Below are 125503 nucleotides of genomic sequence, written 5' to 3' on the forward strand. Positions count from 1 at the left end.
CTAACATAGACGCACAACTGGGCTACATCTGTACTGTCAGTGCTCTCGTCAATGGCTAAGGAAAAGTAATTGGCTTGACTGAGACCCTTGATGATTACCCCCTGCACAGCGTCCGACAGTGCTTCTATGCGGCGTATAGCGGACCTCGCAGAGAGGGACACTTGTTTCACTGACGCAATGACACCATCCATGGACTTGTCGGTGGCCAGTTCCTCCAAAACAGTCACCATCACCTCCTTGAAAACCTCTGCGTCAGTGAATGGCCGGTTATGCTTTGCGAGCACCCACGACGCCTTTAGGGACGCGGTTGTCACTTTCTGCTGGGCTGTGAGGCCTCGCACCAGGATCCTGCTGCTGTGCGCATAACCTGCTGTCAGTGCTTCAATATTGCGCTTTCGTGCCTCTGTCTTGGGGGGAAAGGCCACTTTGAAGGTGTCATGCTTCGTCTCGTGGTGCCGCTTAATATTATATTCTTTGCAAGCAGCCACAACTTCATTGCAGATAAGACACAACGGCTTTGCATTGATGAAACCAGGTAGGATGAACGCATAGTTCGCTGTCCATTCCTCTTTAAATGCCCTGTTTTCACCGTCAACTTTCCTCTTTAGACCTTTGGAGAGTGACATTACTGCTTTGGATTACTGGTCTGGGGGAAGCTCGCGAGTGTGTGTGTGTGTGTGTATGTGTGTGTGTGTTTGTGTGTATTGTGTTTGTTTCCCGGGGAAAACACACACAAGAAACACCGGCTGTTGATACGCCTGCTGTGACGTTAAGTTACTCCGTTCTCCGTTTGTAATTATGCCGTTACAAGCTTCAAAGTTGTATTTATCATCTGAATTTGCCGAAACAAGTTTTATATTCTGAAAGCCAAGACTTTGTTTATTTGAAATCAGATGAAAACAAACTGTAACGGACCCTGCCGTGTTATCTATGATCACTATACGCTTACATTCATAATTTCAGCGGAGGGAGGGGAAGCGGCGCTTTGGAAGAGCAGAGTGGCGAGTGAGAGCTGTCATCTTCCCTTTACAAGCTTCATACATGTATTTATCGTGTGATTGTGGAAATAAAAGTTTCATATTCTGAAAGCCAAGACTTTGTTTAGTTAAAATCAAACAAAACACCCGAACCCCGAAAAACGAGTTTTTTACGCAAATCCACGTTTATTTTGAAATGAGCCGTTGCGACTTCCGACTGATTTCGATAGAGCGGGTCACATATGGCAAATGTGTGGTTGTGGGGAACCAGGTAAATTAAAGTGTTGATGGGGAGGGTTATCAGCGATATCAGAGTTTTTTCTGAACCAGGGAACAGGGGCGCTGCGCCCTCTTACCAAAATAAATTCCTTGAATTAGGCTTTGATTATGTTCTGGCCCGCCATCTAGTGGCTCAGAAAAAAATTGGCCCACGGCCAAACTTACTTGCCTACCCCTGACTTAGGTCATTAGCAAAGACCCCGGTTGCAGTATATTTATGGGGTTGATTAGTAATTAAAAGATCGATAAGAGATGATTTTTCTAGACACCTGGTGTTAAGACGAGTAGGACTTTCAATTACTTGTGTAAAATTTAGAGACATACAATGAGCTTTAAAATCATCAGACACTGGTGAAAGCCAGTCCCAGTTAAAATCACCTACCAGGATGATTTCCTTAAACTGTAGTTGAGATAAAAGCTGCATTAGCGAGGATAATGTGTCGCTTGTAGCAGAAGGGGGCCTATAGCAACCAACAACAGTTAAAAACTGACCACCAGATAAATCAATCTTTAGTGCTAACATTTCAAACTGCTTAACAGCAGATTTGGAGAAGATGACCTGTGCAGCAAGATTATGTTTTACGTAAATCGCCATGCCACCACCTTTCCTGGGGCGGTCCGAACGATAAATATTGAAGCCGTCAATTCCGACATCTTTATCCAATATTTTCTTTGAAAGCCAAGTCTCAGAAACAATAATTAGATCAGCTCCAGTTGACTCTGACCAAATTCGCAACATATCCATTTTGGGAAGCAAGCTGCTAGCATTTACATGGATGATGTGTAACCCAGACAGGTTCTTAAAGTCCGTCGGGGTATTACATGCCATTAAAGGACCAGGATTAGGCTGAATACCAGACAGAAGAAGAAGCAACATGATTAAGCACTTCTGCTTAAATTTCGTTATAGTCGGGAGACTAGAAGAGTTAGAAGAAGAATACTGGCAAAGGGCATCTGTAGGGTTTTCCACGGTGAAGGCCCCAGGAAAACAACAGATCTTGCGAACCCAGGGGCAGTAATTCAAATGAGAAACATTTCCAAAACTAATCACATGCGACAACCATCCATTATGTTCATGGCCCAGTGTGGATGTCACACCATCTGTGGTAACCAGCCGCGGGCGTAAGGAGTCTGGGTTGCCGATAGCATAGCCGCTAAAACTCCATGCCACGACAAGGCAGAGGAACACAGGAAAATACGCCATCGTAATAGCCAGAGGGGAAGAGCGGGGCAAGATCCACTCAGCAGGTAAGCATAGGCCTACCCGATCCGCCGATGGAAGCCCGTCCTGGATAGACGGGGCCCGGACTACTAGCCTTGCAGGGCTCGGCGCCGGCGATGACAGTTGGCAGTAGCCTCCACACGTGCGAGGCCCACTCTGTGTTGCTGGTGAGTTGAACGGGGCTCGGTCCTCCGCAGGAAAACACACCTCCGCAGGAAAACACACCGGGCCGTGGGTGCTCGGCGCCGGCGATGACAGTTGGCAGTAGCCTCCACACGAGCGAGGCCCACTCTGTGTTACTGGTGAGTTGAACGGGGCTCGGTCCTCCGCGCATTGAGACTTCACGTGTGAATGATACGGTGAGGACCTTAACCTAAAGTATTCTTTAATGTGTTAATAAAGGTTAATTAGTTTGTCTGTTTTGCACATCCTCATATTAATATCTTTGTACATCAGGCACTAAACTGTTTTATTGTAGAGATCACTTACAGTATCTTCTTGATTTTTTATATTCTATATTTCTATCATTGACCTTCTACTTTCCCCCTATGAAAGTATGTACTCTTAATATTTTATTCATCAAATAACATTATTCAACAAAAATAACATTATTCAACAAAAATAATTAAATAACGTGCTTTAACCACTAGGCGGTGCACACAAGGTACACACAGTATACTAATAATAACTTTGTATTATTAGAGGACACTTATGTATGTATAACATCTGAAGATGTGTAGTTTTATTCATGTTTTTACATAATTGTACAGGATATTGCTATATTATTTCACATGTTTTACTTCTACACATTAATATCTGATTTGTAAAACATCACAGACAGAAAGGTATATCCGTCATTTAATGGTAAGCTATTGAAATTGTGATTCCATAGATGTGTCTCCCATCACCCAAATCCCCTGACTATTCTCTCAACTCAGTATTTACATTCTTATATTCAAAGAAAATCAGTAATATCTTTAAAAACTACAAGTCCTTTTCTATCAGCTGTGCACCGTTATGGTGTAAATATAACCTATCTACCAATTGGATCAAATATAAAAGTCAGCCGAATTAGTATTGATACTGCAAGGAGACGTATTTTGTGAAAATAAATGTAAGATGTTGTTTAATTGCTGATATATTTATGATCCACGTCACGTATTCAGTTTCGGCGGCAGTTCTTCCTGTTTGTCCAGAAGTCTTCTCATCAGGGCTCTATAAATAAAGAACTACGGCAGATGTGTAATATTTAATGCAGCCGAACCGTGTATTACAATGCCGTTATGTGATGACTTTCAAAGAGAAAAGCAAGAACACTCGGAATAAAGTATTATTATTTTTTTTTTTAATGTTTTCGGATTTCACATCGCATAAACACCATATCCCAACGTGCATTGCGGCTAAAACATCCAATCAGCGAGCTGAGGATCTTTCCTACGTCTGTTTCCGGTATTGTTCCTGTAATGAGAGTTCACATTTATGCTACATTGAAGGGTGGAATTGACTACACATCTTCAGAAACATAATTTGCTTCAGATATACTGTAACTCATAGCAATATTGTAACCATTAAGAAAAGCCAACTGCATTAAAAACCCAGTTAACAAACACTAGGTAAAGTATTTTTCCTTCAGTAATGAAGATGTAATTCCAATGTAGACACACCTGGGGTCGCTGTTCAGTCTGTTACGCTGAGCCATGCATTGTCTGGAACCAGTGGCGGCCGGTCCATAGGGGCGCTAGGGGCGCCGCCCCACCTCTTCCCATATTAAAAAATAAAAATAAAAATAAAAATAAAAATAAAAAATATATTTTAAAAAATATATATATTTTTATTTTTATTTTTAATGAACAAGGTAAATATTATATAATTGGTATCAGTAAAATGTATAATCTACAATAAAATCTCGTTTAAAATTGTGTTACGATGTCTAAAGTTACTGATAAGTCACATGTTTCCTGCCTGGCCTTGCCCGTGTACCTTCTCTCGTCTGGGGCGCTAAGAGAGGAGCCCTCAACCAGTGCAGCAGCAGCCACTAACAGCTGACTGTTGCTATCTATAACGTGTAAACTATGCCGCGAAAACATAATTTCAGCCAATCAGCGTCGTCAAATATGACGGTCACGGGGCGCCAATGTCAGCGCCCCGTGCAGTCTGTGAGTAGTTTGGACAGTGACTCGTATCCGGTTGACGCAGTAGTTGATGAGGATGGCTTCGTGTGCAGGTGGAGTCTCCGGATCTCGGTCCCTGCCTAATTCTGTTCAAGAGCTAATCTCCAATCCTTTCGAAAGGAGAAGTTTGGCAGATAAATTGTTGCTTAAAGACCTTGGACCGGACCAACCCGATTTGAATATATCGCAGCAATCTCGTGAAAAAGACAAAACTTATACACGAGGCTTCGCAAGTAGCTGGTACACAAAAAAGGCTTGGCTAGCTGGATGCAAACAGGTAAATGCTGTCTTTTGTTTCCCATGCTTGGATATCACTTTATATGTAGAGAGGAGGTTTCCCATGGTTGTTAGAAGTTTATTAATAAGTGGGCATTTATCACAGAAGTGATTGTTCTGTCTCCACGTTTGTTGCATTGTCTGTGATGTATTTTCCAACGGTTATAGCTCCTGTCCTGTCCCAGCAACACTACACGGTTTGCAGCTCCACCACATTTTTGGTTTATCTTCGGTGTCGCTTAAAATCTGCTTCCCATCGGACTAAAACCTCCACGTAATCTGAAGACAGATACTTGAAGTTATTTAAACCTTTTGCAAACGTTATGTTCTTTCTTGCTCTAGCCTTGCCAGTTACATACATAACACATATATTATCATTATGCTAACTGGTTGTTCGTGTTAGACGATGTAGCTTTTTCATTTCTGAGTTATTGCTATATGTAAATAAGCCTGTTTGTAAATAATCCTCAGAGAAACAAAGAAAAAACACAATTTATGACATTTTGTGCTGTGGTTATTTTTTTTAAATTGCATTTATTCACAGTTCAGTTTGAAATGCTGTAGTGACTTGTATTGAACCACTTAAATATTTATAATTAATGCTACTGAAAAGATGCTATTAATTTTATATCCCACATGCAGTTCACTGTAAAGCTACTTGGTGGAGGTGTTGGTTCATAAAACATGAACAGTTTTAAGAAAGAAAAAAACAGACCAGTTCTGAGAACACAAATTCCTGGTAAAGTAGTAGATGTTCAGGTTGATAAATAATATTTTCCACACTGACGATTATGGAGGTATTGATCAGTCTTCTCATATTTTTAAGCCTCGATTTCTCCTTTCCCCCCCCCCCTCTAACATCACCAGAAGTCATCATTTAAGGGGTCATTTCTCGGAAAAAAATTACGGGGGGGAAACCCCCCGGACCCCCCGGGTAGGTCACTTCCGGTACGTCAAGAGCCCCACCAAAAAAAAAGACCACCGGCCGCCACTGTCTGGAACGTAAAAGGGACGAAGAAGACAAAGTGAAGTGACGTACTTCCGGTTCAATGTGAAAACATTCCCAGTTTAACAACAGAAACAAATCGCTTAATAAAAAGATAAAACACTGGCATGTAATCTACGTTAGAATAAATAGAATGGTTTTGAATAATAGATGAGAGTAAAATCTACGTCACTTTACAGCCCCACCCACTTTTGGGGAAACCAGCTGTCATTTGAACGGCGATCAAGCCTGAAGCCACAGAGCTCTTCTGTTGTATACTGTCCCTTCTTCTTAGAGGAAGTACAGAAACACGTAACTCTGGATTTGTTTTAATGTTTGAGGTGCAATAAACGACACAGCAGCTTTTTGGCATGTTAAAACTATTATTTTCTGCCTCGCAGCTGGCGAAATTACAGCCTCGTCTACTGATTTTAATTTAACCATAGGATATCGAGCCCGATCGTCGATTTCAAATGTGTGCTCTAAAATGATATTTATAAATGACTATTATCATTATTATAAGCAAGACAATAAATGGCAAAGATATGTAGAAAATAAACGTATTTGAGATAAGTTCATAACAAACGTAACGTGGGAGAAAATATGTTTCTAGAAGATATGTAGAAAATAAACGTATTTGAGATAAGTTCATAACAAACGTAACGTGGGAGAAAATATGTTTCTAGAAGATATGTAGAAAATAAACGTATTTGAGATAAGTTCATAACAAACGTAACGTGGGAGAAAATATGTTTCTAGAAGATATGTAGAAAATAAACGTATTTGAGATACGTTCATAACAAACGTAACGTGTGAGAAAATATGTTTCTAGAAGATATGTAGAAAATAAACGTATTTGAGATAAGTTCATAACCAACGTAACGTGGGAGAAAATACGTTTCTAGCTAAACGTAATTGAGAATGCAGTTTAGTTCTGTGGGAACGTAATTTTTAGGAGACAGGGTTGGTCTGCCATGCTCTCTCAATATTTTGAGTGTGTAGTCCTGTTTGTGGATCAACATAATTCTGGCTGTGGTTGACCCTGACATGCCTGTAGCCCTCTTGGGAAAGACTGGCATATGCTCTCCACTCATCACTCACAACAAGACTTTGAGGCTTGATATGCTTCTTGATGATGGGAACAAGGGTCTCCTTGTTTCTTCTCTTTACTAGGCGAAGAATGGGACGTCTGCTTGCAGCTTTGATCTCGAGTATACCAAACACCCAAGATCTCTTTCTTTTCCAGGTGTTACCAAAGCGTCCTCTTCCATACTACCAAAAAACAGTGTGAACATTATTACAAAATAATCTCTTGACTTTATGTTTAATCAATCTATTGTTAGTCAGGTGTAATTAGCTTTTCATTGAAATCTGTTTTAAATTCCTTTTAACACAGTAAACATGCTTACAAAATGATTTGCTGGAAATGGATAATCTTCTCAAGGTCTAACCCGAAGGTTATCTTTTTTCTCCTCGACAGTTCATGAATTTGTGCTTTTATTTTTGTCACTATGACCACATTAGGAACCACAAAATCTTGACTGAAATTGATTGAAAACAAATCTTGTGACACTGCAATGCAATTCAATTTAGTCTTGACTCTGGCTTTGTGTGAATATTTAGTTATTTATTCATAATGTATGTAATTTTTGAGTTAGGAACACCTGTTCCTGTTTTATTTGACTAATATATAAGATAAATACAGAAGCCTAATGCATTCACTTGAGGAAAAAAAGGTTTTTCACAAGAACTTTTCCTGGAATTCTGAGATAATAATCTTGTTAATTAAGAAAAACATTATTTATGTAATTGACTTGCCCTAAATTACTTTTTTTTCAATGTGCGTTTAAATAAGTAACACTTAAGCAACAATGAGAACATGTTTTAAGAACTCATTAATTTGTAAATTAATATCACATTTTCCTGAACTTTCTTATAAATACGTTTTGGAAAACTTAAAGGGCCCATGTCATGGCCATTTCCACTGATCATAATTACATTGTTGAGGTATACTAAAATAGATTTATATTGTGCAATTTTCCAAACTCACATTGGTTTCGCATACAGCATCTCTGTCAAGTATGTGTATTCAGCAGTATTCACTCTCTCCACTAAACGACTCGTTGGAGCTCTTGCCCCCCCCCTCCCTGTGAGCCTAGTGTGCTCCGATTGGTCAGCTCAGCCACTCTGTTCTGATTAGTCAACCACCAGAGAGGCTCCGCCCATGTCTAACAGTGCTTTTTCCGGCTGCTCTCAGCGGAACATCAGTCTTATAATGGCGTCGGTACAGCCATATATTTTATACGCTAACTAACCGAACTGTACCTACAACTGTTGTTATAGAAGAGTGTGACGGCCCCAGGGCCTTTGTCTTACGATGGGGTGGAGCTGAAGAGGCTAATCAGCGCGATCATAGACACCTGGCCGGAGCCGAGGTGCTAGCCAGCTGCCCGGAGTCACACGGCGGCCCCTCTCTCTCTCCAAAGCAGCTCAGCGATCCTCTCCCCTCGACCACCTATCTCTGCATTTACCACAATAAATGTGCCGTGGTTTTGTAAACTCGTGTATGTCTCCTTGTCTTTCCGTTGTGGCCTACGAGCCGGTCATAACAAAGAGTAAGTTATTTTTACCTGTAATAAACTACTACTGTGTGATGAGAAATCAAATCATGGTTTGCTATATATGAATGATAAGTTATAGGAGCAAATAATTTAGGGAAGAAAGGATAAGCCTACTAAGTATTTCCATTAAACTTTATTTTTAGAAATGTACAAAATGAACGTAAATATACATATATACACGGTATATCATCAATTACTCCCCGTTGTCGGCATCTTGCCTATAGCAGCCGGGGCTTTTTAGGACGATGCATCAGTGTGGTAGTCCCGTCATGTATTGTCCGCCAGGATCTGGCTGGACGAAATCAAATGCAAATCACAAAATATTAGAGAAACTTAGTTGTTTTAGATTCGTTAGTAGTAGTTGTGGTAGGAGTGTGGATCTATCTAATCAATCTAATGAACAGCTTGCCAGCTAATATGCTAACCTAGCTTTGTTTACCTTGGTAGCTAACACGATATGAACGTTAGCTCGGAGGAACGGCAACTATAATGTAGAGTAATAAAACTACTATGAACAAAAGCTAGTGGTTCATATTAGGCTAGCAATAACGTGTTTATAATTGCAATCTTATATGGGTAGTCTGCTACATTCATTGTAGCTGGCATAAAACGAATGTTTTTTCCGAGCAAACTCATGTCTAGCTCTTAGTAGTCTAGTTGTTTAGCTCGGTAGCATACACGGTCGTTACGTTAGCTATAATGTAATTACGTTTCGCGACTGACCGTACGGTAAATCACCCGGAGTATACTGTCTATGACTATTTCGTGTGTGAATGCAGACATTATCCTGCTATGAGATACATGTATGTAAGGCGATCTGCTGATATTGGAGTTGATATATGGAAACGCTAGCAACTTAGTTAGCCCAGTTAGCACTATGTCAATAGTTTAGCAGTCCGGTTTACACATTTCAACAGTCGTGGTAGATACCTTGTTTGATAAATACACAAATAACAATGCATTACAGGTTGTGTACCCGAATCTTCTCCTGCTCCAAACGGTCCAAACAAACTAGGAACAGCATCGTCCTTCAGTTTCAAATGCTGTGCATATCCGGCCTCAAACTGGGCAATGTTTTGGAAGCTTTCGTCTGTGAAATGCCGGGCCCACAGTAAAGTTCTTCGAACCTCTGAAGGAACAGTGTTAAAAAGAAATTTCAACCACTGACTTCGTTGTGGTTCTTCCGTCGGTAGGACAAACAGCTCAGACTTCTCCTCACATTTCAGGAAACAGGTCCTTGGCATCGGCATGACTGGATCGATTGTGAACTGAACCAGAGCTTCCAACAGTAAATGTTAGGCTGGCAGAGGGTGCGGCCAGCGCCGCTGGGTGTGGCCATAGCTCTTCGGGATTGGTCCATTTCGTTCCGGGTACCGCATGACATCAGGAAGGTATTTTCTGTGTTAGAGTTTTACTCGCTACAGGGTGTACTTTGAGGGTTTTGACTCTGCAGACCGTTTACATGCATAAAAACCTTCATAACACACAAGGGGACGGGTAATAACCGGAAAAGCATGACATGGGAGCTTTAATGAAAATGCTTTTGTCAACGCCACGGTCATGCCACGCCCTCAAACGAGAATACCGCGGTGTGAGACTTCCTGTTCCTCTTTACAGCGATTCTTCGGCAGTTGGACACGTGTTTGCGTTGGATTCTCTTCAAATCATCTAAAACAAGTAAGCATACCACCTGAGTTATTAATTACTGCTTTTTAACTAGCAAGTGTTATTTACTTTTCTTGTATTCACTGTTTTGAACGGAACATCGACATGCCAGCGCCATTACTGCTGTTAAAGTTAGACTCAGCCCTGTTGTGCTCATGTAGTCTATTTCTTCGCGCAAATGGTGTTGGGCAAAGTTTGCATCAAGTGCCTACCCACACAATTCTGTGGTTAAGTTAAGAGCACGTATTAAGAATCAACTCCGCAAACTGTTCCCCTGTGCCGCTCTAAGCGTTTGCCGGGCACCGTGATACAGCCGCGGGGCTCAGAGGCTCTGCTGCATGTTGTGCGGTAAAATACCTCCGCTAAAGCTATTCCCTACTACTTTATAACCCAGCGGTTATGTAAGAGTAACGGGCCGTCTCCACGGCAGCGTTAAAAAAATCTTGGAGGTGGGCGTATCTGAGGCTTGGGGATTTTTTTGCGATCAACCAATCACATGAATCTCCCGCCCGCGACATACGAAGCCAAAAAGCCCGAAGTAAACTGGATATAAACTCCCCAAAACAGGCGAAAACATACCACTGTCTCTGCCACCTCCCTCCATGCCTGGCTCCTCCGGTTTATATCCCGGTAGGTCTGGTCATAAAGCACCGGGTGATTGATTCGCTACCGCTAATTTCTCCTCCATTTTTTGGAATATGAGGAAATGACCTGCGGTATGTCTCTCCCAGCATACACGCCGTTTGATTGGCTAGAGCTTGAACTGTCAGATTTGCGTACACGGGATTTGATTGGCTGACGCTTCCTCCTCAGCTTCAAAAGTTGAACATTGTTCAACTTTGGATCTTGAAAATCCTGAGAATCTCCGCTCGCCTGCCCACAATGCATTTCGGCGAAAGCGAAAAAAAGTGACGTCACCCCATTCAAAGTGAATGGGCAGAAGCGTTTCAAGATTTTTTAACGCTGCCGTGGAGACGGCCCGTAAGTCACTAATGCGCCGATTTGATATGTATTCCTTTGTATGTATTTCACCGTTTGTTTTACTGTGAGCAATTAATTATCTTTCTACAATCTTAGATGTGTACCCAATTTAAACTCAGTCTGCAGTTACAGCATCGAGTTGTTGTTATACAATATGAAGTGCAACCAAAACTATATTTTTCATGCTTATGCAACGCTATAGATGCAAATCCATGTTTGAATCTGAGAACGTTAGCTCTCTTCAGTTAAGGTGCATTCAGGCGCAATTCAGTAAAATTGTGAATTGGGCGAAGATGGATTTATAACGTCAGCAATATGTGTTCATTGTAGTCCAGTAAAATGCAGTCTTTAGCGAGAAATATCAATAAATACAGTTTTATTAAGGAGATGTTTTACTACAACGTAAAATAGATAGTAGACAGTATGCAAACGAGATAAAGGAGTGTATATGGAAGTAATTAGGATCCGCTGTAGAGAATCATCGAATTGTACTGGTATCTACCAATACTATCCTTAATAAATGCCATCCTTATAAATGTATATAAATACAATACCGTTTTAAATGATACTTATATTTTAATTATGTTTGATTCCATTAATTGAATTAAATATGTTTTAATTAATTCTACTGAAATGATTGTTACATTTTCATCATGTAACTATTTTGTTCTTTTATTTGCCTCCCCAGAAAACAGTCCCACCTCCTCTTGAAGACATTTTGCCTCCTGCTATGGACTTCAGGTTCACATTAGGTAAGCCCTTGAGTGTGTCAGACTAGTTGTTGTTTCAGAGGTTAATTCAAGACGTGTTATGTTTACATACTAATATAAGGAGCATCAGGTAAACGTACCCATTTCTATTTTTTGAATCACAGATGGGATGGAGATGTAAACTATGCAGCATGTCACCACTCAAAGAAATATTTTAAAACATTATCGACTCCATCATGGAACCTTTGGACAGAAACGTGCCTTGCCCTGCATTCATGTAGACTGGCCTGCGCTCTCACTTATCAAGATAAAAGTTGAAATAATCGTCTGTTCTTTTTATTCTAGGACCCATGTGCCACTTTATATAAATCTCTGAGCATGAGGTGGGGTTAAAAATATGTAGTTGGACATTTTATGAACTATATCAATATCATGACTATGGTTCATTTTCTTGCAAACCAGCCTTTTTTTTGATGGCTTAAACCCCCGTAATGCATGTGAATAGCACCTCTGTTACCGTCTGTTAACAGCTAATGTAAACTGTCTCGTTATGATTTCAAGACGGATGTGATTTTTGTTGTTGAGGAAAACACATGGTGTGTCCTGATTTGTACTCAATTTAGTGTTTCATTTGTATACAGGGAACAGCAGAGGTCGAAGTGCAACAATCTCGTGATGCACAGCATGAAGTTATACGTTGCCCACGAGCCAGATGCAGTTTGAATAACCATCAAGTAATAACCATGTGTCTCCATGTATGTTAATGTGTTGTGCTTTTAAACAAACTGGAAATAATCAAATTTTAATAAAATGTATTAACATGTTCTTAAAATAAAAAAAGCTTTCTTTCTCTGATATCCTGCCTATAGTGTTTGTTTTACTGTGCTTTATAGCCTGGTATTGACTTCAGTTATCCAGTGTTTCTGATCAGTTGTGCATTCAATTAGTGGATGAATGTATGTGTTCTGTTGATAGGTTATAGACTTTCTACTGTTCTGAACTGTTTTTCACTTTAATTGGATAGTCCTAACACATGCCTACAAACGCTCAGTGGAGAACCTACTAAAAGTGTACTGATAGTCAACTCTAGATTAGTTGACGATCAAGAGATAGTCAACTAAACTCTAAAGTTGCTTATCTGTTGATCATTAACTAATGCGTAATGTAATAATCAACTAAACTCTAAAGTTGCTTATCTGTTGATCATCAACTAATGGTCAATGTAATAGTCAACTAAACTTTAGTTGCTTATCTGTTGATCATCAACTAATCAACCCCTACCTCACCGACCTGATCCACCACTACACCCCTTCCCGCAGCCTTCGTTCATCAAAAGCGAACCTCCTCTCTATCCCCACACGAACCAAGCTCCGAACCTGGGGGGACAGAGCCTTCTCCATCGCTGCCCCCACCCTCTGGAACTCCCTTCCACAACACATCAGAGACTGCACCGACCCCCCCACTTTCAAAACACTGACCAAAACACACCTCTTCAGATTGGCTTTTAATTTGTGAATTATGTTGTGTTGCTGTTTTAATATGTTTTATTCTATTTTATCTTGTTTTATCACCACTGTAAAGCGTCTTTGAGCGCCTGAAAAAGCGCTTTGAAATTAGATGTATTACTATTATTAATGCTTACTGTAATAATCAACTAAACTCTAAAGTTGCTTTTCTGTTGATCATCAACTAATGGTTAATGTCATCTTCAGTTGACATCTTGACTCAACAGATAGTCGACATGACCCTGTTGACTTTCAACTGACAGATTGATTTTGAGTAGTTGATTGTCAATTTTGAAGATGTTGACACAATCTACAGATAGTAAGGTTGAATATCGGTTAATAACCTGTTGCAAAAAACATGTTGACAGTCGACAGAGACTTTTTGTAAAATCTATAGATCAACACTTGAGATGTACCTTATATTCTACTGGCAGTTAGTTGAATGCATGTTACTTGTCTGTTGAAACAGTGTTGTTGAATGTCAACTGATGACTTATAGAGTGTTAACTATGGACTATCAAAATAAAGTGTTACCACTATGTATATAACATTTAAGAGTGTCCACTTCAGCAGCATAGCTTATGGTAGTTTGGGACTGATCTCGTCCACTGTGTGGGGAAAAGTCCTGGATGCATGACTTTCAAAAGTTTAGGGTGTTTGAAGCTTGTTAAAAGGTTTGGAGGTTAACTTGAAACAATTTCTTAAACATACTGCTTGAATGTCTGGCCAGTCATAAACAAAACCCAACAATATAATGAAACTTTTGCAAGTTAAAGATATGTAACAATAAATGTATTTGTTTCTATGCACCAGATAGAAATGGTACCAATATTTATTATTGTTATTTAAAATATTTCGACTGATAATCTTTGGCTTCTTATATTTCTTTAGATCCATCTTCAACCTACCAGACCCTGAGACTCCATTAGGAGCCCTTCTTGACGAGTCCAAACACACTGGGAACCTGTTATTCACAGTCTGGAAGAAGATGAAGGACATCATCCAATACAGTAAGCAGAGTTTTTTAACCTACAGATACACGTTTAGGTAACTTCCTTTTATCAGGAAAGCAACTTCCAGGTTTTCTATGAATACACTGTAATGCCTTAAGTAGAACATTTACCTTTACTATAATGAACATCACAATAAATATTTTATTTCCCCTTCAAGCTCCGATTACTCTGGACCCCAACACTGGCTCCAGCATACTTATTATATCCGATCACATGACTCGTTCAACAACAATGGACAAGTGTCAGACCCTTCCTGAAAACCCAGAAAGGCTGAGCGCCTCAGACGTCCTTGGCTCTGATGGGTTTAGCTGTGGAAAACACAGCTGGGATGTGGAGGTAGAAGGTTATTGGGTTATTGCTGTGACTTGTAAGGATAACACCTGTGGAAAGAAATGGGGCATTTACATGTGCAGTTGCACTGACAAGGTGTGGGAACTTACTCCAGAGGATTTTATGAAAATTGTATCTGAAGATTCATTTCCCAAAAGAGTCAGAGTGCAGCTTGATTATGACCATGGAATATTAGCATTTCTTGACCTTGACAGGAAAAAACCTTTAAACACAATTAAATACACTTTCACGGAAACGGTCTTTCCGTATTTTCAGTGAAACGTAAAAATGCTTCCTGCTGAATGGTCAGTTGTGCAAAGACAAACCACTTAAACATTCTACATTATTGCAGAGGTCAAACAACAGAAAGAGACCTTATTTTGGGGCCAGTTTGCGAAATGAACTACCTTACCGAACTGTTATGGCCAAATTAGGAATATGAGTTTTATTAGTGTCTACTTTTTATTCTTTTCTTTTTAAATATACGTTTTAAGTTTGAATTTGTCAGTTTTCAGTATATTTGTGTAAATCTTTGCTATCCCTGTTTGCTCTTAGTTTATTCAGCTTTAAAAGGGCCCTCTATTGACTTTACACTTGACGTTTGGTTTACTCCTCCTGAGAAGTACTAAACAGCTTGTAAAAAAACAGAGTGTATACGGTATTTCATGGCTCTGAAAGATCTTTGAAAGTGGCGTTTAAAAAATATGAGCATTTAGGAGGAAGGGAGGCTCAAATGAAAGATGCTAATGAGTTGCATTATGGGAAATGTAGGAACCAGGATCACCCATACCAGGGTCTAAAAGTTGTTTTGTATTAAACTAGATCCAAACTTAATCACTGGAAAATCTGTTTAATATCATCCATTGTTTTCTTTAAGAATATACAGGTTGATAGAGGTTAGGTTGAGTATGAATCTGTTGAAAGGTTTTGAAATAATCTTTAAAATATCTTTTGTTTCATTTCAGGATAAATCCACTGTTAAGATTGTCTCAGCTTCTAGATGATATAATTCCCATTATAATACCCGGTTACAGACCCTGCTCTTTAGCATAGTTTTAATCTGGTCTATGTTCCCTTTTCCAGGACTTTCAATTTTGTTAAGTTTTGTTTTCAAATCTGAATAAATGAACACTCTTAAAAAGTAAAGGAACTGGGGGGTGGGTGTAGGGTAGAGGGATGGGATGTAATTAATCCAAAATGTTGTGCAACCTGAATTGTCTTCTGTACTGTGGTGTAAATTGAAGATGTTGCAATAAAAAAAAGATGTATTATAAAAAAAATACTATACTGAGCACTCAATTTAAAAATAAATAAAAGTAAAGGAACTGAAATTCTCAGTTAATTGTTGGTTCTGTGATTCTTGCATTGCATGTTTCAGTGGTGAGAGTCTCTCTCACATACCAGGAAGTGATGTCTGACTTTTTCCTACCACTTACATAGTGTCATTGTTTGCTGCAGTCACAGTTTGATGCTCACTGTTTTGAGACATTATGGTTGCGTTCACTTTCTGTTTTACCTATTATTTAAGTGCCAGCTAACTTTTGACCTGTTTACAATGTGTCTAATAGACAGCTCAGGTTTATTGCCACAAAGCACTTTTGTGAAGAAAAAAATGCTCAGCTCATAAAAGTAAAAGCCAGAGATTAATGCCCACATTAAACTTTAAAAAAAGGTTTTGCTTTAAGACTTGGTTACATTTTAAAGGTCTTTTTTAAAGCTTAATGTCAATACTCCTTTGCACTGGTGATGTGCATGAAGGTTGATTATGGTCTACTACATTAATTTAGCAATTTGTTAAAGACTCATCAGATCATATTAATAATCAGATAACCAGGTTCTATTTCGTATATGGCTTCGCCCTCTAAGGCTATCGCTATTGGGTAATCCCCCTGCGCACCCGCGCAGCACTGAAAACACTTGTAGTCCACGCCCGCCCGCAAGGTGGGCCCCACCCTCGGGCTCCCTTCCGGTATAAATAGGAAGGAGGCCCGACAATCTGCTCCCTCTTTTTCTTCAGCACCCCGTTACTGAAGCACTGAGACACGTAATATATCCGAGAAACATGAGCAACAATTGTGTTAGAGATTGTCCCTCATGTGGATCCGGCTATATCATGAGCTATGATCAGCACACGGAATGCGAATCCTGCCTGGGGTCAGAGCACGCGTACGCGGCTCTCAGCCAGCAGGTCGCATGCCAGCACTGTGCCCGTCTCCCCTCGGACGACAGGAAGCGTAGAGCGGACGCTCTTGCTGCTGCGACCGAGGAGGACGATTGGCCCATCCACGGGCTCGTGGACGGCAGCCTCGTGCCCCTGGAGCCGAGTGCCGGGCAGGAGTCGGACGACTCCTACCCCATCTCCCTCCACGGTTCACCGTATGGTTCTCCCCTCCCTCCTCTCCCCCGGACGGGGGAGACAGAGTCGGAGCAGGGTGTCGACTTGGCCGAGCACGCGGTCCCCTTCTCCGTCACCACGGCGCTGCCGGCGATAGGTGGCATCTTGCTGGAACTGCCGGGGATCATTTGCAAGGCGGCCGCCTGCAGAGGTCTCCCCGTTCCCCTAGCTCAGGAGAGGAGTGCTCCGGACGACATGGCCGGAGTTTTTTCGCGGGTGCAGACGGTCAGGAGTGACCCGATCTGGCCACGCTTCCCCGCCATCAGGAGGTACCAGGAGGGGGCGGCGGCGAACCCGAGGACTCTGAAGGCCCCGGTGGCCACATTTGTTCCCCTCACCAAGGTGGAGGGTTTTACAGATGTGGGATTCCCAGCCACCCCTTCGCTGGAGCCGGGCCTGACGGCGTTTTTTGGGGTGAGGCAGGCCAACATGATCGCCGGACGGCGCCCTACGTTGGCCTCCCCCAGGGACCAGTATGTCGCCCGCCAGGCCGACCGGGTGCACCAGTGCGCCTTTCAGGCGTCGGCGGCGGCAAACAACATCGCGCTGCTGTCCAACTCGGTGGTGACGCTGGTGGAGCGGTCCACCACCTTGGCCGCTGACGAAGCGGAGGAGATCGCCAAGGCTGCCAGCACGGCGCTCACACTGTGTGCGTCTGTTGCTGTCTCCCAGGCTAGAATCGCCGCGTGGGTGACGCAAATCCAGCGCCACCTCTGGCTGCAGCAGGCGTCCGTTACAGAAACGGCCAGAAAAGTGCTGCTGGATGCTCCAATCAGCCCAGACGGGCTGTTCGGACCCCAGTTCCACGCCATGGTGGAATCCATGAAGGCGGCTGCGGAACAGGCGGACGACATCCGCCAGCACGTCAGCTGGCTCCAGCCTGCTGGGCGGCACCAACGCCCGCAGCAGCCGCAGCAGCCGCAGCAGCCGCAGCAGCCGCAGTAGCCGCAGCAGCCGCAGCAGCCGCAGCGTCCAACCCGGCCACAGCGGCAGGCGGAGAGGTCCCAACCGCAGCCGCGGCGTCCACGTGAGCCTCCAAGAAAACAGAGCCGCCTTTGACGTGTTGGGGGGGATAGTGAGAGTAATAAAATGGGTTCATTTTCCAACTTTTTGTCTGAGTCATCAGTATCATCAAGTGTTTCTCACATATCCTCCACTCTGTGTAAACCAGCTGTCTATAACCTATCGGTTAGTAGCCAGCAGGGTTCGTTGCGAAAACCTGCACTTTTTAATCTATCGGTTAATAAACTGCAGAGTTCGCTAACTAAGCCAGCTGCCACCAATCTGTTGATTAGTAGACAGCAGGGCTCGCTGCAGAAGCCTGCTGGTTTTAACCTATCGGTTAATAAACCGCAGAGCTCGCGGCATTCCTCTGTCCGAGATACGTCTCCTACACACGGTCATAATAAACCCATGAGCGCCGTTATAACGCCTCATGTGGTCAACACTGCATACATCTCCATTCATCCCCTGAGCGTGTACACGCCTCATGATGAGAGCCAGAGTGAAACGCAGCGTGTGGAGGCTCCCTCACAGCCCTTTCGCTTCAGGCCCACCTTGGGTTGGCAAGGGCTCTGACGTGGCTCGTCGCCATGACGACCACAACACATCTCGACCATGTGCGCCCGCTCTCAGAGAATTTCTCAGCGTGGCAGCGTGTGTCTGATGGACAGATGGATGAGCATGCTGATCAGCAGAGGGTACACCCTGCAGTTCGCCTCCCCCCCCCCACAGTTCAATGGGATACAGGAAACACTCCTGTCATCCCAAGAACAGTGTCTTGCGCTCCAGGCAGAGCTGCGGGAACTCCTGTTGAAAGAGGCTATTTCCAGGGTTCCTCAAGGGGAAGAAAATTAGGGGTATTACTCCCGTTATTTTCTTGTCCCGAAAAAGACAGGGGGGATGAGACCCATCCTCGATCTGTCAGTTTTCAACAAGGTCATAATGAAAAGGCCTTTTCACATGCTGACGATCAGACAGGTGCTGGAGTGTGTTCACCAGGGGGACTGGTTCACATCGATAGACCTGAAGGATGCTTACTTCCACGTAGCCATCATCCCAACACACAGGAAATACCTGCGTTTCTCATTCCAGGGAATACCGTACCAGTACAACCGTCTGCCGTTCGGTTATTCCCTGGCTCCTCGCACTTTTTCGAGGTGTGTAGAGACGGCGCTGCAGCCGCTTCACAGAGGAGGGATGAGAGTGCTGTTTTACCTGGACGACTTGCTATTGCTAGCTCGATCCAGAGAGGAAGTTGCTTTACAGACGGTACAGCTCGTATCACATCTGTCAAAGCTGGGTTTCATCATAAACTGGAAGAAGAGCCGCCCTCTTCCCGCCCAGAGTATTATTTACCTGGGTGTGGAATTGAACTCAGCCCGCATGAGAGCGCGACTCTCACAGCAGAGAGTGGAGGCACTGACAGCTCTTCTCCGACGCGTCACACCTTGCAGCGTGGTGACAGCCCTCTCCGTGATGCAGCTGCTTGGCATGATGGCAGCTGGTCACGTGGTGATTCCCCTGGGTCTCCTTCACATGAGGAGACTCCAGAGGTGGTTTATTCGCCTGCGCATCGACCCCGTGCGACAGAAGAGGCGCATGGTGGCCATCCCTCCTTCCGTGGGCTTCAGACTTAACCTATTGGAAAAGTCCCCACGTCCTGTCAGCGGGTGTGCCCCTGGGCAGAGTTACGTCACACATCTCGGTGTTCACAGACGCATCTCTCTCAGGGTGGGGAGGAACGTGTATGTCACAGGCAGTGGGGGGACAGTGGCCGGCTCACATGTCCCTCCACATAAACGTGCTGGAATTGCTCTCCGTACGGAGAGTAATCCAGTATTTTGCCCCGTTGCTGCGGAATCAGCATGTGTTGATTCGCACAGACAACAAAGCCGCGGCAGCCTACATCAATCGCCAGGGCGGAGTACGCTCAGCGCAGCTTCTGAACACAGCCAGGCCGCTGTTGATCTGGGCGCGCGCACACTTGCTCTCCATCAGAGCAATGTATGTTCCCGGCAAACTGAACAGAGGGGCAGACCTCATGTCCAGAGGAGGTCCTCGCCAGGGGGACTGGAGCCTCCATCCCGAGCTGGTCTCCCAGGTATGGAGCCGGTTCGGGAGAGCAGAGGTGGATCTGTTCGCCACACGCGGGAACGCGCAATGCGCCCTCTGGTTCTCCCTGAAAGCGCAGGACCACCCCCCCCCTGGGGGTGGACGCGTTCGCACATCGACCATGGCCCAGGGGACTGTTGTACGCTTTCCCACCAGTCCCGCTGATCCCTCGGTTCCTGGACCGAGTGCAGGAGGAGCGACTGTCAGTGATCCTAATTGCCCCGGAGCGCACGGGCGCTTCCTGGTTTCCATGCCTACAGCGTACGCTGTCAGGCAGACCGTGGGAAATTCCGTGGCGCGGGGACGCTCTCTCGCAGGTGGAGGGAGCGATCAACAGTCACCCTGTGATAGGCCAGCACTTATGGGCATGGCCCCTGAACGGGAACACTTAGAGGGGCTGGGCCTCTCTCAAGATGTTGTCCGGACCATTCAGGGAGCCAGGGCCGCGTCTACCAGAGCGTCCTACACAGCCAAGTGGACAGCTTTCCAGCATTGGTGTGTAGAGAAAAGCCTGGACCCCATTACGTGCCCCCTGCCTCACGTGCTGTCATTCCTCCAGCTGTTGTTGGACAGGAATTTGGCTTTCAACACAATCAAGGTGTATGCTGCTGCCATGTCATCTTGTCATGTGGGTTTCGGGGTCGGGACGGTGTTTAGTCACCCCCTGATGAAACGTTTTCTGCGAGGAGTACGGAGACTCAGACCTGTGTCACGCGCACTAGCGCCTCAGTGGGATTTGGCTTTGGTGTTACGCGCACTAAGCAAAGCCCCATTTGAACCTTTAGATCAGGTTCCCCTTAAGATGTTATCAGCCAAAGTAGTACTACTTTTGGCTCTAACATCAGCAAAGAGGGTGAGTGATTTGTCTGCTCTCTCTGTGGCTCCGTCATGCCTCCGGATCCAAGGAGATGACAGTTCAGCTGTTTTACGCCCTAACCCAGCTTTTATGCCAAAGGTCATCACAAGCTCTTTTAGGTCAAGGGTGATCACCCTGGATGGCTTCTTTCCCCCTCCTCACAGGTCGGAGGAAGAAGCCACGTCTCATCTCCTCTGTCCTGTGCGCGCGCTGTCCTGCTATGTAGCACGCACAGCTGCCTTGCGCCGTTCTCAGAGCCTGTTTGTGCACTACAGAGAGCGCTCGATCGGGCAGCCTCTGTCTGCACAGCGGCTGTCACACTGGCTGTGTGAGGCTGTGTCACAGGCATATGTCTCCTCTGGGATGGATCCTCCGGAGAACATTAATGCGCACTCCACCAGAGGAATTTCCTCCTCCACGGCTTTGCACAGAGGAATGTCAGTGGAAGACATTTGCACTGCGGCATCTTGGTCTTCTCCCTGTTCATTTATTCAATTTTATTTGAGGGATGTCTCCCATTCCTCTCTGACACACCCTGTGCTGAGTGTCCTGTCAGAGTGAGTGACGTCAGGGATCCAGCTGTGCGCCTCTCTCTTGCCTCGGCACACGGAGAGTGGCCTGTATTTCCCTCTTATGAGAGGGACGCCCCCCTTTTTTCCCCTGACACATTTCGTACGGAATGTCTTATCAGAGTGAGTGATGTTGGGGACCCAGCTGTGCGCTCTTCTGCCTGTCTGCACGCAGAGAGCTGCTATTCCCCTCCTTTCTGTCACTGGGCAAAGTGTGACTTTCGTCTCTACTTTCTCACAGCGGACGGGTATGTATTATTCCCAGCCTTCGTCCTCTCATGGTAAATATTCATGTTATGATATATTCCAGGGACTGTGATGCGCCATTCGCATGGCGCAATAGGCATGGGTTATTATCTGAGCAGGTGTGTTTGTGCTTCTTGTACCGGGGCGACCCAGTGGGGCGCAGACTACATCTTGCTTCGCCCTTAACCCAATAGCGATAGCCTTAGAGGGCGAAGCCATATACGAAATAGAACTGAAGTTACCTACTGTAACTCCAGCTTCTATGAGTATTGGCGTAGCCCTCTAAGTTCTGGGCCCCACTGGCTCCACGAATAGCTGAAGAAAAGGTTTTTGTGTGGGAGCAGATTGTCGGGCCTCCTTCCTATTTATACCGGAAGGGAGCCCGAGGGTGGGGCCCACCTTGCGGGCGGGCGTGGACTACAAGTGTTTTCAGTGCTGCGCGGGTGCGCAGGGGGATTACCCAATAGCGATAGCCTTAGAGGGCTACGCCAATACTCATAGAAGCTGGAGTTACAGTAGGTAACTTCAGATATATTCTTTCCGCATTGTTTTTGCCATGAATGTTTCTATTTATTGCACTGCAACATTTTTAAAAAGTGATCTGTGGTGCAGTTGGTTTTATGTTTGGTATCAAACCCAATGTTCTTTTCAAAACCTCCATGCTAACTTCTTCATATAAGCTTAATAAAAATGATGCAAAGCACATCTTTTGTGATTACTCATGTTTCATTAATGTATTTTACAAAAGCAGTTAATAGATGATTCTTATTTATTTTTATATAGCTTCCATGTTATTGTCAGGGTTTGGGGTGAGGCAGGACCCAAATGCAGATTGAGGAGAAGCGGGTTCCAAAGTGTAACAAAAAGCGAGCTTTAATTAAAAAAAAAATAAAAGCTGTTGACAATGAAAAAACAAGACAAAACCATAAATCCATAAACAGGTAGCACGAGGTAGCATCCAGACAAAAACCTGCAGATGCCACGAAATGAGCCAGGCCCTACTGCAAACATGGAGGGTGACAACAAAGACAACGATCAGACATGGAGCACAGGGGAAGACAAGACTAAATACACAGCAGGGTAATCACAGGACAAGACACAGCTGGGCAGTGAGGCAGAAACACAAGGGCAACAGGTGAACACAATCAGACAATCAGACACAGGGAGAACAGAATTTCAAAATAAAACCATGACTAGACAGACAAAACTAAAATCGTAAATCCAATAAAAAGATGTGTCTTATTTTTCCAGTATAGTGAAATATCTGGTATGCATTGGGAATCAATAGGTCACATGACATGAAAGCTTTGAAAGTAAATGACACTTTTCATTAAACGTTTTTCAACTATTTCTCTTAATCATTATTTTCAGTAGTATGGGCAAGTTAGCATGGAGATTTTTAAAATAACAAAGGCTTTGTGCCATTGAAACAGTCATTTATTAGTAAATACCCTTTGGTTAAGAGCTATGAATCGGATAGGAGCTAACTGCCCTTTAACTGCATAACAAATGAGGAAGAAGAGCCTCTAGATCTGACTGAATGTCTGTTGAACATCCAACATAAAACCAACTTCACTGTGGTAAAAACCCCTCTCTTTTTACTCAGAAGACAGGAAGAAGGAAATAAGTGACATGAGTCAGCACATGAAACTGCTCATGGTAATGTGTTTGTAAAAACATCTAGTTAAACAAATGTTTAATGATTTAACACTTGGAGCTAAAGATTTGAAATACTACTCAAACTCTGAAAGTGAAAGTAAGTGAACAGCCTGAAAGCCTCAGGAGAAGTGAGAATGGCTGCTAATGTTTCACCGGATGAGGTGGACTTTACCTGCCCTGTTTGCTGTGATATCTTCAGGGATCCTGTTGTGTTGTTGTGCGGTCACAGCTTCTGTAAGCACTGTCTTCAGCAGTGGTGGAGACAGAGTGCTCTCCAGAGTTGCCCGACATGTAAGGGACTTTTTCCATTGGAACAGCCTCCATATAATCTAGCACTGAGAAACCTGTGTGACAATTTGAGACGAGAGAAGAGTCAGGGATCTAAGTCAGGATCCAAGGATCTGATCTGCAGCCTGCACAGTAGGAAACTGAAGCTCTTCTGTCGAGATGACCGACAGCTCATCTGTGTCGTATGTAGGGATTCACAAAACCACAAGAAGCACAACTGCATCCCCATCAACGAGGCAGCTGAATTCTTCAGGGTAAGAATAAAAGCAGTGTAGAAATATTTTGTAGTTTTCATCACTTTATTTAGAATGATTCATATTTCACATACCAGGCAAATGTGTTGTGTAACTCACCCACTGAATAGTCAGGTAACGTATGTACCTTTTTTTGTAGGCTCAACTCAGTCCTAATGTGATAAGTTTCAAAACGAAACAAAGGTCATTAAAAAAGGAAAAGCTCAAGTGTGATAAAATGCCAAACCACATCAAGGTGAGTCACAGACATGCTGGAATGAATTTACAAGCGGAAAACAGCATGTGTTGTTGACTTTTAAATTAAAAAAAAAAAATTGTTTCTCCTCAGCTCCAAGCTCAGCAGACGGAGAAGACGATCAAAGAGGAGTTTCAGAAGCTTTACCAGTTCCTGCAATCAGAGGAGAGTGCTAGGATTGATGCAGTGAGGATGGAGGCAATGCTCAAAAGTGATTCAATGGACATCAGGATTATACATTTGACAGCAGAGATCTCCTCGTTAACAGACAAACTCAAAACCCTACAGAAGGACATCAAGGCTGACAACATGACATTTATGCTGGTACTAAATGATTACCTTTCTTAATGTAAATTCAGAACATAATGTTGAGTATTTAACAGAATTTAAATATTGATTTGCTATCCTGTTTTCTCTTTATTTAACAGAATGTCAAATCCACTCTGGAGCGGTAAGTGGTTTCCTGTCAAACATTTAAAAGTGTCCACCTTAGCAGCAGAGCTTATGATTGTTTGGGAGGATCAAATCCAAGGTGGGGGGAAAGTCATGGACATGACATTCAAAAGTTTAAGGGTGGTTCAAAAGAGGGGAAGTTAACTGAAAATATTTTCAAAAGTGAATCATACTGTTTAAATGTTTTGTGTGATAATGGCGGATTTTGACAATGCAAACTCCTATATAAAGAAGTTACCATGAAAGCTAGTGAAGAATAGATACCAGTCATGAACAATTCCAAAACATGGGTTTCCTATGATGAAAATGATGACTGTTATAACTTAAACATGCAACAATAACTTAATTCCTTCAGATCAGAGTTCAACCTACCAGACCCTGAGACTCCATTAGGAGCCCTTCTTGACGAGGCCAAACACACTGGGAACCTGTTATTCACAGTCTGGATGAAGATGAAGGACATAATCGAACACAGTAAGCAAAGTGTTTTTGCTTTGTTATATTTTACATTTTAAACTGCAAAGGCATGTCAAGATACTGTTAATTTTTATCAGGAAAGCAACACCTGGCTTTTCCATGAATAGACTGAAATGCCTTTAAGAGAACATTTACCTTTTAATTTAATAAACGTCACAATTAATATCCCCCTTTTGTTTATATTTGCTTTTCCCTGAAGCTCCAGTTACTCTGGACCCCAACACTGGCGGCAGCTTCCTTAGTATATCCGAACACATGACTCGTTCAACAACAATGAACACGAGTCAGACCCTTCCTGAAAACCCAGAAAGGCTGCGCGCCGATGACGTCCTTGGCTCTGAAGGCTTTAGCCGTGGAAAACACAGCTGGGATGTGGAGGTAGAAGAGTATTGGGCTCTTGGTGTGGCAAGTAAAGAAAACCTCCATACAAAGATCTGGGCCATTTACAGGGGCCCTTGCACTGACACCCTGTGTGAACTTACTCCAGAGAATGATGTGGAACTTGTATTTGAAGATTCATTTCCCAAAAGAGTCAGAGTGCAGCTTGATTATGACCATGGAATATTAGCCTTTTTTGACCTTGACAGGAAAAAACCTGTCCACACTATCAAATACACTTTCACAGAAACGGTCTTTCCGTATTTTCAGCATAACGTAAAAATGCTTCCTGCTGAATGGTCAGTTACGCAAAGACAACCCACTTAAACATTCTGCATCATTGCAGAGGTCAAACAACAGGATGAGGCCTTATTTTGGGGCCTTAAGTATTTGCGAAATGAACTACCTTAGCGAACTGTTATGGCCAAATTAGGAACATGAGTTTTTATCAGTGTCTATTTTTTATTATTTTCTTTTTTCTTAAGGTTTTCATTTGTCAGTTTTCAGTATATTTGGGTAAATCTTTGGCTATCCCTGTAACGTTTTTGACAGCTGTAGATGTTAGTAACCAAAAACATGTCAACCTCACCATTGTAAGTCATCATGCATGCTATCCCTGTTTGCTCTTAGTTTATTCAGCTTTAAAGGGGCACCCGACTGACTTTACACTTGAAGTTTGGTTTACTCATCCTGAGAAGTACTAAACAGCTTGTAACAAAAACGGAGTCTATACGGTATTTGGTGGCTCTGAAAGATCTTTGAAAGTGGCGTTTAAAAGATATGAGCATTTAGGAGGAAGCAAGGCTCAAATGAAAGATTATAATGAGTTGCATTATGGGAAATGTAGGATCCAGGATGACACACACCAGGGTCTAAAAGTTGTTTTGTATTAAACTAGATATAAACTAAATCACTGGAAGTTTAATATAATGCTTTGTTATTTTCAAGAATATACGGTTGATAGAGGTTAGGTTTTTTTTTTTCCTTTTTTATTTCAGGATAAATCCACTGTAGAGATTGTATATATCAGCTTCTTTTAAAACAGACTTTCAGAGTTAAATCATGTAAATATGTGATCAGACTAAGATTAATAAAATGTTACCGTTTTAATAAAGTTCTATTGTTTTTGGGTAATGCTGTTATTTGAACATGTTTGAGGCAGATTTGTGATTAGGGCTTAATAAAGGAAATAGACTTACAGTAACGTGCTTCAATATCAATACATATTTGACTTGTCCCTGCAGTAACATGGCTTGCTTGGCTTGAAATAAAGAATCCAAAAAACAAATGCCTCGAGTGTCTTCATTCAAAATCTCTAATATTCGCTTAATGCCCCTCTGTGGCTGGTACGTTTGCCTACATGCACACGTAGCACAGGGATGAATCATAATGAGACAATACCTACAATCTCTAGTGTAATACCATCTCTCTCTCGGTTTGTCGCTGACACACTCACACACACGTCTGAGTCCCTGCACTGATACTGAATCTCAGTGGTATATATGTATATACATATACACATATATATGTATGTATATATATTTATGTGTATATATATATATATATATATTTATGTGTATATATATATATATATATATATATATATATATATATATATATATATATTAAATAAATAAAATAAGAACTCATTCTCAAAAAAGATAAACGCCATTCTTAAAAGGTATAAACGAACAATAGTTAGATTAATATTGATTAGAGTGCACAATAGAAATAAAATAATTCAGAGAAGAAAAAGCGATATGTTATCTATCCAGTGGCGGCTCCAGAGTATTTGTGTTGGGTAATCTATGGTAGGGCTAACCCATACAGTGGTGGGGCTCAAGTCAGTATTTGCAATGTAATTACATACACGCTATATCGCCCCCCTTGACAGTGAAACGCCACGCGTGAGGTTTAGATTATTTCCCTGTCTCAATCCAAATTGAACTGTATGAAATAAAAAGGCACATTTGTCTTGTAGTAAATAAAAAGGGCGACCTGGAGCCAATCCTGCAATTTCCCCACAGGTGAAAGAGTTGACATGCTGAAAACCCAACCCCTACAGGGGGGTCTGGGGGGATTCTCCCCCAGGAGATTTTTTGAAATACTAACATAAAATACACATTCTGGTACTCTCTTGAGAAGAAAAATAAATAAATCTGTTACTACATATTTAAAAAAATGAATGCCATTTTTGTTTTTTGTTACTTTGTTCTGAAAGCTGAACCTGCTGCTCCTCAGAGAGAAAGGGGAAGAGGCTGTGTGAATTACATTGTGGATAAGGGTGGATAGCCCCCATTGTTCTGTGTGTCAAAATGAAAGACAGCCCACACACCTATCAATCATCAAACCGTGGGGTCTTATTTCAATGTTGTATCGATGTATATAGAGATGTACTACCGCTAAAGTATTCTCCGTCGGGACTTCCTGCACGCCGTTATCGTGATTCTGATTGGCCAGAAGACATTATCAAAGATGTTTTATTGGGAAGAAGATCACTACGTGACAAAAGTTTTCAAAACCGTTTCTAGTCTTCGGTATTTCCAGACAAGTGGCTACTGAAATCAATCTTACTAACTGCTGTCTGTGCAATGTACTCCGCGCGAGATGACGGACTTTATTTAGCTTACTTTAACATCATTTTTCATGGTGGGGCTAAGGTGGGGCTAAGCCATTTCTTGGTATGGCTGTAGCCTACCCCAGCCATACCCTGGCGCCGCCACTGTATCTATCAAAACCCAGTTAGATTAACATTCATTGGACTGCACACTTTGTTTGTTTGTGTGGATATGTAGCAAATTAACATTTTAAATAGCACTTAATGACTGACTGAATGGAAATGACAATAAATGAAAATGTAAAACGAAAAAGCGATCATGAAAATGTTTCCAATAAATAAATAAAATAATTTTCCACCACTTTGTTGTTCAGATATATCACATATTTGTAACTGAATGATGCATTCATTGAAACAAAACACAGTATAAACTGAGGAGTGAGTCCCGTGAGTTTCATGTGTTTTCTTCACTCCGCTGGGAAACTCTGCTCTCATGTCAAGAAGCATCAGATCAGTGCATGCGCTGCATCGTCCAATCAGTGAGCGATACACAGTAAGGGGGCGGGGAGAGTCTCTGAGGATTTCACCGGAGGATGGTCTGGTGCAGCGCCATATAGATAGAATATTTTAATCTGTTTTTTTAATCTATTATACGGCTCTGGTCTGGTGGTTCCTCGGTTATCGCTCCTCCATTATCGCTCCTCGCTCCTCGATCCTCGGTCCTCCGGCAGAAATAAGAGCCATGGGACGCTACTCAAGATGGCGCAGACAAATCAACATCCGGTGATACCGAGGAAATTAAAATAATCGACCTGAGACGCAGCCAGAGTCTCTGCAGGACAAGAGGGACAAATACAAAGGAGTGGAGGAAACATACAAGGAAGTGATTCAAGTGTCCGAGAAGCAGCTGCTGTCCACAGAGAGGCAGATCAGAGCAGAGTTCATCAAGCTCCATCAGTTCCTGAAAGAGGAAGAGGAGTCCAGACTGGCAGCTCTGAGGGAGGAAGAGGAGCTGAAGGGGAAGACTATCAGCAGAGAGATGAAGAGCATTCAGGAGAACATCTCCTCTCTGTCACACAGTATCTCTGCTGTTGAAGAAGAGCTGCAGAAACAGAGCTCACTGTCAGACCCACAGCTGCTCTCAGGAGCGCTGCCAGATGTGGCCAAACACCTGGGCAACCTGTCCTTCAGAGTCTGGGAGAAGATGAAGGACCAGGTCCACTTCAGTCCTGTCATTCTGGACCCAAACACTGCAAACAGCTGGCTCTCTCTGTCTAATGATCTGACCAGTGTGAGACATGGAGACAAAGATCAGCAGTTTCCTGATAATCCAGAGAGATTCACTCAGTATGCTGTTGTTCTGGGCTATGAGGGCTTCAGCTCAGGGAAACACAGCTGGGAGGTGGAGGTGGGAGATCATCCTGACTGGAATATAGGTTTGACTAAAGAGTCAGTTGACAGGAAGGGAGAGAGACCAGGTGCCTCACCAAAATATGGAATCTGGTGTTTAATACATCGCAGTGGAAAATACACTAATGGTGCTGGTAAGACTGTCAGAGTGGAGAAGAATCTCCAGAGGATCAGAGTCCAGCTGGACTATGACAGGGGGGAGGTGTCCTTCTACGACCCTGAAGACATGACTCCCATCTGCACTCACACAGACACTTTCACTGAGAAACTCTTCCCATATTTCAAAATTGGAAAAGCTGGTGATGCTAAAACTGCTGATATCAAAATCTGTCAAAGTGAGATTTCTCTGTGATGTTCAGGAGTGTTGGTTCAGACTTTATTCTGACTTCGTCTGTCTGGATCCTTTTGAAATAATCAAGGTAAAAAACAACAGATGATAATCAGAATTTAATTTGAGTCTGTAAGATTTTAAATGTTAAGATTTGATCATGTTTTATTTACAGAGTTTTACACGTTTTACTCAAAGTCTCAGTGCAACAAAACTAATTATTTGTTTATTTGTTATAGTTTATCATTTTGTTATACTTTATTATCATGTGTTTATAGCTTTAAAGGTGGGGTAGGTAATTCACTTCAGAAACACTTTTTGTTATATTCCATGGAATGCTCTTAACATCCCGATAGCAATGAATACCTTAAATGCTTTGACAAAAAATCCATAAAAAATGTCATCTGTGGAAGCCGTAGAACTGTAAAAAGCACAACCAATCATCTGAGCCGGCCCGGCTAAAGTAACTGGATGGCCTACCTGCCTGTCAGCCTTCCATCTGTGCACAAACTTATCTCGTGCCCTCATTGGTCATGTGCGCGTTTGTGTGTGTTGGAGGAGGGGCTCTGTAATGCTGTGTTCACACCGGACGCGATGCGACGTTTGGGGGCGGCGCGATTACATGTAAAGTCAATGCAGAGACGTGGACAGACGCGAATTCGCTCCGACGGCGCGCATGAAGCGGTGGACGCAGCGCAAATCACACGATTGAGGCGATTGAACAGTGCCGCGTTAAACGCGAGAGTTCAATTTTTTCAACTCGAGCGTCAAATTCACGTGACGCGTTCTCGCGGAAGCCAATCAGCGGTGAGGATCTCAGCCGCCGTCACTGACGTTCAACCACACAACATCAGCCGTTAGCTGTTAGCAGTTAGCACACAGAGCTCACAGCTCCTCATATCCGTTCAGAAACTGGACAAAAGTTAAACAAGTACAAACCACAGACTGTCTGTGTCATGGTGAATACAGTCGCTGCTTATTTATGTCTGTAGGCCGTTGTTGTGAGTGTGGAATGAGCATATACAACGTTAGCTTAGCCTGGTTGACCCGATCTTCATTCAGAAAACAAGCATTTTAAAAGGTGTTTTGCCTGCCGTCTTGTCTGCAGACTTGTCAAAGCATTAATTCATGGTTGTTACTAACCGGTATCAGTATGTTGTTACTTCGGCATCATTTAGAAACGTGTATTACAATTTAATCACGGTAAAATATGTTCATTTGTTGTAGTTGTAGCTCCCGAGCCAGCGCGTCTTGTTTGAATGATGCGAGTAAACACAGCTGGCAGCCGCGGTGAACCTCCAGCGTTTAGAGCGATGCGATAGGAGCGATTAGAGCGAAGCGAATAGTCGCATCGCGTCCGGTGTGAACGCAGCATTAGGAAGTCGGAAGGAAGGGGCAGATTTTTTCCGGTTGTGTATTTTCAAATTCTAGCGCACTCGAGCTGGTTTCTCCATTCTTACCTACCCCACCTTTGAGTGATTTTCAAATGATCGTTTTAATGGATGTCATGAGATTGTTTGATGTTTTTTGTGAATTCTTGGCTTTTAAGAAATGTATTCATTTTGTATGTCGTGCTGAAACTGCATGAAATCAACCAAACTAACAAATGAAAGCGGTCAATTCTCCTTTCATCAACATCTAGTTAATAATGACACACTATATAGCACTATAAGTCATGAGTTTAACTTTCTGATATTTGTAGGTCTTTTGATGAATTATGTTTAGATATGGATATATTGTTTTACTCTCCACGGGCAAGTCATTTAATACTTCTATTTCATTCTTTCATTGTTGCAATGTTTCTTTGGGACGTTTTCCGTACTGTATACATGGACAATAACATTTATTGTGATTGAAAATGTAAATGTTGTTATCAACCTGAAAGGAATCACAGCTGTAGAATTCAGTTTAGTATTTGTAATGCTGCTTCAGATATCTTATGATTCAATAACCAGCAGTTTGATGCAGAAATGTGTCTCTGAACTTGATATTGGTTTCTTCAGGTGAATCTGTCATATGTGACAAATTACAAATATAAATGACAAAAGATCTTGTAAAAATGTGCTAATAACGTTATTCTGTGAGTTATTTCCCTCTGCATTATGAACGCGCATCTACCCCCACGGGACCGCGCCGCCCGGCACGTTCATGTTACGTGTTCAGCACTGCATGCGTTTATCTTTACCCATGGATGCACAATAAGAACGGACCCATATCGCCTTACTGCCAGCCCACGGAGCTGTAATAATGGATATATTGCACATGTTTGCTGTAATTCATCATTTGTAAAATATTATACTACATGGGCTGTATGATTAAATCTTGTACCGTAAATGTTGTATTAAATAAAGTTAATATTACCGACGTCGATTAACGTCCCTGTAGCTTCTTATTGCACTAAGAAGCTTATTGCACTGTGTATATATATATATACATATATATATACATATGTATATATATATACATATATACATATATATATATATATATATACATATGTATATATATACATATATATATACACATACATATATATACATATATATATATATATATCTGTTAGTACACATTTACTGACATATACATTTGTATCATCTGTTGTAGAACCAAATAAAATAAAATAAGAACTCATTCTCAAAAAAGATAAACGCCATTCTTAAAAGGTATAAATGAACATTAATATTGATTAGAGTGCACAATAGAAATAAAATAATTCAGAGAAGAAAAAGAGATATGTTATCTATCAAAACCCAGTTAGATTAACATTCATTGGACTGCACACTTTGTTTGTTTGTGTGGATATGTAGCAAATTAGCATGTTAAATAGCACTTAATGACTGACTGAATGGAAATGACAATGAATAAATGAAAATGTAAAACGAAAAAGTGATCATGAAAATGTTTCCAATAAATAAATAAAATAATTTTCCACCACTTTGTTGTTCAGATATATCACATATTTGTAACTGAATGATGCATTAATTGAAACAAAACACAGTATAAACTGAGGAGTGAGTCTCGTGAGTTTCATGTGTTTTCTTCACTCCGCTGGGAAACTTTGCTCTCATGTCAAGAAGCATCAGATCAGTGCATGCGCTGCATCGTCCAATCAGTGAGCGATACACAGTAAGGGGGCGGGGAGAGTCTCTGAGGATTTCACCGGAGGATGGTCTGGTGGTTCCTCGGTTATAGCTCCTCCATTATCGCTCCTCGCTCCTCGATCCTCGGTCCTCCGGCAGAAATAAGAGCCATGGGACGCTACTCAAGATGGCGCAGACAAATCAACATTCGGTGATACCGAGGAAATGAAAATAGTCGACCTGAGACGCAGCCAGAGTCTCTGCAGGACAAGAGGGACAAATACAAAGGAGTGGAGGAAACATACAAGGAAGTGATTCAATTGTCCGAGAAGCAGCTGCTGTCCACAGAGAGGCAGATCAGAGCAGAGTTCATCAAGCTCCATCAGTTCCTGAAAGAGGAAGAGGAGTCCAGACTGGCAGCTCTGAGGGAGGAAGAGGAGCTGAAGGGGAAGACTATCAGCAGAGAGATGAAGAGCATTCAGGAGCACATCTCCTCTCTGTCACACAGTATCTCTGCTGTTGAAGAAGAGCTGCAGAAACACAACGGGCCCTTCCTCAGCAGTTACAAAGCCACTCAGAGCAGAGCCAGAGTCCAGAGCTCACTGTCAGACCCACAGCTGCTCTCAGGAGCGCTGCCAGATGTGGCCAAACACCTGGGCAACCTGTCCTTCAGAGTCTGGGAGAAGATGAAGGACCAGGTCCACTTCAGTCCTGTCATTCTGGACCCAAACACTGCAAGCAGCTGGCTCTCTCTGTCTGATGATCTGACCAGTGTGAGACATGGAGACAAAGATCAGCAGCTTCCTGGTAATCCAGAGAGATGCACTAACTATACTGTTGTTCTGGGCTCTGAGGGCTTCAGCTCAGGGAAACACAGCTGGGAGGTGGAGGTGGGAGATCATCCTGCCTGGAGTATAGGTTTGACTAAAGAGTCAGTTGACAGGAAGAGAGAGGTATTTGTCTCACCAGAATATGGAATCTGGTGTTTAGCACATCGCAGTGGAAAATACACTGATGGTGCTGGTGAGACTGTCAGAGTGGAGAAGAATCTCCAGAGGATCAGAGTCCAGCTGGACTATGACAGGGGGGAGGTGTCCTTCTACGACCCTGAAGACATGACTCCCATCTGCACTCACGGAGACACTTTCACTGAGAAACTCTTCCCATATTTCAAAATTGGAAAAGCTGGTGATGCTAAAACTGCTGATATCAAAATCTGTCAAAGTGAGATTCCTCTGTGATGCTCAGGAGTGTTGGTTCAGACTTTATTCTGACTTCGTCTGTCTAGATCCTTTTGAAATAATCAAGGTAAAAAACAACAGATGATAATCAGAATTTAATTTGAGTCTGTAAGATTTTAAATGTTAAGAAGATTTGATCATGTTTTATTTACAGAGTTTTACACGTTTTACTCAAAGTCTCAGTGCAACAAAAGTAATTATTTGTTCATTTTTATAGTTTATCATTTTGTTATACTTTATTATCATGTTTTTATAGCTTTAATGGTGGGGTAGGTAATTCACTTCAGAAACACTTTTTGTTATATTCCATGGAATGCTCTTAACATCCCGATAGCAATGAATATCTTAAATGCTTTGACAAAAAATCCATAAAAAATGTCATCTGTGGAAGCCGTAGTACTGTCAAAAGCACGACCAATCATCTGAGCCGGCCCGGCTAAAGTAACTGGATGGCCTACCTGCCTGTCAGCCTTCCATCTGTGCACAAACTTATCTCGTGCCCTCATTGGTCATGTGTGCGTTTGTGTGTGTTGGAGGAGGGGCTCTGTAAGGAAGTGGCAGATTTTCTCCGGCTGTGTATTTTCAAATTCTAGCGCACTCGAGCTGGTTTCTCCATTCTTACCTACCCCACCTTTAAGTGATTTTCAAATGATCCTTTTAATGGATGTCATGAGATTGATTGATTATGTTTTTTGTGAATTCTTGGCTTTTAAGAAATGTATTCATTTTGTATGTCGTGCTGAAACTGCATGAAATCAACCAAACTAACAAATGAAAGCGGTCAATTCTCCTTTTATCAACATAGTTAATAATGAGACACTATATAGCACTATAAGTCATGAGTTTAACTTTCTGATATTTGTAGGTCTTTTGATGAATTATGTTTAGATATGGATATATTGTTTTACTCTCCACGGGCAAGTAATTTAATACTTCTATTTCATTCTTTCATTGTTGCAATGTTTCTTTGGGACGTTTTCCGTACTGTATACATGGACAATAACATTTATTGTGATTGAAAATGTAAATGTTATCAACCTGAAAGGAATCACAGCTGTAGAATTCAGTTTAGTATTTGTAATGCTGCTTCAGATATCTTATGATTCAATAACCAGCAGTTTGAAGCAGAAATGTGTCTCTGAACTTGATATTGGTTTCTTCAGGTGAATCTGTCATATGTGACAAATTACAAATATAAATGACAAAAGACAATTGTACAACAAACTATAATATAAATAAATAATCTGAACTTCTTAATGATTTCATCTCTTATTTTTTGCATTGCATCCCTTCAAACATCTGTTTTAACCTTAAAGGTCACCTATCATGCTATTTTTAGGCAATAGCATAGGTCTCAGATATATAAAAAAATATAAAAAACATGTCTATGAAGTGTTTTGCTCAAAATACCAAACAGATCACCCATTCTAGCCATGCCTCATATCCCTCTATTTCACTTCCTGTTTCTAAAGTGCTGATTTCGGGTATAAAGCTTTAAAAATAAAAAAAAGGGGCTGAGCTCATGCGGGACCCGGCAGCTACTGTCTAAACTAAATACTGCGGTGATGAAACGCCATATCATGGATTATCAAGGATTATTTCTGAAACAGTATGGAGCTCAAAGGCTTTCTCTCTTGCCGGTTATACCACAAGGTGAGTTCCTTTTTATTTCCTGCTTCTTCACACACAAGCTCTCCAGTACAGGTTAGCTCTGAGTGTTAGCGATGCTAATGTAAACACTGACCATATTACGTCCAAAACAGTCGGGCGTTGTTTCTGATAGCAACGTTTCTGATAGGGCCATGGGTCCACATTTCAGATATGACGTCATATCGGACGCAAATCTGGATCAGCTCCGTTGTACCCCCGTTTTTAGAGATTTGGGTACGGAGGAAAAGAGAGGGTTTTATTTTCTGACGCTGCGCGAGTTCCCCGACACACCGGGGACCCATATTTATGTATAAAAGACATCAGAAAGTGCATTTTGCATGATAGGTCCCCTTTAAAGCTTAATTTGTGTGAAAAGTGAACATATCTGGAAGTTACGTAAACTGAATTCCCTCTGAACGCAGAGGTGAAGAACCATAAAGGGCACAGAGTAGAGATGTGTGCTGGTATATGAAGCATCAAAAGTGATATTGTGAATAATAGCAGGAGATAGGAAGTGAAATTATTCCCAAACTAAATTATAAAATTCCCTCTGTGCTAAAAACAATTATAAACTGCTTTGCTGTGGTTGTTTGTTTCTTTGTAATGTGTCAAAAACAACAAGTGGTTAAAACGTCTGTACATTTGTTTATTTACAGCATAACAATTGTAAACGTTTCACATCTGAACTGAAACAAGATGCTGTAAATTCACGACTGAAGCGCGCCGACATTTTGTAAAAACTGAGCGTCAACATCAGAAAATAATTTTTTTTCAAAAACTGTACAAACTCTCAGCAAAAACGAGAATACAAAATAAAAAATAGGAACAAATAAATTCTAAAAAATAATAATAGTGATGTGATCACGAGGGCAGTCCTGCAGCGAGGATACTGCCCAGCAGCGTGCGGTCCTTCAGAGCGTTTTCCACGTCCTTCTCCTCGATCTTCAGAAACACCTGCGGGAAAAACAACAAAAACATGTCAGGATACATCCTCAACTTCCTGATTTACAGATAACATATAAGACCCCAACAGATGTACGAGAGGTATCAGATCTTTGTTTGATAAAGAAACGCCTGAAGCAGCAACGACTTGTCTTTTTTAAACCAAATATTTAATTGTTGCTTTCCATATACACAAGACTTTATTTTACTTTAGGTTTTAGAGTTTTTAATTAAACCTTTTTTATGTTTTATAGAATAAAAGAAGTTCAATTCTACAGAGAGATAGAGAGAGATACAGAGTGATAGATAGTGAGACAGAGTGATAGATAGTGAGACAGAGAGATAGAGAGATACAGGCGCCGTTTACACGAGGAGAAAACTGCTTGTATCTGCATAGTTTCGCGTGCGTATAGCCCTATTATTTACACGAGGCCGATAGAAACTGACCCCACAAACGATAACGGGTCCCAAGGTGGATAGATTTGCAAACGAAACGCTCTGGGGGGTCAACCGAGTCCGTGTAATCACCTCTATACGAATATTTCCTGAAAAAATAACGATAGCCCCGCCTTTCCCCACCTCTCCTGCTCACTGCTGAAGCAACTATCAAAAATAGCTGTGTTAATTAAACGCACAAGGGGTTCTTGAATGAAATAATATTATAAAAGGCAAACCAGAATTGTTAACGCCCAATATACTCCTTAAACAAAATAAGCAGAGTCAGATTTCATGCATTGATCCATTATATTGACAATTTTCCAGCCAAACAACACAAACAAAATTAAACAGTCCGCTCTGCGATACACCAAACTTGTCTTTACTGCCTAATCCAGGCCATTATTGTTCATTGCTCCTGCGCCCGTCGCAGGGCTCTCGGCTAACTTCTTTCACCATCCTCCCGGAACCGTCCCGAAATACAATCTAAGCCGTCCCGAAATTAATGTGGACCGTCCCGAATTTAAAATATTAGTTTTTCTACATTATCATTAGTTAAAATCATTCAAAGTGACCTTTAACATAAATAAAACATCATACAAATCATTAGATGATAATTCATCAACCTTTTTAATTGAGTAAATCAGTCAAACACATAAACAAAGGCCAAATATATTTAAAAAAAACACACAAGCGAGAAAGTTACTCTAATATTGAATCCAATCAAGTACTATCCAATTATCAAAAACATCCAACACTCTGTCCTGAAGACAGAAGACAGAACCCAGAGTAACCACTAACCAGGATGACAGTCTGTAACACAGTCAGGAGACCTTTACAAACTGCCCCGCCCCCTCGCACACAGACGGGGGAGAGAGCTCTCTCGTCTGGATTGGAAAGATCGAAAATAAGATCGAAAATACATCATAGACGCATTTTGTAGACTTATTGCATATTAGAAACGGAGTTGGCGAAACTAAAACTGCGATATAATGTTCATGTAGCAATAATACATGACATATATGTTTTAAATGTCTCCACTACCGATAAAAAGTCAGATAACGTCGGAGCTTAACGCTACCACTGTCTTTAATAATTCCGGCCCGGGGCCCGTTTAATACCGGGGCTCGGTACCCATCCCTACATGGGGAGAGACGCAGCATATTGCTAAGGACTAAATACGATGGAGAGTTCTCATCTCAGCCTTATTACCCATAGGGGATGAAGAGGAGTTAGTAAATAAAGAGGCCGGCGCTCCAGGGTTAGGTTCTGCTGTGCGTTTTCGTGATGTAACGTAAACAATTGCAGAATTCCTCCACGGGATGCCATTGTCATTGTACATCACTCAACGCGAAATACACACACTCAGTACATAGCTAGACCCAATAATTTGCGGGCCAGGAGTTTGCGGGCACAGCTGTGTGTGTGTGTGTGTGTGTGTGTGTGTGTGTGTGTGTGTATTTCGCAGTTTGCTAAATGTTTTGTGCGTGTGTGTTTATGTTGACAAGGAGGTTTAATAACTGTGTGCTACACAAAACGTGCAGTCAGTTTCATTTTCATCGCCGTTCGTACTGTAGTAGAGTTATCAGGGTATTTTTATTTTAACTCTCGTCCCAAATTCGTCCCAAGATTATTTTTTATCCTCCCCGACCCTATTTTTTTCGGCCCCGGGACGACGGGACGTCCTTAAGCTCGAGCCCTGGCCCGTCGGCGGCAAAAAGAGAAATGTTTGTAGGCAGAGGACCAGCGTGTCCCAGAGGAGCGATCTCACCCGGTGTTTGTAGAGAATATCTCTCTTTCTGAGCGTGTCCTCTCCACGGAGACGTGCTTCTTGGTCGGTCGATGCAATATCCACAGATTCGGTTTCTTTCAGTTAACTTCCCCGTTGCATTTATCCATATATTTACATGCTGAGGAAATGACTATATCCCGCTGAATACCAGCAATCGCCACACACACTTCCTCCTGTCAGTAGCTACTGCTAGTGCTACTGCTACTGACCATGCTACAGATATTGGTGCAAAATCTACAGCTCCTCTACCACAACCATCAGCAACAAGTGGACATGGAGAATTACATGAACTACATGTTGCTAAATCCACCGCGGGGCATAAACAGAAGGGTAGCCATGGCAACATTGCTGCGGGGCTGCTCCGGAGTCTTCTTCGCTGCTTTTGGTGTATTTTGTGGCGGAAGTTACAGCGCCACTTACAGTCCCTGGCATATGTACTACAGCGTTTCCAGCGGTCTCGTTTGAACACACACGTTAAATGAAACGAATGCATGTGAACGGAAGACTTTTTTGAATACGCATACTGTGCATAAACGCAAACGTTCCCGTGTGCACAACGCCACAGAGTGATAGATAGTGATACCGAGTGATAGATAGTGATACAGAGAGATAGAGAGATACAGAGTGATAGATAGTGATACAGAGTGATAGATAGTGATACAGAGTGATAGATAGTGATACAGAGTGATAGATAGTGATACAGAGAGATAGAGAGAGATACAGAGTGATATATATTGATAGAGTGATAGATAGTGATACAGAGTGATAGATAGTGAGACAGAGAGATAGAGAGTGATACAGAGTGATATATATTGATAGAGTGATAGATAGTGAGACAGAGAGATAGAGAGTGATACAGAGAGATAGAGAGAGATACAGAGTGATAGATAGTGATACAGAGAGATATATATTGATAGAGTGATAGATAGTGATACAGAGAGATAGATACAGAGTGATATAGTGATACAGAGTGATATATTTACCTTAGTGAGACGGGCCTCCTTGGCTTTCTTCAGAGCGAACACCCCTCTGCTCTCCAGCAGGCCGCAGAGCGACAGACACTCTGACTGCCCGACCGCAGAGACCCGTCTCTGGGAGCAGAGCCGGCTGTACACCTCGTGGAGCTGAGAGAGAAACATGGGTTAGACTTTAACAAACACGTTTTAGACTTTCTTTAACAAAACCTGCATGGTTAACAGGCAAGGCAAGTTTATTTATATAGCCCCTTTCAACACAAGGCAATTCAAAGTGCTTTACAAAAATGAAAGACAAGAAGAATTATAAAATGGCATCTAAAAAGATAATAAAACATAAATAATAAACATTATCTCCATGGAGGCTTCAGTGCCACCTGCTGGATGTTTTAAAATAAGCAGCAGACGCTTCAACATTTTCAAATAGCATTTAGCTTTAAATCCACTCTGCATCAATTACGGTGTGTTTTAAGATTAGCAACTGTGAACATTGTGAATATTTGTATCCCCATTTGACATGGTAAACACAGCCAGAGATCAGAATCAGGTGTACTGCCAAGTAGGTGTATAATGTTGAATTGATTAACACCAGGGTTTTGTCCAAATTGTACAATTTTAAAGTGATGCCAGAAAACAATATTTATGTTCGTCAAAAACTGTAGAATTACTCAAAATATGAAAGAAATAGATATTTATAATAAAGTGGACTTTGACTAATGAGTCCAAATTGATTCTTACGACATTTTCCAATCCTAATTAGAAGAGATTATTTGCATTCACACTTGAATTGTTTAAAGAAAGAAACTGAATGCACAGCTCCAGGACTCGGCTCATCATCGAGCAACACCTCCTGTTGCTTACTGAAACCATGTGATCTGTGTCTTGCCTCTCTCTCTCTTTATATAAACGTTAACAGTTTCTGATCTCACCTTCCCGAGGACGACCTCCTTGCTCTTCCCGCTGCGTGTGAGCAGCAGCAGGCAGCAGACCAGAAGCTTCTGCTGCAGAGGGAAACTCTCTCCGTCAGATCCTCCGCTCTGAGACGCCATCCTGTCGCCGTAAACCTCCGACAAAACCCTCGCCACCTGAGGGAGGCTGACCCGAGAGACTGTGGAACAAACAGAGGAGGCGTTAAGAGTTAGTTAGGAAACCACACAGACACAGGAGGAGTTGGAGATAGAAAGGAAAGAATACATGAGGTGCAGACGGTCGTTTAGATGAAGCTTCAGTGAAGGAGGAAAAGTCAGCGCTCACCTTGAGCTTCATCTTTCTGATCCGGTGATTTCTTCCTCTCATCAGACTCCACGACCTCAACAGCTCTCCTGGAAATACAAATAAATCAACTGTTTATTTACTTTGCATCTCTTGAAGGCAGGAAAGCACTTAAAAACTAAACTGACACGTTTATCTGCATTCATTTGAACCGTTATTATTTATTAAACAATATCTGCTTTAGTGTTAAATAAAAAACGGGAAGAAAATAGTGAGACAGTTAATCAGCAGAACAAATCCAAATGTATTCTGTATGCTGCTCGGGTTGGGCACTATGATAGTTTGTAGTGTAGAAGTGTTTTCTTGTAGAGTATCCATTCATTAACTGAGCAGAAAGCATGCTACACGATGACATCTTTATCCTGAAATGTTTAAGACCGATGATAATGTGATATTATGATTTTACCTGCAGATGTCCAGAGCTTTCCTGGCGTCTCCAGACACCGCCGACACTTTTCTGGCACAAAACTGAACGGCCGAGGCGTCCATGATCCCGTCCGCCGACGCCTGAGAGAAGGAGCGGGGAAAGATAGTTCATTATTATTTAGAGTCATTGCGTGCCTATTGATTTGAACACGATCCGTGTATCCATCACTTCCTGGTCTTCTCTAAAGAAGAGGGACCAATGAAAACGTTGTCATGTTGCCGTTGTTCAGCATGGAAACATTCATTAGCTAACAATGACATTATTGTTCTATTAATATAAAGGGAGGTCAGGTACTCTTTAAAACAGCTGCTAGTTATGGGTACTTTTTACTGAAGTACATTTCAAAGCCCTCTTTACTTTTACTTGAGTAAAGAAGTTTAGTCAGTACTTCTACTTTCACCAGAGTATGTTTAAACACGAGTATCTGTACTTCTACTTGAGTAAAGGATGTGTGTACGTTTGCCATCTCTGCATTAAGCTTTAATACCATCATTACCATAACATGTTTCATCTGCCTGTGTACCTGAGAGAGTCGGTCCTGCACGATGTCGCTGAGCTCCTGCCGGCTGTAGGGGGGGAAGTGGAGCAGCAGGGGGCGACACTGAGGACGAGCCTGAAGTCTGGGGAGGATCCGGTCCGTCAGGTCCAGAGCGTTCGCTATACCTGGAGAGGAGAGAGACAAAGAGTTTCATTAAATGACATGGTTCACTGAGAACCTGCACACACTAGTCTGTGCTGGATACGGCGTGTGTGTGTGTTACATGTTGTGATCATGGACCCCTCCTTTCTGTTGTGTGATTGTGATGTGCTCTATGTGACATGTATGTAGTAACGTGTGTTGTTTGCATTTTATTGTTCTCTTTGATCCTTTCGCCTCTATCTACTTGTCTTTCATCCTTTCTTTATAACTAATGCTGTATTGTGATTTTAAAATGGTGTCTGGCCGGGGACAACAACAACAATGTCCCTTCTTAGGTTACATGTTCCCTAATGTCTAATAGCATTTACATGTAGTCAGAAACGCTCAGAAAAACATTTGAATATCAGAAGGTAAAAAAGTCAAATGGATTAACGCTCAAAATGAACTCTATTTTGATTTCTTATTTCTCTCTCTCTCCTGTCTGTTCAAATGTTTTCATCGTCCTGATTTCTCCACGTTATCTCACAGGAGCGGAGCTTTTAAGTAAAGACGACGGGAGGATTTCTCACCGACGAGGCAGAGGCGGGACTGGCTGAGGTACGGCCACTCGAAGATGGTGTAGAGAACGTCCTGAGACTTACTGTCCAGCTGATCCATCTCATCCAGAACCAGCAGCCTGAGGAACAGACAAACATTTATTATTCACTTCTGCCACTTCTTCAGGAACATTCTACTACGATCAAAAGGACAATTTAGAGATGTACCAAGAAAACGGATCTTTGTAAAGCCAGAATTACTTTTGGCTTTCAGGGGGAAACTAAATTAGTGAAGAAGCAAACGCAGCCTAACATTAAAGTTAAAAAACATTATCAGACTCTCAATTACTACCTGCATCACATGTCAGACTCTTTATGACTAATTTAACCTTTTAAAAATCATAATTTTCGCTGCGGACAAAAACGGTCTGCTCTCAGTCTCGTCTCAAAAATACTAATTTATTTAAAACAACAAATCAGTTCATTAAAAACCAATAAAAGCTTTAAATGTAAATAAAAAGGAAATAATGTTGGGGAAATACTGAATGTCCTCTTCCAATATGAGAGTCCACATGATAACAAAGGTATCCCAACTGTAGCTGTGTACATGACAGGATGTATGATTACCTAGAAGAGCATCAGGACTGTTTGAGGCATATGATAGCTATGTGATTAACATGATGATTCAGCCTCTATGGAGATAGACATATGACAAGCATGATCATTTCTGACGTGGAGCTAATCTGAAGTAAACATTGAATACTGCTTTATATTCCTCCATCTTGGGACTGTGTAACTCCCTCTCTTGGATATCAGCATGTGAAGGACACTGTTCAGGAACTAGTTGATGCTCTGGATGTGATGACTACTTCCATTCTGGAGAGGATTATAAATACATGGATCCTGAGATTGAAGCTCAAGCCGGTGACGAGTGATATTTTTCTAACAGGTACTCACACAGCGGGCCCCGGGGCCGTCAGGAACCTTTGCAGCCCGCCCTGTCCTCCAGGAGCCTTCAGTTTCTCCGCCAGCAGACGGAAGATGGCGTGAGAGCTGCGCAGACTCATGCAGTTCACCAGCACCGTCTGCACCGAGGAGAGCTCCGGCTGCACGAGGAGAAACACAGTTATTAAGATGCATTTTTATGTTTAAGAAAATGTATAAAGAAAGCGTAATTACACAGTATGAAGTTGACTTTTGATTGTGTTCTGGTTTTATGTTTCAGTATTTGTAAGCAACTGTGACTGAAAGAATATTGCTTTTATTTTACTTTTTATGGTTATTTCATTTTGTTAGAAGGGGCAGGTAAAATAAGCTCCTTTCCACCATGCACTATAAAAAACAACCAGTATTACTGTGCATACATTTGATCCTAATCTATATAGTTAACTTCTGTATCTACTTGAATTTCTTTTTATATATTATTTTTTGCATAATTATGACAGTAAAGCCTAAATCTGTTTATCTTGACTCCAGCCCTGCAGTGACCCAAACACTCCACTAGGTGTCACTGCAGCTCCACTATTTATTTGTCTGACAACTTTTTACTTTTACATTTTTAGCACAAACACCTTACTTTAAAGCTGCAGGGGGTCATTAGGTCATTGGGCGCCTATTGCAACCTAGTGTCATACAGAAAACACAGTCTGTGTATATAGGACAATGACAGTATTACAATTTGAAATGGAAGATCTTTAAAGTTGTATTAAAATAAAGTGAGGTCCAGTTACCAGCTGACTATAAAACAGTTGGTAGTTATGGCTACTTTTTACTTAAGTACATCTGAAAGCCCATACGTCTTGAGTAAAGACATTTAGTCAGAGTATTTTTAAACACGAGTATCTGTACTTCTACTTGAGTGAAGGATGTGTGTACTTTTGCCATCTCTGCTACTAGACTTTATGACCATAATAACCTGAGAGGCTCCAACAGCATCATCTGGGACCCAAAGCATGTTCTGAACTGAGAATATGAACTGCTACCATCTAATGGAGATCACTAAAGTCAGACTGAAGCATCCTTTGTGCTCCAGTCCATCCTCTCCGTAAACACAGAGCTGATCCCAGATCAAATGCACGCTGAAGGCTCTTTGAGCAGGTTTTCTCTCAGCGATTGTGCCGTTATGTTCAATGTTTCTTGAAATGATTTTTCTAACAGAATCGTATGAGTACCTCCATCTCCTGCAGGACGCAGTTGAAGCAGGCGGTCTTCCCGGTGCCGGGCGCTCCGGAGATGTAGAGGCTGCCGGGGACTCTCTGCAGGGCTTTGTCTCTCAGGAAGCACCGGATGGCGTCTCGCTCCACCTCGCGGGACAGAAGACGCTCGGGGAGGGCCGTGTGCAAAGCCTGCTTCACGCTCAGGAACCTCGACTCTGCAGGGGGAACAAGAGAGGAAGAGGAAGATGAGGTCAAATGCATCCTTATCTTATATGGACAGTCTTGCACTAATGTACATTCTCTAAGATATTGAAGTGACTGTTATTTTGTATATATTGATTGTTGTGTTTTTATTGATGTCTTAATGTGTGCATATGTATAAATGTGTCTTTTGATTTGATTGGTTATAAGAAGTGGATGTTGTCCAATAGGTGACCTTAAAAACAAATATTAGCGCCTCTTACTTTCTGCGAAGAGCCGAGCGACCGCATGTTTTCCCTCCGGGGTTCCGGCGGGAGTGTCCTGTCGCCGCGGTGACGACCCGGTGTTGGGAGATGATGGTTTCCGTGGCGACAGCGACGGGACCAGCCGGCGGCGAACGGAGAGCGGAGAGTTCTCGTCGAAGCTGAGCTTTCTGGGAGAATTCACGGCCGGCTTGCTCTGCTTCGGGGGGGAGCCGAGCAGCGAGGAGCCGCCCAGGTTACAGCCGTTATCGTCTCCTTCAAAATAAAAGAGGACACACGTTTAAATCTCCGGGTGAAGCTGGTGTGGAGGAACTTAACATCTTATCATTTAATTATTCTTTCATTGTTGTATTGATAAGCAAGCCAGGCCAACAACACCAACAACACCAGATTGAGAACAGTCGCTTTAATAAAAAAAAGTAGGGCTTATCCAACGTTGTTGTTGTTGTTTTTCATACATTTTATTTTGAAATATACATATACAGGTGAATTTTCCTCTAGCAAGACATGTAACAGTGAATACAGCAAATTATGGTGAAGTGTCTCGCCCAAGGACACAAAGTTATGGGTACTTCTTACTTAAGTACATTTCAAAGCCCATACTTCTTTACTTTTACTTGAGTAAAGAAGTTTAGTCAGTACTTCTACTTTCACCAGAGTATTTTTAAACACGAGTATCTGTACTTCTACTTGAGTAAAGGATGTGTGTACTTTTGAGGATCGTCTCACCTGTGCGTTTCCTGGGGCTGAGGGGGAGTCGTGTCTGCAGACGGGGGGAGGATGGAGGAGCTCTGAGTGAGAGAGGAGACGAGACGGCGGAGGTCCGGGCGACGGCAGGGCGTCTCGGGGACATCGGTGCGATGCGACCCAGGTTCAGGTTCTGGGTTTCGGGTTTTGAAGGTGAAGCAGCCGGAGACTCCTCTCGCTGCGGCGTCTTGCCGTGAGAGGAAACTCTGCAGGATTTCCGGCGAGGGAACGCCAGCGTGGGCTGAGCCTGGCCGTTAGAGCGCGTGCTGGGCATGTTGAGCTCAAACTGAAATATTAAAAAAAGGAAATGAATCCATTAGTTCATCAAAAAAGGTAGGGGTGTGTGAGAGGGGATTTTAAAAACATTTTAAAATGTCGGGTACGGAGGAAAAGAGAGGGTTTTATTTTCTGGCGCTGCGCGAGTTCCCTGACACACCGGGGACACATATTTATGTATAAAAGACATCAGAAAGTGCATTTTGCATGATAGGTCCCCTTTAAATAAAAGTACTGGTTGCTGGTCATTTTGGGTTCAAACTGAAACCTAATCCATAAGCACATAAATGATAGGGCTGTTAATAATGTGATTTTTGTTTTTACATTTTCTAAGGTTGGTGAACGAAGCTTCGACTGTCAGTTTTCAAATGTCATGCATTCAAACTCCTGCTTTAGTTATTAGCAGCAATGATGCTATAAGAACCAAAAACTAAATAAGTATGGGGCTACATAAATTAAGTAATACTCTGTTATACGAGTCCTGCATCCAAAAAGTACAACAGTACTAGTGTCACAATATACTAATAATCAAAAGCACTCATTTAGCCAATTTCAAGATATATTTAATATGATTAGATGTACTGATAAAGTAATGTGTTCATGTTTTGATGTTGCCGCTGTTAACATGTGGGGCTTATTCTGCCTAATGTACATACTGCTGGGTAGTGGAGACTCCATTGATATGTATAAAGTAGCATTACATGGAGATACTTCATTAAAACTCAAGTACTTCAAAATTGTACTTGAGTAACTTTCCTCCACTAGTTGATGGCATGTTGGTCGTGGCACTTGCTATCTTTCCCTAGCACACTTAGCAGTTGAAATCAACCTTAAAACACAACACAAAGTACTATGATATGATCTTTATGTTCCTTCTCATCCAAAGGTTGCAGTGTATGTTTTTGTCTAGACCAAAATAGGGTTGTTTTAGGTGTAAATGAAAGAGTACAATAAGGTTTTTGTGAATTGAATTCCTCAATATTACCACATGTTACACATTCTGATTAATCTAAAACAATTGTCACACACTTAATGCCATTATAGTAACCTGTCAAAGTTTATAGATCCTTATTTAGAAGTTGTATTTACTCTAAATCACCAGCAGAACAAACACTATAGTATGGTTGTCAAATGGCGCGAAAACGGTGGCGTTATCACAACGAAATAACCAGATTTCGCCATGAAAATGAATGATATTTCATCTAAAACATATCCTTTAAACACAAATACACCCCTGGAGTAAAATACATAACGTGAAAAATAAGCTACTAGGAGTATGTTAGACGATAAACCAGCAAAGCGAGTCAGTCAGTAGAATAACTATCTTCCGGTTCCGATTTACAACCATATTTCACCTTCCACTACTTAAAATAAAGAGTTAATGATATATTTACCGTTATAAATAGTAGCAGGAAGTCTTCTCAGTTGAAAGTAGAGTGTTTTCTCTTGTCTTACAGCCCTCTGAGTCTCTTTCTCTCCGTTGTCTTCGCACACTGAAGCTGAAACTTGCGCCAAATCTCTTTCAGCTCCTCCTCCGATGCAACAGCTGTGCTTGCTTCCCCCCCTCAGCTGCTCTCTGATTGGTCAGAGCAAACAGCTCCCCCAACGCTCATTGGCTGAGCGTTTCTGGCCGGACGTACGTCACGGTTTCAATGACCAGGGCAAGCGGTGTGGCGGGAGTTTAAATGGAACACTGTTTTCCCGGGAAATGTAATGTTTCAAAAGTCTGTAACGTGGCGCACTTTGAATGCCAGAGTCCGGGTTAAATATCACCATCTACTCAAAATAACTCACATGTGGTTTTAATGGTTTTACTGAGAGAGTATTTGTATTTAAAGCAACATTAAATAAACTCAAGGCCTGATTTGGATATTGTAAACAACAGTTATGAAGTAATCAGATACTTTAATGCAGCAAAGGTACAAATATCACCGTTTACACTAAATAATTCACTTCAAGGCCTGATTTGGATATTGTTAACATCAGTGATGAAAGAAGTAATCAGATATTTTTCTTCAGTAAATGTAGTAATGGCCTATAGCACAATGGAAATACTTCACTTTGAGTTAAAGTCCTGCATTTGGTTGAAGTAAAAGTATGTAATCAGCTAAATATACTTACGTATGAAAATACTCATTATTCAGTCAAAAGTTAACCCATAAGTGTTTTACTATTATATGATGTTCCTAGATTCATCGTGGTGTTAAGGAGATGTACTCAAGTACTGTAGTACACCTTTGAGGTACTTGTACTTTGCTTGAGTATTGAGCTACTTTGTACTTTTACTCCACTACATGTATTTAATACCTTTAGTTACTTTACAGATGTGGATGAATGATGTGAAATATAATCAAGTGTTAAATCAGACTTTAGTTCCACCTGGAGTAAATTCACAAGCTACCCTGCAGTATACAAAGTCATTCAAACTAGCTGCAGAAAAAGGCAGAAACAATTGTTGTGTTGGATTGAGAAACAGAGACACATGCAATACAAGTAATAGTATAATATATTTAAAAAGAAGCAAACTTAAAAGAAAAATCCAAAGACATCTGACACATGATTTCATACAGCATTCCTCCTCATTGATCGGCAGTGATTCAATCACACAACGATTATGAACATGATTGATTGAACAACAAATATTAAAATAAATAAAAACAGACTTATAAACTAGCTGGAGCCTTCATTTGTTTTTTTGCATTAGATCTATGAGAAAGGTTTACAGGAGTGTGCTCCTCCTTCAGGTTGGTGCAAGAACCTGTTGATGTGGTTTCAAGAGATCTAATCTCACTAAAGGGATAGTTTGGAGGTTTTGAATTGTTGATGTGTGTAAGGCACTTCACTTTCAGTCGTTTATCTACAGTAGGTGAGGGAAGAAGAAGGAGTAGCATCAGGAAGCTAGCACGTGCTAATCAGCAGTAAAGACAAAGTAGGCCGGAGCTCGATGGGAATGTCAGTAGTTCTGCAGGTATTTGGTCACAGTTTGAACGATGTTCCTGAGGAGGACTTGAATGTCTGCAGTCTGAGTGGAAGTAGAGATATTTGGTCATTTTGGCTCATTCCCCAACATCTCTGTCCTTCCCTCCTCTGAGCGTCTCCATCCATCCCTCTGAAAGAGAGAAACCAAGTTTGAGAGAAATGTCAAATGAAAAAGTGAAATAACAAATTCATGTCATCTCAATCTTACTTTATAAATCTAAAACTCAGACATGAAGCATGTGATATTTCATGTAAAGACAAAACTGCAATGTTTACAGCCAAAAAGCAGCACATGTGTTTCAGTGGAATAAAGCAACACCTACTGGTTTCACTGGTAATCTTGGTTTACCAAACATGCATCAGGCCTTATAGTGATGATCTTATATCCATGTTGTCATATGAAAGTAGATATAATCATAGATTCTGGATATTGTTATACTGCATATGTTCATTTGTATCTGCATGGTAGTAAAGGCTGAATTATAGTTGAGTGAGTTTCTGAAATTACCAAACAATTATTGCTGTTCAGTTATTTCTAAGCCATTATATTCACTTTACTGATGAGTCAAATCTAAACTGCAGTTACAAAATCAAGGGATATATTTGGTCAGACTTATTGTGATATTAGTTTTCCTCCATAACGTCCAGCCTTATGAAGCAGGAGTTGTTTTGTTTTTTAACTTACGGATCTTCCCACTCTTCAGAACCAGCAGAACAAGAGAACGCAGAGAATCAGGAGAACTGTGAGAATGATAGCAGCAAGACCAGCCTCTCTGTTTGAAGCATCTGGAATACAATCAGAGGAGATTTCAGTTTACAAGAAGAGCCAAGGTGATGCAGTTTCACATCAACTCCCACTATCAGACTGTCCTTTACCCAGAGGGACAAAGACACTACATTTTTCTACAGAGGTTTTTAAATAATGTACCATTTCTCTCTCCAGCTGGAGGTGAGGTTGTGCTGGAGTCGGTCCTCTTGGTCTGGTTCTCTTGCTCCTTTGTTACTGTTTCAAAGGAGAGAGGTCTTATTGAGGGACAACAGGAGTCATTATCTGCAGATTCATTAAGTGACTGTTCAACAAGAAAATGACTACAGGCCTTGAGAGAGTCAAGTGAGGAAAAAAACCTTTAAAAACAATAAATCTGTCAAAACCCTTTTCCCCTTCCTGTTTCTTAAAGTCATAAACACACATTGTAATGTTTAAGGTGAGTTTTGGGCTTTGAGTTTTGTGGGGTTTGTTGGTTGTTATCAAAAGATGCTGATATGCTGGTAATTGTTTTGCCTCTCAGAGCTTCCAGGCTGTTCAGTATTAGACTCTTACCGACGGTGAGGTGAGTCGAACATCTGACCTCTGGTCCTGGGAGATAGACTTCATAAGATCCCATTGTTAGACAGAGATACGTTGGAGATGGTCAGAGTCACGACTCCTCTGGTCAGGTCTCCATGATTCAGAGCGGTTCTGTCTCTGTACTCAAGCATCTGGGAATCAGGGTCGTCGCGCCGACTTCGATAAACATGAACGTAACGGGTGTGTCCTCTATTCCATTCCACTGTTGTAGAGGACAGGTCGATGGGGGGGTCCAGACGACACTGAAGAGTCGCTGATCCTCCCTCCACGGCCTGGACGGGCTGAGAGGGAAGACATGCAAGAGGCAGTGCTGCGGAGAAGAACATTTGGATGGTTTTAGAGCCTTTAAAGAAAATACTTAGTTTTAAAAGGTCCCCTATTATACTGTTCTTCATCAATATATTACAGGTCTCAGATATATCCAGAACCTGTCTCTGATTGGCTGAAACACCAAACAGATCATTGCAGCATCCCATAATCCCCTCTGTTTCAACCCTGTTTCCAAAGTGCTGATTCTCTGTCTGTTACTTTAGATGAAACTAAGGAGCCCCTCCCCACGCCCCTCTGATACCCCTTTCACACCAAGGCTTTTCCCCCTCTAGCTCCGTGCTAGAGCTTCTCTGGTTCAGAACCGGTTCTTCGGTTTAGCGCCGGCTCTTTTCACACCGCTCAGAGCCCGACTGGTGCTGCCGCTGCTGCGTCATGACGTCACAGTTTACGTCGCTGAGTTTCTCCCCAACGGAGCTCACCTCACAACAACAACGGGCCGGGGACTGCGTCGGGTCGATGATCGTGTTGCTTTTAATCATACGAAGCCAGATTAAATTAAATAACGACTTCTCCAACCTTATACTTTTCTCCAGAGTGCCGTGGTTCATTGTTTATTAATGTGTTTCAGCGGCATTTACCGACCGCTGCAGTGCTGGCTGCTCTTCAACGGGAGTGTATTCTCCCGTTAGCTCCGGGTTAGCTCACACGGCTCTAAAGTATTCACTGTCTGACTGTCACACAAGCAGCTGATACATATCCCCAGTTCCCCTTAAGTGAATGTGTGTCAGTCTGAATTGACGCTGTTTGGCATCACAACGCTGTTATGAAAGTTTCTCTGGTATAACATGGGTGATGTTAGCATAGCAACCGAAGCTAAACTGACTACTTGCTAAGCAGTTTTCTACAGGCACATTTTACCGGCGTATTTTTCATTATGATTCTACTTGTGATAGTCGGACATGACAACCTGTGCAGCCCATGTATTGATTCCATCCGATAGCTGCTATAATAACAAACAAAACGTCTGCCTGCTCTCCACAATGATCAATAACAGCGAACGGATGGTCAAAGTAAGGTACAAATAAACAGAATCACACGAAGCCTGGTTAGTGTTGCCTGACTTTATAAAGCGTGTTTTTTTTTTTACAAGTGTGTGGTTGCGTTCTAGTCCCTTTGCTCAGCACTACTGCTTGTTACAACTTTTATTTGCCGTACTCGCCTTAACTGTTAGCTCAGGTTAATCTCGCCCCCCTCCGACGTAAGCGGTTCTTGCTTCTACACGGACAACTTTTTGGTGCTCGAAACGAACCGGATTCCGGAGCTTAGAGGCTGCTCCGCTGCGGTGTGAACAGGAAAACCCGGTGCTTTTCAAGCTCCAGCACCGAACCGGCCCCGAAACACCGTTGGTGTGAATGGGGTATACCCATTCACACCAACGGTGTTTCAGGGCCGGTTCGGCCATCCCCACGCCCCTCTGAGAGAGATTTGGTTAAAAAGAACACAATGGTGCTCTAGGAGGAGATTCAGGTGATAAGGTGGGGTGGGGGGGGTTACCTTGGTTGCTGATTGGCTAATGGTTACACAAGCCAAAACATCGTTATGACATCATAAAGTGGCCAAAATCTGATCAGCTCATTTTCAGACAGGTTTTTATATAAATGGATCAGGACAAAAAGAGAGAATCTTTGTTCCTGAAACTTTCAGAGTCTCTTTAGAAGAGACATGAAGAAGAGGGGACACATGTTGATGTAGAAGAGACATGAAGAAGAGGGGACACATGTTGATGTAGAAGAGACATGAAGAAGAGGGGACACATGTTGATGAAGAAGAGACATGAAGAAGAGGGGACACATGTTGATGTAGAAGAGACATGAAGAAGAGGGGACACATGTTGATGTAGAAGAGACCTGAAGAAGAGGGGACACATGTTGATGTAGAAGAGACCTGAAGAAGAGGGGACACATGTTGATGTAGAAGAGACATGAAGAAGAGGGGACACATGTTGATGTAGAAGAGACATGAAGAAGAGGGGACACATGTTGATGTAGAAGAGACATGAAGAAGAGGGGACACATGTTGATGAAGAAGAGACATGAAGAAGAGGGGACACATGTTGATGTAGAAGAGACATGAAGAAGAGGGGACACATGTTGATGTAGAAGAGACATGAAGAAGAGGGGACACATGTTGATGTAGAAGAGACATGGAGAAGAGGGGACACATGTTGATGTAGAAGAGACATGAAGAAGAGGGGACACATGTTGATGTAGAAGAGACATGAAGAAGAGGGGACACATGTTGATGAAGAAGAGACATGAAGAAGAGGGGACACATGTTGATGTAGAAGAGACATGAAGAAGAGGGGACACATGTTGATGTAGAAGAGACATGAAGAAGAGGGGACACATGTTGATGTAGAAGAGACCTGAAGAAGAGGGGACACATGTTGATGTAGAAGAGACATGAAGAAGAGGGGACACATGTTGATGTAGAAAAGACATGGAGAAGAGGGGACACATGTTGATGTAGAAGAGACATGAAGAAGAGGGGACACATGTTGATGTAGAAGAGACATGAAGAAGAGGGGACACATGTTGATGTAGAAGAGACATGAAGAAGAGGGGACACATGTTGATGTAGAAGAGACATGAAGAAGAGGGGACACATGTTGATGTAGAAGAGACATGAGGAAGAGGAGACACATGTTGATGTAGAAGAGACATGAAGAAGAGGGGACATATGGTGATGTAGAAGAGACATGAAGAAGAGGGGACACATGTTGATGTAGAAGAGACATGAAGAAGAGGGGACACATGTTGATGTAGAAGAGACATGAAGAAGAGGAGACACATGTTGATGTAGAAGAGACATGAAGAAGAGGGGACACATGGTGATGTAGAAGAGACATGAAGAAGAGGGGACACATGTTGATGTAGAAGAGACATGAAGAAGAGGGGACACGTGTTGATGTAGAAGAGACATGAAGAAGAGGGGACACATGTTGATGTAGAAGAGACATGAAGAAGAGGGGACACATGTTGATGAAGAAGAGACATGAAGAAGAGGGGACACATGCTGATGTAGAAAAGACATGAAGAGGATTTTGCATAATAGGTGACCTTTGAGATGCGTTGGTGGTTAAATCACATCATGTAACTGTTAGAGCAAAAGTGGCACAGCAGATACAAAAGAAAAAAGCTTCAATAACTATAATTACAAAATGTAGTACATTTAAAAAGACATGTTTCTTATTGAGCTTTCTTACCAGCAGAGGCCGCTGAGCATCGATCTGACCTCAGTTTGAAACTTATTAGACTAAACTTAGCTTAGAGGAAAGTAGAGAGCCTATCTCTGCTCTAACAGCTCTCTGGCTCTCAGGTGTTATCTTTTATATTTTAAACTACAATCTGCTCCTTGAATAGCAATTCAACATGGAAAGTAACTTAGTAGCATACATCTCCTTAACCACTGTGCTTAAGAACACTTCCTATATATACTGTACTGTATATTTATACAGTCTATGGTAGCCTACTTTACCCGAGTACTTCTGCTGCTCTATACCTCTAGCTCTAGTCCACTTCATATGAGACGGATATAATGTACCTTTTACTCCTTCATTCAGCTTTACTTTCAAGCACCTGAACGTCATTAGGTAACATCCCAATAACACACACACACACACACACATTTTCCTAACGTTAAAAACTCAAAATCTTACTTTAAAAAAAGAACTTCTGCTTCTACTTTTTTTATTTATATTAGTTTATTTTTTGCAATAAAGCCTTTAAATCTGTTAATCCTGACTCCAGGCTCCTTCCTGCAGCGACACAAACACTCCACTAGGTGTCACTGCAGCTCCACGCATGCTTCCCTTCCTGCCCTACTTTTTACTGAAGTACATCTGAAAGCCCATACTTCTTTACTTTTACTTGAGTTAGACGTTCAGTCAGAGTATTTTTCCACACGAGTATCTGTACTTTCACTCGAGTGAAGGATGTGTGTACTTGTGCCACCCCTGCTACTATCAGTGCTACTATCAGTGCTACTATCAGTGCTACTATCAGTGCTACTATCAGTACTACTATCAGTACTACACACACACACACACACACACACACACACACACACACACACACACACACACACACACACACACACACACACACACACACACACACACACACACACACACACACCTGAGTAAATGTGCTGCTTGAAAACTAGATTGGAAGTGACTAAAATAAAATCGATGTCCTGTATGACAGCGTTGCATGCCAACACACACAACTTACTGTAAAGGAGGAACAGGGTTGTTGTGCTAGTGTTGAGCACACCTATGACTCACACATGCATGCAGCCACACGTTCACAAAGATTGGCAGATTTTGACAATTTAGGAGTGGTTTTGAGGTTAATTGAGGATGCTGAGTCCATTTCTGACATTTTCATTATCAAAAATGGAAGTTTCAACCAGAACATTTCCATATTTGTACTCTCGATGGGCTGATTGGGATTAATTTTGGGTCGATTTTGAAGGTTTAGGTGACTCTGGATCATTTGGATTGGACAGATCGCCTATTTAACAGTTGAGGCAATAATTGTCATCTTGTTCTCTCTACAGTAGATCCAATGGTCGCAACACTCTGGTAGTCAAAATCAGCGCACTGCAGTCCTGATCATAATACATTTTCAGAAATGGTATTTAAATAATGCCACTTTATTTTAATAGAAAATGAAACGGAATGGACCTGTGCTGCTTTATTTAGAAAATCTCACATTTGTACCTTTTTCTCCCATTAAATCATCTCTTTTCCCGAGTATTTGGATTTTATACTTTTACTACATTTTGAAAGCAAAGATTGTACTTTTTAATCCACTTACTAGTTACTTTATGAATTCAGATTTACACACAGATGTAGAAACAACACCATTTTAAAATATGGGGGTTAGTGTATATTATTAATACAATATGAATATATAAAGCACATCTCTTCTCTATTTAAACTTATCAAGCTAATGCACCGAATCTTTTCTTTAAGGGTTAAAACACTTGGCAACACAAGAGGAGAGCACATGTACTGTCCAAACACTCTATGCCAATACAAGAACAAAGCATTGGATTAAAAGTTATGCTAAAACGATGAAAGTACTTTAATGAAACCTAATCTGGATCCAGATCATGCTGGCCAAAGTAATAACAGATATTCTAAATGTAATGGGCACTGACAGTGAAGCGAGAATAAAGAATCACACAACCTCTTAAATTAATAATCCGGTCTTGTTTTTTGTGAGAATTTTGAACAGGTAAAAAAACACTTACAATAGTTAAAGCATCCTGATATAAAAGTATGATTTTCACTCAAATGTAACTGTGTCCTCAATAAGCAGACTCTCAAATTAAGTTAGCAACTCACCCAAGATATTTTCAGCAACCAGCAACAAAAGTAAGAGTTTCTTCATCATGAAGCCCTGCTCATTCCTCTAAGACATGCAGTGCCTTTCTCCTGCCTGCTATGTATGTGTGTTTTACTCAGCCTCTCAGTCTCTTCCTCTTTTCCGATGTATGCGTGTATTACTTTTGTTTAGCATCAGTAGCTTTCTCGCTTGCTTCCTTTTTTTCTACTTTCTTGCTTCCTTTTTTTTCCTTTCTCATTGTACATTTCATCCCTCATGTATATTTTCTACTTTCTTGTTTATTTATAGCCTTTTAATTTGTATTGGACATTGCCATGTTCTTTATGCTGCTGCACCACAAACATGTCCCAGATTGGGATCAATAAAGTTCTTCTTATCTTTCTTTATGTTGGGATGATAATAGGACTCCACTACCATCAAAAATCAAATGTAAAGCTTTAGGGCGGAAACTGAATTAGTGAAGAAGCACGCAGCCCAACATTACAGTTAAAAAACATTATCAGAATCAACTCAATTACTACCTGCATCACATGTCAGACTCTTTATGACTAATTTCATCTCTTAAACATCAACATTTTCGCTGCGGACAAAAACTGTCTGCTCTCAGTCTCGTCTCAAAAATACTAACTTATTTAATCCAACAAATCAGTTCATTAAAAACAAGGATTTTCCTTCCAAAAAAACTCCAATAAAAGCTTTAAAGGGGACCTATCATGCAAAATGCACTTTCTGATGTCTTTTCTATGTAACTATGTGTCCCCAGTGTGTCGGGGAACTCACGCAGCGTCAGAAAATAAAACCCTCTCTTTTCCTCCGTACCCAAATCTTCCCTGACACACAAGTTTAAGTATAAAAGACATGAAAAGTGGATTTAGCATGATAGGGACCTTTCAGTGGGCTCTGAGTTGGAAAGGGTTGGGAACCGCTGCTCTAGTTTAAGTTAGTTTAGACAGTTACTCACACAGCGGGCCCCGGGGCCGTCAGGAACCTCTGCAGCCCGCTCTGTCCTCCAGGAGCCTTCAGTTTCTCCGCCAGCAGACGGAAGATGGCGTGAGAGCTGCGCAGACTCATGCAGTTCACCAGCACCGTCTGCACCGAGGAGAGCTCCGGCTGCACGAGGAGAAACACAGTTATTAAGATGCATTTTTATGTTTAAGAAAATGTATAAAGAAAGCGTAATTACACAGTATGAAGTTGACTTTTGATTGTGTTCTGGTTTTATGTTTCAGTATTTGTAAGCAACTGTGACTGAAAGAATATTGCTTTTATTTTACTTTTTATGGTTATTTCATTTTGTAAGAAGGGGCAGGTAAAATAAACTCCTTTCCACCATGCACTATAAAAAACAACAACCAGTATTACTGTGCATACATTTGATCCTAATCTATATAGTTAACTTCTGTATCTACTTGAATTTCTTTTTATATATTATTTTTTCCATAATTATGACAGTAAAGCCTAAATCTGTTATCTTGACTCCAGACAAACTCCCCTCTCTCCGGCAGAAACAGGAAATGCCGTAACTGTATGTAACAACGGTTTCAAATCAGCATCTCTTAGACAAAAAAATGTAAATTAATAACTAAAATAAAACTCCAAACATCTTTAATTGTGTTACTTTTTTGTAAAGCTCTTTTAGTTTTAAACCTGATGTTTATAAGCTTCTTAGTTTTTGCAACAGTCTGTAAATATACACAACTTTATAATAAAATGCACATTTACCTTTTTCTAGACTAAACTAAGCGTGTTTCATTCAATACGGCAAAGTGCCTGATGTGATGCCTTCAGGAACAATTACTAAAATAAACGCTCTGTATGATGTTGTCATTTTTTTTTTTTTAACTTTGACCATATACATGTCGAAATAAGAAGCAATTACCCTAAAAATGTCTTGATGGCAGCTGTGAACCCTGTTTTGGAGAATCTAAAGAAAAAATACACAGGCTTTATGAAAAACGGTAGACGGTCGAAAATGTAACGCAATGATATTCAGATTTGCGAGTGCACATTGAACGTAACATGGAACTTTTTTGGATCATATCCATGCCCGCAAAAGGTGAGAAAACGCGCATGTCTCCGTCACTATAATCACGGGTCGTTTCTAATTTCTCTAATGTGTATTCCTGGCAACAGTGGGGGATATGATACAGGCATTAAAACCTGTCATTTAAACCGCTTCTAATTTGGATTTCATGCAATGAACCCAGACACAATGGTCTAAATTGGAGAAGATAAAAAAAGTATTGTTTAAAATAGTTAGTAGATAAAGTAGTGTGTGCTATCCGTCCTGAAAGAGAAACCCTTCCTCTTTTTCAGTTTTCCTGTTAAAATGTTTATTTTGGGAAATTTTTCATACATGAATCGAGCGTCTGAGGACCGAGGGTGCCACTGCCATACGTTTTACAGATTGCAAAGCGCCCAGCGACAAATGTGTTATTTCGGCTATTGAGGTAGATATATATTAACAAACAGAGTACAACATTCAAAACAAAACAAATCCAACAACAGGTAAATAAAAAGAGAAAAGGTCCAAAGCAGTTTTCTGGCAAATATATAAAACTTTATCAAAACGACTTCATATTGGACATTTTCAAGAATAGAGGCAGTTTGGACAGGTTCAAATAGAGCTGAATGAACAAAGCAACAAACAGTTATTTACACACATAGACAAATGAGGACATAAAGAAACATTCAGATAAAACTAACAACCAGCCACTGTCCAACAGAAACAAGAGTCACATTTTGAATGCAGGACTTTTACTGTAACAGAGTATTCCTACACTCTGGTACTTCTACTTTTACTCAAGTACAAGACCTGAGTACTTCTACTTTTACTCAAGTACAAGACCTGAGTACTTCTACTTTTACTCAAGTACAAGACCTGAGTACTTCTCCAACAAGCAAAAAGAAAAATCAAAAGACAACTTACACACAACTTCAAACAGCAGCACTCATTGATTGGCAGCGTTTCCCACCACGGCCTGATTGAACCACACGTATTAAAATATATAAAGCCTTCACCTTCAGTAGTTTATCCTGTATATTTGTACCTCTGCCAGTAGGGAGGATATAATATCTATCTGGTTCGTTTTTCAGCAGGAAAATTGAACATTTAGCAGCAGGTAACTATTAGGGATGAGAACGATTCATCGAATATTCAAAATTATTCAGGTATTCGAATATGAGTTATGAATATCTTTATTGTAATCTTTGTTTTTTTTGGGAGGGGTGCCTAAGTTGATTACATATTATCGAATGGAATAATTCAATGTATACGACAGTGCCATAGCTAAATGAGTTAGGTCTAAAGGTGTGTGTTGCTCCGCTCACCGGTCCCTCACAGCGGGCAGAGCTGCAGGTGCTGATCTCTCTCTCTCACGTCCGGTTATACTTCACTCACGTTTCTGTCCAAATCCATCAGATCTAGTTCTAGCTAATGATACGGCTGCTGCCCCTCCCTACACGCAGATCACACAGACTCAAACCTCATCTTATGCCCACATTCCAGCTGAGAGGGTCTTCTCTACAGCTGGCCTGATTGTGAATCGCCTCCGCACCCGCCTCTCCCCTGAGTAGACATGCTCATATTCTTAAACAAGAATGAGTATTGAATAGCTGCATTCTGTGCATAGGCCCTGTTATAGGTTGTTGATCTCTGTTGTGATAGGGTTACGTTACCCTAACCCGTTATGTTGTTCGTGTATGATCCCTCTTTCATTTAAAAACCAAGTTATGTTTTAAGCATGAAAGCTGCAGGCCTATAGCTGTCAACTGTTCAAACTGTGATCACCAGTTCAATACATTTGACAAATTTGACTTGGTTTCTATACTTATTTGAACATGTATTTATTTATTTAAAATATATATATATATATATTTTTATAGGATATGTACATTTCGGTTAACCGTCTTTTGGGGGTCGAATATTCGAATATACATTTGCTTTCAAATTCCCATCCCTAGTAACTATCAGACAGAGGTTTCTGACTCGTCTCTCTGCAGGTCTCCAGTTTCTGCGTCCGTGTTCAGATTTTTATTTTCGCATTCATTCCCCACCGTCTCTGTTTGTCTGTCCTTCCCTCCTCTGAGCGTCTCCATCCATCCCTCTGAAAGAGAGAAACCAAGTTTGGGAGAGATGTCAAATGAAAAAGTGAAATAACAAATTCATGCGTCATCTCAATCTTACTTTATAAATCTAAAACTCAGACATGAAGCATGTGATTATTACGTCCAAAACAGTCGGGCAACGTTTCTGATAGTGCTGTGGGTCCGCCGCCGATATGACGTCATATCGGACGCAAATCTGGATCAGCTCCGTTGTAGCCCCGTTTTTAGAGATTTGGGTACGGAGGTAAATGATAGTTGGATGTGGTTTTTGCGGTGTGTTCAAATGTTTTAGGCACGTCCAGCGCAGCACCTCTGCATGCAAGGCACTGATATTTCTAGTGATGGTTAATATCACTTCACTAGGAGGGCTTGATCAGAAACAATATTCTAAAATGAGAAACCCTATCCTCTAAACAGAGTGAAATACAAATGTAAAACATTTCAGTCAGAGGTCAGCACACTTCTAGAGACGATGCAGAGGGATTCTTTAGTACGAGTCAATACATGGGCTTCTAGGAAATCCTACCCTACGTGCATTTAAGTTCAGAGTTTCAGTAAGATTCACAAAACTGATAATACAATACTTTAGAGCAGGAACTTACGGATCACTCTACGTTTCCAAGAGACAACGACAACGACAACGACAGCAGCAAGAATTAGGACACAGGGGAGGACAGCTTTCCGGACATCGTTCCTCTTCTCTGCATCTGAAGGAATATGACACAGAGTTGAGATTCGAGGAAAACCCTCAGAAAAAGTCATTCTTTTGATATGCTTTACGCCTAGATTCCACCGGGTCCGTCTGCGTCGCGTTCAGGCCGCGCCGCGGCGTTCGCAAAGATCGCGGCCACTCTAGTCAATGGGTGCTATTCCACCAGACGCGCCGCGTTACGGCTCAGAAGCGTCCCAGAAGCGTCTCGGCGCTGGTCTCCGCTCAAAATAGGATGCAAGTCTATTTTCGACGCGAGGCGTTGCGTTGCAGAGGTGCCGGGCAGGAAGTGGAACGATCAGAGCATCCAGCCCATCCCCAAAATAAACTAATTTTGCAGACCCTATCCCTCCGTAGTCTTTCAAGTAGGAGGAGAAATGCCAGCGTTCTCCTCCGGTTTACAGGCACTGTGTAAATTATATATATAGAATAATTATGATGATGAATGCATCTTTGATTCATGTCGTTTATAACTGGACTATTACAGTTATTATTAACTTTGTCTGTACAAAGTAGCCTGTCCAGGAAATATGCCCAAATCAACAAAAACTGCGAGCCGGCAGGCAAGACGCTCCGCTTCTGAAACGCGCCCGGTTGGGTATGACGCCGGAGGAGGTCGGACCAAAACCGCGACTCAGCCGTGACGCGACGCAGACGGACCCGGTGGAATAGAGGCTAAAACTAAGGACAAATAAATACAAAAAACATACTCAAAAATCGAACTGATGCCGGGGCACCAGATAGCAAATCGTACGCAGCTAATAATCCATTTTGCAGGTAATTATATATTTGTTATATGCAGTTTATTCAAATGGGCCAAAGCACAATGAACAACAACCTTTACCTACTTCCTCCCTGCTGCCTTCCCTGGTAAATAATAAGATAATATGCCCTTTCGGGTTTAGTAATCCCTCCTCTGCCTGTCTCCAATAAATTCCTAAATAACCCGGTCTAAATCACGCATGAACAACTACTCTGATTACCTTAAATAATGACAGGAAATACATTATTCATTTACTTTAAAACAAAACACAGCAAGATAATGATTTATATATTTTTCTGAAGACAGACTGGTATTTATTTCTTAAAAACCGGTCAATTATTTTTATTTTTGTTCTCAGAAACCACGTTAAGCTGCTTTTTAAAATATATATACGCAGGTCGCATTCACACCTAAAGTCACTTCTCTGGTGCGCACCAGACGACAGTTTGTTACATTGTTTCATTTGTCAGAAGGTTCGGTTTGCGTTCACACGGGAAAAACTCAAACGGACTATAAACTTTAAACACAAGTCATGTGCTCAGAAATGCTGTTCAACCATTGGTCAGACATTAAGGGGGTAAAAACGCAAATCCCGGCAATTTCTACCGGAGCTTTGGAGCATCGGCAGGTTATTTTCATGCTGCTGTTCATCTGGAGATCAACAGACTCCAGAGGCCGGCGCATATGATTATATAATCAGACGACGTCCGTTAAAAAACATTACAACCCAAACAATGAGACGTTCTGCAGTCAGGAGGAGGTTTCACCGACGACAGGTGGCTCTGACTTTTATGTATAGTTTTTAGTTTGATAGTTGTTTTTACTTCACTTCAGAGGTCTCAGACTGCGCTCACACCGACCCAAACGAACCAAGCGGGTAAACGCACCAGGGTTCAACCGGACTAAACACGGCTGGTGTGAATGCGACTTTAGAGTGGTTTGTTTTTGTCTTAAATTGTGTCATTTGATAACTGTTTCTTGATAGATGATCAGATATACTGTGATATCAGATTTTAGCGATATTGCTCGCCCCAAATCTATAGTGCGAGGCTCCGACATTCATGTTGAGAGAGAAGTGAATCAGAGGCAATTTGAATGCAATAATTAAAAAGACCTGTACCAGGATCTCCTTCAGCTGGAGGGGCAGGTGATGTGCTGGAGTCGTTTCTCTTGTTCCTCGTCTGCTCGTCTCTGGGTGCTGTTAAAATTAAAATAAAGACAAAAATGTTCTTAGAACTCGGAGAAAAACCACAGAACAAAATGTGTTCTTTAAAGCTGGATGTGTGTCCATCTGCCCCGAGATGTGACACGTTAAAAACATAGATACATGTAGTTAAATCTATCTATCTATCCATCATTACAACATTAATCCTTTACGTTAGGACTCAAATAAGGAGTTGATATCCCCAAATCTGACATAGGTTAAATGTTGGGAAAATACAGAATGTCCTCTTCAAATATGAGAGTAACATGATAACAAAGGTATCCCAACTGTAGCTGTGTACATGACAGGATGTATGATTACCTAGAAGAGCATCAGGACTGTTTGAGGCATATGATAGCTATGTGATTAACATGATGATTCAGCCTCTATGGAGATAGACATATGACAAGCATGCTCATTTCTGACGTGGAGCTAATCTGAAGTAAACATTGAATACTGCTTTCTATTCCTCCATCTTGTGGCTGTGTAACTCCCTCTCTTGGATATCAGCATGTGAAGGACACTGTTCAGGAACTAGTTGATGCTCTGTATGGGATGACTACTTCCATTCTGGAGAGGATCACAAATACATGGATCCTGAGATTGAAGCTCAAGCCGGTGACCAGTGATATTTTTCTAACATTAAGTTTCCGTATTGAACTCAGTGTGCTTACCAACGATGAATTCGACAGAACACTTCAACTCCAAAGTGTCGTCGTGGCCTGCAAGCTTTCCAATTACGACACCTTCGTAGTTTCCGCTGTCAGACGGAGTCACATTGGAGATGGTCACCAGCAGGATTCCTCTGGCCAGGTCCTCCAGGCTCACAGAAGTCCTGTGTTTGTATTGAGCATCTGCTGCGTCAGGATCAATCCATCCTTTATGTCGAGAGAAGAGGACAGCCTTGGTGTCGTTAACGGTCCAGTGCAATGCTGTAGGGGTGAAGTTTTCGGGGCGATTGAAGCGACACCAGACTGCAGCGTTTTCTCCTGAAACCGCCTGGATCATCTGAGGGCTGGCAGGACGAGGCGCTGCTGGGAAACAAAGGTAACAACTTTTACACTTCTGAAGGTTTACACCACGTCCAAACAACAAGGCAAGTAACATGTAAAACATTCAGACATTAATGGCGCATTTCCACTACACGGCCTCGCTCGGTATGGCTAGGCCTCGTTAGGACTGGCTCACTTTATGGCGCATTTCCATTACAGTTTAGGAACTGGGGCAGTATCTATAGTAACGCAGTGTAGGCGGAGCCGTGACGTGATCTTCAGAAAACCCCAGAAAAACAACACAGCCGTTAGCTGTTAGCACTCAGAGCTCACAGCTCCTTATATCTGTTCAGAAACTAGACAAAAGTTAAACAAGTACACACCACAGACTGCCTGTGTCATGGTGAATACAGTCGCTGCTTTATTTATGTCTGTATAGGCCGTTGTTGTGAGTGTGGACGGTCGGAGCATATACTGCGTTAGCTTAGCCAATCTCCATCTAGAAAACAAGCATTTTAAAAGGTTTTTCGCCTGCCGTCTGTCTGCAGACTTGACAAAGCATTAATTCATGGTTTTTACTAACCGGTATTAGTATGTTGTTACTTCGGCATCATTTTGAAACGTGTATTACAATTAAATCATGGTCAAATATGTCCATCTTGTTGTAGTTGTAGCCCCCTTGCCAGCGATGCTCTCTCTAGTTTAGCATACTCAGCCCGACTCAGCCTCGTTGTCTCTGGCCCTCGACCCGCAATTTTATGAGGCCAGAAAAACTGTGAATTAGGACCCGCCGGCCGGTACTAGGCCAAGTGGAAACGCAACCAAAGACGGGCCGCTGACGTCACAGCCCTCTTAAACCGTGCTCCGCGCTGTAGTGGAAACGCGCCATAAGGTTGCATTCACACCTAAAAGTCGCTTCTCTGGTGCGCACCAGACGACAGTTTATTTCATCGTTTCATTTTTCAGAAGGTTCGGTTTGCGTTCACACGGGCAAAACTCAAACGGACTATAAACTTTAAAACACAAGTCATGTGCTCGGAAATACTGTTCAACCATTGGTCAGACATTAAGGGGGTAAAAACGCAAATCCCGGCAATTTCTACCGTAGCTTTGAAGCATCGGCCGGTTATTTTCATGCTGCTGTTCATCTGGAGTACAACAGACTCTAGCAGACTGATGATGATTATATAATCAGACGACATGCGATAAAAAACATTATAACATATAATGAGAGACGTTCTGCAGTCAGGAGGAGGTTTCACCGACGACAGGTGGCTCTGACTTTTATGTATAGTTTTTAGTTTGATAGTTGTTTTTACTTTACACGACACTGTTCTTCATTCTGCTTCACTCTTTCACTTAAGATGTTGAAGACATCCACGTTCTTGTGACTCGTAAATACTACGCTTCCTGTGTTTTGGTGCGGACTGCGTTCACACAGAGATGATCCGCTCCAGAGTTCACTAGCAAGCGGTCCGAGACCACCTCTTTTAGGACCAGAGTCCGGTTGTTTAGTTCACTTCAGAGGTCTCAGACTGCGCTCACACCGACCCAAACGAACCGCACCAACCGGACTAAACACGGCTGGTGTGAATGCGAACTCAGACACAGTAGAAACTGACATTTAAAAATAGTCACTAAGGAGCCAAAAAACAGGATAAAATACAATTTCAGCTGAATATCAATATATTGTCCAGCTTTAGCTCCATCTCTTGTCCCGAGATCCACTTTGATAGTCTAGATGCACTCTCCACACACAACAACAACAACAACAACAACAGGTGCTGCAATCTCTTTCCTGCATTTCAATCATCTCAGCTACAGAGTTTTATTTGCTTTTGCCTGTTATGAATATGTGAAACAAGCACAATGCATAAGCATATTCTGTATATTCTGTAAAGGGTTTAGTTAACGTGCCATGATTCAAATGAAACAAAATCCAACATACCAAGCAAAAAACACAGTAATGGCGACTGTAATTCACAATTTTGTCTCTGACCAACGTCAAAAACCTCATAAACACAATCTATGGAGCGACAGTAAAAGTAGTCGTTGTGCAGATTGGTCCATTTCAGAATAATATATATGATATGTTTCATAATGATTGATCATGAAAGTGTTCTCAAAGCTGGTAAAGGTGCAGCTAGTTTGAATGACTTTGTATACTGCAGGGTAGCTTGTGAATTTACTCCAGGTGGAACTAAAGTCTGATTTAACACTTGATTAGATTTCACATCATTCATCCAGATCTGTAAAGTAACTAAAGGTATTAAATACATGTAGTGGAGTAAAAGTACACCATTTACCTCTGAACTGTAGTGGAGTAAAAGTTGCAACAAATGAAATACTCAAGAGCAAGTACCTACACATTGTAGTAAAGTACAGTACTTACAATGTAAATGTACTTTACACCACTGCGTGTCATTAAAAAATGCAACTATATCCAACATAGGCTACCAAGTAAAAAAGAGACAGTAATGGCGACTGTCATTACCCATTTTGTCTCTGACCAACGTGAACAACTTATATATATAATCTATGGTCGATTCTTAAATTCAAAGTAGTACATTAAAGACTTGAACAGAGCGCATACTGTCAATGTCAGGTTTATAACATCATAATAACACGTTTTAGGTAAATAACAACACACTAATGCACGCGCAACCGCACCAACCTACACCAGAGTTGACATGTAACTTTATAAATTAACTTACCCACGAGTACGACAACGTGTAAAAGAGTCAGGAGAAAAAGCATCTTCTCGCCCATATCATTTGTTTTCAGAATCAGATCAATACAGCGACAACTTGAAGTAAATGAGGTATAAACAAGAAAACGTGACGCCGCTCAGCTGGTACTTCCTTGTCTGAATAGAGACGAGAATTCTCCCGCGAAGGATTTGAGAAACACAAACCATCACGGGAAAATCCTCGTCTCATTCAGACCAAGCCCCCAGGAAGTGCTCCGGTCTCTGAGGAAAATATTCGTAGTGGCCAAATGGCGGTACTACAAATTCCGTATCAGTCCGTGACGTCACCAGACCCAGAAATACTTTTTCCCATTGACTAACATGGGGAAAGAGACGTCTGTAAATCAGCGGATCATTTTTTTTTTACTAAATAAACTACCCAATATGAACACTTGTATAGCCCTTATTGGAATCATTAAGTCCTTAAAGTTTTAAAATGCACTAAAAGCCGAATCTAGATTTATTTTGTCTCTCCATTCATTTAGTCTCTCTTCCATGCTCTGACAGCAAGGCATGATGGGTAATCTGTGACGTTTTGCTCTCGAAAATCTCAGGCCATTTTGTCCTCATGCGCCAATGAGCAGCTCTCATAGGAAAGAACGAGACCCCGCCTCCACGATTCAGTGTGATATGTAATGTAGTGAAGCCCGCTTCTAGAAGCATCCATGTAGAACCATGGCTGAAGACGTGTTAATAAAGTCGTTCATCTGAATTTAAAGCAATGTCTACGGATACTTAATTACTTTCCATGTCATAAATACCAACATACATTAGGAATATTGCAAAGGTTACAATTATTGTGAGGAAAGGGGCGGAACTGACAACCGGAAGTTTTAAGCTTTAGTTTCAACATTTATCTGTCATAAACTGTAGTGATGTTAGAACATATCAATTCAGCTCAAGCGTTTAATTAGAGGTGGGAGAAGTACTCAGATCTTGAACTGAAGTAAAAGTAGAAGTAACAGAGTTTAGGAATGCTCTGTTACAAGTATTATCATCAAAATATAGTTAAAGTAGCGACAGTAAAAGTAGATTGGTCCATTTCAGAATAATATATATGATATGTTTTATAATGATTGATCATGAAAGTGTTCTCAAAGCTGGTAAAGGTGCAGCTAGTTTGAATGACTTTGTATACTGCAGGGTAGCTTGTGAATTTACTCCAGGTGGAACTAAAGTCTGATTTAACACTTTCATTTCACATCATTCATCCACATCTGTGAAGTAACTATGATGCTCTTGATGTTCTACTTTTACTGAGTAACATTTTGAAAGCAGGACTATTACTTGTAACAGAGTATTCCTACACTCTGGTACTTCTACTTGTACTCAAGTACAAGATCTGAGTACTTCTACTTTTACTAAAGTACAAGATCTGAGTACTTCTACCTTTACTCAAGTACAAGATCTGAGTACTTCTACTTTTACTCAAGTACAAGATCTGAGTACTTCTCCCACCTCTGAAAGCTCTGCTGATCAACACTCAAGTCCAGAAGGTGGCAGCAAATGCATCTCAAAGCTGTTTGACATCCGCTAACAGAAGGAGGAAGAGGAGGAAGATGAGAAGAATGGTGTACTATTTTAATAAATAAAAACATTTGATCTGAAGGTATCAGAGTTGTTATTGTAGGACTATTGTATTAAACTGCATTAGATTTATTAGTGCAAGCAAAAAACGGGCGAGTATATTTCTTTAATATTGTATATCGAGCATTTATTTTAATAATATAATTAAACTTCTATATTATTTTTAGGATATAAGATGACACATGTGGCAGGTCCTACAATTACCCAATAAGGCAAGCTGTACAATAACTTTACCCACATTGACAAAAGCACCACTTTCTTTAAAATGTGGGGAGAGTAACTGCAATGGAAAGTCAACGATAGGATCCTGAATTAAAGAGTATTGAGCATTACATGTTAGTCTCCCTGCAGTTCAACCTGTAGTCTCTGAGTTCAACAAGCACAGATATTAAGGTGTCCTGCAGAGAATACACGAGCCCTCCTAAAATCATGAATTAAATAATGAACTACATCTTCTTCAATATTATTCCCCCTACTTGGGTTTATAAAATATAATAATATATATAATAAAATGAAAGTATCAGTAAGATTATTACCTGAAAGAAACTGTGAGAGTAGTCCACATGTTGAAAGCTGTCTGTAATGTGACGAGAAACGAAAAGTGGGCGGAGTCTCGGGTTTACTTCCGTTCAGTTTGGCGGGTTATTTTGTCGATCTGAGGCCCAATCTCAAACCACGCCCTACACCCTCCCCCTACACACTCCCCCTCCGTGACAGAGTGAACTCCGTGGAGTGACACATGAGGCTCCGTTTCCCGCAGTCCCACAGTGTGACATTATATATACATAAAACAAAACGGGCCTAGATAACCGGGGTATACAGTTTAAAGTGTTAATAATATATTTAAAATGTTCAAAGTAGTTTCAGTGCAGTAGCAGCGGAGATGGGCAGAAAAGTGACTGGTGCTGGAAGACATGTGTCGACACATAAAAGAAAACAGCATCCTTTCATCTCAACAATCCAAAATCAACTCTTCTGGAAAGTAACTAAAGCTGTTTGATAAATGCAGTAACAAGTACTTTGTGTACCTCTGAAAGGCAGAGGAGTAGAAAGCATTAATGATTATAAAATGGGATCCTGAGGTACAGTTTGACCTCTGGACTCATTTTACTGAGGGGTCGTTCTTTGGCCGGTTCATTTATCAGAGCAGCTCATTCAATGAGGGACCAAGGAGACGAAGACAGTGTTAAGAAGAATTCATCATTTAATCATTTTTAACATAAATAGGACACACATGGAGATGCTTACACAACTGCACCTGTTGTACATCAGGGTTAATCATTCATGCCCTCCTTGGACACCAAAAGGACATACCATTTCTTGATGCTATCAATGTTCATATTGTGCAAACATTATCAACATATTACAGACATTATCCTTCCCCTCATCAACAAAATGATCGCACAATACCTGAACCATTATGTAAGTAAGAACCAGTGCTTTACCATCCAGATGAAACGAGTACAAGTGCAGTGAATACAAAGAAATGAAAAGTAAATAAGTAAAGAGGTGCTGCTGTTCTGCTGTTGCTTGTATTAATAGGGACAATTCTTCTTCGAAGTTATCAGTTTTCAGCTGTAGTCTTGCTGTGATTTTCTCCATTAAATAAACACTTTTGTACCCTGTTTCTCCAATGGACTCAGATTTCATGTTTAAGTGCTAATTTCATCAGTAACAGAATTTGATTCAGTGACTTTTTGAAAAATGAACAAATCAAAACACGTTCCTGTTAACTCTGGCTCAAGTAACAACACAGTATTTACTGCAACACTCTCACAAGTGGTATTATTAAATACTCACTTCACTGATATTCAAGTAACATCATTCAGAAAAGTACACAAGTGAAATTATTGATTTACATTCAGAGAAACAAGAACATAAAACGATAACTTCTAAACACCAACAAATTGCAGTTTAGTCCCTTTTTACAGCATGACATAAAGGCAGATAACTGTTTTTGTGTTGGAGTGAGAACCATGAGAAACGGAGACACGCTTTACAAGTAATAGTATACCTTTTAAAAAGAAGGAAAGATACATACAAGTAAATCCAAAAGACAACTTGCACACAATTTCAAACAGCAGCATTCATTGATTGGAAGCGTTTCCCACAACGGCCTGAACTGAACCACACATATTAAAATACATAAAGCCTTCATATTCAGTAGTTTATCTCCAGTAGATTACAGTCGGCTAGATCCTGCTTTGGAGAAGAAGCAGTAGCATCAGGAAGCTAGCAGGTGCTAATCAGCAGTAAACACAAAGTAGGCCTGAGCTCGATCATGGATGTATAATAAGAACTGGATACAGCGTGGGAGGCGGGGTCTCGTTCTTTCCTATGAGAGCTGCTCATTGGTGCATGAAGGCAAAATGGCCCAACTTTTGAGAGGGCGAAACGTCACAGATTACCCATCATGCCTGGCTGTCAGAGCAGAAGAACCCGTGGGTGTTTCTCAATCGCGAGTACGCTTGCTTGGTAGCACATGTCTGCCGAGCATCTTGCTTCAGAAGCGAGTCAAGAATACTTCCTGCCATTCGGAAAACAAAGAGTGGAACAGGCTAGCAAGTGTGCAGGTGTGCGTCATATGAGAGGCCCCGCCTCTTACATCTTCCGCCACAGATTTGGGGAAATTGGTCCGTGCGCAAAGCATTGTGGGGATTTTAAGGCCGCAAAGTCTACTCATGTGCAGCCTCGATATTTCTCCAAACGGAGTACGCCGGGCTCGGTAGATTTCCAAGTATGCTGGAGATTGGAACAGTACTTCGGCGGCACTCGATGACGTAGTATGCTTGAAATAGTGGCTCTGAAGCAGCTTTACTCGCGATTGAGAAACACCCCGTATGTGCGCTCATAGAGCATGCGCCCCTTAAGCCCCGCCCCCCGAGCTCCCACTCTCGGCTCAGTAGAATGAATGGAGAGAGAGAATAAATCTAGATTCGGCTTTTAGTGCATTTTACAACTTTAAGGACCGAATGATTCTAAAATGTACGAAAAAGCACGTCGACCAAGATGGTTTTGTTCGGTATCTAAATACTGACCAGTTTAGAAGTTCCTTTTTGATCAAAATGGAGGATTGTCTTAATCCCTCCAGCAGTCCTTGAGGGGCTTCTGAGAGCTCTGAGAGCAGCCGCTCACGATGAGACAGAGGTTTCTGACTCGTCTCTCTGCAGGTCTTCGGTTTCTGCCTCCGTGTTCAGATCTTTATTTTCATATTCATTCAGTCTCTGTTTTTCTGTCCTTCCCTCCTCTGAGCAGCTCAATCCAATCATCTGAAAGAGAAATAACAATACCTTCAGCTTCACATCTCAGCATTTATAGCACAATCTCTGTCTTTTGTTTTTAAAGCTGAAGCCAATGATAACTTGTTTTTCAAACAGAGACATTAAACATAAAGCAAAGGATGTAACAGTGCACACTGACATGTAAAGACAAAACTACAAAGGAACACATTTAAACATATATTATATGGATACTAAAATATGGCAAAGGTGTCACTGGTATCTTGCTTTATCAAACCACCATCAGGACGTCAAAAGCTCATAATAGAAAGGTGTGAAGCAATAGGAGTGGGTAATATATTGATATAATATCAATACATATTGTAGATTTAGGATATTGTACCGCATAAATGTCTTTCCCAGATTTTAAAAGCTGGGTTACAGTAAAGTGAAGTAACTCTCTGAATATACCAGACTGTTCTACCTCTACTATTACTTAACTTTAAATACTAAGTAATTATATATACATATTTTTTAACTTACGGTCTTCCCTCTCTTCAGAACCAGCAGAACAACGAGAACGCAGAGAATCAGGAGAACTGTGAGAATGATAGCAGCACGACCAGCCTCTCTGTTTGAAGCATCTGGAATACAATCAGAGGAGATTTCAGTTCACAAGAAGAGCCAAGGTGATGCAGTTTCACATCAACTCCCACTATCAGACTGTCCTTTACCCAGAGGGACAAAGACACTACATTTTTCTACAGAGGTTTTTAAATAATGTACCATTTCTCTCTCCAGCTGGAGGTGAGGTTGTGCTGGAGTCGTTCCTCTTGGTCTGGTTCTCTTGCTCCTTTGTTACTGTTTCAAAGGAGAGAGGTCTTATTGAGGGACAACAGGAGTCATTATCTGCAGATTCATTAAGTGACTGTTCAACAAGAAAATGACTACAGGCCTTGAGAGAGTCAAGTGAGGAAAAAAACCTTTAAAAACAATAAATCTGTCAAAACCCTTTTCCCCTTCCTGTTTCTTAAAGTCATAAACACACATTGTAATGTTTAAGGTGAGTTTTGGGCTTTGAGTTTTGTGGGGTTTGTTGGTTGTTATCAAAAGATGCTGATATGCTGGTAATTGTTTTGCCTCTCAGAGCTTCCAGGCTGTTCAGTATTAAACTCTTACCGACGGTGAGGTGAGTCGAACATCTGACCCCGAGCTTTGGGAGATAGACTTCATAAGACCCATTGTTAGACAGAGATACGTTGGAGATGGTCAGAGTCAGGACTCCTCTGGTCAGGTCTCCATGATTCAGAGCGGTTCTGTCTCTGTACTGAAGCATCTGGGAATCAGGGTCGTCGCGCCGACTTCGATAAACATGAACGTAACGGGTGTGTCCTCTATTCCATTCCACTGTTGTAGAGGACAGGTCGATGGGGGGGTCCAGACGACACTGAAGAGGCGCTGATCCTCCCTCCACGGCCTGGACAGGCTGAGAGGGAAGACATGCAAGAGGCAGTGCTGCGGAGAAGAACATTTGGACAGTTTTAGAGCCTTTAAAGAAAATACTTAGTTTTAAAAGGTCCCCTATTATACTGTTCTTCATCAATATATTACAGGTCTCAGATATATCCAGAGCCTGTCTCTGATTGGCTGAAACACCAAACAGATCATTGCAGCATCCCATAATCCCCTCTGTTTCAGCCCTGTTTCAAAAGTGCTGATTCTCTGTCTGTTACTTTAGATGAAAATAAGGAGCCCCTCCCCACGCCCCTCTGAGAGATATTTGGTTAAAAAGAACTCAATGGTGCTCTAGGAGGAGATTCAGGTGATAAGGTGGGGGGGGGGGTTACCTTGGTTGCTGATTGGCTGATGTTACACAAGCCAAAACATCGTTATGGACATCATAAAGTGGCCAAAATCTGATCAGCTCATTTTCAGACAGGTTTTTATATAAATGGATCAGGACAAAAAGAGAGAGAATCTTTGTTCCTGAAACTTTCAGAGTCTCTTTCCACAGAGGGGACACATGTTGATGAAGAAGAGACATGAAGAAGAGGGGACACATGTTGATGTAGAAGAGACATGAAGAAGAGGGGATACATGTTGATGTAGAAGAGACATGAAGAAGAGGGGGACACATGTTGATGTAGAAGAGACATGAAGAAGAGGGGACACATGTTGATGAAGAAGAGACATGAAGAAGAGGGGACACATGTTGATGAAGAAGAGACATGAAGAAGAGGGGACACATGGTGATGTAGAAGAGACATGGAGAAGAGGGGACACATGTTGATGTAGAAGAGACATGAAGAAGAGGGGACACATGTTGATGTAGAAGAGACATGAAGAAGAGGGGACACATGTTGATGTAGAAGAGACATGAAGAAGAGGGGACACATGTTGATGTAGAAGAGACATGAGAAGAAGAGGGGACACATGTTGATGTAGAAGAGACATGAAGAAGAGGGGACACATGGTGATGTAGAAGAGACATGAAGAAGAGGGTACACATGTTGATGTAGAAAGAGACAAGAAGAAGAGGGGACACAAGTTGATGTAGAAGAAGACATGAAGAAGAGGGGACACATGTTGATGTAGAAGAGACAAAAGAAGAAGAGGGGACACATGTTGATGTAGAAGAGACATGAAGAAGAGGGGACACATGTTGATGTAGAAGAGACATGAAGAAGAGGGGACACATGTTGATGTAGAAGAGACATGAAGAAGAGGGGACACATGTTGATGTAGAAGAGACATGAAGAAGAGGGGACACATGTTGATGTAGGAAGAGACATGAAGAAGAGAGGGGACACATGTTGATGTAGAAGAGACATGAAGAAGAGGGGACACATGTTGATGAAGAGGAAGAGAAGGGGACACATGTGTGGAGTGTAAGAAGAGACATGAAGAAGAGGGGACACATGTTTGATGTAGAAGAGGACATGAGAAGAGGGGACACATGTTGATGTAGAAGAGACATGAAGAAGAGGGGACACGTGTTTGATGTAGAAGAGACATGAGAAGAAGAGGGGGACACCATGTTGATGTAGAAGAGACATGAAGAAGAGGGGACACATGTTGATGTAGAAGAGACATGAAGAAGAGGATTTTGCATAATAGGTGACCTTGAGATGCGTTGGTGGTTAAATCACATCATGTAACTGTTAGAGCAAAAGTGGCACAGCAGATACAAAGAAGAAAAAAGCTTCAATAACTATAATTACAAAATGTCTGAAAGTAAAGGTACAAAATGTAGTACATTTAAAAAGACATGTTCTTATGAGCTTTCTTACCAGCAGAGGCCGCTGAGCATCGATCTGACCTCAGTTTGAAACTTATTAGACTAAACTTAGCTTAGAGGAAAGTAGAGAGCCTATCTCTGCTCTAACAGCTCTCTGGCTCTCAGGTGTTATCTTTTATATTTTAACTACAATCTGCTCCTTGAATAGCAATTCAACATGGAAAGTAACTTAGTAGCATACATCTCCTTAACCACTGGGCTTAAGAACACTTCCTATATATACTGTACTGTATATGTATACAGTCTATGGTAGCCTACTTTACCTGAGTACTTCTGCTGCTCTATACCTCTAGCTCTAGTCCACTTCATATGAGACGGATATAATGTACCTTTTACTCCTTCATTCAGCTTTACTTTCAAGCATCTGAACGTCATTAGGTAACATCCCAATAACACACACACACACACACACATTTTCCTAACGTTAAAAACTCAAAATCTTACTTTAAAAAAAGAACTTCTGCTTCTACTTTATTTATTTATATTAGTTTATTTTTTGCAATAAAGCCTTTAAATCTGTTAATCCTGACTCCAGGCTCCTTCCTGCAGCGACACAAACACTCCACTAGGTGTCACTGCAGCTCCACGCATGCTTCCCTTCCTGCCCTACTTTTTACTGAAGTACATCTGAAAGCCCATACTTCATTACTTTAGTTAGACGTTCAGTCAGAGTATTTTTCAACACGAGTATCTGTACTTTCACTCGAGTGAAGGATGTGTGTACTTGTGCCACCCCTGCTACTATCAGTACTACACACACACACACACACACACACACACACACACACACACACACACACACACACACACACACACACACACACACACACACACACACACACACACACACACACACACACACACACACACACACACACACACACACACACACACACACACCACACACACACACACACACACACACACACACACACACACACACACACACACACACACACACACACACACACACACACACACACACACACACACACACACACACAGTGCTGCCTGAAAAAAGATTGGGAGTGACTAAAATAAAATCGATGTAGATACTTTATAAATTCACATTTACACACAGATGTAGAAACAACACCATTTTAAAATATGGGGGTTAGTGTATATTATTAATACAATATGAATATATAAAGCACATCTCTTCTCTATTTAAACTTATCAAGCTAATGCACAGAATCTTTTCTTTAAGGGTTAAAACACTTGGCAACACAAGAGGAGAGCACATGTACTGTCCAAACACTCTATGGCAATACAAGAACAAAGCATTGGATTCAAAGTTATGCTAAAACGATGAAAGTACTTTAATGAAACCTAATCTGGATCCAGATCATGCTGGCCAAAGTAATAACATATATTCTAAATGTAATGGGCACTGACAGTGAAGCGAGAATAAAGAATCACACAACCTCTTAAATTAATAATCCGGTTTTGTTTTTGTGAGAATTTTGAACAGGTAAAAAAAGACTTACAATAGTCAAAGCATCCTGATATAAAAGTATGATTTTCACTCAAATGTAACTGTGTCCTCAATAAGCAGACTCTCAAATTAAGTTAGCAACTCACCCAAGATATTTGATATTTGAGCAACCAGCAACAAAAGTAAGAGTTTCTTCATCATGAAGTCCTGCTCATTCCTCTAATCTAAAGACATGCAGCCTTTCTCCCTCCTGCTATTAATGTGTGTTTATTACTCAGCAGCTTCCTCCCCCGTCTCTCACCAGCAGCCTCCCCCTATTTCTTACTCCGCCTCCTCCCCCCTCTCTCACCAGCAGCCTCCCCCTATTTCTTACTCCGCCTCCTCCCCCGTCTCTCACCAGCAGCCTCCCCCTATTTCTTACTCCGCCTCCTCCCCCGTCTCTCACCAGCAGCCTCCCCCTATTTCTTACTCAGCCTCCTCCCCCGTCTCTCACCAGCAGCCTCCCCCTATTTCTTACTATATACCGTATTTTATCCTAATCTATATAGTTAACTTCTGCTTCTACTTTTTTTATTTATATTAGTTTATTTTTTGCAATAAAGCCTTTAAATCTGTTAATCCTGACTCCAGGCTCCTTCCTGCAGCGACACAAACACTCCACTAGGTGTCACTGCAGCTCCACGCATGCTTCCCTTCCTGCCCTACTTTTTACTGAAGTACATCTGAAAGCCCATACTTCATTACTTTTACTTGAGTTAGACGTTCAGTCAGAGTATTTTTCAACACGAGTATCTGTACTTGTGAAGTGAAGGATGTGTGTACTTGTGCCACCCCTGCTACTACGAGTACTACTATCAGTACTTCTCTGCAGTACTACTATGAGTACTACTATGAGTACTTCTCTGCAGTACTACTATCAGTACTTCTCTGCAGTACTACTATCAGTGCTTCTCTGCAGTACTACTATGAGCAGTGGCGGCTGGTGGAAAATATTTTAGGTGGGGCTGTGGAAATGGTGATCAAACAATACTAGAGGGGTCCGGGGGGATGCTCCCCCGGTAATTTTTTTTGAGAAAAGACCCCTTAAATCATGACTTCTGGTGATGTTAGAGGGGGGGAGGGGGGGGGGGGGGGGGGGGGAGAAGGACAATTTGAGGCTTAAAAATATGAGAAGACTGATCAATACCTCCATAACTTCAGTGTGGTTAGCTATGAATCTTCCAAAACTTCCAAACACCTTGTCCTGGACATAGTTTCTACAGCATAAACTGTGCAACAGTACAGTAGGCCCACACAAACTGCAGAACACCGGGGCTTTGGGAACACTGATTTAATTCCCATTTAACCTGTTAAGGGGCTTTTTTCCCCCGTTTTTTTTCTCACGAAACTGTGTCTCAGGGCTTCTTAAAATGTAATAAACTATTCATGTGTCCTACTCAGAGGAAACGCATCTAACTGATGATATGAACCATGTTTACCGAAACAAAACACAAGTCTCACAAGAAGCGTCTAAATGAGCCCTGAGCGAAAAAATGCTAACGCACTCTAGGTATAAATCAATCGATATACTTATCGGATATGCACAAACAAGCTTACAAGCTGAGATTCCACATATTCTAGAAATATAAGTATCATCACTGAGCGATCAGAACTCGCGACAGGGGAAGCAAATACAGACATCACACGACGTAGCTTTAGGTAGCAAAACATGGAGATATGCTCACCTTTTGCAGAATAACAATTCTGATCAAAAACGAGAAAAACGCAGCTGAAGGTTAATCCATAGGTTAATCCAATGTGTCTGTCACTTTGAAAAATGATTGATGATCCATAATTCAATTTTTATGTAAAAAACTGAGTTTTCATTAGCTGCTAATGTGGTAGCTTCCAGAGTGTATGACAGCTTCCTGTTTTGTCTCCTTGGATACGAGTCCAAACAACTCACAGCCTGCACCGGGCGCTCACGTAGGAGCCCTGTGACCATCAGATTTGACGACGCTGATTGGCTGAAATTATGTTTTCGCGGCATAGTTTACACGTTACAGATAGCAACAGTCAGCTGCTAGTGGCTGCTGCTGCACTGGTTGAGGGCTCCTCTCTTAGCGCCCAGACGAGAGAAGGTACACGGGCAAGGCCAGGCAGGAAACATGTGACTTATCACTAACTTTAGACATCGTAACACAATTTTAAACGAGATTTTATTGTAGATTATACATTTTACTGATACCAATTATATAATATTTACCTTGTTCATTAAAAATAAAAATAAAAATATATATATTTTTTTAAATATATTTTTTATTTTTATTTTTATTTTTTAATATGGGAAGAGGTGGGGCGGCGCCCCTAGCGCCCCTATGGACCGGCCGCCACTGACTATGAGTACTACTATCAGTACTTCTCTGCAGTACTACTATCAGTACTTCTCTGCAGTACTACTATCAGTACTTCTCTGCAGTACTACTATCAGTACTTCTCTGCAGTACTACTACGAGTACTTATCTGCAGTACTACTATCAGTGCTTCTCTGCAGTACTACTATCAGTACTTCTCTGCAGTACTACTATCAGTACTTCTCTGCAGTACTACTATCAGTACTTATCTGCAGTACTACTATGAGTACTTCTCTGCAGTACTACTATCAGTACTTCTCTGCAGTACTACTATCAGTGCTTCTCTGCAGTATTACTATCAGTGCTTCTCTGCAGTACTACTATCAGTACTTCTCTGCAGTACTACTATCAGTGCTTCTCTGCAGTACTACTATCAGTACTTCTCTGCAGTACTACTATGAGTACTTCTCTGCAGTACTACTATCAGTACTTCTCTGCAGTACTACTATCAGTACTTCTCTGCAGTACAACTATGAGTACTTCTCTGCAGTACTACTATCAGTACTTCTCTGCAGTACTACTATCAGTGCTTCTCTGCAGTACTACTATCAGTACTTCTCTGCAGTACAACTATGAGTACTTCTCTGCAGTACTACTATCAGTACTTCTCTGCAGTACTACTATCAGTGCTTCTCTGCAGTACTACTATCAGTACTTCTCTGCAGTACAACTATGAGTACTTCTCTGCAGTACTACTATCAGTACTTCTCTGCAGTACTACTATCAGTGCTTCTCTGCAGTACTACTATCAGTGCTTCTCTGCAGTACAACTACGAGTACTTCTCTGCAGTACTACTACGAGTACTTCTCTGCAGTACTACTACGAGTACTTCTCTGCAGTACTACTATCAGTACTTCTCTGCAGTACTACTATCAGTACTTCTCTGCAGTACTACTACGAGTACTTATCTGCAGTACTACTATCAGTGCTTCTCTGCAGTACTACTATCAGTACTTCTCTGCAGTACTACTATCAGTACTTCTCTGCAGTACTACTATGAGTACTTCTCTGCAGTACTACTATCAGTACTTCTCTGCAGTACTACTATGAGTACTTCTCTGCAGTACTACTATCAGTACTTCTCTGCAGTACTACTATCAGTGCTTCTCTGCAGTATTACTATCAGTGCTTCTCTGCAGTACTACTATCAGTACTTCTCTGCAGTACTACTATCAGTGCTTCTCTGCAGTACTACTATCAGTACTTCTCTGCAGTACTACTATGAGTACTTCTCTGCAGTACTACTATCAGTACTTCTCTGCAGTACTACTATCAGTACTTCTCTGCAGTACAACTATGAGTACTTCTCTGCAGTACTACTATCAGTACTTCTCTGCAGTACTACTATCAGTGCTTCTCTGCAGTACTACTATCAGTACTTCTCTGCAGTACAACTATGAGTACTTCTCTGCAGTACTACTATCAGTACTTCTCTGCAGTACTACTATCAGTGCTTCTCTGCAGTACTACTATCAGTACTTCTCTGCAGTACAACTATGAGTACTTCTCTGCAGTACTACTATCAGTACTTCTCTGCAGTACTACTATCAGTGCTTCTCTACAGTACTACTATCAGTGCTTCTCTGCAGTACAACTACGAGTACTTCTCTGCAGTACTACTACGAGTACTTCTCTGCAGTACTACTACGAGTACTTCTCTGCAGTACCTCCATCTCCTGCAGGAAGCAGGCGGTCTTCCCGGTGCCGGGCGCTCCGGAGATGTAGAGGCTGCCGGGGACTCTCTGCAGGGCTTTGTCTCTCAGGAAGCACCGGATGGCGTCTCGCTCCACCTCGCGGGACAGAAGACGCTCCGGGAGGGCCGTGTGCAAAGCCTGCTTCACGCTCAGGAACCTCGACTCTGCAGGGGGAACAAGAGAGGAAGAGGACGATGAAGATGAGGTCAAATGCATCCTTATCTTATATGGACAGTCTTGCACTAATGTACATTCTCTAAGATATTGAAGTGACTGTTATTTTGTATATATTGATTGTTGTGTTTTTATTTATGTCTTAATGTGTGCACATGTATAAATGTGTCTTTTGATCGTTTGATTTGATTGGTTATAAGAAGTGGATGTTGTCCAATAGGTGACCTTAAAAACAAATATTAGCGCCTCTTACTTTCTGCGAAGAGCCGAGAGACCGCGTGTTTTCCCTCCGGGGGTTCCGGCGGGAGTGTCCTGTCGCCGCGGTGACGACCCGGTGTTGGGAGACTGGTTTCCGTGGCGACAGCGACGGGACCAGCCGGCAGCGAACGGAGAGCGGAGAGTTCTCGTCGAAGCTGAGCTTTCTGGGAGAATTCACGGCCGGCTTGCTCTGCTTCGGGGGGGAGCCGAGCAGCGAGGAGCCGCCCAGGTTACAGCCGTTATCGTCTCCTTCAAAATAAAAGAGGACACACGTTTAAATCTCCGGGTGAAGCTGGTGTGGAGGAACTCAACATCTTATCATTTAAATATTCTTTCATTGTTGATAAGCAAGCCAGGCCAACAACACCAACAACACCAGATTGAGAACAGTCGCTTTAAAAAAAAATGTAACCGCCTATAGAGATTTAAACCAACATAAGCCTTTTTGAATAACTGTGGGAATAGATGGAGCCGTGTGGTGTTTTATTTGCACCTCTGAAGCACTTTGTAGCCGTTCTAAAGTTGTTTTACACTAAAGAAATGAAGCAGAACCTAGAACCACATGGGGACCGTCTCACCTGTGCGTTTCCTGGGGCTGAGGGGGAGTCTTGTCTGCAGACGGGGGGAGGATGGAGGAGCTCTGAGTGAGAGAGGAGACGAGACGGCAGAGGTCCGGGCGACGGCAGGGCGCCTCGGGGACATCGGTCCGATGCGACCCAGGTTCAGGTTCTGGGTTTCGGGTTTTGAAGGTGAAGCAGCCGGAGACTCCTCTCGCTGCGGCGTCTTGCCGTGAGAGGAAACTCTGCAGGATTTCCGGCGAGGGAACGCCAGCGTGGGCTGAGCCTGGCCGTTAGAGCGCGTGCTGGGCATGTTGAGCTCAAACTGAAACATTAAAAAAAGGAAATGAATCCATTAGTTCATCAAAAAAGGTAGGGGTGTGTGAGAGGGGTTTTTAAAAACATTTTAAGCTTCTTGTGAAGTTTTTGTTTGAAGCTAAACTAGTAAAGTCCTACATCCAAATGTTTACTTAAAGGTCACCTATCATGCTATTTTTAGGTAATAGCATAGGTCTCAGATATATACAAATATATAAAAAACATGTCTATGAAGTGTTTTGCTCAAAATACCAAACAGATCACCCATTCTAGCCATGCCTCATATCCCTCTATTTCACTTCCTGTTTCAAAAGTGCTGATTTTGCGTATAAAGCTTTAAAAAAAAAAAAAAAAAAGGAGGGGGCTGAGCTCATGCGGGACCCGGCAGCTACTGTCTAAACTAAATACTGCCGTGATGAAACGCCATATCATGGATTATCAAGGATTATTTCTGAAACAGTATGGAGCTCAAAGGCTTTCTCTCTTGCCGGTTATACCACAAGGTGAGTTCCTTTTTATTTCCTGCTTCTTCACACACATGCTCTCCAGTACAGGTTAGCTCTGAGTGTTAGCAATGCTAATGTAAACACCGACCATATTACGTCCAAAACAGTCGGGCATTGTTTCTGATAGCAAAGTTTCTGATAGGGCCATGGGTGTAAAGCCAGCCCACATTTCAGATATTACGTCATATCGGACGCAAATCTGAATCAGCTCCGTTGTAGCCCCGTTTTTTGGAGATTTGGGTACGGAGGAAAAGAGAGAGGGTTTTATTTTCTGACGCTGCGTGAGTTCCCTGACGCACCGGGGACACATCTTTATGTATAAAAGACATGAAAAAGTGCATTTTGCATGATAGGTCCCCTTTAAATAAAAGTACTGGTTGCTGGTCATTTTGGGTTCAAACTGAAACCTAATCCATAAGCACATAAATGATAGGGCTGTTAATAATGTGATTTTTGTTTTTACATTTTCTAAGGTTGGTGAACGAATGCATTCAAACTTTAGTTATTAGCAGCAATGATGCTATAAGAACCAAAAACTAAATAAGTATGGGGCTACATAAAATAAGTAATACTCTGTTATACGAGTCCTGAATCCAAAAACTACAACAGTACTAGTGTCACAATCTACAAAAAGGTATCAAAAGCACTCATTTAGCCAATTCCAAGATATATTTAATATGATTAGATTTACTGATAAAGTAATGTGTTCATGTTTTGATGTTGCAGCTGTTAACATGTGGGGCTTATTCTGCCTAATGTACATACTGCTGGGTAGTGGAGACTCCATTGATATGTATAAAGTAGCATTACATGGAGATACTTCATTAAAACTCAAGTACTTCAAAATTGTACTTGAGTAACTTTCCTCCACTAGTTGATGGCATGTTGGTCGTGGCACCTGTCACTACCATGGATGTATAATAAGAACTGGATACAGCGTGGGAGGCGGGGCCTCATTCATATGATGAATTGGAAATGGGGGACCCTGATGTAAACAAGACGAAAGTCTTTCTCTGGTCTGCATCCCCTTAACAATTGTATGTTTTGAGCTGTACTGTACTGTACCCAATATACAAGCTGTTAATAAACTTTTCAATCAATCAATCAATTCATTCCTATGAGAGTTGCTCATTCGCGCATGATGACAAAATGGCCCAACTTTTGAGAGAGCGAAACGTCACAGATTACCCGGCATGCCTGAGAAGTACCCGTATGTGCGCTCATAGCGCATGCGCAACTTTAACCATGCCCCCCAAAATGCTCGTTCACATCAAGCACGTCAATTTGCGTACACGTAACAGCATGGTAATGGTTGTTATGATAGATTTTATATTAACGAGGCGGCAGTTAGCAGCTAGCGGTTAGCTAGTAATTATGCTAATTTACACATCAATCGTTATGTACTTTTATATTACGCTGTAACAGGATCTAGTGATATCCAAGCAGCAGAGCTTCATTTAGCATGAAAGAATTATTGCACTGTGTGTGTATATATATATAAATAATATATCACTATTATTTAACAACTCTTTATTGGGTTATTTTATTTGGGGTGAAGTACATTGTCAGAATAAGTGAGAAATGGATTTAACTTGTTAGACAGCTATCATACTGAATACATATTTACTGTGAATGTATGCAAACATGTATGGCATATAGCTGTCTAACAGAAGTTAAATCCATTTCTCACTTATTCTGACAATATACTTAACCCCAAATAAAAGAACCCATTAAAAAGAGTTGTTAAACAATAGTGAAGTCACGTTGTAATAACAATAACTCATCTCTCGGTTCTTTTTCTGCTTTGCCAAACGCCAGTGTCAAATGTCCTATTAGAGTTGCCGTATGTAGTTGTCCAATATGGCGGACCATCTCGCACATGCGCAGTACAGATCGGGCAGATCTGGTCATAGATATATATAAACACCAGCCTTAAGTTAGAACTTCTGGACCTTGTTTCAAGTAGATAACTTTGTCCTCTTCTTTGTTTTTATTTTCGAGGCTCTGTACCTTAGCCTGTAGGTGGACGATAGTGTCCTAGGTAGGTGCCAGAAATGCGCAACTCTGCACTGTTAACACGTTCCATACATTCTCCGACCTCCTTCCTCATGCCAGCAATTGCAGCCAATACTCCATCCTGTCTGTTTTTAAGTCTTTGATAGCTTCGAGAATTGGTGGTGGTGTTACTTGCTGCTTCATCTCCGGCGTTCCCAACATTCCCATCCGCCATTGGGTTAGCATTAGCTGTAGCTTCTTCACCCTGTTTGGACGGGCCAAAATCTATAGACTGGGTTTTTTGCGGTCTTTACCGGATCTTTTTGAGGTAGAAGGCATCAGGGTATTCTTAGCAAATGTATTGCTCGCTTTATCGTAGTAGTTCGTTTGGTTTAATACGATTGTGCGGAGGAGAAAGAAACACGTCTGTCTAGCGCGCCGCCATACCGGAAGTCAAGCTGTCCTTTTTAAATCATTGAGATTGTATATAAGGAATTTAACAAAAAACACAAGATAATTATTTACACTGTGACATTTACAAATAGCATTGTTTACTCACTCATACAGTGTATGGGACTGCAACCATAGTCTTACTGTATTTTATTTTGAAAGTCTCAACCGGAAAATTGCGGCTCTGTTCGCACAAACATTAACTCCATAATAAATGTAGTCTACTTTTCATATGATGTGAAAAACCTATCAGCATTTACCGTTTAAATCGCATATGAACAAAATGCTTGTAGAATCTGTAGTTGTTTGGTATTGTCGATTTAATGTGTGAACGAGTGACAGAGAAGACCATGCTGGCCAAAAGTAATACAATATATTCTAAATGTAATGGGCAGACACTGACAGTGAAGCGAGAATAAAGAGTCACACAACCTCTTAAACTCAGTTAATACTCCGGGTCAATTGTGAGGAGTTTGAACAGGTAAAAAGACACTTACAATAGTCAAGATGTCATGATATAAAAGTGTGATCTTCATTCAAATGTAACTGTGCAGACTCTCAAATAAAGTTAGCGACTCACCTGAGATGATTTCAGCAAACAGCAAAAAAAAAATGAGTTTCATCATCATCAATCCAGGAGAGAAGTGGATGACCTGAATGTGACAGCTGAACTAACCCTGCAAAGCAGAGCATTCTTCCTTTCAGTGCACTGGGGCGTGGTCTAAGGACCAGGGACCGAGGGTGTCATACATTTTACAGATTGCAAAGCGCCCAGCAGCGACAAATGTGTTATTTCGGCTATTGAGCTAGATATATATTACACATTTACTTTTTAAACATTTTAAAAACAGACACAGTACAACATTAAAACCAAAACAAATCCAACAACAAGTAAATAAAAAGAGGAAAGTTCCGAAGTAGTTTTCTGGTAAATAGTAAAAAACTTTATTGAAACGGCTCCTTCATATTGGACATGTTTAAGAATAAAGGCAGTTCTGACAGGTTCAAATAGAGCTGAATTAACAACAAACAGTTATTTACACACAAAGACAAATGAGGACATAAAGAAACATTCAGAAAAAACTAACAATCAGCCTGTCCAACTAGATCATCAGTCAGTTGGTGCAGACCACCAGGAATACAGAGGAGTAAACCCCCAAATGTCTGGATGTGATCACATGACCAGAACTCTTTGTGTTCTACATGAACAGATTTGATCCAGTCTGCAGTCTAAGTGTTACACAGCGGCTTCAGAGAGTCCCTCAGAGAAGAATCAGAGGACAGCAGGAGAGAATAACTCTGACATCATTCACTAAAACCTGTTATTATTTAAAGAGACTATACACCGGACACTTTATGAGGAACTATAGGGGGTCCAAACTTTCTTCACTGAGGGCCACAAACAGAAAAACACATGAAGCGCTGGGCCCCTCACTAGAGATCAGGTTGCCTCATAAGTTAGTAAATCAATCAAATACATGACTTTGACTTGATACTTGAATATGCTTTGAGAAAACACAAACAGCCTAAAACCCCAGCTCTCCGTAGGGTTTCATTTATCTTGTTAAAGTGTTGGCAGCTCATTCCTTCAAACGGAGCCTCTGATTATAATAAGGGGAAATGTGAAGGGTCTATTTCAAGCTTGGTGGGCAGAGAAGTTATTGGGCTTTTTTTATTATTAGCCACGATTTGTTAGAAAATGTTCTTAACTTGAATTGACTGAATTTATTTAAAATGTGGGATTATTATTAATACAAGAATAATGCTGCGGAATAACCGTTTACATATATTTTAAAAGTAAAGTATAAGAAAAGCATAAGTTTCATGTTTGATAAGATAAAATTGATCTTTATTAATCCCCGTGGGGAAATGCAGGAGTTGAAACAGCAACAGGGTGAGAATGAAAAACAGGACGGCACAGATTCACAGATTAATACAATTTAAGATCAAATCAAAGATACAAATAAAAATGATAGAAAACTGAAATAAGAGATGAAATAAAATGAACATATATATACACATCTTGGGTCATATATATATATTAGATATATTTACATGAATGTGTGGAAACAGTGTGTGTTTGATGTCCAGTAATTGTGACCCTGTAACCCTTCTTTCGGAGTATTTAAAAATGTTTGAAAGATTGATTTAAGACATCAGGGTAGATGCAGGAATCCTGAAGTCAAATGTAAAACCTTTTAAGACCTTTTTTAAGACCCTTTCCACACATTTTAAGACCTCATCGCCACTTTGAGTTCTAACCGGTTACATTGGCGACACACTTTACCTCACATTTACTATATACAGTATTGATTGTCCTTCCTCCTTATCTTCCAACCATTTGGACGCAAACTTGCATTTCCCCATAACGATGTTGTTTAACAACCGGCGTAAACGGACCTTCGCGCGCTATCAAGCAGTGAGCGTGCGATGTCCTGTTCAGATGACGTCAAACCCAACGGGATGCCATAAATAAACTACACAGAATCACACTACACACCTACGCAATGATTACATTCAGGCAGACTGTAGAATACAACCTCTTTGGACAATTTATATACTTATTGAAAACAAGCTACAAAATGTAATACCTTGGAAAATGCCGTTTAATACTTTTTAATAGTCTTAATTTTCGCTAAATTGATTTATCAACTTGTAATACTTTTTAAGACCCCGCGGACACCCTGATTGTATATCACAATATTTTCATAAATACAAATATCATCATTGTGATGAAACTGCAGGACTTATATTTGTTGTTTTTATAAAAATATTTACACAATGACATGTCATGGATATCACCACCTAGTGGGTAAAACAGATAATGCTAGTTTGTGAATGACATGATTTCAATGTAATGCTGCTTTAAAAACATGGAAGAGAGAACACACATATAAATCCAACATGATACCTCGTCTGTCACAATATAGATGTTATATTGATTGATGGCCCAGCCCTCTGTTTGTCAGGGGATATAGAAAGGTATATTCTGCCTTGATTGACCCATTAATAGACCGTATCTGATGGTTGATTGTTGTTGTCTTTGACCTCTGACCCCACCAGGCCTTCTTCTGCAGCGCTCTGCTGATCTCCCTCTGAGGTCTTCGGCTCTCCTTCTTTCTAATAATTCGCTGTGAAAACATTAAACACAGTTTTAGAGACTTCATCCAATGAAGGAGAGGTTGTGTGTTCTGAGGCCCTGTTCTGCTCTCTGGGTTCTCCCTCTCCTGTAGTTCTTCAGGTTTCAGTGCATGTAAATGGTCTGCAAAGGCTAACATCCCTGTGCTCCCTCAGAGGGAGTTTCTCTCCTAAGCCATTGCCTTATATTCTGATATTGGATAGTTTCTTTTTTTACTTTAAATCATATTATACGTTTGTATTAGATAATCATCTAAATCTAAAAAGTAACTAAAGTTTCAAATAACTGTAGTGGAAGAAAACTACAATATCATTATTTTTAGATGTAGTGGAGTAGAAGTAGAGAGTAGCATGCACTGAAAATACTCAGGTAAAGTACAAGTACCTCCAAAATGTACTTAAGTACAGTAAATGCAGTGGCGTTTTTATATGTACAAAAGTGGAGGGGCACGAACACGAACCACTTAGATGTGTATACGCTTCTGGTGCTTTTTTAAACACGTAAACAAATAGCTGTAGGCTCGCCGTTGGGGAGAAAATCAGCAATGTAAATGGTGACGTCATGACGCAGCGGCACCAGTCGGGCTCTGGGCGGTGTGAACAAAACGGGGGCTGAAAAGAAAAACCGGTTCCGAACCAGAAAAGCTCTAGCACGGAGCTAGAACGGGAACCGCGTTGGTGTGAAAGCCCTATCAGATCACCTTTCTTCCCCGTTTGATGCTCTCTTTGAACTTCACCAGGTCCTCTTCACCATGTCTACATGCCTCAATGCAGTGGATGCTGCCACGTGATTGGCTGATTACATATTTGCCTTAACGAGCAGTTGAACAGGTGTACCTAATGAAGTGGCCAGTGAGTGTGTTTGGTCAGACATATTGTGATATTTGTTTTGTTTTTTAACTTACGGATCTTCCCTCTCTTCAGAACAACGAGAACGCAGAGAATCAGGAGAACTGTGAGAATGATAGCAGCACGACCAGCCTCTCTGTTTGAAGCATCTGGAATACAATCAGAGGAGATTTCAGTTCACAAGAAGAGCCAAGGTGATGCAGTTTCACATCAACTCCCACTATCAGACTGTCCTTTACCCAGAGGGACAAAGACACTACATTTTTCTACAGAGGTTTTTAAATAATGTACCATTTCTCTCTCCAGCTGGAGGTGAGGTTGTGCTGGAGTCGTTCCTCTTGGTCTGGTTCTCTTGCTCCTTTGTTACTGTTTCAAAGGAGAGAGGTCTTATTGAGGGACAACAGGAGTCATTATCTGCAGATTCATTAAGTGACTGTTCAACAAGAAAATGACTACAGGCCTTGAGAGAGTCAAGTGAGGAAAAAAACCTTTAAAAACAATAAATCTGTCAAAACCCTTTTCCCCTTCCTGTTTCTTAAAGTCATAAACACACATTGTAATGTTTAAGGTGAGTTTTGGGCACTGAGTTTTGTGGGGTTTGTTGGTTGTTATCAAAAGATGCTGATATGCTGGTAATTGTTTTGCCTCTCAGAGCTTCCAGGCTGTTCAGTATTAAACTCTTACCGACGGTCAGGTGAGTCGAACATCTGACCTCTGGTCCTGGGAGATAGACTTCATAAGATCCATTGTTAGACAGAGATACGTTGGAGATGGTCAGAGTCAGGACTCCTCTGGTCAGGTCTCCATGATTCAGAGTGGTTCTGTCTCTGTACTGAAGCATCTGGGAATCAGGGTCGTCGCGCCGACTTCGATAAACATGAACGTAACGGGTGTGTCCTCTATTCCATTCCACTGTTGTAGAGGACAGGTCGATGGGGCGGTCCAGACGACACTGAAGAGTCGCTGATCCTCCCTCCACGGCCTCGACGGGCTGAGAGGGAAGACATGCAAGAGGCAGTGCTGCGGAGAAGAACATTTGGACAGTTTTAGAGCCTTTAAAGAAAATACACACAAAGATTTGAAGATGCTTTTGTGTCCTTGGAAGACAAAAGGTAAACGGAACACATTTGAATTATATATTAACGGGGCCTTATTCTCAGTGGCGACTGGTCATTAGGGGCAGGCACAGCCCCACCTAGTGTCAGCAGAATTACATCTTAAAATATATTTTAAGATCATGTTTAATCATCTGATTCGTCTGTACATGCTGTTTTAGTCTGTTCTTCTAATTAGTGTCCACAGTGTGCCTGTTGAGCCGTTTTGAGCGATGTGGGGCAAGCATGGGGTCAAGCCCCGATCTAGCCCCTCTCTCTCACTGTCTAATGGCGCGTTTCCACTACAGCGCGGAGCACGGTTTAAGAGGGCTGTGACGTCAGCGGCCCGTCTTTGGTTGCGTTTCCACTTGGCCTAGTACCGGCCGGCGGGTCCTAATTCACAGTTTTTCTGGCCTCATAAAATCGTGGGTCTAGGGCCAGAGACAACGAGGCTGAGTCGGGCTGAGTATGCTAAACTAGAGAGAGCATCGCTGGCAAGGGGGCTACAACTACAACAAGATGGACATATTTGACCGTGATTTAATTGTAATACACGTTTCAAAATGTACCACGTGATGACACGTTAGGCTCGTGTTGTGTTCAAGAACCCTGACCTAACCCAGGAAAAACAGGCACTCGCTTGTTTAATTGTTTTGCGGTCTAGATTTCTTAAATGTTTTTCTTTTTTGCGTGTGTTTATAAATTACCTCGAGGGCCGTACCAAATGGTGTCGCGGGCCGTATACGGCCCGGGGGCCGAAGGTTCCCCACCCCTGGTCTAAGTGAATGGGTACTGTAAAAACTACACTGGCATGCTCAGAGTCTTTTACTATTCAATGTGTGCGGCAACAAAATAATCACCATAGGGGCACTGTGCTGGCAACCCCACCAAACGTCATCTCACATAATTCAGAGCTGATTGGCTGTAAGTACATGTGCCGCGAAAAGTATCTGAAGAGGAGATCAGGGTTGCGGTCGAATAGTCCATTTAGCTTAGGAACCTTCCTAACGGAGTGAAATGACCCGGAAGTCCCTCAGTGGCAGCCATGATAAGTGCTGTTCGAATTCTCTAGATGAAAGGAAAGGAGGTTTCAAACTTCCTTTATAACCTCCTTTATCTTAGGAACCACTAGACCTCCCTAACCGAAAGGAGAGGAGAAATTGCTGCCCCACAATGCCTTGCGGCCGCCGCATTTGCCGTCACACAACAGTTGGCCGTTCACGGAAACAACCGATTATGAACGAGAAATGATATCATGAAAGTTACGGTGCTTATAGAGTGGCGAAGTCACGCCCATCTACTTCCGGTCCATGGGACCTTATTTCGGAAAAATAATGTATTGAAGTCAATGGAGAGAGAAAACTTATCTTTCGATCCCGTTTGAATTGTGCCATGAATTACACATATGATGTTTGTCAATCTTAAAAAATAATTTCCATGTCAAAGAAGTCACAGTTTGTCGTAAAACTGTTGAAATGTAAGACTATGAAAAATACGCAACTAGAAAGACTACAAATCCCAGAGTCGTGTAAGTGATGTCACAATTGTTTTCCTCCACTAAGAGATAGCTAAGATCAGCGCCATATAGATATAATCTATCTATATGGCGCTGGCTAAGATAAGATAACTTTAACAAGATGCCTGTGTGCTTAGTACCAGGTTGTTATCAATGGGTCTTGCTCGTTCTTTTGCTTCCCGTCTGATGAAAGGACCAGGAGTGGCTTGATCAAGTTAGCTACCTAGCTAGTAGCTAGCACGTTAGTTAGCATTACAGCCTTGTCATTTTTATTAGCCTTAACATGAAGTAACATTAAGTAACCCAAAATGTTAAAGAGTAAGAGTAGTAGTCATATTTCGTGAACCCTTTGAAGAGTACTGTCACCGGTGTGATCATTCTATAATACACAATTTAAGCCCGGGGGAGAAATGCTAACGCTAACGCTAGCATCGGCGATCGGCGATCTTTTCTACTTCATGCTATCTGCATAAATGGTTGAAATTAAAAAGACCAGGCAGTTCAGAGAGAATCAAAGGAAGGCAGGCAGGCAGCTTTGCATGACTTTCTTCAGGACGTGTTTCATTGTGGTGATAGTGAGGGTAGTCAATCGTTTTGTTGACAAGACAGTAGTGACGGCCATCTTGGTGACGTGTGTTGTTGACCAGAGATGTAGTTCATTGAGCGTTTCACACAAACAAATGTGTTACTTCACAGTTTTACGACACATTTTATTTTTTTTGACTTGCAAAATTATCTTTTAAATTGACAAATATCATATGTGTAATTCGTGGCACAATTCAAACGGGATCGAAAGATAATCTTTCTCTCTCCATTGACTTCAATACATAATTTTTCCGAAATAAGGTCCCATGGAGGTCCACCGGAAAGGGAGGGACTTCGCCACTCTATTAAGCATTTTAAAACGTATGTGGTAAGTTGCCAAAGTGCTTTGTTTTGAACGTTCATCAGTATTATAATCAAAAAAAGAAATATGAACGTTAGTTTTTACTGAAATGATCAAATAAAGTCAACATTTCACAGTCTTTACTGAGCTGTGTGGGGTTTGTTCAACTTTGAAAAGATGTTTGAATGGTGATATACACAGTGATAGATGTTAAGGACTAACGTTTATAATAAATACATTTGTATTGATTTGAAGATCTTTTCATACAGTCATACGTATTGGGATCATTTGTATTAATGTGGACCGGAGGGAGAGGGTGACGAGCATACATTTCACTTTCCTTTTTTATTTCAATTCCAACTTTGGTCATGAAGAATATGTTTCTCTGTTGTCCCCGTTCATAAAGCATAACAGCATCAGAGCACGGTGCAGAGTCTCTAGATGAGTTTACAGTAGTCCCTCGTTCTTATTAAACATCCATGTTGTAGTCCGCTGTATAGAAAACTGTAGTTTCCATAGTTTCCCCACAGCAGCAGGCGCACATTTATGACCTCTGCTGGCGCATCATAAACACGTCGGATAGTGAAAGTGCAGTCGGATTCTCTAAAGTACCGCAGTCTCTTCTCCTACGTCCTTTTGAATTCTCCTATCCACTATCCCTTAACCCCATGACGTTTCACTCCGAGGTCAAGGAATAGACGATAGGGTTAGAACTTAGGAGCTGTTTTTTTGGAGTATTCGAACGCAACCCCGCAGTCTCTTCTCCTAAATCCTTTTGAATTCTCCTATCCACTATCCCTTAACCCCATGACGTTTCACTCAGAGGTCAAGGAATAGACGATAGGGTTAGAATTTAGGAGCTGATTTTTGGATTATTCGAACGCAACCTTGGACTCTCATCCTGCTACATTATGCAGTTTATTAGTGAACTACCACGGAACTACTTGTACACAGTAGCGTACATACACTTTTTGTGTTAAGTTTATATCAAAAAGATATTCTTTTATATAAAATTAATTGATATTAGCTGTACACTTTGCGAATATAATAGTTTTTTATGGACAACTTTACCATTAAATCCCTTCCAACTAATTTTGCTGCTGTCACTCCTCTTGCAACTCCGGGTAGCTGTCAATCAAAGTCCAGTGGCTCCGCCCCAAAGTGTCAGAAACTGTGTACGCACGCCCAGAGAGTACTCCGCGTGGGAGTCGCCGGTGCAGAGGGTCCCTTCATGTCACAGCGCAAATGCAGTAAAGCCCGTTTCCGGTGCAAGATCTGCATTATGATTGGCTAAATAACTGTTTGTTAAAAACTCTGTGTAATGATTGGGCTGGAACTGTGTGTTGGGCATTGTAGTCGGTATACTCTACTGTCAAATGTTATGCTATGACAAATGAAAGCACTTTAATGAAGCCTTATCTGGATCGAGAATATAATGGCCAACATTAATAATCACGCTCTGTATTTAACAGCTGGTTTGTTGTCAGATTCTTTTTTTCAAACAAGAACTTTTTTCTGAGATAAATCCAAAAAGTAATGCAAAAGTTGCCATAAACACCATTAATATTCTAAATGTAATGGGCAGACACTGACAGTGAAGCGAGAATAAAGAGCGACACAACCTCTTAAACTCAGTTAATACTCCGGGTAAATTGTGAGGAGCTTGAACAGGTAAAAAGATACTGACAATAGTCAAGATGTCATGATATAAAAGTATGATCTTCATTCAAATGTAACTGTGTGCAGACTCTCAAATAAAGTTAGCGACTCACCTGAGATGATTTCAACAAACAGCAACAAAAGTACGAGTTTCTTCATCATCAATCCAGGAGAAGTTGATGTCCTGCGCATTCCTCCAGCAGTTTAATACATGCACGCTCTCAGCCGGCTGCTAATTATGTGCTGCGATGTAGGCGTATTTTCACTGAAGTGGGCGCGGAGTCCGCGGAGGACTCCGCGCCCACTTCAGTGAAAATGACGCATCTAAGCGTTGATGTGCTGCATTTGGGCATAGGGCGGACTCCGCCCTATGCCCAAATGCAGCACATCAACACTCCGCCCTAGCGCAAAATGCTCCTAATGCTCCTAATGGCCCAAATGGCCCAAATGCAGCACACAACGCATCTAAGCGTTGATGTGCTGCATTTGGGCCATTTGGAGTATTCTGCGTATTCTTTTCTTCTCTCATCACACATTCAAGCCCCCAGTGTGCATGTATCATTTCAATCTAAATTCTTTACTTTCTTCTTACACATTACATTTCAGCATAGCAGTTTAGCGTCAGATTTTCAGCATAAAGCATTCCCACTAGCAATTTCTTCAGGAATTGCATTCTCTAGTTATCTCTGATATCAGGAGCATGTTCTGTGTTCGTCTGCTCGGAGACTGTTCTAGAAACTGAGGGGCTCTCCAAACAGCTCTGCTTTAAAGCTGTTGGAAGTAAAGAAGTACAGGGTCACAGGAACTCAACTGTGCCATCTCTCTGATCAACTTAAAGAACAGGTTTCAATGCAATAGGAACAACATCTAGCCTATATACAATTACGTTTACATTTGTTTTTTATTTTGAACACATTTTGTTTGATATCCGTCCTGAAAGAGAGACCCTTCCTCTTTTTCAGCTTTTCCTTTGTATCCTAAGTTGTTCATATATGATCGAGCGTCTGGACTGAGGGTTCATGGTTCAGGCTTTTATTAGTCATACGTAGCGACAGTGTAGTTTTGACGATGAAAATCTTAGTGTCATACGTTTTACAGATTGTAAAGCGCCCAGCGACAAAATGTGTTATTTGGGCTATTGAGGTAGAATATATATTAACAAACACAGTACAACATTCAAAACAAAACAAATCCAACAACAGGTAAATACAAAGAGGAAAGGTCCAAAGCAGATTTCTGGTAAATAGTATAAAACTTTATTTAAACAACTCATATATACATATTAGACATATTTACATGCATGTGTGGAAACAGTGTATTTGATGTCCAGTAATTGGGTCACATTTGGGCCGTATTGAAATATACTTTGAGAGTTTGCTGAGGGACAATTCAAAGTGGACAACAGGCAGCAGTTTGGACACCCCTGAGGTTCAGCTTGATAGTGATTGGACCCTCTTTTGTCTTAACTCTTGGTGGCATGGGGTGTTTCTCAATCGCGAGTAAAGCTGCTTCAGAGCCACTATTTCAAGCATACTACGTCATCGAGTGCCGCCGAAGTACTGTTCCAATCTCCAGCATACTTGGAAATCTACCGAGCCCGGCGTACTCCGTTTGGAGAAATATCGAGGCTGCACATGAGTAGACTCCGCGGTCTTAAAATCCCCACAATGCTTTGCGCACGGACCAATTTCCCCAAATCTGTGGCGGAAGATGTAAGAGGCGGGGCCTCTCATATGACGCACACCTGCACACTTGCTAGCGTGTTCCACACTTCGTTTTTCCGAATGCCAGGAAGTATTCTTGACTCGCTTCTGAAGCAAGATGCTCGGCAGACATGTGCTACCAAGCAAGCGTACTCGAGATTGAGAAACACCCTGAGACTCAACAAGGTTCTGGAAACATCCTCAGAGATGTTGGTCTATATTGACTCGATGGAACCTGTTATTTAAAGAGACTTCATAACAGAGTTCTTACAATTCAACGAGAGTCACATTCCAGACTTTTGACCAATTTTAAAATAACCGTTTGCAGAAAATACAAAGACATGATTCTTAAAATCCTTCCCTTCTTTCAGAGTTCAAAAAATGTTTGAAAGATTGATTTAAGACATTTTGATGCTCCTCCAACACACACAAACGCGCACATGACCAATGAGGGCACGAGATAAGTTTGTGCACAGATGGAAGGCTGACAGGCAGGTAGGCCATCCAGTTATTTTAGCCGGGCCGGCTCAGATGATTGGTCGTGCTTTTTACAGTACTACAGCTTCCACAGATGAAATATTGTTATGTATTTATTGTCAAAGCTATAGATATTCATTGCTATCAGGATGTTAAGAGCATTCCATGGAATATAACAAAAAGTGTTTCTGAAGTGAATTACCTACCCCACCTTTAAGTCATGGATATCACCACCTAGTGGTTAAAACAGATAATGCTAGTTTGTGAATGACCTCCATGTGAGGTCGGCCCAGACCCTAGGGGTTTTTAAATCTACACTAAAAACACACTTCTTCTCTCTGGCCTTCTAGTTAGAGCGGAGCACGACTCCTGACTTTTCCTTGTGTTTTTTTTATTTTTTATATATATCTGTTGTAATTTATTGTCTTTATTGTGATTGTCGTAATGTGTTTTTATTACATGTATAGCACTTTGGCTCGACCAAAAATCGCTTTTAAATGTGCTTTATAAATAAAACTTGATTTGATTTTGATTTGAATATAGATTTTATATTGATTGATGGCCCAGCCCTATGTTTGTCAGGGGATATTGAAAGGTATATTCTGCCTTGATTGACCCTTTAATAGACCGTATCTGATGGTTGATTGTTGTTGTCTTTGACTTCTGACCCCACCAGGCCTTCTTCTGCTGTGACCTCTGACCCCACCAGGCCTTCTTCTGCAGCGCTCTGCTGATCTCCCTCTGAGGTCTTCGGCTCTCCTTCTTTCTTACAATTCGCTATGAAAACATTAAACACAGTTTTAGAGACTTCATACAATGAAGGAGAGGTTGTGTGTTCTGAGGCCCTGTTCTGCTCTCTGGGTTCTCCCTCTCCTGTAGTTCTTCAGGTTTCAGTGCATGTAAATGGTCTGCAAAGGCTAACATCCCTGTGCTCCCTCAGAGGGAGTTTCTCTCCTAAGCCATTGCCTTATATTCTGATATTGGATACTGTTTTTTTAACTTTAAGTCATATTATACGTTTGTATTACATGGCTTAGTTGAATACTCGATTCTGATTAGTCAATTCACAACACGTGACACGTTAATCCAGTAGTACAGACCGCTGTCAAGGATTTATTGACCGTTAAGTACGCTCACATCTGCAGAAAGAAGTCAGGTTGATTTAACTTTATACAGTTTGGCCGAAAAGCAAACTGCATGCAGATTGCTTTTCAAACTGTTTGCTTGTCTTTAGTTTTCCGTTGTCTCCCGTCTGAGAGTAACATGGAGGATTTTAATATTAATTTAAATATAGCAGAGTAATTTGGATGAATGGTTAGTGGGTGACGAGTCCCCTGCGAAGGAAATATCTAGATACTTTCCAAGGTTTGACATAATGAATTGTGCTACTTTTAAAGCAAGCAACGATGTTTTCAAATCTGTAATCAAAAAGGTCCTAAAAAACGCTATCGAAGCAGTTCCTGCCGTTGCCACGTTAGTTCAAACAGTAACAACGGACTATTTTTCTTAGCGGATGCATGTAAATTTAAATCAATAAAACGACTTTTTAAATCAATAAAAACATTTTTCTAAATCTATATAAGCATTTCACAGGGATGGAACGAGGGGACCGTGCGGCAGAGTTTCAGTTTCAGTTACTTTCGCCGGTCAAGATGTCCGTTAAAGTTTAAATCTTCCGGACAAAAGGGCAGCAAATTGTCTAGACCCGGCCCTGGTACTAAGCCTCAAGAGCCTTTCTTGTACTGGCAGACACATAGAAACAAATTGGCAGGGCGCACTTCGCACGTGCACACACTAAAAAAATTCCACGCGCTCCGCGCTCACATTATGCTGGGCCCACGTGCCTTAGCACCGCTGCTATGACTCCATCCTAGGGGAAACACTGCAATCCATTTGTAACTTTCCACCAACACACAAATGATATTGAGACAGATCTGAGAACAGATTTCTGCCCCCTGCTGTTACAGAGTTTCTTCCTCTCACACAGGTGTATATGATAGTTGGATGTGGTTTTTGTAGTGTGTTCAAATGTTTTAGGCACGTCCAGCGCAGCACCTCTGCATGCAAGGCACTGATAGTTCCAGTGATGGTTAATGATCACTTCACAAGGAGGGCTTGATCAGAAACAATATTCTACAATTAGAAACCCTATCCTCTAAACAGAGTGAAATAAAAATGTAAAACACAGTCTGAGGTCAGCACACTTCTAGAGACGATGCAGAGGGATTATTTAGTACGAGTCAATACATGGGCTTCTAGGAAATCCTACCCTACGTGCATTTAAGTTCAGAGTTTCAGCAAGATTCACAAAACTGATAATACAGTTCTTTAGAGCAGGAACTTACGGATCACTCCACGTTCCACCAGAAACCAAACGACAGCAACAACGACAGCAACAGGAATTAGGACACCGAGGAGGGCAGCTTTCCAGACATCTGCAGCTGAAAGTTGAAAGAAGGGCAGAATCAGAGGTGGTTCAGTTTTTCCCCAACATAATATGTGTTGGAGATATTCATTGATTTATATATTTAAAAAGTGAAACATGTATTTTCTTGCATTTCTTAAATATTGAAAGGACATTTACCAGGATCTCCCTCAGCTGGAGGTGCAGGTGTTCCTGAGTCCTTTCTCTTGCTCTGTTCCTCCTCCTTCACTGTTTCAATGGAAAAGGGTCTTATTAGGGAACAAGGTTCTCTCTTTTCTGCAGTTTCTTTATGTTAATCTTAAACAGAAATACAAAAAATAAGCCTCGAGAAGCACTTGAGGAAAAAAACAAACATGTTCAGTGTTTCCCCTAGGATGGAGTCATAGCAGCGGTGCTAAGGCACGTGGGCCCAGCATAATGTGAGCGCGGAGCGCGTGGAATCTTTTAGTGTGTGCACGTGCGAAGTGCACCCCGCCAATTTGTTTCTATGTGTCTGCCAGCACAAGAAAGGCTCTTGAGGCTTAGTACCAGGGCCGGTTCTAGCCAATTTGCTGCCCTAGGCGAGATTTTATATATAAAGAATAAATGAAAAATCTCTACAAAAGACAAATACACTACAAAAACAGAAACTTATTGACATAGGTAATATACGTCATAATGGCTTCAAATGTATTCAGTATTGTATGAACATGTTTGAATTGGGAGATGGACGTCACCTCCTCTAGGGGGGTCCGGGGGTATGCCCCCCCCCGGGAAGATTTTTTTGAACATTTTAAAGTAAAATGCTTCAATCTGGTGCACTTTGAGCACACATTACTAGAGACCTGATCTTGGGGGTACAATTCTAAAACACCCATATGAAGAAGATCGGTTTACATTTTAATAATCAAATAAGTATGTGAACATAACCAATAACCTACCATAGCCAATAACAAATAAATGTAACTTTTTTATTTTTGTTGTTCATTCATATCTTATTTTACCTAGTTAACATTTATTTATTCATGCATATTTTTGTATCTCTCCAACTTTAAACAATATTTTTGGTTACTGTCCTATAGCATACATTGGAATGATTTCAAACCTGTTTTTATTTATCCTAATAATTATGAAGGAGTGCCTTGGAAATATGTGTTTACATAATTTGTGGTCAAAACGTTTGAGACCCACTGAGATAACTTAGACTAAATGAACTATCTAAACACTCAGAGAGTCCTTTACCTCACTGAGCCTCTCAGTCTGACAGGAGAGCTCTCCTCCACCCTGGTTGTAGAAACATCTACTTCTCATATCCGTTAGAGCAGCTAGCACCAGATTCTAATAACAACAGCGCCGGTACCGGTGCGCCCTCTCTCTCTCTCTCTCTCTCGCTCTCGCTCTCTCTCTCTCTCCCTCGCTCGCACTTTGGCTGTGAGCTGCGGGCTCCTGATAAGCCAACATCCCCCACTTTCATCACTCGTGATTGCCCATCGTACAGGGCAAATGAAAAGTGTAACCGGGGTGAAAAGGGTGTTTCATTTATTTAATTATGAATGTTGTTACATCAAGGCCAAAAATTAGGATGAGCGCCAACGGTCAAAAATGTTTTTTCCCCTCCCAGAGCTACCAGCGCAGCGCCCCCCAGATCTGGCACCCTAGGCGACCGCCTATGTCTCCTATGCCAAAAATCGGCCCTGCCTAGTACATACAGTGGCAATGTCTCAAGATTTAGCAAAAATACGCCTTCATTGAACATACAGTAACACAAATACTACAAATCCACATAACAAACAATCAAAAATGAAAAAGGGTCGCAACTTATTATTATTTTAATTTAAAAAAGTAATGGTTTCTTTTTTTTTTATACCTGGCTGGCACCCTCTAGCAGCGGCGCGCATATTTCAGCAGCGGCGCTGCGCCGCCACTATTTGTATATAGGGGAAACACTGATGTTGTTACGTATCTCCTGTGTTTATTCCTTTTAGCAAAGTGTATGTTTGCTACAAGAGAATAAAGTAACAGTAGGAGCCGACATGCTAAGTTAGCCTGTGTTTGTTGTTGATCTGGTAACTGATCATCTCAGGTATTTGTCACATGGTGTGGTTTCTGGTATTTAGAGCACCTGCATGATCATTTCTGACGTGGAGCTAATCTGAAGTAAACATTGAATACTGCTTTCTATTCCTCCATCTTGTGACTGTGTAACTCCCTCTCTTGGATATCAGCATGTGAAGGACACTGTTCAGGAACTAGTTGATGCTCTGTATGTGATGACTACTTCCATTCTGGAGAGGATCACAAATACATGGATCCTGAGATTGAAGCTCAAGCTGGTGACGAGTGATATCTTTCTAACATTAAGTTTCCGTGTTGAACTCAGTGTGCTTACCTACGATGAATTCGACAGAACACTTCAACTCCAAAGGGTCGTCGTGGCCTGCAAGCTTTCCAATGACGACACCTTCGTAGTTTCCACTGTCAGACGGAGTCACATTGGAGATGTTCACCAGCAGGATTCCTCTGGCCAGGTCCTCCAGGCTCAGAGAAGTCCTGTGTTTGTATTGAGCATCTGCTGCGTCAGGATCAATCCATCCTTTATGTCGAGAGAAGAGGACATCCTTGGTGTTGTTAACTTTCCAGTGCAATGCTTTAGGGGTGAAGTTTTCGGGGCGATTGAAGCGACACCAGACTGCAGCGTTTTCTCCTGAAACCGCCTGGATCATCTGAGGGCTGGCAGGACGAGGCGCTGCTGGGAAACAAAGGTAACAACTTTTACACTTCTGAAGATTTACAGCACGTTCAAACAACAAGGCAAGTAACATGTAAAACATTCAGACATTAAGGTTGCATTCACACCTAAAAGTCGCTTCTCTGGTGCGCACCAGACGACAGTTTATTTCATCGTTTCATTTTTCAGAAGGTTCGGTTTGCGTTCACACGGGCAAAACTCAAACGGACTATAAACTTTAAAACACAAGTCATGTGCTCGGAAATACTGTTCAACCATTGGTCAGACATTAAGGGGGTAAAAACGCAAATCCCGGCAATTTCTACCATAGCTTTGGAGCATCGGCAGGTTATTTTCATGCTGCTGTTCATCTGGAGTACAACAGACTCTAGCAGACTGATGATGATTATATAATCAGACGACGTGCGATAAAAAACATTATAACATATAATGAGAGACGTTCTGCAGTCAGGAGGAGGTTTCACCGACGACAGGTGGCTCTGACTTTTATGTATAGTTTTTAGTTTGATAGTTGTTTTTACTTTACACGACACTGTTCAACACTTCGTTCTGCTTCACTCTTTCACTTAAGATGTTGAAGACATCCACGTTCTTGTGACACGTAAATACTACGCTTCCTGTGTTTTGGTGCAGACTGCGTTCACACCAGAGATGATCCGCTCCAGAGTTCACTAGCAAGCGGTCCGAGACCACCTCTTTTAGGACCAGAGTCCGGTTGTTTAGTTCACTTCAGAGGTCTCAGACTGCGTTCACACCGACCCACACGGCTGGTGTGAATGCGAACTCAGACACAGTAGAAAATGACATTTAAAAATAGTCACTAAGGAGCCAAAAAACAGGATCAAATACAATTTCAGTTGAATATCAATATATTGTCCAGCTTTAGCTCCATCTCTTGTCCCGAGATCCACTTTGATAGTCTAGATGCACTCTCCACACACAACAACAACAGGTGCTGCAATCTCTTTCCTGCATTTAAATCATCTCAGCTAAAGAGAGTTTTATTTGCTTTTCGCCTGTTATGAATATGTGAAACAAGCACAATGCATAAGCATATTGCATATTCTGTGTCGTAAAGTCATGTCTTCTAATGTAATTAAGATAAACCTTTGAAATGCCTGTAGGGAATTCAGGTGTGAGAGAAGCAAGAGGAAAAAGTGTAAACACAGGATTGAACCGGTAACAGCATAAATAAAAAACAACAAGGTGTTTCTGTGTAGAAAGGTACACAGTGTATATGAGTTTATACACATATATAGGTCTATACAAGTAAAAACTGAATATGTGATAGATGTACTATGCAGCTTTTATTGTGTACTTATTTACCACACCTCTTAAATAAAGATAAAAGCTCAAATAAGGGTTTAGTTAAACAAAATCCAACATGCCAAGCAAAAAACAGACAGTAATGGCGACTGTAATTCACCATTTTGTCTCTCTGACCAACGTCAACAACTTGATAAATAAAATCAGGGGATAAATTGTGCCGGGGCAGTCAGTCACACATAGGACGATGCTCTGACGTCATCCTAGTGTCACACCGTTCATGTGGAGCAATTTGTCTAAACATTTAGCAAAAGTGCACCACATTCACACGGAGAAATACATGGTTTGTATAGTACAAAATAAATTATATATATTTGTAAGTGTGATTGGTTGAGCGGATGTATCACATTCTGTAGAGAAGGGAGACTGGCGTTTGTCGCTGTTTGGAAAGAAAGTGAGAAAACAGGACAGAATAACACGGCGGATATTGCGTTTTGCGGAAAATTGAATATTGACTTTTCAATACCGACGAAATACAATACTGATTTCGGCAGGAACTCATTTTTTCCAAAAGTGGCGTTTATCGCGTTTTGGAACCAAACTCTTCATATCATTTATGGACGATTCTTAAGTTCAACGTAGTACATTAAACACTTGAACAGAGCGCATACTGTCAATGTCAGGTTTATAACATCACAATAATACCGTTTTGGTAAATAACAACACACCAATGCACGCGCTACGGTACCAACCAGAGTAGACATGTAACTTTATAAATTAACTTACCCACGACAAGGTGTGACAGAGTCAGGAGAGTAAGTATATTCTCGCTCATTATTAGATCAAAACAGCGACAACTTAAAGTAAAAAGGGTATAAACAAGAAAACGTGTAGCCGATCAGCCCGGTTCTGTTGAATGAATGAGAGAACGTTTCCCGCGGAGCATTTAAGGGCAAAAATCCTCGGGGTCCTCCCCCAGCCCTAGCCTAGTGACTCTACAGAACCTCTTTTTAAACGGGTCTCCTTTCTTAAACACAGATAATCAAATAAAAGCTAGTTTTCCCTAAACAAATTAACAGAAAAGCAACTACAATGTGTCTTTTTATTAGCTTTTTTCCTTAGTAAAGGTTGTAGTATATAGTGCCGCGCGCAGTTATACACCACTGGCGACACAAGGTAGTGCGGCAGTTACGGAACCTTGTTACAGTAAAAAATCCAGCATTCAAAATGTTACTCAAGTAAAAGGAGAAGTACTCAGATCTTGTACTTGAGTAAAAGTAGAAGTACCAGAGTGTATGAATACTCTGTGAGAGTAAAAGTCCTGCATTCAAAATGTTCCTCAAGTAAAAGTAGAAAAGTATCATCATCAAAATATAGTGAAAGTAGCGACAGGTAAAGTAGTCATTGTGCAGATTGGTCCATTTCAGAATAATATATATGATATGTTTTATAATGATTGATCATGAAAGTGTTCTCAAAGCTGGTAAAGGTGCAGCTAGTTTGAATGACTTTGTATACTGCAGGGTAGCTTGTGAATTTACTCCAGGTGGAACTAAAGTCTGATTTAACACTTGATTATAATTCACATCATTCATCCAGATCTGTAACTAAAGGTATTAAATACATGTAGTGGAGTACAAGTACACCATTTACCTCTGAACTGTAGAGGAGTAGAAGTTGCAAAAAAGGAAATACTCATGAGCAAGTACCTATAAATTGTAGTAAAGTACAGTACTTGAGTAAATGTACTTTACACCACTGCGTGTCATCATTAAAATGTAACTATATCCATCATAGCAAGTAAAAAAACCTACAGTAATGGCGACTGTCATTATTACCCATTTTGTCTCTGACCAACGTGAACAACTTATATATATATATAATCTATGATCAATTCAAAGTAGTACATTAAACACTTGAACAGAGCGCATACTGTCAATGTCAGGTTTATAACATCATAATAACACGTTTTATGTAAATATATAATAAGGTATAAACAAGAACACGTGACGCCGCTCAGCCGTGTACTTCCGTGTATTTCGGTGCCGGAATGAGGCGTGAGTTTCTCCCGCGCAGGATTTGAGAAACAAAACCTCGCGGGGAAACAAACCCTCGCGGGAGGATCGGAAGTCTCGGCTTATCCAGAACCTCCTTTTACATTCTTCAAAATAAAAGCTTTAGTTCAACATTTATCCGTCATAAACTGTAGTGATGTTAGAACATATCAATTCACCTCAAGCGTTTCATTAGAGGTGGGAGAAGTACTCTGATCTTGTACTTGAGTAAAAGTAGAAGTACTCACATCTTGAGTAAAAGTACTCAGATCTTGTACTTGAGTAAAAGTAGAAGTACTCACATCTTGAGTAAAAGTACTCAGATCTTGTACTTGAGTAAAAGTAGAAGTACTCACATCTTGAGTAAAAGTACTCAGATCTTGTACTTGAGTAAAAGTAGAAGTACTCACATCTTGAGTAAAAGTACTCAGATCTTGTACTTGAGTAAAAGTAGAAGTACTCAGATCTTGAGTAAAAATACTCAGATCTTGTATTTGAGTAAAAGTAAAAGTACTCAGATCTTGAGTAAAAGTACTCAGATCCTGTACTTGAGTAAAAGTAGAAGTACTCAGATCTTGAGTAAAAATACTCAGATCTTGTACTTGAGTGAAAGTAGAAGTAACTTCAATGGTTACATTAGTTAGTCTCCCTGCAGTTCAACCTGTAGTCTCTGAGTTCAACAAGCACAGATATTAAGGTTTCCTTCAGAGAATAAACGAGAATCATGAATTAAATAATGAACTACATCTTCTTCAATATTATTCCCCCTACTTGGGTTTATCAAATGAAAGTATCAGTAAGATTATTACCTGAGAGAAACTGTGAGAGTAGTCCACATGTTGAAAGCTGTCTGTAGAATGTGGGGAGAAACGAACAGTGGGCGGAGTCTCGGGTTAGTTTCCTTCAGTTTGGCGGGTTTTTAGGGCTTTCGCTGGTCTGATTGGCTGGAGTCACAGCGTCGGAGGCGGGGTCATGGATGTATAATTAGAGCCACCAACCGTCGGTACATTTCCTGGTAAATGATTAGCCTAAACTGAACCCTCCCGCCTTATCCACAATTATTCTCTATCTTTATATTGCATTACTAACTGTTATTATCTGTTTATATTTATTGTTTTTTTATTGTTCCTTTATTAATTAATATGCTGCTTTGACAAAACTATTTACCAAATTCGGATTCATAAAATAAATCTAAATTAATCTAATCGATTGTCAGACAAAGCACTTTGTAAAACCTGTTTTCTAAGATATTATATTAATACATTATTTTATTTATTAGCCAAAAAGGGAATTTACTTCAGAAAATCCTTAAAACAATTGTTCTAAATAAGCAAAACAAGATTAATAGAAAAAGCAAAAAGCTATAATGGTGGACTTTTAGCCCTCATTTACTAATCCCTTAGTGTGCATTAGCATTAGGCAGTGCTACTGTATCATTTCAATGTTATTCTTCTACTCCACTACATTTCAGAGGGATATAATCAGGGGCGCCGTAAGGGGGTGAAAAGTTAGGACGATTCTAAGGGCCCGTGACTGACAGGGGACCAAACCATTTTAGAACATTAAGAAAAAAATGTTTAAGTAACCAATTGCGATATCTTTTCATGGGGCCCAAAATCACTGGCGGCGCCCCTGGATATAATGTACAGTCTGACAGCTTTAGTTACCTTCAAAAGCTCATTCACTTCAGTTCATTACTAAATCTTGAACCCCTAATTGTTAAACATTACACGTTACTTGTAAGACACTTTTATCCAAAGCGACTTGCATACATTCGGTACTATGGGCAATCCCCACAGGAGCGACTTGGGGCGAAGTGTCTTGCCCAGGGACACAACGACATGCTGACTGCAGTGGGACTCGAACTTGCTATCCCGATTCAAAGATCAGCGCACTAACAAACCCCAGCCAAACCATCTACAACAGTAACATACTGCATATGCAATTTAACGAACCCTGTGTTTATTTATTCCAACATATCTAAGAGAGCGAGGATAACATTCACTGTAAAATGAAGAATAAGCAAACTATGCATCACTTAAAGGTGGGGTAGGTAAGTTTGAGAAACCGGCTCGAGATACACTTTTTGTTATATTCCATGGAATGCTCTTAACATCCCGATAGCAATGAATATCTTAAGTGCTTTGACAAAAAAATCCATAAAAAAATGTCATCTGTGGAAGCCGTAGTACTGTAAAAAGCACGACCAATCATCTGAGCCGGCCCGGCTAAAATAACTGGATGGCCTACCTGCCTGTCAGCCTTCCATCTGTGCACAAACTTATCTCGTGCCCTCATTGGTCATGTGAGCGTTCGTGTGTGTTGGAGGAGGGGCTCTGTAAGGAAGTGGCAGATTTTTTCCGGCTGTGTATTTTCAAATTCTAGCGCACTCGAGTTGGTTTCTCCAAAATTACCTACCCCACCTTTAAAACACATCATGCTCTCAGTGAGAATTAGAGATAAGTGACAAAATATTCATAATAAAGTTTTGTATTTTCAGCTGTAGTGCCCAGTTTGAGTCAGATTCTACACAAAAACTCATACAATCAATCCAAGATAAAGTTATAACAGTGACACCAACAGATGTTCAATGTGTCTTTGATTATCTTTGTGTAGTGCTAATGCCACTTTGACTTTATTTAAGGATTTACATGTTTTCCCCAATCATTTCAAATGACAGACCCATTAAAACACATACATCATAGCAGGAAGAGAACACAAAAACACCTTGCATCAGTTACCCTTTTTCCCCATATTTATTTGAAATGATTTCAAATGATAAAAACATGGTTGATTAACATGAAATGACCACAGGGGTTTTTGCTCTTCAGCGTGGACAGTGTGAGGAGACGTTAACGTGAGCATACATCCGGGACAGGAAGTGTAGTGACATCGTTTAGTCTTCGTCTCTACACTACCCGTCAGGTGGATTCATACCAAACGGGATCCCCAGAATGTTGGCTCGTTGGCAAACATCGTCGCACACATCCATTCAGCTCATTCACCCTCATGGCCGAACATCCAGAGAAGTGCTACTATCACACCAAAGCTCACGACTTGTTATAATCATTTCTCTTTCCTATATTACAAGCTTTTTACAACATAAAAATAGATCAATAACTATGATTACCATATTCCTTAATGTCAATATACAATATTTATTGCGTTTTCAAATAAACTTGTTTCTTATTTACCTTGTTGTCGTCATCATCTTTACCCTTTTATACATCTTTTTTTTCAAACGAGAACTTAATTGTTTTTGAGATAAAGCCAAAAAGTAATGTAACAGTTGCCATAAACACCATTAACATTCTGATTGTAATGGGCTTTATTGTCAATCTTTCAGTTTGTGTGTACAGACAGAGATATCGAAATACCGTTTCCCACAATCCCGAATACAAAAACAAAAATATGTATATACTACCTATATACACAATCAACAGACACATTTATACATATGCACAAATTAAGATCTAAATAAAAGCACAACAATCAATATATACAAAATAACAGTCATTTCAATTTCTTTGAGAAATGTACATCAGTGCAAAGTTTTCTGTATTCGTCTGGTCGGAGACTGTTATAGAAACTGAGGAGCTCTCCAAACAGCTCTGCTTTAAAGCTGTTGGAAGTAAAGAAGTAATCTCTCTAATCAATTTATAGAACAACTGCAGGACTTATATTTGTTTTTGTTTTTTAAGTCATATGGATATCACCACCTAGTGGTTAAAAACAGATAATCACAATTTCAAAATGACATGATTTCAATGTAATGCTGCTTTAAAAACATGGAAGAGAGAACACACACATATCATGAAGCCAACATGATACCATGTCTGTCACAATATAGATGTTATATTGATTGATGGCCCAGCCCTATGTTTGTCAGGTGATATAGAAAGGTATATTCTGCCTTGATTGACCCTTTAATAGACCGTATCTGATGGTTGATTGTTGTTGTTGACCTCTGACCCCATCAGGCCTTCTTCTGCAGCGCTCTGCTGATCTCCCTCTGAGGCTGCAGGGTTCTCCTTGTTAAAGGAAATTACCTTTGGTTCTCCTTCTTCCTTACAAATCGCTGTGAAAACATTTTAAACAGTGTTAGAGACTTCATAAGGCAGTGTTTCTCAAAGTGGGGGGTGCGCCCCCCCCCCTGGGAGAGGCATGACAGGGGGGGCCCGAGAGACCAGGAGGAAAAATGGATATGAGAAAAAAAAGAAATCATAATTTGGAAAATTATTGATTCGAAAAATAATATGACACAGTACAGTACAAGTACGTCTGGCTCTCTGTTTCATTCAAGCTCGGCTCTGTGTGCGTGTGTAACGAGCCATTTTGTGTGTGAGCGAGAGAGAGAGAGAGAGCGCGCACCGGTACCGGAGATCGTTGTTGTTAGTTTCTGGTGCTAGCGAGCTACGCTAACGGATTTAAGGAGCTTTTTCAACAACAAGAGGCGCGTTCACACCGGAGTACTTTTCCCCGTTTAGTTCCGTTAGTACCCCTTATGTCGCATTCACCCAAAAAGAGAACTTAGTTCAGAGAACTTTTACCCCCATGTTTAGTGCCTGCTAGAGAGGTGGTACTATCCTGGGGAGAAAAAAGTACCAATTTCTATTGGCTGGGCGGATTGCAAACCACGCCCCGTAAAACTCCCAAAAAGTTTTGTGAAGCCGCCATTTTATTATCCTTCTGACGCTGCGTGAGTTCCCCGACACACCGTGGACACATCTTTATGTATAAAAGACATCAAAAAATGCATTTTGCATGATAGGTCCCCTTTAAATCATATTATACGTTTGTATTAGATAATCATCTAAATCTAAAAATAACTGTAGTGGAAGAAAACTACAATATCATTATTTTTAGATGTAGTGGAGTAGAAGTATAGAGAAGCATGAACTGAAAACACTCAGGTAAAGTACCTCCAACATGTTCTTAAGTACAGTAAGTCCATTTGTAACTCTACACCACTGACAGACACACATTTGCACAAAGCTTGTTGAGCTGTTCACACAAATGATATTGAGACAGATCTGAGAACAGATGTCTGCCCCCTGCTGTTACAGAGTTACTTCCTCTCACACAGGTGTAAATGATAGTTGGATGTGGTTTTTGTGGTGTGTTCAAATGTTTTAGGCACGTCCAGCGCAGCACCTCTGCATGCAAGGCACTGATATTTCCAGTGATGGTTAATGATCACTTCACAAGGAGGGCTTGATCAGAAACAATATTCTAAAATGAGAAACCCTATCCTCTAAACAGAATGAAATAAAAATGTAAAACACAGTCAGAGGTCAGCACACTTCTAGAGACGATGCAGAGGGATTATTTAGTACGAGTCAATACATGGGCTTCTAGGAAATCCTACCCTATGTGCATTTAAGTTCAGAGTTTCAGCAAGATTCACAGAACTGATTATACAATTCTTTAGAGCAGAAACTCACGGATCACTCCACGTTTCACCAGAATCCAAACGACAACGAGAGCGACAGCAACAGGAATTACGACACCGAGGAGGACAGCTTTCCAGACATGGTTCCTCTTCTCTGCAGCTGAAAGTTGAAAGAAGGACTGAATCAGAGGTGGAGAAAAAAAGCCTTGAGAAGCACGTGAGGAACAAAACAAACATGTTGTTACGTATCTCCTGTGTTTATTCCTTTTAGCAAAGTGTATGTTTGCTACAAGAGAATAAAGTAACAGTAGGAGCCGACATGCTAAGTTAGCCTGTGTTTGTTGATCTGGTAACTGATCATCTCAGGTATTTGTCACATGGTGTGGTTTCTGGTATTTAGAGCACCTGCATGATCATTTCTGACGTGGAGCTAATCTGAACTAAACATTGAATAATGCTTTCTATTCCTCCATCTTGTGGCTGTGTAACTCCCTCTCTTGTATATCAGCATGTGAAGGACACTGTTCAGGAACTAGTTGATGCTCTGGATGTGATGACTACTTCCATTCTGGAGAGGATCACAAATACATGGATCCTGAGATTGAAGCTCAAGCCGGGGACCAGTGATATCTTTCTAACATTAAGTTTCCGTATTGAACTCAGTGTGCTTACCAACGATAAATTTGACAGAACACTTCAACTCCAAAGGGTCGTCGTGGCCTGCAAGCTTTCCAATGACGACACCTTCGTAGTTTCCGCTGTCAGACGGAGTCACATTGGAGATGGTCACCAGCAGGATTCCTCTGGCCAGGTCCTCCAGGCTCACAGAAGTCCTGTGTTTGTATTGAGCATCTGCTGCGTCAGGATCAATCCATCCTTTATGTCGAGAGAAGAGGACATCCTTGGTGACGTTAACGGTCCAGTGCAATGCTGTAGGGGTGAAGTTTTCGGGGCGATTGAAGCCACACGAGACTGCAGCGTTTTCTCCTGAAACCGTCCGGATCAGCTGAGGGCTGGCAGGAAGAGGCGCTGCTGGGAAACAAAGGTAACAACTTTTACACTTCTGAAGATTCACAGCACGTCCAAACAAGTCAAATAACATGTAAAACATTCAGACATTAAGGTCGCATTCACACCTAAAAGTCGCTTCTCAGGTGCGCACCAGACGACAGTTTGTTACATTGTAACCTAATGTCTTCCTTCAAAGCCAGGTGTGTTTCTTGAAGAAAAATTATTCTGACTGCCGCTAGCTGAAGCTTGCTTGCTTGCTAGGTTACTAGCTGGGTGTTCTCCGATAAGGGGCCGGTGGAAACAAAGTTAGTGATTACTGGTTCCATGTTGATTTATTTCAATACAAATTGTTGGGGGGAACTGAAAGGCTCTTACCGTACTGGTTACTTTTCAGCCCGGACATTTCCCCCAAAACACATTTAGACGCGATCTCAACACAGAAGTACCTTTCAAATCCGATCATTTTTAAGACCTTCTAAATCATATTTAAGACCTTTCTTATTTTTTTGGTCATATTTACGACCTTTTTAAGACCTTAAATTCAGATTATCAAATGTAAGACCCCGCGGGAACCCTGCTTATTACACATCGATGAGCAGAGCCGACAAGCAGGAAGACTCGAGCACACAGCTCGCGCTTCATTATACTATATAAAAAAAGAACACCATGCGTGTCATGATGGCACATAACAGCTCGCGGCCGCAGATTACTCCGGGTCCCAGAACCCCCCTATACCCCAAAAATATTTTTATTGCAGATCTACATGAATCACACAAACTACCTATTTTTCATTCAAAACGGCGAATTTCGCCGAAAGGTGACAAGTTTGCATCCCTGAATAACAATAACTCATCTCTCACGGTTCTTTTTCTGCTTTGCCAAACGCCAGTGTCAAGTGTCCTATTAGAGTTGCCGTATGTAGTTGTCCAATATGGCGGACCATCTCGCACATGCGCAGTACAGATCAGGCACGGGGGCAGATCGGGTAGTGACAGTAAACCGATGTTCATCTAAAACTTTACTAACGTTTTCCCAATCACTCTAATAATTATAAAGTGACAATGTGTGCATAACCCTTTAAACATAAGAAAATAACGAGTCACATTTATATGAATTGAGGCGAAGCAAAAACAGAGAGATACCGCCGAATAGCTTAGCCTTTAGCTATCCGTAGCGTTAGCCCCCAGTCAGGGAGCTCCGCTGGTATCCTTTTCCACCCGAACCAAAACATATCAATAAGTCCGTGTTATATGTATATAAAAAGACACAAGGTTGTAAAATAACATAACAAATATAAAAATGATTCAGTATTTTAGCGATTACCTTGCTCAACTCAGATCAGAACGTAGCAGCCAAGAAAAGGATACCAAGGATGGCCGTATTTTAATGTTCTGTTCCTTGTAGCCCCGTACGCTAACGGGAGCTTGGATGCTAGGCTGTAGTGATGTGTCGGTCGCGAACGAGCCGATTCTTTTGAACGGCTCTTTGGTACGAACGAGGGGAACCGAGTCGTACTTGGTGAGAGCCGTTCTTGTTATCGTTCAATCGTTGGTCCGCACTCACTGCCTGCCAAAATCCACTCGCCTTTTAAAAAGCTTGATTTTGTTCCCCAAACGTATTCTGTGAAGATCCGCCCCTACTCTGTTTGGTAGGTTTCAGCACGAGGAGTGAGATGGGGTGGGTGTTAACGGAATACGCGAGAGAGAGAAGTCATAACAAGTGGTACAGGACAGGTAGACAACGTGTTTTTCGGATGGAAAATGAGCCAAACGCGAAAACGCAGCAGCATTTGGATTCACTTCAACCAAAACCCAGGCAGTGATAAAGCGCACCATTTGTAAAGGCAAAAATATCCTTTAAAGCAGGGTCAACAAATAATCTCCATCGCCACTTAAAAACACAGTATCTAATATTAAGAGTTGCATGAATTTCATTCAAGGCAAGGCAACTTTATTTACTTAACACATACAGAGGGTAAATTCAAAGTACATTCACTGACAAGATGACATGGATATGGCGCCACCTTGTGTGATGTTTACAATGCCGATTATTGACATTAGGTCTGGCAATACAGTCAATCATTATCCTGGTGATTATTTTGCAAATAAACCTAGTAACCTTAAAAAAAACGGCTCTTTTGAACGGCTCTTTTGAACGGCTCTTTGAAAGGAACGGAGCCATAAGATCCGGCTCCCTTCAAAGAGCCATAATTCCCATCACTACTAGGCTGGCAAGCTAGTCCGTTCTTCGGCCTTATTGCCCTGTGCAACCCGTCATCTCCTCCTCAATTTGCCTGATAAAGGCCTCCACGTTCGCTGGTTTCTCGAAAGTTTGTGTTTTCTCTTTATGTGTCACCAGCAATTTGGCAGGAAGAAGCATGCCGTATCGAATCACCATGGTGCGAAGTGTCTGCCTCACGGCGTCGAATTCCTTCTGCTTCTTGTGTATCCCGGCCGCCAGGTCTGGGTAGAACCGGACCGGCCTATCTTTGTAGAGTAGTTGCTTTTTGGCTCTGACCGCTTTCAGCACCGTCATCTTGTCTCTGTCATTCAGACATTTCATGATCAGTGTTCTCGGGGGAGCATTTGGATCGCTTCTCTGACCAATTATGTGTGCGCGTACCAGGATTAGCTTCGAGTTTAGCGAGGAGATGTCCGGGCCTCCGGGAACCACTTTTCCAGAAAGAAGCAGGCGTCGTCGCCTTCCGCCTTCTCCGGCATATTTACCAGCCTTAAGTTAGAACTTCTTGACCTTGCTTCCAAGTCGATAACATTGTCCTCCATTTCTTTGTTTTTACTTTCGAGGCTCTGTACCTTAGCCTGTAGGTGGACGATAGTGTCCTCGGTACTGTTAACACGTTCCATGCATTCTCCGACCCCATTCCAGCAATTGCAGCCAATACTCCATCCTGTCTGTTGGATAAGTCTGTTTTTAAGTCTTTGATAGCTTCGAGAATTGGTGGTGGTGTTACTTGCTGCTTCATCTCCGGCGTTCCAAACATTCCCATCCGCCATTGGGTTAGCATTAGCACTAGCTGTAGCTTCTTCACCCTGTTTGGACGGGCCAACATCTATTTTAGACTGGGTTCTGTGCGGTCTTTACCGGATCTTTTTGAGGTAGAAGGCATCAGGGTATTCTTAGCAAATGTATTGCTCGCGTTATCGTCGTAGTTCGTTTGGTTTAATACGATTGTGCGGAGGAGAAAGAAACATGTCTGTCTAGCGCCGCCATACCGGAAGTCAAGCGGTCCTTTTTAAATCATTGAGATTGTATATAAGGAATTTAACAAAAAACACAAGATAATTATTTACACTGTGACATTTACAAATAGCATTGTTTACTCACTCATACAGTGTATGGGACTGCAACCATAGTCTTACTGTATTTTATTTTGAAAGTGCAGGCTGCTACTCTTTACAGGCTTGCCCTGTTAAGAGTAGCAGTTAAGAGTAGCAGCCGCAAGGAGTTTTGGAGTGTGTAAATTGTGATGGCCAAGGCGAAGTGCGGAGGTATGAAGAGAGAGACGAAAGTATGGAGAAAGTGGTCAGAAAAGGAAAAGTATCTAGTCTGTATGTATGTAATACAGTGTCAATGTAACCGATTACTGTGAAGAACGTGAATAAACGGAGGTTCTTCCCACGGCACCCGAACGCCCCGTTTTCATCCTTTTCCTTTTCAGCTGGCTGAAGACGAGTCAAGTGAAGTCAGAAACAAAAGTCTCAACCGGAACAAGAGGTAAATTGCGGCTCTGTTCGCAGCTTAAACTCCATCATAAATGTAGTCTACGTTTCATATGATGTGTAAAATCTATCAGCATTTACCGTTTAAATCGCATATGAACAAAATGCTTGTAGAATCTGTAGTTGTTTTGTATTGTCGATTTCATGTGTGAACGAGCGATAGAGAAGACCATTCTGGCCAAAAGTAATACAATATATTCTAAATGTAATGGGCAGACACTGACAGTGAAGTGAGAATAAAGAGTCACACAACCTCTTTAACTCAGTTAATACTCCGGGTCAATTGTGAGGAGCTTGAACAGGTTGTAGACACTGACAATAGTCAAGATGTCATGATATAAAAGTGTGATCTTCATTCAAATGTAACTGTGCAGACTCTCAAATAAAGCGACTCACCTGAGATATGTTCAGCAAACAGCAAAAACATTATGAGTTTCTTCATCATCAAATCCAGGAGAGAAGTTGATGTCCCGCTGCAGATACCTCAGATTTAGCGGTTTGCATAAAACTGTCAAATGTGTCAACTAAACTGCACTCGAGGGCGCGGCAGGTGTACACCGTTGTGTCATACATTCAACCGATTGGCCGTGTCTCAATTCAGGGAATCAGGGGCTGCACCCTTCGGAGTCCGCAGCCTACGCGGTCCACGGAGGACCCAGCCCTTACGTATAATACACGTGTAGTACTTATACATATGCTTATATTTCACTATAACATGTATATTTATGTAGTATTACTGAGGACTGTTACTAACAGGCTGTTAGTAACAGCTCACAGCTCAGTAACAACTCACTGATACACACCATGGCAACACACACACACGCTCACTCACACTCACACACTGCCCTTTGCTGGCAGCTCTGTGAACACAAAGACAGAACTTTCATTACCATGTTTAGATTCTTTCTGTGTGTGTGTGTGTGTGTGTGTGTGTGTGTGTGACTGACTGACTGACTGACTGACTGACTGACTGTATCTGCAGCTGCTGTCTCACACTGTGTGTCTTTAGGTAGACACACAGTAGGTAGGCTGGACCGAGCGGCCTACGAAATGAGACGGTCTAACCTATTTACGTCACGTGATACGCGCTGTTCGGTTGCGCTGCTCCAGCAGCCTTTTGGAGATCACCGTCGGCGATGAAATAAAGAGAAATTAAATTATATATAGCTTATGTAATTTAATCATTATTTCATATTTAAAATAAGTCTTAATTGTTCTGTACTAATAAAACAATGTGTTTTAAATGAACAAAAGCATGTTGTATAGATTGATTCTTAACAATATTAGTGTTCTTATCTTAATAGCTGTGATTATAACAGTTTATATTCTCCTTCTTCCCCTAAACCAGCCCAGATGATTGAGTTTGAGTAAAATACTTGGTTACTGATTAATTTAGGTTATAATATATGAAATAAATTGCAAAGCAAAACATGCTGTAATTTATTTATTTAGTATTTTTTTAAAGGTTTTCAACCTGAAAGAATCCTAATGTGTCCTTGAAAAGTTGAAATAAAGAAAAGGAAAAAGGATTCCAGTTGTCCATGCGTCCTCTTTTGCCCCTCAAGCCTCTCAAATGTGGGCAAACACTCAAATAAATGCCAAAAACCCAGATAACTTGACAATACTTATCAGAATAAAAGTATGTTAAATAACACTGCTACCTAGTTAATAACTCACTCAGTGGAGGCTCGTCCATTGAAGAAAGGGAGGACCATCCTCCCTAAAATTTCGACAACTGGAATCCTTTTTCCTTTTCTTTATTTCAACTTTTCAAGGACACATTAGGATTCTTTCAGGTTGAAAACCTTTAAAAAAATACAAAATAAATAAATTACAGCATGTTTTGCTTTGCAATTTATTTCATATATTATAACCTAAATTAATCAGTAACCAAGTATTTTACTCAAACTCAATGTATTTAATAGTTAAAGGGGACCTATCATGCAAAATGCACTTTTGTACGTCTTTTATACATGAATATGTGTCCCCGGTGTTCCAGGGAACTCACCAAGTGTCAGAAAACACAACCCTCTCTATTTTCCTCCATACCCAAATCTCTAAAAAAGGGGCTGCAACGGATCTGATAAAAACTGATCCAGATTTGAACACTGTCCTGACGTCAGGACGGTGGCGCTACGGCTATTGGGCCAACTCTCCACCTATCAGGGGAATGTGGGGTTGGGCCACGGCCGGCCATTGCCGCTCGAAAGCGCTGGAGACGCTGTAGTACATATGCCAGGCCTGTAAGTGGCGCTGTAGTCTGCCACAAAAGCAGCGAAGAAGACTTCCCGCGCATGGTTGCCATGGTTACCCTTCTGTTTATTCTCCGCTGTGGCTTTTGTTCTCCCTCCCCGTCGAGGCAAGCACTGTAATTCTCTCCGGTTAGTCCACCAGCAGATGAAAAAACACCCACCTCTCCGCCTCTTCCAAGGAACGAGGGGACCGTGCAGCAGAGTTTCAGTTTCAATCTTCCGGACAAAATTAGAAAAGTGCCAGTCAAAGGTCTTCTTTGTTATTTATTGAGCTTTAAAACAAATGAATAACGACTCTATATAATAATATAAGAATAAAACACGGAGGACGGAGATCTCTTTTTCTCCCCCTCTTCTGACTTGATCAGAGCACGGCTCCCCTCTCCTGCAGGGGGGCGTGGTCAGCTGCAGCTCACAGTATCAGCCCCCTGCAAAAACAGGGCTGGAGAACAGCAAATAGAGTGAAATGAGGCATGGCTAAAATGCATGATCTGTTTGGTATTTTGAAAACAGAAACGTATAAATATACCTTATATAGGTATGGCCCTACAATATATCATTTAAATATAGCATGATAGGTGTCCTTTAAATAAGTACTTACCCCGCTGCCTGATTGTGCCTGTGCTGTATGTCATTCATTCTCAACATAGATAAAAGTACAATAAGCATTCTTCAGGTGTAGGTAGATTCTCTATTCGGACATTATAGCCTATATGTGCGACTGTCGGTCCGATGTTGTAAACATTTTTTTTTTTTAAATCTCAAAATATTTTTTTATTTTTTATTCTCAAAATTACGGGCCAAATATTATTGCTGGCGGGCCAACAATGGCCCGCGGGCCGCCTGTTGCCGACCCATGCCCTACACACTCCCCCTCCGTGACGTAGTGAACTCCGTGGAGTGACACTCAGCTCAACGAGGCTCCCTCCTGTCAGATGGAGGGAGTAAATACAGCGGCAGGCTTTGGGACAAACTCCCCTCTCTCCGGCAGAAACAGGTAATGCCGTAACTGTATGTAACAACGGTTTCAAATCAGCATCTCATAGATAAAACACATACACACAAACATACAATTAATGACTAAAATAAAACTCCAAACATATTTAATTAATTGTTTTTGTAAAGCTCTTTTAGTTTTAAACCTGATGTTTATAAGCTTCTTAGTGTTTGCAACAGTCTGTAAATATACACAACTTTATAATAAAATGCACAAAAGATCTGAGTACTTCTACTTTTACTCAAGTACACGTTCTGAGTACTTCTCCCTCCTCTGGGATTCATATACTGTTTCATTAATGTGTGTGTTGCATTTGACTGCTGTCGATGTTTAAGGTTGTGCTCATTGTTCCTTCTTTACGGCTGTTTAATCTACAGCAGTGCATTATATTCAATAAGATCATTATATGTCTTTTAGCGTCCTGTCAGACTTTGAGAGTTTCTCAGAAAACACCCTTCAGCTTTGTGATGATTCATTCCCAGCTGATCAAGGGGCTTCTCAAAAAGCTAATGTAGCTTAAAAAGTAGAAGACATCAAAGTCAAAGTCAGCTTTATTGTCAAAATTACTTATACATCCAGAAATCTGGAGATATCGTTTCCCGCAGTCCCACAGTGTGACATATATACATAAAACAAAACAAAACGGGCCTAGATAACCGGGGTATACAGTTTAAAGTGTTAATAATATATTTTAAATGTTCAAAGTAGTTTCAGTGCAGTAGCAGCGGAGATGGGCAGAAAAGTGACTGGTGCTGGAAGACATGTGTCGACACATAAAAGAAAACAGCATCCTTTTATCTCAACAATCCAAAATCAACTCTTCTGGAAAGTAACTAAAGCTGTTTGATAAATGCAGTAACAAGTACTTTGTGTACCTCTGAAAGGCAGAGGAGTAGAAAGCATTAATGATTATAAAATGGGATCCTGAGGTACAGTTTGACCTCTGGACTCATTTTACTGAGGGGTCGTTCTTTGGCCGGTTCATTTATCAGAGCAGCTCATTCAATGAGGGACCAAGGAGACGAAGACAGTGTTAAGAAGAATTCATCATTTAATCATTTTTAACATAAATAGGACACACATGGAGATGCTTACACAACTGCACCTGTTGTACATCAGGGTTAATCATTCATGCCCTCCTTGGACACCAAAAGGACATACCATTTCTTGATGCTATCAATGTTCATATTGTGCAAACATTATCAACATATTACAGACATTATCCTTCCCCTCATCAACAAAATGATCGCACAATACCTGAACCATTATGTAAGTAAGAACCAGTGCTTTACCATCCAGATGAAACGAGTACAAGTGCAGTGAATACAAAGAAATGAAAAGTAAATAAGTAAAGAGGTGCTGCTGTTCTGCTGTTGCTTGTATTAATAGGGACCATTTTTCTTCGAAGTTATCAGTTTTCAGCTGTAGTCTTGCTGTGATTTTCTCCATTAAATAAACACTTTTGTACCCTGTTTCTCCAATGGACTCAGATTTCATGTTTAAGTGCTAATTTCATCAGTAACAGAATTTGATTCAGTGACTTTTTGAAAAATGAACAAATCAAAACACGTTCCTGTTAACTCTGGCTCAAGTAACAACACAGTATTTACTGCAACACTCTCACAAGTGGTATTATTAAATACTCACTTCACTGATATTCAAGTAACATCATTCAGAAAAGTACACAAGTGAAATTATTGATTTACATTCAGAGAAACAAGAACATAAAACGATAACTTCTAAACACCAACAAATTGCAGTTTAGTCCCTTTTTACAGCATGACATAAAGGCAGATAACTGTTTTTGTGTTGGAGTGAGAACCATAAGAAACGGAGACACGCTTTACAAGTAATAGTATACCTTTTAAAAAGAAGGAAAGATACATACAAGTAAATCCAAAAGACAACTTGCACACAATTTCAAACAGCAGCATTCATTGATTGGCAGTGTTTCCCACAACGGCCAGAACTGAACCACACATATTAAAATACATAAAGCCTTCATATTCAGTAGTTTATCTCCAGTAGATTACAGTCGGCTAGATCCTGCTTTGGAGAAGAAGGAGTAGCATCAGGAAGCTAGCAGGTGCTAATCAGCAGTAAACACAAAGTCGGCCTGAGCTCGATCATGGATGTATAATAAGAACTGGATACAGCGTGGGAGGCGGGGTCTCGTTCTTTCCTATGAGAGCTGCTCATTGGCGCATGAAGGCAAAATGGTCCAACTTTTGAGAGGGCGAAACATCACAGATTACCCATCATGCCTGGCTGTCAGAGCAGAAGAACCCGTATGTGCGCTCGTAAAAAAGTTGTTTTGGGCCGGGTGACGTCACGGACTGATACGGAAGTTGTAGTACCGCCGTTTGGACACAACGAATAGCGGGAACAGAGTCCGGAGCACTTCCTGGGGGCCTGATCTCGATGGGAACGTCAGTAGTTCTGCACGTATTTGGTCACAGTTTGAACGATGTTCCTGAGGAGGACGTGAATGTCTGCAGTCTGAGTGGAGGTAGAGATATTTGGTCATTTTAGGCTCATGGAAAATATGATTGCATATTTGGGCCGAGGAGTCACAACTCACTTTAGGGTCATTCCAGAATTAGAACTTTTGAAAAATGAACCCTTTTTTCCAGATTGTCAGGAAGTTACTCATCAATTTATTTTCACTTCAGGCAGCTCAGGCATCAAAGGTTCACTTCTTATTGGATGTGTTATTAGTTTCTTCTAATCAGCGCTCAGTGGTGCGCTAGAACTTTGAAATACATTTTTAAATGTCTATTAAACTCTTGATCTAAATATAACTTAAACGTTTTGTTCATTTTGAGGTAACTGTTCAGATATATTGTTAGTTGATGCAAACTCAACATGCTTAGGCTCCCTGGTGCCGATAAAAAAAGGCAATTCATAATCTGGGAAAATAAGATTCATGTAAAGCAGGGAGATTATGCTAAATTACACGTAAACATTACATCTGACTAAAGGTAATACACTGAACTGCAGGAAATGCTACCCTTTAACTCTAATTACTCTTATTATAGTAACAGGGTTGGAAATAAATTCCTTTTTTTCAGGCAAGGATTATTTGACATTTCGTAGGTGGGACCGAAAATGTCCTGCATTCTGGAATGACCCTTTTATTGGTCCCATTGTTTTTAATCCTGTATATTTGTACCTCTGCCAGCAGAGAGGATATAATATCTATCTGGTTAGTTTTCAGCAGGAAAATGGAACATTTAGCAGCGGGTAACTATCAGACAGGTTTCTGACTCGTCTCTCTGCAGGTCTCCAGTTTCTGCGTCCGTGTTCAGACTTTTATTTTCGCATTCATTCCCCACCGTCTGTTTGTCTGTCCTTCCCTCCTCTGAGCGTCTCCATCCATCCCTCTGAAAGAGAGAAACCAAGTTTGGGAGAGATGTCAAGTGAAAAAGTGAAATAACAAATTCATGTCATCTCAATCTTACTTTATAAATCTAAAACTCAGACAGGAAGCATGTGATATTTCATGTAAAGACAAAACTGCAATGTTTACAGCCAAAAAGCAGCACATGTGTTTCAGTGGAATAAAGCAACACCTACTGGTTTCACTGGTAATCTTGGTTTACCAAACATGCATCAGGCCTTATAGTGATGATCTTATATCCATGTTGTCATATGAAAGTAGATATAATCATAGATTCTGGATATTGTTATACTGCATATGTTCATTTGTATCTGCATGGTAGTAAAGGCTGAATTATAGTTGAGTGAGTTTCTGAAATTACCAAACAATTATTGCTGTTCAGTTATTTCTAAGCCGTTATATTCACTTTACTGATGAGTCAAATCTAAACTGCAGTTACAAAATCAAGGGATATATTTGGTCAGACTTATTGTGATATTAGTTTTCCTCCATCACGTCCAGCCTTATGAAGCAGGAGTTGTTTTGTTTTTTAACTTACGGATCTTCCCACTCTTCAGAACCAGCAGAACAATGAGAACGCAGAGAATCAGGAGAACTGTGAGAATGATAGCAGCACGACCAGCCTCTCTGTTTGAAGCATCTGGAATACAATCAGAGGAGATTTCAGTTCACAAGAAGAGCCAAGGTGATGCAGTTTCACATCAACTCCCACTATCAGACTGTCCTTTACCCAGAGGGACAAAGACACTACATTTTTCTACAGAGGTTTAAAATAATGTACCATTTCTCTCTCCAGCTGGAGGTGAGGTTGTGCTGGAGTCGTTCCTCTTGGTCTGGTTCTCTTGCTCCTTTGTTACTGTTTCAAAGGAGAGAGGTCTTATTGAGGGACAACAGGAGTCATTATCTGCAGATTCATTAAGTGACTGTTCAACAAGAAAATGACTACAGGCCTTGAGAGAGTCAAGTGAGGAAAAAAAACCTTTAAAAACAATAAATCTGTCAAAACCCTTTTCCCCTTCCTGTTTCTTAAAGTCATAAACACACATTGTAATGTTTAAGGTGAGTTTTGGGCTTTGAGTTTTGTGGGGTTTGTTGGTTGTTATCAAAAGATGCTGATATGCTGGTAATTGTTTTGTCTCTCAGAGCTTCCAGGCTGTTCAGTATTAAACTCTTACCGACGGTGAGGTGAGTCGAACATGTGACCCCCAGCTGTGGGAGATAGACTTCATAAGGTCCATTGTTAGACAGAGATACGTTGGAGATGGTCAGAGTCAGGACTCCTCTGGTCAGGTCTCCATGATTCAGAGCGGTTCTGTCTCTGTACTGAAGCATCTGGGAATCAGGGTCGTCGCGCCGACTTCGATAAACATGAACTTGGCGGGTGAGCCCTCTATTCCAATCCACTGTTGTAGAGGACAGGTCGATGGGGGGGTCCAGACGACACTGAAGAGTTGCTGATCCTCCCTCCACGGCCTGGATCGGCTGAGAGGGAAGACATGCAAGAGGCAGTGCTGCGGAGAAGAACATTTGGACAGTTTTAGAGCCTTTAAAGAAAATACTTAGTCTTAAAAGGTCCCCTATTATACTGTTTTTCATCAATATATTACAGGTCTCAGATATATACAGAGCCTGTCTCTGATTGGCTGAAACACCAAACAGATCATTGTAGCATCCCATAATCCCCTCTGTTTCAGCCCAATTCCAAAGTGCTGATTCTCTGTCTGTTACTTTAGATGAAAATAAGGAGCCCCTCCCCACGCCCCTCTGAGAGATGATTGGTTAAAAAGAACACAATGGTGCTCTAGGAGGAGATTCAGGTGATAAGGTGGGGGGGGGTTACCTTGGTTGCTGATTGGCTAATGGTTACACAAGCCAAAACATCGTTATGACATCATTGATCAGGACAAAAAGAGAGAGAATCTTTGTTCCTGAAACTTTCAGAGTCTCTTTACACAGAGAGGACACATGTTGATGAAGAAGAGACATGAAGAAGAGGGGACACATGTTGATGTAGAAGAGACATGAAGAAGAGGGGACACATGTTGATGTAGAAGAGACATGAAGAAGAGGGGACACATGTTGATGTAGAAGAGACATGAAGAAGAGGGGACACATGTTGATGTAGAAGAGACATGAAGAAGAGGGGACACATGTTGATGTAGAAGAGACATGAAGAAGAGGGGACACATGGTGATGAAGAAGAGACATGAAGAAGAGGGGACACATGTTGATGTAGAAGAGACATGAAGAAGAGGGGACACATGGTGATGTAGAAGAGACATGAGGAAGAGGGGACACGTGTTGATGTAGAAGAGACATGAAGAAGAGGGGACACGTGTTGATGTAGAAGAGACATGAAGAAGAGGGGACACATGTTGATGTAGAAGAGACATGAAGAAGAGGGGACACGTGTTGATGTAGAAGAGACATGAGGAAGAGGGGACACATGTTGATGTAGAAGAGACATGAAGAAGAGGGGACACATGTTGATGTAGAAGAAACATGAAGAAGAGGATTTTGCATAATAGGTGACCTTTGAGATGCGTTGGTGGTTAAATCACATCATGTAACTGTTAGAGCAAAAGTGGCACAGCAGATACAAAAGAAAAAAGCTTCAATAACTATAATTACAAAATGTCTGAAAGTAAAGGTACAAAATGTAGTACATTTAAAAAGACATGTTTCTTATTGAGCTTTCTTACCAGCAGAGGCCGCTGAGCATCGATCTGACCTCAGTTTGAAACTTATTAGACTAAACTTAGCTTAGAGGAAAGTAGAGAGCCTATCTCTGCTCTAACAGCTCTCAGGTGTTATCTTTTATATTTTAACTACAATCTGCTCCTTGAATAGCAATTCAACATGGAAAGTAACTTAGTAGCATACATCTCCTTAACCACTGGGCTTAAGAACACTTCCAATATATACTGTACTGTATATTTATACAGTCTATGGTAGCCTACTTTACCTGAGTACTTCTGCTGCTCTATACCTCTAGCTCTAGTCCACTTCATATGAGACGGATATAATGTACCTTTTACTCCTTCATTCAGCTTTACTTTAAAGCACCTGAACGTCATTAGGTAACATCCCAATAAAACACACACACACATTTTCCTAACGTTAAAAACTCAAAATCTTACTTTAAAAAAAGAACTTCTGCTTCTACTTTTTTTATTTATATTAGTTTATTTTTTGCAATAAAGCCTTTAAATCTGTTAATCCTGACTCCAGGCTCCTTCCTGCAGCGACACAAACACTCCACTAGGTGTCACTGCAGCTCCACGCATGCTTCCCTTCCTGCCCTACTTTTTACTGAAGTACATCTGAAAGCCCATACTTCTTTACTTTACTTGAGTTAGACGTTCAGTCAGAGTATTTTTCAACACGAGTATCTGTACTTTCACTCGAGTGAAGGATGTGTGTACTTGTGCCACCCCTGCTACTATCAGTAACACACACACACACACACACACACACACACACACACACACACACACACACACAGCACACACACACACACACACACACACACACACACACAACACACACACACACACACACACACACACACCACACACACACACACACACACACCACACACCACACCACACACACACACACCACACACCACACACCCACACACACACACACACACACACACACAACACACACACACACACACACACACACACACACACACACACACACACACCACAACACACACAACACACACACCCACACACACACACACACACACAGTAAATGTGCTGCCTGAAAAAGATTGGGAGTGACTAAATAAAATCGATGTAGTTACTTTATAAATTCAGATTTACACACAGATGTAGAAACAACACCATTTTAAAATATGGGGGTTAGTGTATATTATTAATACACAATATGAATATATAAAG

The 125503-nt window shown here is 41.3% G+C and overlaps 6 protein-coding genes and 2 long non-coding RNA genes across 8 annotated transcripts; 1 reads left to right on the forward strand and 7 right to left on the reverse strand.

The window, feature by feature from the left end:
• The first annotated feature begins 23518 nt into the window (after positions 1-23518).
• Positions 23519-34550, forward strand: LOC117481982. The gene is made up of 8 exons (XM_034129927.1): positions 23519-24116; positions 24256-24351; positions 24445-24675; positions 24780-24802; positions 25160-25278; positions 25481-25983; positions 29040-29921; positions 33262-34550. The coding sequence occupies exons 1-8, from the start codon at positions 23709-23711 to the stop codon at positions 34273-34275; spliced, it is 3276 nt and encodes a 1091-aa protein (XP_033985818.1). The 5' UTR covers positions 23519-23708; the 3' UTR covers positions 34276-34550.
• A 2000-nt stretch (positions 34551-36550) lies between these two features.
• cdc6 (cell division cycle 6 homolog (S. cerevisiae)) lies at positions 36551-48097 on the reverse strand. Its single transcript, XM_034129759.1, has 12 exons — positions 47981-48097; positions 46293-46596; positions 45564-45818; positions 45115-45314; positions 43901-44049; positions 42977-43083; positions 42291-42430; positions 41747-41847; positions 41323-41390; positions 40998-41176; positions 40078-40218; positions 36551-36879 (listed from the first exon to the last, which is right to left on the reverse strand). Exons 2-12 carry the CDS (start codon positions 46582-46584, stop codon positions 36787-36789), a joined length of 1725 nt encoding a protein of 574 aa, XP_033985650.1. The 5' UTR covers positions 46585-46596; positions 47981-48097; the 3' UTR covers positions 36551-36786.
• Positions 48098-49595: 1498 nt separating this feature from the next.
• LOC117481890 lies at positions 49596-51223 on the reverse strand. The gene is made up of 4 exons (XR_004555813.1): positions 50887-51223; positions 50494-50568; positions 50251-50351; positions 49596-49695 (listed from the first exon to the last, which is right to left on the reverse strand). It is a non-coding gene; the product is annotated as an uncharacterized LOC117481890 (long non-coding RNA).
• A 9275-nt stretch (positions 51224-60498) lies between these two features.
• LOC117481877 lies at positions 60499-69271 on the reverse strand. Its single transcript, XM_034129804.1, has 5 exons — positions 69245-69271; positions 64055-64411; positions 63297-63374; positions 61307-61411; positions 60499-60703 (listed from the first exon to the last, which is right to left on the reverse strand). Exons 2-5 carry the CDS (start codon positions 64386-64388, stop codon positions 60567-60569), a joined length of 654 nt encoding a protein of 217 aa, XP_033985695.1. The 5' UTR covers positions 64389-64411; positions 69245-69271; the 3' UTR covers positions 60499-60566.
• A 2338-nt stretch (positions 69272-71609) lies between these two features.
• Positions 71610-84790, reverse strand: LOC117481983. The gene is made up of 8 exons (XM_034129928.1): positions 84659-84790; positions 81758-82061; positions 81175-81343; positions 80721-80911; positions 73106-73441; positions 72713-72787; positions 72470-72570; positions 71610-71977 (listed from the first exon to the last, which is right to left on the reverse strand). The coding sequence occupies exons 1-8, from the start codon at positions 84788-84790 to the stop codon at positions 71840-71842; spliced, it is 1446 nt and encodes a 481-aa protein (XP_033985819.1). The 3' UTR covers positions 71610-71839.
• A 2822-nt stretch (positions 84791-87612) lies between these two features.
• On the reverse strand, positions 87613-94336 carry LOC117481880 (butyrophilin subfamily 2 member A1-like). The gene is made up of 5 exons (XM_034129807.1): positions 94261-94336; positions 89677-90012; positions 89284-89358; positions 89049-89141; positions 87613-88136 (listed from the first exon to the last, which is right to left on the reverse strand). The coding sequence occupies exons 1-5, from the start codon at positions 94307-94309 to the stop codon at positions 88126-88128; spliced, it is 564 nt and encodes a 187-aa protein (XP_033985698.1). The 5' UTR covers positions 94310-94336; the 3' UTR covers positions 87613-88125.
• Positions 94337-96832: 2496 nt separating this feature from the next.
• Positions 96833-105649, reverse strand: LOC117481876. Its single transcript, XM_034129803.1, has 5 exons — positions 105610-105649; positions 101121-101480; positions 98912-98980; positions 98673-98768; positions 96833-97104 (listed from the first exon to the last, which is right to left on the reverse strand). The coding sequence occupies exons 2-5, from the start codon at positions 101452-101454 to the stop codon at positions 96947-96949; spliced, it is 657 nt and encodes a 218-aa protein (XP_033985694.1). The 5' UTR covers positions 101455-101480; positions 105610-105649; the 3' UTR covers positions 96833-96946.
• Positions 105650-108253: 2604 nt separating this feature from the next.
• LOC117481891 lies at positions 108254-112624 on the reverse strand. The gene is made up of 4 exons (XR_004555814.1): positions 112527-112624; positions 110865-111224; positions 110245-110352; positions 108254-108878 (listed from the first exon to the last, which is right to left on the reverse strand). It is a non-coding gene; the product is annotated as an uncharacterized LOC117481891 (long non-coding RNA).
• Positions 112625-125503: the final 12879 nt, after the last annotated feature.

The sequence above is a fragment of the Trematomus bernacchii genome, unplaced genomic scaffold (genome assembly GCF_902827165.1).
Source record: "Trematomus bernacchii unplaced genomic scaffold, fTreBer1.1, whole genome shotgun sequence".
NCBI classification, from domain to species: Eukaryota; Metazoa; Chordata; class Actinopteri; order Perciformes; family Nototheniidae; genus Trematomus; species Trematomus bernacchii.

Bases quoted from the DNA above. Each gene is read 5' to 3' on its own strand.
- LOC117481982 (XM_034129927.1), top strand. From the start codon at position 23,709: ATGGCTGCTAATGTTTCACCGGATGAGGTGGACTTTACCTGCCCTGTT. The intron at 24,117-24,255 runs GTAAGAATAAAA...CTTTTTTTGTAG, and splicing joins AGGCAGCTGAATTCTTCAGG to GCTCAACTCAGTCCTAATGT. The intron at 24,676-24,779 runs GTACTAAATGAT...TTTATTTAACAG, and splicing joins ACAACATGACATTTATGCTG to AATGTCAAATCCACTCTGGA.
- cdc6 (XM_034129759.1), bottom strand. From the start codon at position 46,584: ATGCCCAGCACGCGCTCTAACGGCCAGGCTCAGCCCACGCTGGCGTTC. The intron at 44,050-45,114 runs GTACTCATACGA...CTCCTCGTGCAG, and splicing joins GCGTCCTGCAGGAGATGGAG to CCGGAGCTCTCCTCGGTGCA. The intron at 42,431-42,976 runs GTGAGAAATCCT...TCTCCTCTCCAG, and splicing joins GTCCCGCCTCTGCCTCGTCG to GTATAGCGAACGCTCTGGAC.
- LOC117481877 (XM_034129804.1), bottom strand. From the start codon at position 64,388: ATGATCCAGGCGGTTTCAGGAGAAAACGCTGCAGTCTGGTGTCGCTTC. The intron at 63,375-64,054 runs GTAAGCACACTG...TAATTTTAACAG, and splicing joins TTCTGTCGAATTCATCGTTG to CACCCAGAGACGAGCAGACG. The intron at 61,412-63,296 runs GTACAGGTCTTT...ATATTCCTTCAG, and splicing joins TCCAGCTGAAGGAGATCCTG to ATGCAGAGAAGAGGAACGAT.
- LOC117481880 (XM_034129807.1), bottom strand. From the start codon at position 94,309: ATGATGAAGAAACTCGTACTTTTGTTGCTGTTTGTTGAAATCATCTCA. The intron at 90,013-94,260 runs GTGAGTCGCTAA...TCTTCTCCGCAG, and splicing joins GTTTGTTGAAATCATCTCAG to CACTGCCTCTTGCATGTCTT. The intron at 89,359-89,676 runs GTAAGAGTTTAA...CCTTTGAAACAG, and splicing joins TTCGACTCACCTGACCGTCG to TAACAAAGGAGCAAGAGAAC.
- LOC117481983 (XM_034129928.1), bottom strand. From the start codon at position 84,790: ATGGCGGATGGGAATGTTGGGAACGCCGGAGATGAAGCAGCAAGTAAC. The intron at 72,788-73,105 runs GTAAGAGTTTAA...CCTTTGAAACAG, and splicing joins TTCGACTCACCTCACCGTCG to TAACAAAGGAGCAAGAGAAC. The intron at 72,571-72,712 runs GTACATTATTTA...ATTGTATTCCAG, and splicing joins TCCAGCTGGAGAGAGAAATG to ATGCTTCAAACAGAGAGGCT.
- LOC117481876 (XM_034129803.1), bottom strand. From the start codon at position 101,454: ATGATCCAGGCGGTTTCAGGAGAAAACGCTGCAGTCTGGTGTCGCTTC. The intron at 98,981-101,120 runs GTAAGCACACTG...CCATTGAAACAG, and splicing joins TTCTGTCGAATTCATCGTAG to TGAAGGAGGAGGAACAGAGC. The intron at 98,769-98,911 runs GTAAATGTCCTT...TTCAACTTTCAG, and splicing joins TCCAGCTGAGGGAGATCCTG to CTGCAGATGTCTGGAAAGCT.